General features: G+C 53.4%; 2 protein-coding genes across 2 annotated transcripts; one reads left to right on the top strand and one right to left on the bottom strand.

Annotated features, from left to right (window-relative positions):
- Positions 1 to 2331: 2331 nt before the first annotated feature.
- RCC1L (RCC1 like) lies at positions 2332 to 27360 on the top strand. Its single transcript, XM_069486213.1, has 11 exons — positions 2332 to 2693; positions 8374 to 8503; positions 10410 to 10538; positions 11343 to 11409; positions 12009 to 12060; positions 14131 to 14215; positions 14639 to 14820; positions 18596 to 18683; positions 19517 to 19690; positions 22150 to 22235; positions 26402 to 27360. Exons 1-11 carry the CDS (start codon positions 2370 to 2372, stop codon positions 26477 to 26479), a joined length of 1395 nt encoding a protein of 464 aa, XP_069342314.1. The 5' UTR covers positions 2332 to 2369; the 3' UTR covers positions 26480 to 27360.
- A 10135-nt stretch (positions 27361 to 37495) lies between these two features.
- On the bottom strand, positions 37496 to 80467 carry CASTOR2 (cytosolic arginine sensor for mTORC1 subunit 2). The gene is made up of 9 exons (XM_069485816.1): positions 80312 to 80467; positions 52352 to 52422; positions 42979 to 43172; positions 42647 to 42779; positions 41813 to 41936; positions 41144 to 41254; positions 40634 to 40716; positions 38674 to 38768; positions 37496 to 38572 (listed from the first exon to the last, which is right to left on the bottom strand). Exons 1-9 carry the CDS (start codon positions 80422 to 80424, stop codon positions 38507 to 38509), a joined length of 990 nt encoding a protein of 329 aa, XP_069341917.1. The 5' UTR covers positions 80425 to 80467; the 3' UTR covers positions 37496 to 38506.
- Positions 80468 to 121896: the final 41429 nt, after the last annotated feature.

Raw genomic sequence — 121896 nt, 5'->3', positions numbered from 1 at the left:
CACCTGGAACCAGGGAGAAAGCGCTTCCTCCTGCTACTCTCTCCAGGAAAAGTAGTTAAAGGGCCGATCTTTTCGCAGAGCAGGCATTGAAGAGTGAGTCTGGAGCTGGCAATGAACTGATACTTGACACACTTGGCATTGGAGGATTTGAGAAACGGGCTTTCATCTGTGTAATTACTGGTAGTTGTTTGGAAGGCAGATTTTTGAGCTATTCCCTCTCTTGCATGAGCAGGGTGTGAGGATCCAGTGAAGCCTTTACTTTAGCCATGGCACTTGAGGTTTGACCCCCAACACTTCTGTCAAGCCAAATGCCAACTGCTGTTAAAAGGGAAACAAAAATCCTGCTTCTGCAACGCTCTGTTTGCCTTGAGAAACAATTTTGTGGTAGTCAGTGTGTCTAAAAGGACAGGGAGCTGGGACTTTACTGAGTTTACAGAATAGGTTTTATGAATTGTTTTATCCCTGCTTCCTAATGATTACCAAAGCAACGTTTTTTTTTTTTTTTTTTTTTTTATCATCTTGCACCAAAAGCAACCAAAGAGTTATGCAGGACTATTTTGGATAGCTTATGTTGCTTGGGTCAGTTTGTAGCACACATGCTCAAGCAGTCTCTCATCTCTGGGCCTTTGTACTTGTGGTACCCATTTGTCTAGGACACTCCCTGGCAAGTCTAAATGGCTCTGTTAGAGTAGGAGGCAGGGCTGAGACTGGATGCCAGGGCTTGCAGATTGGGTGCAGGTGTTAAGGTAAACAACCTTCAAGCAGGAGCTAACTAGGGGGGCTGATAACTGCAGGCAAGAACCACTTCAACCTGTTTGTCAGCTCTCTCTGTTACCTTACATGAACTGTGGCTAATTACAATATTATTTACATTTCAGTTTTAAAATTTCTCTGCCCTTGAAATCACCATGACAGTTCTGAGACAACCACAGAAATTATGAAAATGGGAGGGAACACAATTCTAGGAATTATTACCTAAATTCTTAGTAAAAGCCAATCCCTTGGTCTTGAATGTTCCTCCCCACAATTAGTAAAACTACAAAAGATCTAAAATCACTTCTTCCCAGTGTAGCTCCTCTTTTACAATCCCGCTTGTTCTCTCTCTTGAGAGTGTACATTTGCTTTCAATAAAAAGCTGTTGCTCGCTTGGCTTACGTGGTGCATGCTGAAATTCTCTTCCCAACAATCACCAGGAATGTGGGGAAAAAAAACTCCACTCAGAGGCCAGTAACAGCTCCCTCTCTCATTTCTTCACATCTCTGCTCAGATGTTACCTTATATGTTAGTTTGTGTCCTCTGAGAGGAGACACCAAGACAGAATTAAATAGGCAAGGATTTTATTAGGGGAAATGCCTCTGTAAGAGAAAATGAGAAGGAAGCCTGGAAAAGCTGGGAGAGCCATTGGGCCACGATGCAAGTCTGATCCTAAGTGGGGGAGAAAAGGTTGGGTGAAAGTGTCCTAGACTAATGTCCTGGGAGCCGCCCAGGGGAAGCATAACCTCAGTGCAAACAGCATAGATGTCGCGGTGGTTTCAGAGCCTTGATGAATTGCACCCGATAGGTGGCGGCCTCCAGGAGCAGTCTCATGGCCACATCTTATCAAGGGGTTTCCCCCAACCACCCGCTATAAAACAGCCCCACAGGATGGTAAAACATCAACCACACTTCACCTGAGGGCAGTAAAAACATGTTTCACAGACTGGATACATTCCAGGAAGACAAAATAATTTGCACCGGTATTGGGAGCAGATTAAAACAGGGTTAGTTTCCCCCCAGGTGTTAAGCAATATAAAGAGAGCAAGAAAAAGGAAGCAGGGGAGGAAGGAGTTTGCCCTCAGCGCTGGGGACAGTATTGGGGAACCTTGTCACGGATCCTAACCGGCTGCCGCAAGAGGTCTTGTAGGCCACAAGGTCCAAACTCCTCCTTTTATTAAAACAATTCATTTCATGCATTGATTTTTTTTAACCCCCTTTTTTTAGAGGTGAGATCCAGAGAAGGGAGACGACTTCCCAACGCGCAGGCCAGTCAATCGTAGAGCCGGGCCTAGGGCCCGGGTCCCCAGACTCCCGGGTCACTTGTTCCTGAAGGCCTCCTGTTCTCGGCTGCCCGCTACCTTCACTACAAAACCGGTGAGGCAAGCGACCGAAACAGGATAGCGGAGAGAACCGCACCCGAGTTTCGCACATGGACAAGGACCCCGGCTGCCCGGCTCCGCCTCCCTCAGCCTTGGGCTGCCCTCAGCGCCTTTGCCTTCAGCCAGTAGTAAGCGTGGCCGCCGGCGCTTCCGCCGGAGCGTGGGGGGGGGGGAGTGGGTCAAGGGTCACACAAGATGGCGGCGCCCAGGAGCTGCTGAGGCGTGAAGCGGAGGATGGCGCTGGCTGCGCTGGCGGCTGGGGCTCGGCTGGGGCAGCGGCTGGGCTGGCCGGGGCTGGTGCGAGGGCACTGGACGCCGGCCGGGCGCTCGCGGAGCCGGCGCGAGGCGGCGGAGGCCGAGGCGGACGCCCCCGTGTTCCAGTACGTGGGCGAGCGTGCCGCCCGTGTCGACCGCGTCTTCGTGTGGGGCTTCAGCTTCTCGGGGGCGCTGGGCGTGCCCACCTTCGTGTTGCCCAGCTCCGGGCCCAAGACTCGCGCCGGCCGGCGGTCGTACCGCAGGATCCAGATTGTGCCCTACCGCCTGGAGCTGGACCAAAAGGTGCGGGCCGCGGCTTCCTCCCTCCCTCCCTCGCTCTCCTCCGCCTTCCTGGCCTCCGCCACCATCCCTCCCACCCCCGAAGTATTCGGCTCTCTTTGAGAAGTTGGCTACTGTGGGTGGCCAGAGTTTGGCGAGGATGACCCTCTAGCTAACTGTGAGCCCGGGAGGGGAAGGCGTTAGAGCCGACCGTCAACATTTATTGGGTGACTGAAACGTGCCAGCTGTTGTGCCCGGCTCGTGTCATTCGCTCAGCACCCTGTAAGTGGGGGTTGGCATCCCCTGTTATAGGGGAGGAAAGGGAGGCCCAGAGAGGTTAAGACCCAAGGCCCCACAGCTGATAGGTGTATATACAGTGGGATTCGTACTCGGGCCGGTCTGTCTCCAAAAGTTCTTACGTCCAGAAAGCAGAATTCGGAAGTTCAGAGAAAACGTGGGCTGGCTTTGGTGGATGAACAACTTGGAAAGGAAATGTTAACACTCAGCAGTGACAGAAACGAGAGAGCAAGGCTGAGATGTCTGAACACCCCAAATGGTTGCACGGGATGCTTCTAAATGAGCTCAGATTTGAAAAGGTTATAGCAAAAGGCAGCTGCCCAAGGACGCTTTTCCTTGGAAGCCAACACTCAGAAGAGCTTAGGATTGGGTCTTGTTTGGGGACGGTTGTGGAAGTCTTCATGAGTGATGAAAAGGAAGGAAGCATTTCCAACTTGGCTTTTGATTTTTCTGCCAAGGACAGTGAATGATCTTTTAACTAAAAGAGATAAGGAGAAACAAGGAATTTAAGCTCCAGATGAATGAAGGGTTGGGTTGTTTGACTTCTTAATATTGAGTTGTAAAAATTCTTTTTTTTTTTTTTTTTTGAGACAGAGTCTCACTTTGTTGCCCAGGCTAGAGTGAGTGCCGTGGCATCAGCCTAGCTCACAGCAACCTCAAACTCCTGAGCTCAAGGGATCCTGCTGTCTCAGCCTCCCGAGTAGTTGGGACTACAGGCATGCACCACCATGCCCGGCTAATTTTTTTTTTTTTTCTATATATATATTTAGCTGTCCATATAATTTCTTTCTATTTTTAGTAGAGATGGGGTCTCGCTCTTGCTCAGGCTGGTCTCGAACTCCTGAGCTCAAACGATCCGCCCACCTCGGCCTCCCAGAGTGCTAGGATTACAGGCGTGAGCCACCGCGCCCGGCCTAAAAATTCTTTATGTGTTCTGGATATAGGCCCTTTATCACATGTTATGTACAAATACTGTCTCGTACTCTGTGGCTTTTCCTTTTGTTTTCTTCGTTTCCTTTTTCCTTCCCTTTCTCTTTTCCTTTCTTCCTCCTTCCTTCTTTCGAGGTGGGGTCTTGCTGTGTTGCCCATGCTGATCTGTAATCCTGGGCTCAAGCAATCCTCCATCCTCAGCCTCCAGAGTAGCTGGGATTATAGGTGCACAGCCACAACCAACTTTTTTTTTTTTTTTTTTTTTTTTGAGACTGTTGCCGGGGCTAGAGTGCAGCAGCTCACTGCAAACTCAAATTCTTGGGCTCAAGTGGTCTTCCTGCCTTAGCCTCCTCAGTAGCTGGGACTACAGGCATGTTCCCCACTATGCCTGGCTAATTAAATAATTTTTTTGTAGAGATGGGATCCCACTCTCACTTTTGCCTAGGCTGGTCTTGAACTCCCAGCATAAAGTGATCCTCCTGCCTTGGCCTCCCAAAGTGCTATAGGCATGAGCCACTGTATCCAGCCTTTTTTAATTTTTTGATAGTGTCTTTTATTTGTTTTTTTTGAGACAGAGTCTCACTCTGTTGCCCAGGCTAGAGTGAGTGCCATGGCATCATCATAGCTCGCTGCAACGTCAAACTCCTGGGCTTAAGAGATCCACCTGCCTCGGCCTCCCAAGTAGCTGGGTACAGGTGTGTGCCACCACACCTGGCTAATTGTTCTACTTTTTGTAGAGACCAAAGTCTCATCATGTTGCTCAGGCTGGTCTCAAACTCCTGGCCTTAAGTGATTCCTCTGCCTTGGCTTCCCAAGTGCTAGGATTACAGGTGTGAGCCACTGTACCCAGCAGAAAGATTATATTTATGTAGTTATTTATATTTACCTATATAATTTCTTTTCCTAGTGCTCTTCATTTCTTTTTATTGATTTTTCTTGTGAGCGGTTACCATCTGCTGTCATTTCCTTTCAGCCTGAAGACTTCTTTAGTACTTGCTAAGGCAGATCTGCTAGCAGTGAATTCTCAGTGCTTCTCTGGGAGTGTCTCTATTTTAGCTTAATTTTTTAGGGATAGTTTTGCTGGATATAGAATTCTTGGTTGACAGTTTTGTCTTTCTTTGCTTTGATATGTCATTCCACTGGTTTCTGGTCTCTTGTTTCTGATGAGAAAATAGCTGTTAATCTTATCGTCATTCTCTTGTGCTTGATGGGTCTATTTTCTTTTGCTACTTTTAAGCTTTTCTCTTTGTCTTTCAACAGTTTAACTGTAACTTGTTGAGTAGCTTTTATGTGTAGATTTGTGTTTCTCATAAAATTTGGGAAATTTTTGACCATTATTTCTTTAAATATTTTTTACTGCTTTTTACTGCCTCTTTCTTTTTCTCTTCCCTTTCTGTGACTCCCATTACATAAATATTGATATTGATTATTGTGTGACAGGTCTGTGAGGCATTGTTCATTTTTTTTCAGTCTTTTTTTCTTGTCCTTTAGGATGGACAATTTTTCCTGATTTTTCCTCATGTTAACTGATTCTTCTGCTATCTCAAATATGCTGTTGAGTCTAGTAAATTTTTTATTTTGGTTATTGTATTTTTAAACTCTATTCCATTTCCATTTAGTGGTTTGTTTGTGTGTGTGTGTGTGTGTGTGTGTGTGTATGTGTGTGTTTGTGTGTTTAAAGAGACAGGGTCTCACTCTTTTGGCCCGGGTTGGAGTACAGTGGTGTGATCATAGCTCACTGTCACTCTTAGGCTGAATCAATCCTCCTACCTCTGTTTAGGTTATTAATGTAGTTTTTATTTCTCTATTCAGATTCCCTATTTGTTGAGTCATTATCATCATATTTTCCTTGAATGCCTTTAGAAAACTTTATTTAGGTTTAATTGCTACATAAAAATTGTACCTATTTAATGTATACATTTTGATGAGTTTGGACTTTAATTCTTTAAACATGATTTTAAAAAGTTCTTTGAACAGTAGTTCATTGAAATCATTGATAAATCTAACAGGGGGTCTACTCAGTGTCAGTTTCTGCTGGCTGCTCTGTCCCCTCCGTATATATAGGTCATGATTTCTTGTTTCTTTGCATGTCTTGTCCTTTCTTGTTGAAAACTAGATTTTTGGATGATGTATTGTAATAACTTTGAATTCTGTTGGTAACTTTTAAGGACTTAATTTATAGAGTCAGTCTCCCCTGCTGTGTGTGGCCACTGATGTATTTGCTCAGGGGTTTTTTTGTGTTTTTTTTTCTCCTTATTAATTTACTTTTTTTTTTTTTAACCTGACTCCTTGGGATTGCCCTCTACCTGTAGTCCCATTGTGGTTGTGGTCAGACAATGATTTGGGCAGAGGCTGTGCTCAAACACCTCCAGCTCACAGGGTTTCTGTCTACTGTGGATTCTGTGTATAGGTTGGGGATCCGATTCAGAGTTCTCACGCCTGCCCTAGCTCTACTCTCCACAGGGCTCCCGTCTGCCCTGTTCATCTGGGCAGTTTCCCAGTAAGCCGTGGCTGTGTGGGAGCCTTTCATGGTTCTGTCATTTCTAGGATCGTCCAGTGACATTTCAGGCTGGCCTGCCTCCTCTTGCCTAATCAGGATGGCAACCTCGGGCTCGCCAAGTTGTAGGTTTTTCTTGTTTGTTGCATATTGAATTTGCTGCCGGGCATGGGTTTTACCCTCCACCAAAGCAGTAGGTGGAACGGTCCTAGACAGGAAGTCTGCGGACTCCTGCTACTCATACTTGAAGTTCCAGCAGGGCAGCAGTTTTTCATGAGTAAACATTTCTTCTCGGTTGATTTGCCTTTGATTGATTTTCAGAGCCCTGAAATGGTTGTGGGTTCTTGTTTTTGTTTTTTTTTTTTTCAATTTTGTCCAGTTTTATTCTTATCTTGTTTGGGGGGGTGGGGTGGGGAGAGGTTTGCTAACCTCTTCATACCGCCACAGTTGGAAGTGCCCTCCTGGCACGTTGTCATCACAAGCACCGGATGCTAAGCCTGTGTCAGGAATTGTGCCAGGCCTTCTCACATGCTAACAGATTTCATGATACAGGAGGGGCTCACCAAGTGTTTGCTGAATGTTAAACGGGCATCGCCGAGCAACGAGAATAATCATCCTTGCTGGGCATCACTTCTAGACTTACCTCTTTTCTGTGTTTCCTGCTGCCTGGGCAGGGCTGTCTCCTGTCTCCCACGTAGGTCATTTCTGTGGAGTTGCAGCCATTCCAGAAAGGGGGCAGGGGGCCCAGGAGGCCAGAGAACTGAGGTGTTTTGACAAGCACAAAGGTGCAGGCATGTAAGTTCCGTATGAATGTTACAAGGGAAAATATCACAAGGCAAAAGGAGGGAAATATCACTCTTGCATGACTCAAACAAGGTGTCAATAAATCAAAATTTAAAGAAATATTTAGCTAGTTTTCTTCAGGAAATGCTGGAAGGTGAAAAAAAGTTCCTCATGTTTGTTCATGATCAGTGGTAAGCCAGCATTTTCTTCAGGATTAGGTTAGATTTGCATATGGTCCCTGAGAGAGACTGCAGAGGCCTCTGATAGACCATACACAGCTGAGAGGTCGTTAGGGCGACCGTATAATGTGTTGTCCAACTTAAGAGTGAACATTGGGACATCAGGGGTAAACCAGGGCTGTCCCATGCCAACTGGGAATGTGATCACTCTGGGTAGTATGGAAAGAGGGGTGATTTTAAAATCAAACCACCTTTGGTTTGTGTCCCGGCCCCCTGGAAGCACCATTTTTCTCACCTGGTCAGTGAAGGTGAAGATTGATGAGAGTGTGGTTAAAACACCCAGCAAAGACCTTGACATTGGCAATGTGTTAAATTCACAGTAGCTGTAACACTGATTCTTCCTCTTCCTGGTAATGGCTTGAGAATGTAGCAGTGTAGCGTAAGAGTGAAAGGCAAGTTATTTAACCTCTAGGAGCCTCGCTTTTCTCATCCACCTAATGTTGCTGCTACTAACGACAATAATAAATACATTGTATAGCTCTTACATGAAGTCAGGTACTATTGACTGTAAGGGCTTTAGCTATATTAATTTAGTCGTCACAACAATCCAATGAGATGCTGTTACCATCTCTGCTTTATAGAGAGGGAAACATACAGAGAGGGAAAGTGATCCATCTGAGGTCATACAGCTGGTAAGGGCTGGAGCCAGGATTCAAACTAAGGCAGTCTGTCAACTGCTATGCTAGACCGTATCTTGGTGAATGGGGACGATGATACCTAGTGGTAAGCTGGCATTTACCATTAGATATAGATTATGACCTGCACGTAAATAACACTTTGTAAGAGTGATCATAAAGATTAAATGAAATAGTCCATCTCAAACACATAGTAAATGTTTAGTAAATATTAGTTGCTATATTAATAGTATGTGTTCTTGGACTTGGTAAATAACCTGTCATTTATAGATGAAAAAACCTGACATAACAAGTCAGTTAATGGTTTGTGGGAACTCTTTCAGATTTCATCTGCTGCCTGTGGCTACGGATTCACATTGCTGTCCTCTAAAACCAAGGATGTTACAAAAGTCTGGGGTATGGGACTCAACAAAGATTCTCAGCTTGGATTTCACAGGAGCCGGAAAGATACAAGTGAGTACCTCATCCGCCTTCTCTGTTGTGATCAGTCTGAGAGAGCTCTCTTTGGTTTTCAAGGATGTGATTACATAAGCCAACCATAATAACAAAATACATGGAGTCTTAGAGAGATGTCGTTTGAAACAATCTGGACTAGATTATTTTTTGGCCTCTTTGGTAACAACATTGAACCATCAGACAAAAGAGCAAGCACCTGGCTGATGAGTAAAGATGTTCCTTTTTGGCCCAAAAGAGATAACCCTTTTTTTTTCTACCATGGTGACAGCCTGAAATACTCTACAGTGCCTAGAGTATGTTTTCGGAGAAAAATTCAGTGAAATCCTTAAGATGGAAGCTTTATTCTAAATGTTTGAAACTTGGATTATAAAAATGTTACAAATAACTTATAATGGCATTTAAATAAGTAGACGTTTGCCAAACAATACCATAAGAACAGTGTGAAATATTTCCTAAAATAAGGGGGAAATAACTCAGAAATACTGGACAAACCTTTCTTTTATTTTTTTTCTATTTCCAGTTCATATGCAAGTATATTTATCCATAGTTTTGATCATAGCATATATTTTGTTTTCTGCCTTTTTTCACTTATTTTATATGTATATCAGAAATGTCTTTTATAAGTCAGTTTTTTTTTTTTTTGAGACAAGAGTCTCCCTCTGTTGCCCAGGCTAGAGTGCCGTGGTGTCAGCCTAGCTCACAGCAACCTCAAACTCCTGGGCTCAAGCAATCCTCCTGCCTCAGCCTCCCGAGTAGCTGGGACTACAGGCATGTGCCACCATGCCTAGCTAATTTTTTGTATATATATTTTTAGTTGTCCAGCTAATTTCTTTCTATTTTTAGTGAAGACGGGGTCTCACTCTTGCTCAGGCTGGTCTCGAACTCCTGAGCTCAAACGATACGCCCACCTCGGCCTCCCAGAGTGCTAGGATTACAGGCGTGAGCTACTATAAGTCAGTATTGAAGTCTTTATTGGCTGGAAGAATCCACATTACCTTTTTCGTACATTTCTTTTTTTGAGACAGAGTCTTGCTCTGTCGCCCCAGGTAGAGTGCAGTGACATCATTGTAGCTCACAGCAACCTCAAACTCCTGGGCTCAAGTGATCCTCCTGTCTCAGCCTCCTGAGTATCTGGGACTACAAGCAGGTGCCACCATGCCTGGAGAATTTTTCTGTTTTTTTGTAGAGATGGAGGTCTCACTATATTGCCCAGGCTGATCTTGAACTCTGGCCTCACGGGATCCTCCCAAAGTGCTGGGATTACAGGTGTGAGCCACCATGCCTGGCCCTAAAATTCTTCTTTAGAGTGAGTTCGAAAAAGCTCTTCCCTTTACTTGCCTATTTAATATTTAAAATTTAATTTCTTTTTTGAATAGAGAATATATTTACATAGTTCAGAATCCTAAAGGCGAGGTAGAGTATATGGTGAAAAGTCTGCTTTCCATCTCTGTCCTCCTAGTCGTACTGTTTCTCTCCCTGGAGACAGCCTGTGTTAATGGCTTCCAGTTGATCCTTCCAGAGAGATTTAGCGCATATGCAAGCATATTAATTTATGTGTAATAATGCATATTTTTTGCTTTTTTATATAAGTGGTATTATACAGTATTGCTGTTCTTCACCTTACTGAGGAATTTTAGTGGGTATTGAAGAAGGGAAATGCTTTTACCTTTCTTAAAAATTCAAGTAGTAAATGGCACATAAAGAGATTTCTCTTAGAAAGACTAAGCCTGCTTATCGATAGCCCACTTTGTGCCATCGAGGCCCTGGCTCTGCCTCTAACTACATGCCTTGAGTAAGTCTTTCCTACCCCTGACTCTCTTTCTTCCTGTGTGACAGTGTGGGGTGACACGAGGATTTCTAATGTTGGAAATGCTCTGACTGTCTGTGCGTGTGCTCTGTTCAGCTAGGGGCTACGAGTATGTTTTGGAGCCCTCGCCCGTCCCGCTGCCTCTGGACAGACCTCAGGAGACTCGGGTGCTGCAGGTGTCCTGCGGCAGAGCACACTCTCTCGTCCTGACAGACAGCGAAGGAGGTGAGCTGGCCTGTTGAAGGTCTGTGGAGGAGCCGGGGGACCATTTTATTGCGAAACGGGGCCTTGCGATCGGGCCTGAGTGGCTCGTTAACTGAGCCACGTCTAATTAGTGAAGCTTGGCATTTCCTGAGCAGACCTGTAGGATTGCTCAAGAGAGCCGTATCGGACAGACCTTGCTAACTCTCATGAGCTCCGTTCTCTGCAGTTCGTGGAAAATCACAGGTATTTACACGTGTGACAGTGCACGCGAGGCAGCCTTATCAGGGCCAGCTCCTTTGCTGTGAAGTCACTGAGCTGGGCTGTGTGGATAGATGTCTTTTTTTCTTGGTACCGAAAGAAGCCTGTCTGCTCCCACTTTGCCCAAGTGGTGGGGGGCTTTCAGAGTGCAGGCCCCTGGGTAACAGCCTCTCCAGAAGAGGAGTTGTTTCCAGGGCAAGGCCAATGTGACCACATTTTTCAGATTTTGTTTTCTGGCTAAGTGTGCGCTGTAGGAAAAGGTGAAGGTGGTGTTCAGGAGCTCTTTCGAGAGGGAGTTTGGCATCGAGGGTAACCTAGTGACAGGTGCAGAGAATGGGGTGCTAGTCTCATAATGTGCAGCTCCCAAGAGGCAGAACCAGGGGGAGGTGGGGCTGGGTCCCCACATGCCTGTGGGTGTGCCCGCAGAGGCTGGGCATGTTGGAAAAGGAAACCGAGGGGCACTTAGGGTGAGCTGACTAGGACCACTGTGGAGACCCCCTTCCAGTCCTGACATTCTAGGATCCCACGAACCTGCAGAACTTATTTAATTGGTGGTGTTCTTTTTAGTCTTCAGCATGGGAAACAATTCTTACGGGCAATGTGGAAGAAAGGTGGTTGAAAATGAAATTTACAGGTGAGTTCCTGAAAGGACGACCCGTTCCCCATATCATGTTAACCACTGAGCATCTCTCGGGTGATTGTGGCGTGGCAAACCCACGGAGCAGCGGGCAGGCTGGCGACGGAGCTGGGAGGACCGGGCGGAGGCGTGGAGGGCGCGGTTCCTTTCCAGGCTGAGCTCTGTGCGTTAGCTTGGCGGGAGGGGGGTGGATGAGACTGGTAGTTATGTGTAGAATTTCTTTGAACTAATTTTTGTAAATTAATTTTTTATTTTACCAAATATTTAAAAATCCCCTTTCACTTCAGTTCTTTCCATTTTAGTGTTTAAAAAAATTTCCCTCTAGTTCCCTCTAGTTCCTTTTTTTGTTGGTGGGTCTGAGCATCAGTCTCAACTCTGGCTGCATGTTAAAACCACCTAGGGTTTGATTTTCTTTTGTTTTACTTTCATGCCCAGGCCTAGCTCTGCCTTGTGTTTGACCCTGAGAGTTTCCGACAGTTACTGTGTGCGTGTGGGGATGGGGACTGCCAGTCAGGGTGGCACGGGAGGGCCCGGGATCACACAGTGCTTGTCACGACCGTATCTCTTGCTTCTCTCCAATCTGCTCCTGGCTGTAGTGAAAGTCACAAAGTCCACAGAATGCAGGACTTCGATGGACAGGTGGTGCAGGTAAGAGACACGGGCTGAGAGCTGCCCTTCCTGTCCCCAGGGGTGCTTCGAAAGGTTGAAAGTTGGGTAGGGTGATGGCAAATTTGTTAGGGGGATTTTTTGAATGAATATATCAGTAAAAATTATAGCCTGCCTACTATAAGCCAGGATTTATGCCCGATCCTAGGGATACAAAGTTTCTTAAGATCTGGGGAGATAACACTGCAGTGTTAAACAGGAGAACAGGTTCAGAGCTAGCTGTATCACAGTGTGGTTAGCGCCGCGGTGCTCCAGGCTGGCTGGGTCTTGCTCATTGTTTTATTCTTATCCTCACAGCAGTGCCTGGCACATGGTAGGTACTTATGATAAATATTTACATGCACATGTGAATGTACACAGAGAGTGCTGTGAGAGCACCAAAAGGGGACCTGTCAGGTCTGCCAGGGGAGGGATGGAAGGGAGAGAGGGCGTCACGGAGGCAGGGGATTTTTACTGGACAGGCCAGCAATGGCGGTGGGAAAGGTTTTATGGCAGAGGGGAGGGAGCAGCCTGTGGCTTCGATGTCCTGAGCGTGTGCAGTGTGGCTGGAGTTTGGTATACTTTTTTTTTTTTTTTTGAGACAGAGTCTCACTCTGTTGCCCTGAGTAGAGTGCTGTGGCTGTGGCATCAGCCTAGCTCACAGCAACCTCAAACTCCTAGGCTCAAGTGATCCTCCTGCCTCAGTCTCCTGAGTAGCCAGGACTACAGGTGGGCATGACCACACCTGGCTAATTTTTCTATTTTTAGTAGAGATGGGGTCTTGCTTTTGCTCAGGCTGGTCTCAAACTCCTGAGCTCAAGCAATCCTCCTGCCTCGGCCTCCCAGAGTGCTAGGATTACAGGCGTGAGCCACTGCACCCGGCGTGGAGTTTGGTATGCTTTTGGGGAATGGCATGAAATAGTCTGGGAGAGAGGCTGAGGGTGAACTCGGCAAGGTCTTAAGGAGTTCAGACTTCATCTTTCGATGGTTGGACGCTGTCAAAGGTTCTAAGCAGAGTGACTGACAGCCGAATCGTGATCCATTTAGAAAGATAATTTGGCCACAGTGTGGAGTGGAGCTGGGGGAGGAGGTGATGAGGGCCAGTTGAGAAGGGGCACGTGGGAGAGACATATAAGGAGGGGAACTGATGGGCTGTGGGCTGGACCAGGTGGGCAGGGAGTGAGCGGGAAGGAGTTGAGGAGGACTCAGTAGGCATGTGAGTGGGTGCTCATGTTCTTAACCCGGGTGGAGAGTTCCAGAGGAGCAGGCTTGGGTAGAAGGGGAAAGTGAGGGGGAGGTAGAGTGAGTTTGGCTCCAAGGCTGCAGTAGAGTGCGGTGTCCCTTGCACAGGCTTCAAAGGAATGTAAATGTGAGTTCCAGTCCCTGCTCCTCCACTTATGACCAAGTGACTTTGGGCAAGTTACCAAACTTCTCGGAAATGTAGTTTCTTACTGGGTGGTTTTGGTTATTGACTTGGCACAGTGCCCTGCATAATAAGTCTTCAGTAAATGGTGCTTTTCATTGTACAGGTAGAAAAACAAGTCTGAAACTCAGTACAGTTGTGGAGACTGGAGATCGCAGTGTAGAGGTGAAAGTTAAGCCTTGGGAGTGGGTGCAGTCTCTTAGGGTAGTGTGAGCAGTGAGGACAGAAGAGTGCATGAGACAGACCTTGGGAAAGATCCCAGCACTGAAGGGTCCGAAGTGGAGGCTGAGCTCAGAACCAAGGCCGGGAGCTACCAGAGAGCAGAAGAGAGGGCGGCTGGGAGGAGGAGGATTATGGAGGGATGGTTCCTCAGAGGTGGAGGAGGATGGATGGAAGAGCTCTTGGGGTTGCCCCCTGGGAGATTGGCACTTTACTTTAGCAAGAGCAGTCTCAGGGGAGGGGGAGGCAGAGCTAGGCTGTGGTGGACCTAGAAGCAACGTGATGTGGAGGCAACGTGGGCAGCCGGCCTGGGCCATCTCCCCAGGCGCCTGGGAGTGGTGGGGACGGTGCTCGTCCTCTGGCTCCGTGAACTGGGACACTGGGGTTCTAAGTATTTCTTCTCATCACACTTACCTCTGTGTGTCTGCCAGGTCGCCTGTGGTCAGGATCACAGTCTGTTCCTGACGGATAGAGGAGAAGTCTATTCTTGTGGATGGGGCGCCGACGGGCAGACAGGTAGTGTACCTCTCACCCATGTGGGGCAGCACACTGTCACTTAGGCACGGTGTTGGGGGTCGGATGGGCCCTTAGAGATTTCCTTTATTTTCTAGAAAGCCCAGCAGTGCATTAGAAATTGCCTGTTGTAGTTTATGTGAAGTCTAATACGTTCATTGTGTAGTGGTATTTCATCCTGCGAAGTTGTCTTGAATCAGACCTAGAAAATTCCAAGGGTTTTAAAAATATACCAAATAAGATGATATCCTTTTTCCTCCTCTGAGAGAACGTGGAGAAAAAAGTTGCATGAGCAGGCAGAGGAACAGATTAGGATTTCTGAGTTATTTGTTCAGTGCTTAAAACTGTGGTTGGCATATGGGAAGTCTATGTAAGTGTTTGCTAAAAGAATGAATAATTGAAGGTAAGCGTTCTCCACCATGTCAGGTCTGGGTCACTACAATGTCACCAGCGTGCCCACCAAGCTGGGTGGAGACCTTGCCGGAGTGAACATCGTCCAGGTGGCCACCTATGGCGATTGCTGCCTGGCCGTGTCTGCTGACGGAGGCCTCTTTGGTTGGGGGAACTCGGAGTACCTGCAGCTGGCTTCTGTCACTGACTCCACACAGGTACGAGGTCACCTACGGCATGGAAACACAAAGTGTTAAGGACGCATGTGAGGTTCTCCAAGCTATAACATAGAAAGTGCTGTTTAGGCCTAACCTGTTGTAAAACGGCTTCTTCAGGGTTCTGAGTTTTTGGCAATCTCGGTGGAGCCTGAAAAGCAGCTTCGGTTCAAAAGCCATGGTTGTCAATACTCAGATGAGAGAGCCCTGGTTCAGATCAGTATTTTAGGCACCTGTGTACCCTATCTCGTTCTAAAAGGGATATGAGGCTGTTTCCCTAAGTCCCTATGATGTCACCACATGCTTTTGGTTGCAACATACGATAACGTATGTTTGGAAAAGCCCACAGATGGTGAGTGTGCAGCTTGATGGAGACACCTGTGTGCCCCCAGCTCACGTGGTGGGACACTAGCGGCACTGCTTTGTGGCCTCTCCCCATCACTGTCCCCTCCTTCTCACCAAAGGGAGCCACTATCAATACAGTGTGGTAGGCCTTTAGTATTTTATTAAGGAAAATTTCAAATATAAACAAAAAATAGAAATCGTTGTATAACTCTTCTCTATCCATCACCTATGTTCAACAGTTTCCAACTAATGACCAGTTTTTTTTAACGGAGATGCAATTCACTATTTTAAAGTGTACAATTTAGTTGGTTTAGTATAGTCACAAAGTTGTGCAGCTGTCCCCACGATCTAATTCCAGACTGTTCATGTCACTCCTTCAAAAGACCCCATACCACTGATGGCCAGTTTTTTGCATCTATAATTCATCTACTTCTCTGTCCTGCATTATTTTGAAGCAAATCCTAGACATCATATTTCATTCATAAAAGTTTCAGTATGTTTCTCTAAAAGACAAGGACTGTTTAAGAAACATACTACATTCGTTAATGTGATCAAATATAAATATATATTAACAAATAATCTGCACAAAGGGAAATTAAAGGTCAGCTAATAAGATAAAAAATGCCTCCTCTATGGTCTGGCACAGTGGCTAGAAGTGGTTGCAGATTTGGCTCTGAGTTCTCTTACAAAGAAGAAAACATGGTCATTTACGACTTATTGTTTCTGTAAGATAAACAGCAAATAAGGTGTTCAGAAGTACTGCTCTTCCTGACACCAAGGCCTGAGAAAAATGTCTCCCCTGGCCTTCCTGTGGGGGACAGATCGAATGTCATGTCGTTGTTGTCTATTGCTGCATAACACATGACCCTAAAACTGAGCGGATTAAAAGAGCACACAGCTATCACGTCACAGTTTCTCTGGGTCAGGAGTGTAGGGGTGGCTTAGCTGGGTCTTTTGACTCTGAGTCTCTTAAAGGCTGCAGTCATCTTAGGGTTCAGCCAGGGGAGGATCTGTGCCGAGCTCACTCTGGTGCTGTTGGCAGGGTGCAGGCCCTCGTGGACTGTTGGACCGAGGCCCCCTTTCCTCGCTGGCGGCTGGCCAGCCAATAGCTGTCTGCCAGGCCTTTCTCGGTTCCTTGTCACACAGCTTCTCCACGGGGCAGCACACAACATGGCAGCTGGTGTCACCAGAGCGAGCAAATGAGAGGGCAGGAGGGTGCCAGCAAGGCAGAAGCCAGGGCTTCACAATTTAATCTCAGAAATGACATCCCCTGTTGTCACTGCTGCTGAATTCTGTTCCTTAGAAGTCACTAGATCTAGCCCACTCACAGGGGTTGGGATTACACCTGGGTGTCGATAGCAGGAGATGGGGTCACTGGAGCCATTTTGCCACAATCTGGGTTTTTAAAAATTACACTTCTTTATTTATTTAAAAAAAGTGATTCCCTCTTGATTTTTTGTCACGGCCTGAGCCTCGTCCCGTCAGTGACTCCAGTGGCGAGTTTCCAATGGCTGTTTGCTAGAGCGTGTCTCAGCCCGTGCGAGGGCACCGTGCCAGAGCTCAGCTAAGCAGAGACTCGCAGCGGAGTCCGGGGCGCAGCCCTGCCAGCCCTGCTCCGTCCAGGCGTCTTCTGGGCCAGTGAGCCCCGTCGTTCCTTTCCGGTCAACTTGGGGTGTTATCCTCCAGCTGTCTCCATTGGAAAGTGAATCTGTAGGGATTCATGGCTGTCACCGAAGCACTTAAAATCTATCTTTCTAAGTTATTTCTCAGTGGAAGTGCCAAGACCAAGTCCTGCTGGAAAGCTAAGTTGGCCACACTCCCCTGTCCAAGCCTCTGACCCTCCCATCGCCCTCAGCAGATCTTCCCTCCAGCGCAATAAGCAGACGCCGTCAGGTGGGAATGGCTCCCTCGCGCACTGCACGTCCTGCACACCCTGTGTCCGCGCCCCTTGGGCGAGCCCCCTTTGTAACCGTGGAGCGGGGAGCTCCGTTGGAAGCCAAGTGTTTTCTCTCTGCCGTGGACCCATCTCCTCCCACTTTCTCAGAAACCGTACTCCATCGTCGGGCTTTCTCTCATCATTTCAACCTCTTCCCCTCTGCTGGAGCCTCGCAGTCTGCCTGTGCACCTGACTTGTGTCTCCCCCTGAGCAAGCCTGACCTGCACTCCTTCCTCTCCCCCGGCCCTGCCTTACCTCTTGCCTCCCTCTGAGCCCAACGTCTTAGAGCTGTGTTCATTGACCATGTACGTTTCCTCGTCCCCTGTTTACTCAGTCCAGCCCGGTTAGCTTCTGCCGTTATCAGTTTGCTGGATGGCTTTTGCTAGAGTTGCTGAAAATGAGAAAGCATCTGGAGAACATTTTCCAGTATTTGTCTTTCTTGACCTCTCTGCACACTTGACATTGACTGACATGTTGATCACCTTTGTGAATAACATTCTTCCACAGAACTACCCTCTTCTCATTCTCTCCTGCCTTTCTCATCGTTCCTTTTGGTCTCATTCGGTTTTCCTCTCCTGCCAGGCAGGCCTCTGAGTGGTGAAGATCCTCGGGGTGTGGGCTGTGCTCCCTTTTCTCTGTCTTCCCCCTTTGGAAGACCGTTTTCCCATGGCTTGCTTCAGCGACCATCTGTCTCCTGATGACTGTCCAATTTACAGCTTAATCCCCGCCTTCTCTTCCGAGTTCCAGACATCTCCAAGTGCCCCTGACACTTCCCCTTGGCCGGCTCTAGGCGCTGCATGCTCAGTACGTACAAAGAGAACTCGCGCTCATCCCCCTGGCCCGCTCAAGTTCTACTCCAGAGAGCCTGTCTCTGCCCTGCTGGGGACTCACTGGCTTCCCTCTGTGCTTGAGATACTGTGGCCTGCATTATCCTGTGTGGTCTGGCCTCCCTTATCCCCCCTGGCGTCTGCACCTTTTTCCTCCCTGTTCCCCTGCTTCAGCCACCCTGATCTCCTTTCAACTCCCGGAATGGGCCATGCTCACCCCATTCCCTCTGCGCGTGCCTCTCCTCCACGTGGGTCGTCCCCTCCTCTCCCCTTGCCTGGTAACTCCTACTTACCCTTCAGATCTCAGGACACATCGAGGCCTCCGCTGACTGCTCCTCCCTTCAGACCTGGTCAGGTTCTCTCTCACACACTCTCAGAGGCCCTTGAACTTTCCTTTGTGGCGTTTAGCGCAAACATAATTTTGTGTTAATTTTGGTTGATGTCTGCCTCTTCTGCTAGGCTAGAACTCTCTGAGGGTGGAAACCAGGTCTGCGCCGCTCCTTCTGCGTCCCCAGCGCCTAGCATGATGCTCAGCATATGCTGGGTGTCCAGGAAATACTTGGGGAGTAGAGGAACGGACTGGACTTACTGCTCCGTGCGTGAGACCGGATGCTGCCCCGGTTCTCACTGCTTTGCTTTCCTCACAGTGTGGACCCTTCCTTTGATTCAGGTGAACGTGCCCCGGTGCTTGCCCTTCTCAGGAGTCGGGAAGGTGCAGCAGGCTGCGTGTGGCGGGACAGGCTGCGCTGTGCTCAATGGTGAGACCCTCTTCTGGCAGCTCACTGGAAACCGTGGGTGGATCGGGTGGGGGAGTGGTCAGCGTCCACTGGATTCGCAGGCCGTAGACCTCAGCCTCGAGGAGGGAACGGGAAGATGTAGTTGGATTGAGTTCAGCTATCACGGGGTGTGGGTGAAATTCTTGACAGAAAGATAACAGCCCGTGATTTGTATATAGACAGCAACAGAGCTTAGTCACACTACAGCAAACTTCTGGAGCGGAGAAGGAACTGCTTTATTCCCCCTCAAACCCCAGCCTGGGCCAGAGACTCCAGCTCTGCCTTCTGCAGCCAAGAAATAAAAGGCAGATGGGAGAGGAGCCTTAGAGTTTGGAAACTGAGATCCATGCCCCTGGGATTAAATGTCTGGCACCGCTGATGAATATTAAACTTTCGTAACTGAAAAAATGTTGCTAAGGGTTTTAAGAATCTCTCCAGAAATCGTTTATCTGTTTGGCTCACTCTTCTGATCAGTGTGCAACCGAAAGCTGTCAGGAGGGGAGAAAACTGTCCTCGAGTTCTGTGTTCACGTGGGTTTTCTGGCTGGTTTAGGGACTGGTCTTTTCCAGGTTACACTCAAGATGTGGGAAGTTTGCGTTCTGAGATTGGTTAGCTGGCTAGACAGACTCCACAAGCAAGAATTTAAGCAGGGGAGAAAGAATTATTTTAAATCTCTGTCAGCATGTTCTTGCCAAGCAAGGAGAAAAAAAAAATCTGTGTGGATCTAATGAATCTTGGTGGTGCAGTTTGAATTTCTGGTGAGGGAGGGCTCTCCTTGGGTTGACTTACTGACCGTTGTTTTTCCTGCAATGTAGGGGAAGGCCATGTTTTTGTCTGGGGATATGGAATTCTTGGGAAAGGACCAAACCTCCTGGAAACTGCTCTTCCAGAAATGATTCCACCTACCCTCTTTGGCTTGACGGAGTTCAACCCAGGAATCCAGGTTTCCCGCATTCGATGTGGACTCAGCCACTTTGCAGCACTTACCAGTAAGTGAAGCCCCCGACAGCCCCGGAGAGGCCTGACCGGAGCACCCTCTGTCAGCTGCAGCCCCAAACTCTGGGCGGCTCTCAGTTTCCGTCCGTCCAGCGGAGCGGCGCCTTTGTATGGTTAATTAAAGAGGGTGGCTGATCTAGGAGTTGTTTGGCTTGAGGTTGTATAATGTGTGTCCTTTTTTCATCCTGGAGCTTTGCTTTTGGTTTATTTGGTCTGTGGTCAGGCTCATGTGAACGTGAAGATTCTCCAGAGGGCACCCGGTGGTGGCAGGAGGAGGGGACCTCAGTATGTGAGGGCGCTAGAGGAGACCAGCAGAGGTCTCACAAAACCACGGGGGGCAGTTAGGAAATGAATGTGTGGGGCCTAATCCCATCCCCTGGCCACGCCAGAAACCCCGATCCGACCCAGGGCCGTGTGATGGCAAGAGGCAGATTTGTAAGACTACCCTGTGGTTGTGTGGAGATAAATCTACCAGTTTCTCCGAAGTGCTGGGGGAGAGACTGATGAAAGGGAAGGCTGAAATGGAGGTTTTCTTAAAGACTTGCCAAATGACAAAGCCAGAGTATCCAGTTACCCCGCAGGCCCCTAGAATGCGTGCCTTCTCTTGATTACATCTCCTCTTCCACCAGTTACTGTGGGTTCAGTTTGCCTTTTAGTTTGCTTTTAGTTGCCTTGAGTAGTAAAACTGTACTAAGTTAATTTCATCTTGTGAGTCTCAAGCAAATTAGTTATTTCCTTGCAATTAAGAAATCTTTTCATCTCATGGCAAGTGATTGTTTTCTTTGTAAACATCTGGGCCAGGACAGTCAGTTTGGGTCGTCCTTGTTTGTGTTCTCTGGCCTCATGCTTGTGTGAGGACAGTTCCAGATGTCCGCCCTCCATACGGGGTCCTCCCTGCTATTCACCCATTGTCTGAATTCCAGATTTCCGGGGCCTTAAAACCGGCCGCTGTAGCCTGGGTTGTTGAGGGTTGGAGTCGGATCCGACTCTGAGCGTGTGAAAGCGTGAAGGAAGCAGCTCCAGGGAAGCTGGAGAATTCCCTGCCACGGCCCAAGCAGAGCAGCCACTTCCCTTTGCAGATGAGTCGAGGTCTCGTAAATGTTTTGAAGCCATTTCAATTTAGCAAATAAGAGTCATATGGACCGATTCTGGGGGCAACAAATAACCTATTTTCCAGAATGTTTGAAGGCTTAACCTATGTGCCAAGTCAACTGTTTGGAAATTTGTGTGAAGCATTTGACTAGAGTTGACTCTTCCCTGTTTGCTATTGTGGCACGCAGCCATTTCAGGTCACACTGCAAGGAAATCCCTCTCTAGATTTCCCCCGGGACCCAGCAGCCGCCCTCCAGGTATAAGTTACTGTCCCTCGGTAAGAGCATCAGAGCTTGGGTTTCGCCCCTGCCTGCGTGCCCAGCATTTGCCGTCGGCCATCTGGGAACTGGACTGGCTTTGTGTATCCTGTCTGTGGTCTGCTAACATTTTGGGGAGCCACACGGAATTGCTCTGTTAAACATGTAAGACTCGAATGTGGAGGGCAAAGGGGATGGCCAGACTTTCGGGGCTGTGACAGCGTGAAACAGAAGATTCCCTATTTCATCAGCTCAGGTGGTTGTAGTCCTGGCTTCTCCGCGTCGCCTCCTCTGCCTCCCGCGACCCAGGCCTTTTGCCCGACAGCAGGTAGTGAAATGAGGCTCGGTGCTGAGCAGGGCCCGAGCTGTGCAGGTGGGGTCTGGCTAGGGGGCTGCCCAGGGCCGGGGCCCTCCCCGAGGCAGCGCCCCCAGGGCCCTGATCTAGATTCCACCTCTTGGGCTGTCCTCTTACAGGAGCACCCTGTCCTTTTCCGTCTTGACACTTACAGTTTGTAAACATGTATTTGTTAGTTAATCATTTTTCTATTTCTAGCTCTTTGCCTAGATCGAATCCCATGAGGACAGGACCCGTGTCTGTTCAGTCATTGTCCGGTCCTTGCTCCCAGAACACAGACATAGACCCGGCACAGACAGGCTCCCAGGAGCTAGATGTCACTTGACTGAATGCTCCCGAGATGTGGACACCCAAAGAAGGAATGACAAATCGTCCCACTTCTCACTGTCAACTTAGGAAGTGCAGGGCGTAGCCAGGATTTGTGGAGGACAGTCTAGTCAGACCGTGGGTGGGGGCAGATTGCAGCAGCCACCTCTGCCTGCAGCCCCACGCAGGAGTTCATCTCCCGTGTGGGTGGACACAGGGCGAGTCCTGGGCTCCGACATGTTTTTGGACATGTTTTAGACAGCATCTAAAACACTTACTTTTTCCTTCGAAAGAAAACATTAATACCTGGTAAAAATTGTAGTTTGACAGTGGGCCTTGTTTGCATCTGGTTCTAGAAAGCCTGTTCTCATGACCCATCCTCTTCTTGGAGACTTGTTCTTTGCATAGCCCCAACCAAGCCACTGTTTTCCTCTCTTTGCAGACAAAGGAGAGCTGTTTGTGTGGGGCAAGAACATCCGAGGGTGCCTGGGAATCGGTCGCCTGGAAGACCAGTATTTCCCATGGAGGGTAAGGCTGGCCTGGGCAGGCTTAAGGATGTGGCCAGAGAGTAGAGTCACCTGATGTCACAGTAGGTACCCAGTGTGCAGCTGGGCCAGGAAGGGGGTCATGCGACATGCTTCCCCTTCTGGGCCATGGCTGTCCCCCTCCTGCCACGGCACGTTCTGCCGTCGCACACTGCCGTGGCGTCTGAGACTCCTGAATGGTGCGTGGGCGGAGCAAGGCCCGTGCCAGGCCCTCGGCTGCCTTAACTCCTGCGGTGGGACAGCTTGTCCCGGGGCCTGTGGGTGGGGGGTGGGAGGGCGTGGCGTTCCCAAGTGTCGCGTTCCTGTAAGAAGCCCTGTGAGAGGCTGTCCTCGGGAACACAGAGCGGGGACACAAAGGCACACAGGTGGTTCAGCAAGCTCCAGGCTCCAAGAGGCTCCGGAGAGGGGGCTACTTGAAGAAGTCAGCAAGCTGGGAGCTGTTCACGGAGGCCCATGTCAGGGAATGCTTTACAATGAATTTAAAAGAGTGCAGGATGTTTAATATTTAGATTGCCCAGCCATAGCCACCAAGTGAAAAAATAAAGGCTTTTCCTAGGGGGGCAGTATGCAGTTAGGCCATCTCAGAATTAAAGGGGAAAAAGATTCTTTCTTAAATTATAGTTTATCTTAGTGTTGTTTACTAAGTCAGTTCTTTAAGTTATTCTAAAAAAATTGTTTTTTTTTTTTTTTTTTTTTCTTTTTAATACAGAGCATTGTTCATGGTACAAAAAAATGTATTTTGAAAAATGTCTCCTATCATTGTTCTAGAGGCAGCCATGGGTACTGGTTTCTTATGCTCTTGTCTGGAGATAGTCTGGGCATAGAGATGTGTGTGTGTACATGCGTGTGTGTGTGTGTGTGTATGTGTGTGTGTGCAAGTATTAGAAGGTAGGATTTTAATTGTTTTAAAATTATGAAAAGCATTTTTAAAAAAGCACTTGTAAAAATGCAAAAGAAATGTATAATTTGAAAAAAAAACATAAGGACTGATCTGTCAAAACCCATTGCGGCGTGTTCTGAAGCACTCTAGCGTTTCAGGGACTGTTTCTGTTGGCCCTGCCCCCGCTGCTCTCCTCCTGGTCCTCTGTGAGCTCAACAGCCCTCCCCTCCTTTATTAAAAACTGTCAGTGAAGGCTCTAAGAGAACAAGTTGAGATGGAGACTCTAAACTTACTGGGAAAAAATGCTCATACACTAGAGTTGTTCCAAGGTGGCTTGTTCCTGAGCCTGGAAATGTCACTATGTGTGAGGAGTGGAGAGCCGGGCTTTGGGCAGTTGACAGCAGCTCAGATAGAGTGAGCATCAGTAAGTTCCATCTCCCACCTGTTTTCTTTTTTTCTTTTTCTTTTTCTTTTTTTGAGACAGTCTCACTTTGTTGCCCGGGCTAGAGTGCTGTGGCGTCAGCCTAACTCACAGCAACCTCAAACTCCTGGGCTCAAGCAATCCTCCTGCCTCAGCCTCCCGAGTAGCTGGGACTACAGGCATGCGCCACCATGCCTGGCTAATTTTTTTCTATATATATATTTTTAGCTGGCCAGATCATTTCTTTCTATTTTTAGTAGAGACAGAGTCTCGCACGTGCTCAGGCTGGTCTCGAACTCCTGACCTTGATCGATCCTCCCGCCTCGGCCTCCCAGAGTGCTAGGATTATAGGTGTGAGCCACCTCGCCTGGCCTCCCACCTGTTTTCTCAGTGATTCCTCACTGCTCTCTTTTCACCTTTCCTTTTAAAAAGGAAGACTTTCTGCAGGGAAGCTCAGGAAACAGTTAAGCCACTGGGTTTTGGATGAATGAACACTGAGGAGGACCTACCCACCTGCCTTCATCTCCACAGGCACATGTAGATTAGCTGCAGATCTGACTCGGGTCACGTTTTGCCGCTGCGGTGGCCTGTGCAGAGCACCGGCCCCTGCGTGTGCTGGGAGCAGAGTGCTGACCCCGCCACGTGATGCTCCTGTCCAGCTCGCTTGCTCCGACCCCTCGTGAACATGTGTCCTGTGGTCACGCTGCCCCACACTCGTGCCATCAGGGGAGGAGCACTCGAGCCTGTCCCTGCGACGGCTGCATTTGGTGCCAAACTATTGTCCTCCCTCTCGCACAGTCGGTGAGCACTAAGTAGTTGTGTAAGGGAGCGGCTTTGTCCCCTCGTCCCTTTTTCCCAAGCCGGGCCCAGAGCCATGTCCCTTTGTCAGGTTCACCTCTTGTTGCCATGAGGGACTTGCAGCTCTGTGCCCCTTCTCACCCCTCCTCTGTCTCTCACCCGGTGGGCATTTGTTTTAGGAAGCAACTGTGGAGAGAGATGTGGCTAAACCGACTCTGCTCACACTTCTGAGGGTCACTCAGGCCGAATGTGGCTCTGGTTTGGAACTACTTTCCTTTGCAGTAGAGTTGTGAGCGTGAATTGGTTTAGAATAGAAACTCCTTTTAACCTTGACTAGGACAAAAATAAAACATCGCTAAGGGCGGTGTTTTCTTGGACTCGGCTCCAAGACTGTGCGAGAGCGCTCGCCAGGGGGAGCCGGAACCTCGGGGAGTTGCTGCTGCTCCCCTCTCGGGGGCCCCATGCAAGTGGTTTGTGCCGCTCTAATGGCCAGAGCACAGGGGGACAGGGACAGAGGTGCGAAGTGCAGCAGGTTGGCCGCAGAGTGAGGAGAGCAGCACTTTCCCGGGAAAGGTAAACAGAGCGCTCTCGAATGGCCGGGGAGGTTGCTAAGAGCTCACCTGGGCCCCGTCACCAGAGGCAGCGTGTTGTCTTCTGCTCCAGGGCCAGCCTGGAACGCTTTCCCCTCTACGTGCCTTTGCGATGAACAGGGACACTGCTGCTTGTTTGTTTAGTGACTTCTGTAATAGGTTCTGCGAAAGACGTTTGTTTAGGGACGGGGGGATGGCATGCCTTGGTTTCTAGCATCCATTTGCCTGTGGCCAGGCGTCCCTAATGGTCTCGTGTCCCCAGCGTGGGCACAAAGCTCCGGGGTCAGCGCCTGCTGCCTGTGTGCTTTCTGGCCAGGCCATCTGGACAAGGCATTTCCCCTCGTAAGCCCAGTAAACTCCACAGGCTGTGACAGATCCCCTTTCCAGCTGTCACACTGCCGGCTGAGTGAGGCCACCAGGGAAGGGTGGCCGCGTTCGGGTCTGGTCCGCAGAAGAGGCGTCGGTGTCCTGGCCAGGGGCGGTGGGTGGGCCGGGCGGGGCATCAGCCACAGGAAAGCACAAGCCTCGTGCCGCTCCTCTTGCGTGAAGAGCCGCTGGAAGGACAGCCAGAAGCTAGTTGACAGTGTTAATGGTTTCCAGTGCGGAGGCAGGCGGGGACTCGGGCAGATGATGGTGGGGGTGGTAGTGAAAGGTATTTAATAGCTTTTTATTCTTTTTCACTGAATGTCCTTTTGCATAACCTAGTCATAATAATAATAAACTGCCCCTTTCCTAGACAGCTGGCTTGGCCGTGTGGCTCTGGGCACCCCTGGGACTGTTTGGGTGTCCATTTCCAAGGCGAGGCTGTAAAACGGTGGGCGCCCTTTTTAAGGCGAACAGGCTTGCGCTGCCATGTCTGCACGAGGCTGTCTTCTTGCTCCCTCGAGGGTCGGGCCTTCCCGTGACGTCGCCTTGTCAGCCCAGACAGGTTCCCAGCGAGGTCTCTCTGAGTGAGACGCAGCCTGTGCTGCTCCCCGAGGGTGGCTGCGCAGCCTGCCTGTGTCCGACGCTGGCCTTGGCAGGTACGGGGACGGAAGACAGTGGCCAGCGGGGCCTGGTTCCCCAGCTGGACCCACAAAGCAAGAGAAAGGTCTCTGGAGCTGCCCGGTGAGCATGGCGGTGACCCCAGTGAAGGTCACTGAGCCCCCAGCTTGCAGGCGGGGAGCCTGGCGGGGCTGTGCCTAGGGGAGCAGCCTCTGGGACGTGCGTGTCCCGGGACGGTGCACAGGTCTGTCCTTGCCCAGAGCAGCCTCTCTGAGGGGAGGACGTGACCGGCGGTGGCTGCTGTCCTAGTGGACCTGCAGGGCAGGGGGACACATCCCCATTTCCAGGGAGGGAGCCAAGGCCCAGAGAAGGTAAGTGACCACTAAGACGCAGGGCCGGGTTGGGCCGACCCCGAGGCCAGGCTGCCACCCTGTGCGCCATCTCCCCCTCAGGGTGCGCTGGGCCTTGTTTTTCAGGTGACGATGCCCGGGGAGCCTGTGGATGTGGCATGTGGTGTGGATCACATGGTGACTCTGGCCAAGTCATTCATCTGAATCTCCCGCCTGACCTGCTGAGTCTGGCCCGGGCCTCGGCTACTCAGCAGAGACGGCACCTGGCCGGCCAGCCAGGGTTCTTGGACGGTGGCAGAAGAGGATCGGGGCCTTCTGTGGAGTGTGGCACCCTCTCCGAAATCCCGTGGTGGGCACATACTGAGAGCATCTGGGACGAGGTCCCTTCTCCAGCCGAGGACGAGACCTGCAGAGCTCAGCACAGGACGCTGCCTTTAGTGGGCCGAGCTCCTGGGCCGCTGCGGTGGCCCAGGGCGGGGAGGGCGGTTTCCATGGCTCAGCTCTCCCCGGGTAACTGGGACACCCTCTGGGGTCATGCTTGGCCCAAGACACTGGTTTTAGGAAAGCTTAGCCCTCACCGAGTGACATTTTGCGTGATCTTACAAGGTGGCCTGACAGAACGTGGCGCACGGGCGGGCTTCTGTCTCCCCTCTGTCACGGCGGCCCCTTGGTTTGTGTCTGGCAGGCATGCGTGTGCCTCAGGCCCAGTCCACGGAGCTGAGGGAGCCCGGCTGGCTTCGGCCAAGTCAGTGGCTCACGGCCCTCCCGGGTCGCTGTCCCGCCGCAGGCTCACTGGCGGGACTGGGATGCTCCGTGGAGCTGCTGGTGTGCCGGGCCCCGGCCCCGAGGGGCCCGTGGCTGTCTGCAGCCTTGTGACTGCTCTCCCTGCCTGGCTGGGACACGCTGAGAAGCCCCTCGGGAGGAAGATCGAGGCCGAATTCCTGTGGGCTGAGGGCCGCGAACACGTCCACAAAAGCCTGGCTGGAGAGGGAGCATTCAGATTGTGAGGAACATTTGATTTAGTGGCGTGACTTGTCTGTTCCTTTAAAAACGTCTTTTAAAAATCTTTTTTGGAATAAAGTCTATTCTCTGCCTTTTGATTTTTAAGAACTGAAGAAGTTTTTTTTTTACAGTTTGACTCGATCATTTAGAGATTAGCTTTGAAAAACAAGGCTTTTGATAAAGAGGCCAGTGAAAAGTACTTTGGAAGACAGTCCCGCTTAGAAGCTGTTTTCTGGACAGGTCGTACTCCCGTAGTTCAATGGGGGGACGTATCTGGCGCTGGCGTCACAGACGGGGATGTCGTGTGCTGCCCACCTGCGCCCCATTCCTCTTACGCCTTCACTCAGCACTCGTGCCCCTGAGGTGCCAGGTACTGTCATCACGCCGGGCACGTGGTGACAAACCCCTCCCTGTGAAGCCTGCGTTCTAGGGAGGGAAACGAAAACCAGCCAGACTCCCGGTGTGGGGGGTGGTTCTGTGGGCCGTGGAGAGGAAGGAGCGAGAGGGGGCGGATGCTGGGAGGGCTGCGCTTTACACTGGGTGGTCCCCGAGCGGGAGGCGTCCTCGCTGCAGCTTGAAGCCTGGAGGACCAGCCGGCTGGGTGTCTAGGGGAGCAGCCCTGTCTCGGCAGCTGCAGGGACCCCTCACCCGGGCTGCGACCACAACCCTTCGGTTTATTCCTAGGCTTATCACAGCAAAGTTTTTCCATGAACTTGAAATAGAAATTGAGAACTGTGTGTCATTTTCCTTCCTGAAACCCCCGGTGGGGCCGGGTCTACAGTTGCCCCGCAGTGAGAAGGGTAATCTGACCTCGGTGAAATGCAAGCCGTGAAGCACATATTGATTTACGGAGGGTTAGTGTTGCAGGTCAGGCCTGGGTCGCACCGGCTGGGGCTCAGGTAGGCGACAATGGGTGATGGAGGGTCTCTGGAGAAGGTGGGTTTTTAAACCACCCACCAAATGGCAACCAAGGTGCAGACCCAGTAATGATCTTGACCTTGAAATAGCACCAGAGACGGCCTTGGGTTTGTCTTGAAACCCAGTTTCTTCCAGCTGGGCTTGGTCTGCCCGGCCAGGCTGCTCAGTGCCCTCTGTGGGTCACTAGGGCTCCTGGGGAGCTCCCCTGCCACGGGCCAGGCCCTCTCCCCAGGTGTCATCTGTGCTGGTCTCAGCTCGTGTCCTTGTTCCCCAGCCCCTCCCAGCACATGCTGTGCCGTTAGCTTGGTTGCTGGCTTTATCACTGTGCTCCCGGGCAGTGTTTGTCCACGCCGGTCTGCTCTCGCTTTAGTGGGCCCGTGAATGGCACCCTGGATGCAGTGAGCCTCGTGCCAACTCCGATGTGTCCCCTGGACACTCACTGTCCCTACACTCAGGCTCTATTCCTTCATCTGTGTCAGTAGCCGAGGCAGGCGCCGGGTGGAAGGCGTGGAGTGCCCAGTTACCAGCCCCTCGGCCACCACCGTCTCCCTGCCGGGGTGGTTTGCAAGGCGCGTGGGCCGCTGTCCCCGTCCTCTTTGGCCCTGCCAGATGTGCAGGCCACCGTGCCACCGTGATTTCTCGGGGCCCGGGAGGGCTCTCACTGGCATGAAAAACCTAAATCAGCTAATAAAAGTGTGTGATTCCTGGAAGGTTGTCAACCTCAACAGAATCCTGTCATGACTGTTCTTGTTTCGTGACTATATGGTTGGCCCATAGTTTTCATTAATTCAGGAAACACTTAGGTACTTTGTTTCGTGTGACAAAGCCAAATCCTGAGAAATATGCAATAAAGAGCACACTCTGGCTTGGCACCGCAGCAGGTCACAGCCTGGCCAAGTGCCCGGCACCGCACTGGCCCAGGGTCAAAACTCAGGATGCATTTATGAAGATTCCGGGCTTCTCTAGCCGTCCGTCCCGTGCCAGCATCTGACGGGGCCCGGCCCCCCTGAACAGCAGCGGGAGCTGCTCACACTGTTCTGAGCCCATTCTGTCTGCAGTCCGGGGCCCCAGTGCCGATCTGTCGCCCCAGCTTATTCACGAGGCCTCACGGGACAGACCCTTTGAGATGGCCTTGGGGACAGCACCCAGCACTGGCACGGCCTGAGGCAGCCATCTGCACCAGGCCCTGCCCCGCCTGTGACGGTGGACTCGTCCTGCCCCCAGGACCCCACGCTTGCCTTTCTCCCAGGGGGCATTACCCAGCTGCCCTGAGAGATGCTGCAAGTCACGGATTCCACGTCACACACCAGCCTCGGCAGCCCCAGTTAGGCTGAACTGGAGTCCGTGTTGGGGGACCCTCTAGCTGGGCTTTTCTCAGATCTGGGGCCACACTGAGGTGCATCCTCCACAGTCAAGTTTAAAAGGATAAACCCAGACACTGTTGTCCCTTCAAACCAGGACTCACTGTCTTGCGAGGGAGGTGATGTGAGGTGTAGCTGGGGTAGGGGGTGCTCATGGCGAAAACCAGAGACACGTCATCGCTCTGGGAGCAGGTGGCAGCCGAATGCCCAGAGACCAGAGTGGAGCACACGAAGCCAGGCGCATCAGAAAGGTGCCCTGTTTGAGTCCCTGCCTTGGGGACTAAAACTGAGCAGGCTTAGGCCATTGGCGGTGAGCTGGCCCCTCAGAGCCGACCCTCATTCCCGTGGGGGATGTTGAAGGTGAGGAAGAGGACCGACGGGCTGCATGCTCCGAGCACCTGCCAGGGCCTGTGCTGGGCGCGGTGGGGACGCCTGTGTTCACTCAGGCTTCCGCCCCTGACTGGAGTGGCCTCGAGATGGAGAAGTCGAGATGCGGCCTCTGCCCTGCAGGCAGCCCAGGGACACAGTGTTCATGACAGGGACTTTGGGATGCCTTTGGGCAGAGTCTACCCTTCAGCCCTGGGCTTCTCAACCAGTAGAATCATCCAGCAATAGACTCATCTGGGGGCTTTAAGAAGAATATACCACACTTTGTCCATTCATCAGGTGATGGACATTTGGGTTGGTTCCGCTTTATAACTATTAATGAAAGGCCAAAACATTCATGTATTGTATTATATAAATGTTACGTTGGTCTGGTGTTTTATTTTTGGAATATTCTGTACAAGTTTTTGTGTGAACATAAGTTTTTGGTTGTCAAAAACTTGGCGTGGTATATACCTCGGCGTGGAATTGCTGGATCATTGAGTTTTTTAAGTTTTGACTTGTATCGTTTAATCCTCCACACACTCTGTATGTCCCAAGATACTGAATGTTTATTTCCCTGACTACAACTCGGGCTGTTCCCCACAGGCCCCTTGGGGGCTGGCTGGCTGCGTCTCCGCATTTCTGCCTCTGCTGTAGGGACCCCCAGGTGCCTGGCTCTCACCAGAGCTTAGTGACCGTGTGTTCAGAGATGGGCCACGGGCTTGCTGGGCTCAGGTGGACATCTCTTGGAAGAACATCCCAAATGTGACGTTCCACCCCCAACTTTTGCAAGGTAAAGACCGCCACACTGTCTCCATCTTACCGTTCCTTTCCTGTGTCGCCCTCGCTGTGTTTATGGGAACGTCGCCTGTCAGGGACGGTCAGAGCAGGCACCTTTCCTTTCTGGGTGTCCCTCACACTGTGCCTCAGACCCGTTGCTTTTTCTGCCACATCCCCCGCCCCCCAAACTGAGGTGTAAGTCACGTAACATAAAACCATTTTATAGCACACAATTCCGTTTTTGTTTTCCGTAGCAAACAGTTGTGCAACAGTCACCATGATTTCATGTCACACGTTCACTTTGGGTGCTTTTTCTAGCTTTCTTTACCATCGGGAACTTGCCCCCCCTTGGCTGAATTTCACAGGCTAAAACTGTATTGAAATTAAGACCAGCTGAGACGGACTCTGTGGGGTGGAGTCTGGTGTGGGTAGAAAGCTCCCCGGGGGTTTCTAATGTGCAGTTAGGTTTGTGAGCCCCGCCAAGTAGAAGCCAAAGCTGCACCCCGGGAGGAGTTATGCCCTGTCAGGGAGGGAGGCTCGTGGGTGGTTCTGAGGGGCTGGCCGCCATTGGCCTGGCCCTGCCACCCCGGACTCTGCACTGTGAAGGCTCAGGGGACGGCCCTCAAGGGGGCTGGCTCAAGGCTGGCTCAAGCCAGCCCGGGTCATCTCTCCTGAGATCCCAGGCTGGACACTGGCCCTGGACATGCCATTGTCCTCCCCTTGGCCATAGTCAGGAACCCAGAAGCCCCTATCCAGATGCCGGGCTGCTCTCTCCTGCTGCACAGAAGTCTGAGGCCCTGAGCTTCACCCTCACCCTCTCCCAGCCCCGTCTAGCTCCTCCCTCCCCCACGCGCCCCCTGTGCCTTCTGAGCCAGTGCTGTTCCGTCTGCTCGGTCCCTCTCTCACCAAGCTCAACCCTCATGGCCCTGCTTCTTGGCTCTTCCCCCTCCCTCTGGGCGAGCACAGCGCCCCGCGCGGTCTGTCCTGGCACTGCGTGCCCTGCGCTGGCTCTGGGAGCAGCCCTGGTGCAGCGGCTGTGGCAGGTCCCGCCGGCCCCAGCCCACGTGGATGTGAGTGCGCAGTGGAAGGGAAGGCCGGGCTCGGGAGGCCCTTGCCACAGTTCTGAGTTTGTCCCCATGGCTCCAGTGGCCCGTGTGCAGATCCCCGACAGAAAGCCTTCTCAGCAGCCAGAACTTGGGCTCCGGGTGGTGGGAGAATATTCAGCCCCATTTTCATTCCTTCCATCTCTGGGGCTGCCAGGGGTGAGGCCGGTGGGGCTGGGGGCTGGGGGGCGAGTGCAGAAACAGGTCTTCAGCCTTCTCTGCTCTCACCTGGCCCCCCACCCCTCCGTGGACAAGAGAGGAGCAGGGAACGGGTGTCTGAGGCCCAGGACCTGCTGGTCTCAAGCCCATCTTTTCCTCACCTGGGCAGCCCCAGCGCCCCACCTGCCAAGAAGGCAGGAGCCAAAAGCCAGAGTGGAGGGACAAGCACCCAGTGCCCCCTCCTGACCCCAGGATATCTTGTCTAGAGGAATCATCTCTGGGGCTTCTGGCACCTTCCTGGGGCTGTGGTGGCCACAGCAGGGCTCCAGGCTTGGGGCAGAGGGCTCCTGGCTGGGCATCCAGCCCCACCCCCCCTGCCATAGGCAAGGCCTGTCCAGCTCCGTGGGCCCCGACCCCAGGCCTGCCTCTGCCCGAGGCCCGAGCAGGATGCGGGCGGAACAGCCAGCCTCCCAGACTCAGCGATCCTCACCTCCCGGTCTTCACTCCTTTGCCAAGTCTCCCCACACGTCAGATCAGAGCTGCAGACCCCGGAGTACGGTGGGGGGCACGGCCTGGGAATTCTGAGGCCAGGGAGAAAGAGCAGTTTGGCTTCTACCTCAGGCCCTTGAATCCCCTGCTCTGGGGGAAGCCAGGCGCCATCCTGTGAGGATGCTCGAGCCAGCCTGTGGGGAGACCCACGTGGGGGAGGACTGCGGCCTCCAGCCCAAGCCGAGGCTTCAGACCACGGTGACCTCGTGTGTGACCCTGAGCCAGAACTGCTCAGCCAAACTGTGTCCTGAATTCCTGACCCACAGGAACTGTGGTACTTAAAAAGCTATTTTATGCTACTAAGTTTTGGGGGAACTTGTTACGCAGCATGAGGTAACCAGTGCAGCCCCTCTTGCTCTGGGGGCTGCTCCTCAGATTCCGGGCGTTGTTCTAGAACAGCTGCTCTGCCCCCTCCACCCGGCCTGTGTTCCCCCGACCACAATGTCCAAGAGAAAGACGAGATGCAGCCCCGGACGGATCAGCACAGAATCAGCCGTCAGCCAGCATCGTTTTTTTCTTCATTTTAATTAACACTTTACAAAGTACAAAATATACTGTCTTTTTTGGGGGGGAACATTAGGTACTTTTTTCTTGCCATCATACAGTACATGAATCTCGAAGGTTTTGTGTTTCTTCAACAAGAAAATAAGCGTGAGGGCCCAGGGGGTGGGGGCAGGACAGCCAGCTCTCCCCTTTGCCCAGACCCTGGGACCAATGAGGCGCCACTGCGACTGCTGGTGACCGGGCCAGAGGGGGCCGTGGGCAGGAGCCCCCTGCCCCTCCTAAGGTGCGCTCCGGGCAGGGCAGAGGCCCTCACAGCCCCACTGCGTGTCCACCATCCGCTTGCCCCGTCTCAGGATAACGGAAATGATTTTGGCATAGAGCAGGGGGAGGCCTGGAGCTGTCTTGTTGGGAGCCCCCTCCCGTGTCGGAGCCAGTCTGCTCACCTCTTCCCAGACCGTTTTCTGAATATAGGGAAACTGAGGCAGTGGAAAGGAAAACGCACTGAGTTTGGCCTGCTTTTCGCCCCTGCAAATGAAAGGGGGGGTCTCCAGCTTTGCTGGATGCTCTTCCAGGGTGAGCCCCGCTGGGTGTGGGGGCCCGGCCGCACGGCCCCTCCCCGCGAACGCTGTCTGCAGGACTGGCCGCCCTGCAGCATCTGCACGGCAGGCCCTGTCCCTTCGGACCAACTCAGGGACTGCCAGGCCTCTGGGGACACCTCTGCCCTGCACACTCAGCCCCACTCTGCCCTGGAGCCAGGGCCTGCCCCCCTCACCTAACCACCTCTGTCCTGTGGCAAGACTGTGGCTGAGGACTCGAATACTGAGAGAGCCAGTCCCACAGCTCAGATCTGGGCTCTGCACACGTGTGTGACACGGCCACGCTCACACGGAAACATGCACAGACCGGCGTCCCCACTCCCAGGGCAGGGCTGCCCTGCACTTCCGACTCCCTCCGCTCCCTCCCCTCGTACCAAAACCACTTGCCACCAGGCTGCCCATGGACGCCACAGCCTGGGCCTTGGGCTTCTGCCATCAGCCCCCAGGACCACCTGCTGCCTCGGCCAAGCGCTCCCTCCCTCACTGTCCAGGACGGCCTTCGCAGGAGGCCCGGAGAGCACAGCCGGCCACAGCCCCCCCGCGGCTTCCTCCCAGTCTGTGGAAAGGGGCACAAGGGACAATCAAGTTTGTCCTTTTGGTGCCCTAATTTGAAGACGCAAGCAGGCAAGCTGGGATGAGCTTCGAGATGCAGGAAAAGCTACCTAGCTATGCCAGGGTTCAACGTCCCTGGCGACAAGCCCTGCCACTGTTCCCAAGCCTGCCCGTGTGCCCGAGCGGCTCTGCGGGGCGGAAGGCGACTCCCCTCCAGGCCCAACCCCACCCCTGGCACAGCACCCAGAGCTAAGGTCTTGTCGCTGCTCATCGCCCTCACCCCGGCTCCGCCAAGGCCGAGTCCTCTGCTCCCGGCCCTGCCATCCCTCCCGGAGGTCCGGGGGTGTCTTCTGCCCCCCTCCCCACAACCAAGTGCTTCGCTCAGGACGTGGCATCAAAGATCCCTCAGTCCCAGGGCTGGAGTGCTCTGTGGTCACGTCGGGGTCCCCAAAGCCCCCCCTCTCTTATCTGGGGCTGGGAAGAGCCCTCATTGTCCCCACATCCGGATCTAAAGGTGCAGAGAGGTGGCCCAGGGTGGCCTCCGGACGCCTAAGGGTCTGCCTGGGAAAGGCGCTGGGGCAGCTGGTGGTAGGCGGCCAGGTTCACCTTTGAAGGTCACCAGGCAAATGGTGCCCTGGGCTTGGACGGGGGCCTGGCCCTTCCCACCCGCCCGAGTCTTCTCTCCTGACTGCCCCGGCACCCTCTGTCACCTCAGCGGGGATCAAGCCCACCAGACCAAGCATCCTCCTGCTGGACACCAAATAGGTCGCCTCGTCCGTGCTGCCTGCTGGGGCGGCCACAGTGGGCAGCTCTGGGCCACCCAGCTCCTTCCCTCCCTGCTGCGGGCGGCCTGGTGCCTGGCGGTGGGGGGAGGGGAGGCTGCTGGTGGTGTGGGCGGCTCTGGGCCCCCTGGGTCTTAGGGGCAGGGGCCAGTGGGATCAGGGCTGCCTCTCCAGCTCGGGACGCACACCTGGGTGGGGGCAGTGCCGGGCGGCGCCTCTCAGGGGGCTTCAAGACCCTGTGGAGGAAGGAGGGGCAGAGCTGGCCATGCCCAGGTCTTGGCAGGGACAGGACTGGTGCTGAGGGAGAAAGGGGTTCTTGGGGACCAGGGGAGCCCCACGCCCAGGCAGGGCTTCATCAGTGGGGAGGGTCACTGCTCCCCCACCCCGTCTGTGGCGTACAGGGATGAGGGGTGAGGGGGGCTTTAGACTGAGCTTTTCCTACTAGGAAGGCGCACGGAGGCAGAGACATACTCTCAGAGCCCAGGTGGCAGCCCTGCCCAGGCAGCCCGGCTGTGTTCCCGGCTGTGTTCCCGGAGACCCCACGGTGTGAAGACCCCCGTTTCCCTCCCCCCGATACCCATCCTCCTCAGGCTCCCTCTGAGGCCGGGGCTGGGGGGACGATGGCGCAGCCAAGCAGGGAGCCCCACGCGCCTGCCCGTGATGCGGCCCCAAGGCCCCTCTGAGAAACACGAGCCTCCACACGGGGGCCTGCAGAGACCCTTGCAGCCAGCAGCCCGGGACACGGCTGGGGGCGTGGGCAAGGGACAGGGCGGGCGGCCCTGGGAAACCACTCACGTCCCCCCCACAAAGAGCTTGAGACCAAACCAAGACTACGCTACGCACAGAACACCAAGAGAAGATAAACCACGCTTCTTCACACAAGCAGGGGGACGGGAATGGGAACATTAGAGAGCCCACGGTGGCCGAGGTGCGGGGTCCCCTGGGGGCAGCTCCCGAGACGGGGGCTGGGGCAGGGACCACCCCTGTGGAGCAGGCCAGGGCGGGAGAGCCACGCCCTCGCCACGACCCTCCCGGCACGCGACCTTTCCTCGGTTAGGCGCCCCGTCCCCCGGGAGACCTGGGAAAAGAACCTGAGATTTCTAAGCTTGCAGGTAAAAAAAAAAAAAAAATCAGGTAAGCCGCTCGCAGAAAAACCACCATCCAAGGAGAGGGGACCGTGGGTGGGACACAGGGAGTCCGGCCCATCCGGCGGGCCCAGGTCTGCAGGGTGAGGACGCTGCGGGGGGGTGAGGGGGCGCGTTCCGTTAAAAAGCAAGAAATTCCAACTACTCTTCCCTCTGAACCAACATCCCCCAAAATAAAACGAGGGTGTCCAGGAGCCCTGGCTGGGGAAACGGGGACGCAGAAAGCGCGCCCCACACCACGCGGCCCCCAGCACTCGCCCTGGGCCGCAGGCTCCCCGGCTGCTGGTTTCGCTTTCTCTCCGGTCAGGTCTGAGGGATTCAATCGGCTTCTCTAATAATCGTATTGCCTATATACTTGAATTAAAAATATATGGTGGCTCAAAACGTGCCCGTGTGCCTGGCGGACAGCGTGGGGCGGGGGCCCTCGCGCCCACACGCGTGCACACAGTGGGTCTGTGTCCACGTACTGCGCACACAGTATATATTAACATATATATTGCTCAAGTATATATGCTATTTACAGTATATATCTCTATCAACATAAAACACAGGTATTTATAGGTGTGTACAATAGATACGTCCTAGGAGGTCCAGGGAACACAAGACGCGGGGCGCACGGGGCCGACACACGTGCACGGCAGGAGGGCGAGGCAGAGAAGTGACACGGTCGGGGCAGCAACAGAAAGGAAAATCAAGGCCTTCCAAGGACAGAAAGGGGACTTAGGGCTTTAACCACTGCCCTTCCCACTCGGCCACCTCCCTCTTGGGACTAGCAAACGATTTATAAGTTTTGGAGTTTTGTGCAAAATGAATTAACTTAAAAAAGAAAAAACAAGTGGATTTCTAATTAGTGTGGTGGGCCCTTCAGAATCCCGAAGGATCTCGAAGAAAGCTCCTTCCTCTGGTGAGCCCTGGGGCTCAGAGGGTCCTGCCAGCTCAGAGAAGCGGGGAGCCCTTCACCAGGGCAGGAAAATATCCCTTCTCCTCTGACCTTCTTGGGGACAGCACAACTCAGCTGCTGCCTGGGAAGGGGCAGGGGTCCTGCTCACCCGGACAGCAGAGCACTGAACCTGCTTCCCCTGGACACCACCTCCCGCTGGCCTGCCACCCCCCGTCCCCCTCACCCGTCTGACGCCCAGACAGAACCTCGCTGGCTGGGAGGCCCCAGGCGGGGCGGCAAATGGTCCCAGCATCTCGTGACAGGCCTCCGCTCCCAGCTCCCCACTCGGGTCGTGGTCAAGGCCCCGCGGCGGCCCGCACTCTCACGCCCGTCCCTAGACCACAGGGCACCAGCCAAGCGACGCGGAGCCCTGGGCCCCCCGACAGAACTCATATAGGCCCCATCCCCCCCAAAACAGAAACCACTGCCAACAGCAGCCTGGGCGCAAAAACATTAAATAAAAAACTAAAACAAGGTACGATATTCTCTATTAAGGCTCAGTTAAGCTGCCTCCTAGGTCAAGTACTCATGAACGCCACGGCCCCGGCCCAGGGCGGGCGGGCAGGCAGGTGAGTGGGGAGCGGGGGAGGGGAGGACGGCGGGGAGGCCTGTGCTGGTCTAGTCAACTGCTGGGGAGGTGGGGAGTCCCCTAAGAACCCCCATGGGGATGCCCCCGCTGGGGGAAACTGAGGCTCCGCCTGCCCAAGTAGGGTCCAGGGAAAGAAGGGACAGGAGTCGGCGCTCCAGGCTGGTGGGTCTCCTGGGGCCCCTCCTCCCCAAGGAGCGAGTGCTCATGGTGGGGAGGACTGGACAGGGCCCCGCTTGGCAGTCGTGCTGGGAGTCGGGCGCAGGCCCTGTGGTTGGCAGGCAAGGTGCAGGGCGGCTCGGGTCCCTCCCAGCGCGGGCCCCCCGCCGTGCTCCTGTCTGAGCCTCTCCAGCCACTCTGACCCGCTGGCCTCCACTCTGAGGGAACCAGCCCTGAGCCGATGGGACCAGAGACCAGCGACCACAGTACTCGGCCTCCACCCTCACGGGGGCCTTCCGGGGCTCCACAAGCTCAGCCCCACTCCGCCAGCCCCCAGGGGTGACATGAGCAACAGCACACCAGTGTCTCGTGGGAGGGACCAGCTTCCTTTGGCATCTGCCCTGGCTGCGGGCGAGGACGGATGAGAACGTGGATCGGCTCACGTGCTCCCTGGACCTCAGAAATCACTTTTTGGGGGTGGGGTTAGGGGGGAGGAGGTGGGTCGTTCTCCGGGGGTGGGATCTGGGGGCTCTGGGAAGGCAAGAGGGCACGGGGAGGCCTTGGCTTGGGCCCCAGGCCTGGAGGGGTTGGCAATTGGGGGTCTCCCAGAGGCCCCTTCCTCGGGGGTCCTCGGGCCGATTTTCCAGTCTGTGGAGAAATACTGCAAGAACAAGCTTCGGGGCGGGGGCCGGCCGGGCCGGGCGGCGGCGGGGGCGGCAGAAGAGGCCTCTAGTGTTCCTCTGCCTGACTGACCTTCAGGGCACTGATGACGCCGCTGATGTTCTCTTCTGGCACCTGCAGGGGCAGCGAGCACAAGAGCACACACCTGCCCGTGAGCCCTGCCGCCCGGCAGGCCCCGCCCCGCCCTGCCCCGCCCTGGGGTGGGAGACACTCACCAGCGCGTGGTCAAACTTGAAAGTACTGATGTAGTAGGCGGGGATGTCTGCAGCAGCCAAGGGCTCGGAGATCTGGGCCACGATGCCACACTCGTCTAGGAAAAGGGGGACCACGCTCAGCGCCATGTGGCCGGAGCGCCCTGGCCCGCACTGCTGCTCGGGGGTGCTGCCCGCCCACTCCACCGTCTTCCCCGAGAACTTCGCCCTCCTCGACCCCAAAGGCTCAGCCCAAAGGCCCCTCCACCCAGGAGCCTTCTCTGGTGACTGGCCATCGACGGGCGCGCCCTCCTCCGGGCGGCAGAGACCCGGCTCTGCCCAACCCCCGTCACCCTCTGCCTATCTCTGTGCCTCCATCCGTCTTGCGAGTTCTCTGAAGTCAGAGCTGGAGGTGGCGTGGGCGACAGGGAGGACGTGGGTTCGGGCCCCTCTCAGTCTCGCTCTGACTTCTTTTCTAGCCCGATGACCGTGGGCAGATCTCCTCCTCTCTGAGCCTCGGTTTGCTCCCTGGAGTCCCTGCCAGGTAACAGCCCCTGCCTGTTCTAAAGGCATTTGGTTGGGGCTGGAATGTGATGTCCTTCTCCCTCCAGACCCCCACAGTAGGGGTCGGTAAGGCCCTCCCACCCCTTCGTAACCTCAGCTGGGGTTGCCTGGGGCTGGTCCCTCCCTCACTCCCAGGCTCCCTTCCCTGATTGGAAGGTGCACACAGGGCTTCCTCCTACAAGAAGACCTCCAGGATTTGAAAACCCCTCTCTTCCACCTATACAATTCCCTAGGTTGTTTCTCTAAAAGCTTGTGCTCTGATTTCAGCAACGACGCACTTCCCTGACACCTTCCTTAACTGGGTGGGTGGGTGCAGATCCGGTCACCAGCTCCCATAGGATTTGGAAGCCCAAGCCTGGACTCACCCTGGGCTGCAGCCTTCTGTGGGTCACCCCCATTGTCACCAAGCTCAGCATCCCCTCGGCCCCTGGCCCTGGTCCTGTGCTCTCAGCCCCTGGACCTGTGCGGGAGTGGCCTGGCCCGTCGCCCAAGTTCCCGATTTCTGCCCGAATCCACAGGCCTCTGTGGTGGCCGTGTGGGCCTCACGCTTGCACTTCCGACCACCCACTCTGCTACGCGGTGGAGACACGTTGTGTCCTAAGATCCCTCTAGCCGTAGACACAACTATTGCTACAAACACGGGGGCAGGCGTAGGAGGTGAGGGTCTAGCCTGGTACCTTTTCAACTCCGAGTTGTGACGTCAATTTAGAGGGCTGGTGACCAGCGCTTTATAAAATGACACAGAGCGTGAGGCCAGAGCAAGCGTGGTCTTGGGAAGCTTCCCTCTGAGTTGTCTGTGGGTGGGTGTGTGCCGGGTCACCACGTAAAATCTATCGACTCCAGACCACGGGCAGAAACATATGGGGTCCGCCAGTCTAGATCTTTCAGGTTCTCCGTGAGTTATCTTTCTTGCGGGCATATTTATAGCTAAGCGTGTAGCTCCACAACCTCAACATCTGGGACGGAGCCTCCAGCTGCTGCCTGCAAGCCCAACACGCGTGTTTCTTACACACGCATTTCCTCCATCGTCTGACTCAGGGGGGGAATGTCTGGCGTTACGTGGACTCACGTGAAGGAGAACCACAAATAGTCGTCACCTCTGAGCAGCGGGACTAAGGAGTGTTTATTTTTCGCCTCGATTCTTATCACAGCCCAATTTTCTAACCATAAGCGATGTACTAGTTTTGAGTGGGGAAAATAGAGCCTTCTGATTGAAGCCCACGCCTCCCGTCCCCCGGAGGCCTGCGTACACCTGTCGCACGCTGGTCGAGGGACGGCACATCGGGGGGCCTCAGGCCCCTAAGCCTCAGTGTCCCCTCCTATACCCCTGAGCAGGGGCAGAGTCACCAGGCCGATGCGTGGGAGTGAGCCCGGTGATGCCGGCTCCCTCCCAGCCCCAGTGTGGAAGCCCTCGGCTCACCAAATCCCAGAGGCTGTCCTCCAATCCGCACCATCTTCCAGAGCTCTCCAGATGCGCTCGTGAACAGCAAGTTACTAGGAAACCTTCAAAGGGGCGAGAGAAAAACCCCACGGGCTGGTGTTAATTTTGTTCCCTCCGGCAGCCCTCCGTGGAACCTTCCCTGCCTGCCCGTGCAGTGGGTGGGGAAGAGCTCAGCACCCCCAGCATCCCCTTCTGGCACCCCGGACCTGCTCGCTCTGCGGCCTCCTCGTCTTGGGGGCAGGGGGACATAGAGAACAGTGCTGGGCTGGGCTGTTCGGGACGTCCCTCCCCAGCTCCAGAGTGGGGGCTGACGCCAGGGCTCAAAACCCCGCTTTGCCACCTCCCGCTGGGGACCCCAGACAACCCCTGCACACCTCTCGGAGCTGGGGGGCCCCGCTCACCTACGGCAAAGGGCTGCGGTGAGGGCTGATCAGGGACGAAGTGGGTGACGTGCCCCACACAGTCCCCCCGCCCCAGGGCCTGGCTCACCTCTGCTGGGTCTGCACGTCCATCACCAGGGAGATGTAGCCCTCGATGAGGGAGAAGGAGAAGAAGCGGATGTGGCCGCAGTCGTCGCCGGCAGCCATGGGGTCCTTCACTCTGGGGGCCGGGGGCAGCTGGTGAGGGCGGGGTCCCCACCGTACCCGCCCGCCCGTCCTTCCAAGCTGGCCCGGGGGAGCTGGGCCAGATCCAGGCCCGAGCCTGCTTTGCTGGGGGCCCCTGCGCTGGCGTCCCTCCCTCTGTGTGCTCACCGATGCGATGGGGACGGCCACATTCACGGGGGTGGGTGCCGACCTTCACAGCGCAGGAGCCCAGTCGGCCCGACGCCGGCCCCTTCCCTGTCTGCTCACGTCTCGGGACACAGGCTGTGGTCGCCGCCAGCTTGCTGGACCCTCCCCCACCCCGCCTGGTGTTGGCCTAGACATTACAAAATCTGCCGAGGAACGACGCAAACTGTCCTCCTGAGTTCTTGGTGCCTTCAGGGACTGGGCAGCCCTTACAGCTCGGGGACGGTGGGGTGTTCATTACATGTACATGTGCCCCTGGGCCTTCACCAACTTTTGGGGTTCCCAGGGTAGACTGTCTCCCTCCTCAGACTGGGGCTCCCAGGCAGAGCCGTGTCGCCCGCCCTGCAGCCGACACCAGAGGGGGTCCTACCCGTTGGAGTAGAACATGACGTCCATGAGGAGCGTGGCAACAGCAGGCAGCGTGTCAGGGTCCAGGCTGGTGACACAGAACCTGTTGCTCGGGCTGGACAGTGGGTGGATGACGGGCCTCTGGACTGGGAGAGCACAAAGACACGGGGCGCTGAGGTGGGGACCTGGAGTGGCAGCGTGGGTGGGTGCGGGGCCCAGGAGGAGGGCGGGGTGGCCGGCAGCTGCCAGAGCAGGACCCAGCACAGGCCCCTTGAGACTCGGTCCCTGTCGCTTCTCCAGCTTCCACCAGCACCTCCAGTTCTCCCGAGTCTCTGGCTCGCCTTCAGGCCCCCGGGCCTTTGCACGTGCTGTGCGGGCTGCCTGGAATGCCCTTCCCAGCTCCCTGCCAGGCTCAGCTGCTACTTGTGCCCCAAGCCTCAGCTGGACAGCCCCTGCCCCTGGGAGGCCTGCCCACAGCAAGGGTGCTGGCTGCATGCACGGCCACCCTTGCTGTCCCATGGCAGCACAGTCTGCCTGGGACTGCTGCACCATGTCATGTCTGGCACTCTATTATCATCATTATTAGGGACAGGGTCTCACTCTGTTGCCCAGGCTGGAGGGTACAGTGGCATGGTCAGAGCTCACTGGAGCCTCGAACTCCTGGGCTCAAGGAACCCTCCTGCTCAGCCTCCCAAAGTGCTGGGATACAGGCGTGAGCCACCGCGCCTGGCCCTGGCATTCCAGGCGTGCTCCGTGGACAGAAGCCACACTCTCTGAATGCGGCTGGTCCAGGACAGGACCCGGTAAGCTCTTGAGGGTCCCCCCCACCCCCCCACACACCCGCAGCCCGGCTCACCCATCTTGGGCTTCACGAAGCCGTTGGTGATGCCGAGGTTCTCGGCTGCCACAGTCTCGCCATTGACAACCCGCAGGATGGTGAACTCTGACGACAAGGTGTGGGTGACGAAAGGCAGGTCCCGCTCACGCACCTGGGGATGGGAAGGGGAGGCGTGAGTGCCAGTGGGCCCCACCAGCACCAGCCTGTCTGCCCCCAGGTCTAGCTCCCCCCCCCCCCGGGTAGCACAGGAGGGCCAGGCTGTGGGGTGCGTGGGGACGTGGGGGTGTAACGGGAACAGGCGGGCACTCGGGTGGCGTGCTGGGACCGCGGGGTGTGGGGCCGCGGCTCACCAGGATGAAGTCCGTCTGGTACGTGGACAGCATGAACACCGAGATGTTCTGGTCGGCCAGCGGGGCGATGACCGACTTGGCGATCTTGGTCACGCCAATGGGCTGGGAGCTGGAGAAGCTGCCACCACCGGACACCACGTTCAGGGCCAGCCAGGTGGCATCTGCCACGCTCAGGTGCTCTGAGGAGGGCAGCTCTGGAGGGGAACACAGAAGGCAGCCTCGTGACTGCTGAGTTCCCAGAGGCCCCCAGGGAGGGCGGGCCAGAGAGGTGGGGACTGGGGCTCTGGGGCCGGCTCTGCCACCCTGGACGTGCTGGGTGACCTCGGCCCCCCCTGCCCTGTCCCCAGCCTCAGTTCCCTCCTTTGTCAACTGGATGGGATTTGTCTCCAAGGTCCCTTCCTTGGAGGACTGAGCAGGGAAGCCCTCAGGTGACTCACGACGTGCCAGGAAGCTCCACAGGGCACGAGCCACGTGGGCAAGTGGTTTATCTGTGCTGAGCCTCAGTTTCCCCAGTGGTAAACCGACGCATCAGTCGTCAGAGATGGTCTTGTTAATTTTAGTTCTCGCAGCCCTTCTGTGTGCCAAGGCGCTGCCATCACCCCCACTGTTCCACATGCAACTGGCCCTGTGGTTCTCAGACTGGGCTCCCTAGGGACCTGGGGAGGGCTCTGGGCAGAGGGGAGGCCAGGAGAAGTCAGGGTGGGGCCCCGGGGTCTCTCTCCTGCTTCGGCCACGACTGCACGCTGGGCTTCTCTGGAAGAACATGCAGCTCCAGAGGATGCTGCATTATGAGGGGCAGTGACTGTCACCCCCCAAAAAGCCTGGGGGCTGGTCCCCCGGCCTGGGTAGGCTGGGAGACTAGAGCAGCAGCAATCGCCGAGTCTCTTTGCTCATAAAGACCCAGAACCCAAGTGTCTGAGCCGTCCTTTCGTGCCATCCTGCAGAGAGTCCCCAAGGAGCCCTGCACATGAGACACAGGTACACACATGCACACGTGTGTCCTTGGACACTCAGACATCAGCTGCACACAGGACACTCCTTGCACCACTGGGCACCTGCTCAAACCCAGCCCGCAGCAGGCCTGGAGCGGGGAAGGGAGCAAGGCATGGGGAGGGGACCCGACCCCGCGTCCCACAAGGAGCCCGCAGAGGAAGCAGGATCATCACATTCCCACCATACACTCCGCAGCCCAGAAGCCCCGAAAGGGTCAGTGAGACAGGGACGGACAGAGCCAGGACTCAAAACCCAGGCTCCATCTTGGGTGCCAAATGGGAAGCAGCACCAAGTCCCCAAGGAAACCAGGGCCAAGAAGGGAGGGGCTCAGACACTGGCGAGCTAGGGGGCCAATAACGATGATGACGATGCTGCTGCCACGTGGGGAGACCAGCTGGGCCGCGCTGGCCTCAGCCAAGACGGCTTCCAAGGAGGGGAACTGAGTGAGGCCCCTCCAGGCTCTGCTTGCCTGGCTCTGGTTGCCATGGCGACCACTGTCCAGCGCGCCACCGGTCAGCCAGCGGTGGCTGGGGAGGCAGGCGGCTGCGCAGGAGAGGGGACAGGCTCGTGAGGGAGGGCAGAGGCCCCGCTTCCAGGTATCGGAAAGGAGGTTTCTCGACCCCGGGACCAGCCGAGGAAACACGCTCCCCAGAGCCCGGGTCTCATCTCGATCCTGAAATCCCACGGAGCCGTCCCTGGCAAAGGGGGTATGTCATGGGGGCCGTGTGGTGAGCCCCTCACCCTGCTCACCACCTCAGGGTGTGCACGCAGAGGCAGACCCAGGGGCCAGCCGTGTCGGGTGGCTGCCCTCTGCCCGGGTGCCACCTCCAACCTTCGCGCCACCCCATTTGCTGGGCAGGAAATCGTGTAGCCCAGACGACAGCGAGTCGCTCTGATGCAGCCATTTACATATACTTAACGAGAAGGTGAAATAAAAAATGCCCCTTTCATGAGAGCAGGACCCCTAAAGCGTTCTTGGGAGAGTTCCGGCAGCATGTTAGCACAGCAGGACCACGCCAGCTGTTGTGAATTCATCCCCTATTTGCCCGGCCTATTCCAAACTCCATGTGACCCCAAACCGCCCAGTGGCTCCCGTCTTCTTCTGAGTAAAAGCCAAAGTCCTTGCGATATTCTAACCCAGCGCTGCCCAAGAGGACCGTCTGCGATGGCAGGGACAGTCGACACCCGCACCGCCCAACATGGCAGCCACTCGCCACCAGCGGCCACGGCGCACTTGCAATGTGGCTGTGCCACAGAAGTGAAAGTTTAAATTTTATTTTAATTCACTGAAATTGTAATAGCCCCACGTGGGGGGTGGCTGCCACACCGGCCAGTGCAGCTCTACAGTCAGCCCCAGGAGGCGTCCGCTAGGCCAGGGCGGTGGCCTCTGCCTGCTTTGCTCCCTGCCAATCCCGTCCCAGCACCTGCCGGACGGATGGCGAGGACTGTGGGGGCTCTGCCAGGCTCCCCACGCTGCCCGGGCCCCACCGTTCCCACCCTCGCCAGCTCCCCCCGCCGCCAGGCAGGGTGCGCTCGCACTGCCAGACCTGGGGTGGGCAGGTGGCCTTCGACATCGTCCCACGCTTCCAAACCCAAATCGCCAGGATCGGGCAAGGGGCCGGGGAGCCAATGCCATTGCCACAGTCCGCCCCAGACCCAGCCAGTGTCTGAACTCTCCACTCACCAGCGAGGACACAGCTGTCCATCTGCTTACGGATGTACAACTGCCCTGCAGGAACCTGAGGCCCAGGGAGGGCAGCGACTGGCCCAAGGTCACGGGGCAGCAGGGGAAGGTGGGTGTCCTCCGAGGTGGTGGCATGCTGGGGTGTGTGCACCTCCTCAGGGGGTACCCTGTAACTAAGACCCTGCCACTAGGAGTGTCGCGGCAGCTTTGGACGATTCCTGGAGTGGTCTCACGGAGAAGCCCAGGCTTGAGGCCAGCCGGAAATGGGGGCATGGGGGAGGGGAACGGTGAGCAGCCCCCCTGGTCGCCGCTGCCTGGAGGATTTCGGGTGGATCCAACAGCTGGCCCGAGTCGGGCGGCCTGTCTGGCGGGATCGGTCTGCCTGCCCTGCTTGAGGCCTCAGCCCTGGGCAGAACCCGCTGCGGTTCTTCAAGCGGCAGGCCTGGGCCTCGAGGGCAGTCGGCGCATGGGCACACAGGACCCCGCCGAGGCTTCTAGAAGGGCGAGCTTTGTCAGAGCAGCGAAGCTGGAGGCCACAGCGTCAGCTGCCTCTTGCTCCAGACCCCAAATGCGGCCTGACACCCTGGCGGGGAGAAAGGTCTGTCTGGGCCGTGTCCCCACCCCAGGCCAAGTCTCAGGGGGCCCAGGGGCTGCTCTGGGGCTGTGGGGACAAGCCACCGGGAGGCTGGCAGGAGGCAGCAAGCCTGCCTGTTCCCTGAGGAAGCATGGACCACCCCAAGGCTGAAGTGGGTTATCCCTGTCACTGCCTATATGGCCCAGGACCCTAAAAATAACCTCTTGGAGCCGAAGACCCCTCCTGGTGGAGGAGGCGGCAGTGTCTGGCCACCTGGCCGTGAGCCCCGAGGCTCCCTGTGCGTGGTGGCTGCTCCTTCCCTGGGGCCAGGCAGGTGGGCGGAATCCCAGCCACGTGACCTGGGCAAAGTCGCTGCCCCTCGGTTTCTTAGCTTTCAAATGTGGGGGGACAAAATCGGGACTGACTCCGGGAGCCACTTTGAGGATGCGACTAGACAGTCCCCATCTGACGCCTTGCTAAGTGCCCGGCATCCGGCGATTTCCACGATGCCGTGCCCGGGGCTCATTTTGATGGTTCACCTTCGTGGATGGCCGCTGGGTAAAATGTATCGGGGGTTTTAAAACCGTGCAACTTCACTGTAAAGAAGTAATTACCCGTGGGGCAAAGATTCATGGGTGAGAGCCTCCAACCCCAGGGATGCAGAATGAAGACCCAGGAGCTACCTAAAAGTCCAATGACAGGATCGGGTAGGCGAACCACACTCCATCTATGACAAAATATTATGCGTTTGTTTAGAACACATGTTTTTGGCTATAAAATATGTTTTGGGATAGTAAAGTGTGAATATATTAATAAAATTTCTGTTGGAGATGATGGGGTTAATGCCTCCCTGCGTAGGGACAATCATAGAGAAGGCTCTTATTCCCAGCAGACACATGCTCAAGTATCTAGTTCTTGGTGTCTTAGTTTCAAACGGTTTGGTAAACAATAAATGCACGCACGCGTGCACCTGCGTGTTTACAGAGGAGAGAGGAAACAGTTGTCCCACAGGGTAACAACCAGTGAGCCTAGTTCCCGGGGAAGGGCCTATGGGTGTTACTGCAGGAGGCTTAACTGTCCTGCAAGTTTGAAAACTGTCAAAATCGAGTATTGGGGAGCAGCATGCTTTTGAAGGCTCCTAGGAATGGGGAAATGAGCGTGAAATTACACTGAGTGGAATAAGAACATAACAAGCACATACACTATGGGCCAACACTGCACAGCATCACACACGAGGGGAGATCGCTTAGGAAGGACTCTGCCGTGAGGTGGGCAGGCAGGAGCTGGGCGTCAGGCATGAGGGTCCTCAAAGCCCAGCCCTCCCTCTTGCTCCCTGCCCTCCTGCCTCTCCCCAGCGGGGGAAATGCAACCGCAGCTCCGGGCTGGGCAGTCGGCTGCTACTGTAAACAACCCGGCTGACCCTCCAGACGCAGGTGCGCAGGGGCCCCGGTCGTGCTCATGGGCAGGGCTGGCTTTAGGGGACAGCAAGACCCAGCCCCAAGGTCAGGCCTTCAGTTCCAATGAGGACACGAGCTTCAGCCTGGACCTCACGGAGAGGGGACCCTGGCCGGGGGGCACTGCTTTGCCCCCTGGCTTACCGACACGTCAAGTGAGGAACTCGGAGCTGGGAAGGAGATGTGGCGTTCTGATGTGCACCCTGGTGGACGCACAGAACGGACCGACAACTTCCTGGGGCTCGCAGAGCGCATGCGCCTTGCGGAACTGAGAGGGAGGCACAGTGACCCTGGCTGAGGGATGAGGCCGTGGAGGCTGCAGGTTGCTGAGCAGTTGGCCAGAGTCGCGAGCAGTGCAGGGAGCAGAGTTGGGCTTTGAACCTGGGCCTTCCCATCTTAGCCCTGGGCGAGGCCAAGAGTTACTTCTCCACGGTACCTTCTGAGGGGTCCTGGCCTCTGACCAGGGCCTGCCCCACGTGTGGCTCGGATCACGCTGACACACCACTGTCCCTGGTCTACAGACAAGGGCCCACAGGCTTATCACGTCATTCTGGGTCCCTAAGAACCCCTGGCATTGCACGCGTGCTCACTAACTATGTAAAAGATCAAATACACACGCGCACGCCCGCTTGCCACACGGACACGCTGCTTCCACTGGAGCCGGGAACCTCTTAGCCACCTCCGCGCTAGACAAGGAACTCTGCTGGCTCACGGCATTTACCGCCCGCCCCCTGCCCTCCCAGGAAAGGCTCGGCGTCCCCTGTACCACTGAACCGTGGCAGCTGCCGGCTTCTCGCCGTGAAAGCTGCCAGCAGACAAGCACCCCGGCTAATGTTGAGGGTGGCCGGGGAGGCCCTTTGGTGGGAGGCGACGTCTGCGGAGCTGGGAGAAGGGGTGCCGGCCTCCACTCTGCACGGCGCGGCCAGCACCCTTCTCCCGGGGCCGGCCGAGGTGAGAGGTGGCCCCCGTGTCCACCCCACACCTGCGCCCCGGCCTTCCCAGAGCCTGCCTGGGCCACACACCCCACAGCCCTCGTCCCAGGCACTCGCACTCCGCAGCAGCAATTTGGGCTGCAAGCAAGTTGACGTCAGCTTTCTCGCCCAAGGTCCCGTAGCAGCGGGGTGAGCAGAGGGAGACGCCTTTGTACGCCTTTCCCACCTGCAGCCGAGGTGGGAGTGCAGGAGATGCTCGCTGCTTAGACAGACATACGCAGTCCTTTCTGGGTGACAGTGGATATCTGAGAAGCCCCGTTTGCTGCCCAGGAAACGTGCTCTGTCTGGAGGGGAGGCCCTTACCCAGGAGTCAGAGTTACGGACAGCCACCACCGGGACCCTGTCCTCTCGGGCCCGCGGCACTGACTGAAACCTGCTTTCCCAGCCCTCCTGCCTTCTCTGGACTGGAGCCTGCGCCCTCTGTTCCCCGCTCTGCTCCTGCCACCGGGAAAGGCTCGGGGAGTGGCAGGGGTGAGGGACTCTGGGCACTTCCCTCCCTCGGCCAGCTGGGGGTCTCAGCCTGTGCCTAAAGACCTCGATTTGAACAGAGCCTGCTTACTCAACCCAGGGTGCCCTGCCTTGCTCTCTCCTCCCTCTCCTGCACATGCACCCAGGGACTCAACCCAAGTCCTGCCCCACGGATGACGAGCCCAGCTCAACAACCTTCAATGGCTCCCACTGCCGACAGAATAAGCCTCAACCATGCTCTGCCTGCCTGCTTTGTGTGAACCTCTGTCTTCTAATTTTTTGAGGCTGGACCTGGTCCCTGCTTCTGCTCCTGCGCTTACTCACACAACTCTCACCTGACCTGTTTGCTTTCTTCCCCAGCCTTCTCAGCCACAGTGACACAAAAATGTCACTTCCTCCAGGAAGCCTTCCGTGACCAGATGAGTTCACCAGATGCCTCCTCTTTGGAGCCCCTCAAGAGGGGCATGCTGTGGAAGGCTCCTCATGCTCCTTTGGACCCAAATAAAATATGGGCGGTGGGGGCGGGGGGCTCCTTATTGTTCAGAGGGGAACTCAGGAAAAAGTCCCAGGTGAATTCAGATCTGGAATCTTTCTGGATCCCTCCTCCTCCAGGCTAGGCCTCCAAGTCAGCCAAGACCTTTCAATGGCTCCCTCTTGTCCCCAGGATGAAGCCCCAGCTTCCATGCCAGCCCCTCCCAGCCCCGCCTGTTCCATCTCCTCCTCCTGCCCATCTTCTCGCATGCTAGTTCCCCGGGAATGCAGAGCCAGCCTCCCCACCCGCACCCTGTCCTGGAAGTCCTGGCTGTACACACATGCAGGGCCTCGTTACTACTCTTTTAGCTGGGTCCGCCTCAAACATCACCTCCTCCAAGAAGTCCTCTTAGACTGCTCCTGCTCAGCCAGGCACTGCTCTCCTTTGATACTGTCATTCTGGGTCCTATGTCTCTGTCCCCAGGAACTGTAGGTCCTTTAGGGCAGAGGCTGGATCCCTACATCTCCCTGCCCAGGGCCTGGCCCACGGGAACATCCACAAATGACACCAGCCGTGAGGCCTTGGGCAGGTTATGCCATTATTTCTGTGCCTCAGGGGCCTCGTCTATAACATGAGGACAGTAAGAGTCATTTCCAGGGCTTAGTACAGCGCGTGCAGATAGACGTGCTGGCAGGTTGGTGAAAAGTCAATATACGTTGGCCCAGTGAGTTCAGTTCTCTACTTTCTGGTGTCTTGCTCTTTGTTCCAAGGGCCCCTGCTGCCCCATCCCCTGCATGCAGGGGACCCTCTGTGACACGTTCTCACAGAACCCCATAGCCCCGAGCGCAGCACCTGCCACCAAGGCAATCCCATGACCGACGGTGTGATTAGCTGGCAGGCCCGGGACCCGCGGGGTCTGAGGTGGTCTCTCATTCCTCGATACATTTCCAGGGGCTCAGTAAACGCTGCCTCTTGCAATGCTCAGGGGCTCAGAGGAACCAGCCCCTCAGCGGCAGGACACATCCCAGGGTACTGACAGTTCCTGCACACACAGCTGTGTGGGGCCTGCCAAACCAGCCCGCCAGCTCCCCTCACCACGCGCGGCGTCCTCGCACCTGCTGCCCAGACAGGCAGCGAGTTAGTCTCACCTGGGGAGGCTGATTCAACAGAATATCTATTCCCAGGGAACATCACCTATTCCCAGAGGTAAGACACACGAGGAGGTTCCTTCTACCTTTGAGCTGCCACAAGTCTTGGCAGTTCTGGGTAACGGTATACGAGTGCCCACAAGAAAATAAAAATGTTTGGGTTGCCTGAGCATCCAATCTGCACGTGGCTTGTCCTTTGTGGTTAAGGCGAAAGTTCCTGTCTGTGGCACTTAGCTCTGAAAAAGCCTGCTGAATGAGTGAGTGCGTGAGTGACCAGGTGGGTGTCCTTGGTGGCGGGGCAAGGGCCCCCTGCGGAGAACCTGCACACGCCCTTCGCTGTGACGCAGGAAGCCGGTCCCTGCTCTGGGGGCACAGCCTCCCCCTCTGAGTAAGCCAGTAAAGAGGTCACCCCACCAACACCGATCAAGAACCATAAAACGGTCAATTTCCGACCCCAAAATTCTATTTCTGTTCAGACGCCATTTTAAGAATCAATCTAAATAAGAATAAATTTGACATTTAAGGAGTTTGTAAGCTTATCAATGGAGAATAATTAAAACAACCTCGATTGTAACCATAGGGAACTGGGTGAAGTCTACCACTAGGTCTGCCGTCACAGTCAGTAACAGCACACGACGTTTTAAGCTGAAATGTTAAGTGAAAACATTTCTGTACATAATAGGGTCATAAGTACATGAAAATGCAGCAAACCGTGCACAGAAAATAGTTGGACGGAAAAACACTAAAAAGTTACTAGTACTTGACTCCGGGTGGAACGGTGGTTTTTAAGAATGTCTAACTGGTTGCATCCTCTGTAAGTTTTGAAGAAAGTAACTTAGTGGTTCAGAGACAGCAGCGGCCTTAGGGGGAGTCTGGCCCCATTGCTCGTGGGCCTGGGCGAGTGCCTGCCCCGTCCATCCCATGACACAGGGAAGGTGACACCTCCTAGTAAATTAATGTGTCGGCCAGCACGGTGCTGGCAGCCTAGAAAGCCCTCCGCACACGTCAGCCGTCCCTTCAGAACAGAACAAACAAAATCATCTCTAATAATAAAACTCAAGGGATCTGGGGTGGGTGTGGGGGAAATGGGGAGTGACTGCTAACGGGTACAGTGTTTCTTCTTGGGGGCGATGAGAATGTTCTGGAATCAGATAGTTGGTGATGGCTGTACAACCTTGTGGATATCAAAAAACTGCCAAACTGTGCCCTTTAAAATGGTGAATTTTATAACATGTGAATATTTCAATTTAAAAAATGGAAAAAAGTAAATAAGAAAAGGATCGTGATTAAGGCTGCCCCAAACGGGAATGAGGGCGGAGAACGTTTAAAGCACGTTGCTCACAGGACATGCCCAACCACACGTGCTCCTTTTCCTTCTCAGCCGGGGCATGCAGGGCCCAATTCCCTCACTCCCGCCCCTGCAGCCCGGGAGTCTTCCCTAGGGCCGCCCGAACACAGGGAGAGAAGGAAACAGACTCTTTGCTGACTTTCTAGCTGACAAGCCGGCGGGGGCAGAAATAAGGAGGCGGGGCCAGGCCAGCCCTGACTTGCGGGGTCCCGCTGAGCCCCCAGGGGGAGAGGCACTTACCTAGGAATCCCTCCTCATCCACGATGATGGTGTAATCCTCCGGCGTCTCAGTCAGACTGAAGAACTTGCACCTGGGTGGACAGACAGACAAGGGTATCTCGTTAGTCCTGGCAGGCCCCTGGGGCAGCTGCCCACTGTGACCCAGTGGGAGATGGACTCAGTTTACCCAGAGCTCTGACCCCAGGCTGCTGGGTGACCGCAGCCAGGCTGCTTGTCTCTCCCGATGTGTCCCCCCAGTTCTGACTCAGGAGGTCGCAGAGAGGCACAGAGATGCTGATTGAACCCTTTGTACCTCCCAATCTTTGGGGACCTCTGAGCCACCTAAGATCCTGCCAGGCCCAAGAATCTTAGGTTGCACTTTTCTTAGAGGGAGGATCACAGCTCACTGCAACCTTGAACACCTGGACTCAAGTGATCCTCCCACCTCAGCCTCCATGGTAGCTACCATTACAGGCACACACCACCACACTGGCTAATTTTTCTTATTTTTTTGTAGAGACGGGGTTTTGCTCTCTTGCCTGGGCTAGTCTTCAACTCCTGGCCCCAAGCAATGCTCTTGCTTTGGCCTCCCAAAGTGCTGGGATTACAGGCGTGAGCCACTGCGCCCAGCCAAGGCAGCCTTAAAGGAAATGCCCGTGGAGAGTCGGCAGTGAGGGGTAATCTCCACCGGCCCCCCGGGAAGAAGGCACATCCTGCCCCACCAACAGCACACACTCCTCAATTTCCCTCCGGCTCTTTGGTTTTCACATTACATCTCTGTCCCTGCCTGTCCCATATCCAATCTGCATCTACTGCCTGGACAGATGAAATCTATAACTGCTTTGTGGACAACAGCAAGCACCAGTCAGGCCCAGCCCCTTCCTAGGGACTCCCACGTGCTCAGAAAGAGCCTCAGAAGCCCCCTCGTCGCCAGATGGCCGTGCACAGGTACTCCCTGGGCAGGTTGGGCCCGCCCACCTGTCCTAGAGAGCCCTTTGAAAGCCAACAGTCATGGCATTTGCTTCTTGTGCCTTCGGCCATGAGGAACGCTCCCAAAATAGACCACGCAAGTTATGCCAGGGGGTATAAACACCAGCAGAGGCAACAGCGGCCTGTGTGTAAATGGAGTATAAACATGTTGTTGAAGTGACCCGTCTCCTGGGGTTGAGCCACTGTGGCCCTGCCGGCTGCTGGACACCCCCCTCGGAATGTGCACCTTGGCACGGGCAGGCCTCAGGGAGGGCACAGCAGCCGACCTGCCACTGTGGCTCTCGGGAGTCAGCCCCAGACTCTTGTCCCACGCCCCCCGTGTCTGTAAGTCCCACCCTCTCTCACCTCCCAGTCACCCTGAGATCTATTTTCTCCTCTCTCTACCACTTCCCCGACAGTGAACTCCTGCCTTGCTCCCTCTTCCCCTCCTGCCCTGCCCCCCATGCCTGCAAAGGTTGACAAATGTTCTTCCCACCACCCAGCATATCTTTCTCTCTTCGTCTCTCTTCATTGGAGACTTCCTGCTCATCCTTCAAGACCCAGTTCCAACATCTCCTCTCGGGTAAAACCTTTCCCGATCGGAACCAGCCGGCCTCTCCCTCATCTCCCACCATGGGTGGTCCTTCCTTGATGCCTAACGCCATGTCTATGAGAGGACTTTCAGGCCATTGTGGACAGCTGGGAGGGTGGTACATCACAACTCTGGGGGGAGTTCATTCATCTCACAGTCTATGTGAAGTACACCCTTAGACTTGGGCAGTGTACAACTTGTGCAACTGTGCGTGATGGTCCTGAGTTTGTCCTGTGATCTATTACAAACAATACTTAAAGGTCTGCTTCCCTCAGTAGACCACAGCTCTTAGAGGCAAGGATAGTGGATTCTCTGTATACACATCCAGTACTTGACACTAGCCGGGCACAGAATCAACACTCAGTGACAGCTGAGCAAAGGGGTGGACTGTGTCCATACACCCAGCTTCCAAGCCACAGAGGCTCCCATCAGAACAAACCCTGCTGCTCTCATGTTCTGTCGCCTTGACTCACCCCTCCTTCGCGAGAGGCTACTGTCTCCGGTCCCAGCTCTGCCCTCTCTAACTAGTCATGGCTGGGTCCACACCCCAGACGCTGGGCCCTGGGTGTTTGTGGCCTCTCTGTACTCCATCTACAAAGAGCTGGAGGAGAGGATCAAAACCCAGAAGTTACCTGGTCTGGGGCTAAGTGCTGGTAGGAAACCCAAAGCAGGGGACGGGCGGGGGACTATTTGCCTTCTAGCTGCCCTCACAGTACTTAGGAACATGGTGACACAAGGATCCCTGCAGAGCCAGGGCTCAGCAAAGTTTGCCTGCACGTGAAATCCCACGTAGGACCAAGGCAGAGGGAGGCGGGAGCTGACTCTGTGGGCCAGACCCACAAAATGTCCTGATTCCTGCAGGGTCACAATGCCCTGTGTCGGCCAGACCCTGCCAAGGTCACCTGCCGGCTCACCGCGGAACAAGCCCAGACCTTTGCAATGAGAGCCTGGCTCTGCAACGAGCCCAGAGCCTTTGCTTGACCCGCAGGACCGGCCCACCCGAACCAGAGAGGCTCTGCGAACAGGCTTCCTGGACCCTCCAGGCACCTGCTTACAAACCAGTCTCCTGCCTCCGTTAAAGCAGGTCCTCTACCCGCCCGCTCGGAATCAGGCACCAGCCCAGCGAGCCAGGGGTGTTTCTGGCAAAGCGTGGCCCATTCGGTCTGGAATGAGGGAGGCTTGGCCACATCTGCAGCCTGTCCCAGGGGGGAGGCGGAAGGGCCGGGGGTGTCTAACCTGCTTCTACTGGCCAACCTCGGGCTGCCGCCCAGCCGAGGTTTCTCTGCGGTGGCTCACGGGAGCCCTTTCAAATATACAGCCGGCGACAGGAGTGCTTCGGGGCCACCATTCACGGGGCTTTTCTTCCCAAAGGAAAAACTGGGCGGATGGTGTGTGTCAGGCTTTGTTCTCTTAACCAGCAGCGGTTTTTCACGTTTCTCCTGGGTCTTCAATAGGTCTCTTGTATTATTTGCATTTCATTTCTGCTGTCTTTAACAACTAGAAGCTGCCCTTTCAAGTTTTAGTTAGAAAAAAACCCCTTAATTGGTTGTGCAATTTGAAGGGCGATCCTGAACAGGGGTCTCTTTTCCTGTAAGACGGAAAATAAAATCTGCTTGTGCCACGAGTGACCGGGAGAATCACATCAGACAGTGTGGGGTCATGGCATCTGGCCAGTTCTAGGGGGATGTGCAGAGGCAGGACTGAGAAAGGGGGCCGGCAGGGCAGAAGAAGAAACCAGAAAGGTCTGGAGAAAGCCCCCGGCACCCGGGCTCCCTCCAGGGGGGCTTAGGCCTTGCAGACAGGAGCACACCTTCTGCGTGTTTGCTCTTAGCGCAAAAGGATCCCCGATTCCGGGGCTCCCCATTCCTTGTGGCCCCCAGCCCAACTTCAGCAGGCAGGCCAAAGTCTCCCGTCCCACTGAGCCTGCACACCCACCGGCCCATCAGTCCCCAGCAACGATAATATCCGTCACAGCCCTGAGATTATGCACTTCCAGGTGTGTCTTTGCACACGAGCCACCTGCTCCCGGGAGACGGGGCTGCCTCTCTGTCCTCTGCCTAGCACGGAGCTTGGTACAGGGTCTGAAACCCGTGCGAACTGAATCCGTGTGCAGTATAATCATTCCCATTTGACAGACAGGAAAACTGAAGCCCAGATAGGTTACAGCAGTTACTGCCTGGGGTCCACCGGGCCAAGCTCAGCTGCCTCTACGTGGGGCTGGTGGCAGAAGCCCTGTGACTCAGCTGTTCCACTCGGCGGCATCCACCCTTTACAGATGTGTAACGGGAGACAAGGATAAGGGGATACATAACAGCCTGTTCTCAGTAACAAAAACCTGGCCACGGCCCAGACGCCCATCAGCAGGCGAGGACGTGAGTAATGGCAGAATATTACCCGGCAGGCAACGTGAGCGGTCCACGGTGACACGCAGGGAAACGAAGCGTCTCTGTGATATAACAGTCCCATGGATGGAAAAACAGGTTCCCACATACTGTGTACGGCATGGTAATCTTTTCACAGAGTGAAAAGCAGCTACAATTTAAAAAAAAATATACCTCTAAGGACTCCATAGAGTTGCAATCCGACTGCACACAGAGGCGGCAAGTCCCCTTGGGTGGGGAGGGGAGACAGTGGCCGAAGGGCTTTCTGGTTACACGTGGGCTACGGTCCAGATCCGACCTTGGGTCTGGCCCGCACGTGCCGACTGTACTACTAATGTGAATTAGTTGGATAAATGAATAAAAGCAGGCCGTGCAAGCGCCAATGATGCGTGAGGGTCGGGAACCCGAGCTGGGGTCCTCGGGGCCCAGAGCGAGGGCAGCTGCAGGCAGAGGCCGACCTCTGGGGAGCCGGGGCTGAGAGGAAGCTGGGGGAGCAGGAGGGTAGGCCTGGGGTCTGCCTGACGGGCGTGGTGGACCCAGCCACAGAGCCGGCGCCAGGGCAGATCTCTAGGCCTCAGAGATGTGCTGGAAACCAAGTTGAAGGGCTGCCCACAGGAAGTGGCCGGAGAATGGTCCAGGCACCCGGACCAGGCAAGAATCTGGGTGTGAACAGGCAGGACTGGACCTGGGGCTACGACCCCTCTCGCCGTCTGGGTCATCCAATTTGGGGTTCGCTGTGGCTCTACCCATGGCTTTTCACTCCCCGACTTGGTCCCCAGACCATAGTGCAGCCTTCCTCTGTCCCTCTGATGGTGCTGGGGGTGGGGTGGGGGGAATGCTCTGGAAAGAGCGATGTTTTGGAGCTGGGGGCCTGGGCTGGAGCCCCGTTTGTGGCACAGCCCCTGAGCCTGGACCCCCACTCCTGAGAGGGGCACACCCGCTGGCCTCGGGAACAGGGCAGGAAGTTGATGTCCCTCCGTAGACAAAAAGTCCCAGGCCCTCTGTGGCTGCTTTATAAACAGCACCTGCTTCTTTCAGTCCATCCAACCTGGAGTCCGATGACGGCAGGACGTTCCCAGGTTTTCTCCTGACGTAAGTGGAAGCTCATTCGACCTTCCAGGCTCCTCAGACTGCAGCTGAGAACACACGACGCACAACCTGCAGCCTCCCTAAGGACGCAGACGGCTTTCTGTCAACACACCGAACACGACAGTGGACACACTTGACCCTAAAGCAACGAGCCGTCCTGCTCCACTGCCCCCAAGGCCCCAAGTCCCCAGCAGTATTAAAGGGGAAGAATACTGCCCAGGGGACATGCTATCACAGGACTCTGGGGCCACCTCGGGCACTGCCTGGGGCTGCGGTCCCATTGCTTGGCAACTCTGAGTGGCCCTGGCTCCTGGGACCCCCTCACTTCCTGTGGCCGCCACCTATCCAACTCTATCGTGTGCTGCTGGCCTGTGAGGCAGGGTGTCCTTGGTGGCCCCTGGCTGACCCCAGCTCAACATCGTCCTCAGCAACAACCTCCAGCTTGAAATCCCCCCAGGACCCAACCCTGCCCACCCTCGCCCATCTCTCACCCTCTGGCACGGTCAGCACCCCAACTGCACCCCAGATTTCCTAAGCACAGGCCAACTGGTGAGGGCCCCTCTCACGAGCCCATCCTTCCGTCTGGGCTCAGGAAAACAAACTTCCCCATTGCCGACTCTCCCAAGCGCCTCTCTGAGCAATCTGTCTTGTATTTGGCTTCTGGTCGTAGCAGCAAACAGGCTCAAGTTTCCTCCGTCCTAAAAAAAGTCTTCCCTGGTCCCCATGTCCTCCTCAGGCCACCGCCCTCCCTCGACCCACTGTCATCGGGCCGGCCCTCAGCTCCCCAGTGGGTCCGGCGCTGCTGGCCGGGGACCTCCACTGCCAACCCGATGATCTTTCCCCTCGGGCCTGCCTGCCCTTGACCTCGGGCTGCACCCAGCGAGGCTGGCCACGGCCTCCCTGGAAACCGGACTCTCCACACGGTCCTCCCTGGAAACCGGACTCTCCACACGGTCCTCCCTGGAAACCGGACTCTCCACACGGTCCTCTGCAACGTCGCGACACCAATGCCCCTCTGTGCTTCCTTCCGGCAGCCGCTGCCCCCGTCCCCTACCCGCCCCCCAAGTAGGCAGCACTCGGGGGCGGCCCCAGGCCCTCTCTAGCTTGTGTCACACAACTCCTCCCCGGGTCCCTCTCCCGGGGGCCACCCACCCTTCGGACTTGGCCTTCGCTGCCCGTGCGCTGGCCTCGCTTCTCACATCAACTCGGACACGGACATGGACACAGCTGCTCCCATTTGACAGATGAGGAGGCTGAGGCCTGGGGAGGCTGAGCGACCTGACCGGGCCGGCCCTGAGAGCTGTTGGCAGGTGCCCTCACCCTAATGGGACACCATGGACTGCGCACCAGCTGTGGGCTCTGCAAACCCACTGTCGTGCCCCCTTGGGCTTGGCCTAGAGCCAACCACCAGGGCAGGGCCAAGGCCCGGGGCTGCCCCTGCCAGGGGCCGAGAAGCTGAGTCATCTCCGAGAAGAACACCCCCATCTTCAATCACTGTGGCTGCCCGCGGTGGACGCCCGGCTGACACTGGTAACTCGATCTGTTTACTCGCGGATTCCTAACCCAGCGGAGCGAGGCCCTCGCACGGCCTCTCCCTGGGCATCCTGGTGACGAGTCCTGGCCCGTCCCAGCCCTGTCTCCGCAATGCAACAGACCTCAAACCAGAGGGCAGGGGGAGGGGAAGTGGGGCAAGGAGTGTCATTTACAGGTAAACTTGCCCAGCAAAGCCCACTCTGAGACATCAGACTCATGAACCAGAGAAATGAGCAGAGGGAGGAGAACTGCACGTGTTTTTTGTTTAATTTGTGGCAGTGTACCACAGGGCCCCCCCAAAACCACAAAAGAGGGACCTGCATGGAAGCAGCCAGGCAGGGAGGCAGGGCACAGGGAAGCCCAGAATCAGGACTAGAAGGCCGTTCTCTGCTGCCTCCTCTGGTAATGGAATCCTGAACAGATGCTGATCCAGTCTCCATCTGCATACCCCTAGGGATGGGGAGCTCATTCCTTTTTGAGGCAATTCATTCCATCCTGGGGTAGCCGATTTCGAGAAGCTCTATCAATGTGGCCTCCTTTTAACCCACACTTGGCTAGTCTCCTTCCTTCCTTCCTTTCTTCCCTCCTCGCTCCCTCCCTCCCTCCTTCCTTCCTTCCCCTTTCTTCCTTCCTTCCCTTCTTCCTCTCTCTCTCTCTCTTTCTTTCTTTCTTTTTTTTTTAGAGACTGGGTCTCACTCTGTCACCCATGCTGGAGTGCAGTGGTACAATCATAGCTCACTGCAGGCTCAAACTCCTGGGCTCAAGTGATCCTCCCACCCCAGGCTCCTGAGTAGCTGGGACTACAGGCACGTGCCCAGCCAATTTTTTTTTTTTAGAGATGCGGTCTTGCTCTGTCACCCAGGCTCACTTGGCCAGTCTTAATTCTGCCCTTCAGGGACCCGCAGACAGTCACCTAAATAACATGGACACTCCACCTGGGGAAATGACCAAGAAGGAGGCCAGTAAGACTGTCACCTCTTCACAGCCACAGAAGGAACAGGGCTTAGGGGCAAAAACGCTGCATAAACCCCTAGCTCTGTATTGCTTAAAGCACCGTTCTCAACCCCTGCTAGAAGCTGAACTCACCCAGTGAGCTCTAAACCATACCCAGTGGGTCAGGGAGCCCAGAGATTGGGAGGCAGCCTCCCTGCTGGATGCCTGGGCCTCCCTAGCCCACTGTCATGCTCTGGTGGCCCACCCTGGGTGGCTGAGTGCCTACCTGCAGGGCAGGGTTACCATAAGGAGTCTCTCTGGACCCCTCCCTGGGCTGCGTCGAGGTGACACGCCCACTAGCTGTGGAAAGAGGGTGACACAGCCGAGAATGCCCATCGGGCTTCTTGGAGCCAGCGCTGCCTGAGTCTGAGGCCCCACCGTCCCCAGGGCCGTGTGCTTAAGCTGGGCACAAGCAGTGCCTGTTCCCCACGGTGCCAGCAGCAGATGACGAGGGACACCAACCATCCTGGCTTGCCTGGGGCTGTCACTTGGGCACTGGAAATCCTGCATCCCAGGAAACCCCTCAGTCCCAGGCAAACCAAGAGGGTTGGTCACTCTAGAAGAGACAGTCCCTAAAGACCCTCAGTCCACACTGAAGGGACCATCTTTATGTCAAAACGAAGGCTCAGACAAGGCACGGAATCTGCCCGAGGTCACAGTGATCTTGCACCAGCCAGGACCCTGCCCCTGCAGCACGGTGACCCCGAGATGTCCACCCAGCCAGGCCATCTCTCTTCCTGGTGGCAATCGCTGTGTGTCACTCGGTTCACCACTCCCCCCGCCTGCCCTTGACCACTCCCTTCGACCTGGGGACCTCAGATCCGGCCCTTGAGATGTCTGCTGTCACCTCCCAGGCATCCTCCTGAGTGTTCTGAGACCCTGTCCGTATACTCTCTACCATGCAGACAACGGCGCTTCTCAAGGCACAAATCTGATGATCTCATTCCTCAGGTCAAACACCTTCCGTGGCTCCCTACTACCTCCAGGATAAAGTCAAAGGCTTCAGCATGGCTTATAGTGCCCTGTGATTTGCGCTGTTTCTCTTCAGTCCCCACTTGGTCACTGCTGGGTCCCTCCTTGGGACCTTAGTGTGCTGCACACTCCACCTGGGACCCTCCCCCCATCCACTCCCAACCTTTGGGCCTCAGTGTGGACACGTTCATGGACACCCTCCACTGCGTACCCTCCTCTGTGCCGCCCACACCCCCCTCTGACAGTGGGTGCCTGCCTAGCGAGGTGGCGCGTGCAGAGAAAGAGCCTGGATGTTGAGTCACTGCTGAGTTCGCCGCCCCCTGCCTCGGTGCTGGCTGCTGAGTGGGCAGGGACCAAGGCTGCCTCGCACCGTGACCCCGGCTCCTGGCGTTGGGCGAGCCTTACGATATTTGCTATTGACGCTGCACCTGCCTTGGGCGGCAGGGAGCGCCTGGGGGCTGCTGGAGGCTGAGCAGGAGGGTGGTGTGGGAGGCAGAGGGGTGCATCCCTGGCTCACTGTGGGACCTTGGCCCTCCCCCTATCTTAGCCTCAGTTTCCCTAGCTGCACAGCAAGATGACTGGCATGGGCAATCCCTCCAGGTCACTGTCCCATGTCCCTCTCACGTCTAATGAGAATTTGACAAAGGCAGCATCTCCCTCCAAGATAGGCAGGGCACCTTATAGGCCGAGGGGCCCATGGTCCTCACACTTTCCTGCTCACTCACCCTTAGGAAGGTGCCACTGGTGGCCACGTGCATTGTTTACATGCTATGAAGGCAAACCCATGAAAGCTGAAGCGACAGACCAACGTGTGGCTGGTGAGCCACGTTAAAGATGACTGAGAAAAAAAGTCAATGATGCTTCCAAAACAGGCAGAATCACGTACAGGCAACAGGCGTCGGGGGAGGAAGGAGAGGAGAGGAGGCACTGGGAGAGGGAGGCTTCTGGAATTCCAGCCATGGCCTCTTCCCGGTCTTGCCGGGTGCTGGTTCCCTGGTGTGTTCAGCTTGTGACAAGGCACTGAGCCACACAGGTATGATCTGTGCGTGCCGTGTGACCGCGGCACTTACCACCGGGCAGGAGAGGCTCCCCCAACTCAAGGAAGAGAAACACCCTCTGGCGGTGTGGCTGGCTATTCTACAGCAGTGGAAATAGTGTACCTCCTGCACTTTGCAACGCTGAGTGACAAAGGCAAGCCGCAGAAGATCACACACAGCCAGGTATCCTTTTCATACGTATAAATGGGACAAAACTGTTTGCAAAAATCAAGGGGAAGATACACGTGGGTAGATGGCAGTTACCGTCGATGTCATGGTCTCTGCTGGAGGCACAGTGAGTTATTCCAACAAACATAAAAGCAGGATCAATAAGTATGTCATGAACCAAGGGTGCACCTGGGGTCCATTTACAAGAAGGGTCTGAAATGTTTGAGAGTGGGTGACAGCAGGTCTGATCCATGCTTTACGCAGCTCACCTTGGCCGCACGGAGGATGGTCGTTCTTGCGGCTCGTGGAGGAGCGAGCTGTTCAATCTCTAATCACCCCTCCCTGCTCCTGCCTGGGCCCTGCATTCTCTCGGTGGGGGAGCAGGCCCCATAGCACACAGATATGGATATGCGAGCGGGGATTTATTAGGGGAATCGCTCATGCAATTATGAGGCTGAGAAGTCCCACGGCAGACCACCTGCAAGCCGGGATAGCAGGGAAGCGGGTGTAGCAGCTCAGTCCGGGGCCTCGGAACCCCAGGGGCTGCCGGAGCAAGTCCCAGAGCCCAAAAGCTGGAGAACCTCTGAGTTCTGACGTTCAAGGGCAGGAGAAGGGTGTCTCGGCTGCAGACGGGAGCAAGCGATTCCCCTTTCCTCTGCCTTTTTGTTCCCCACAGGCCCTCGGCCGGCTGGACGGTGCCTGTCCCTGTTGAGGGTGGACCTTCCTTAGTCCGCTGATTCAATGCCAATCTCTTCTGGAAACACCCTCACAGATATACCCAGGAATAATGTTTTACCACATCTGCATGTCCCTTAATCCAGTGCCGTTGACACCTAAAATTAACCATCACAGGCTCTATCCATTGTGGCCCACAGAGGGGACGCCGGGATGCAGGACTCAGAAACCTGAGCCCGGGAGTCTGGCAGCGTCAGAGCTGGCACCGGAGCAGACCCTGTGCCCTCCAGCTGGGAGCCTGGAAGGACAGTCAGGGGAGCAAGAGGAGGTGACCCAGCCGTCACTGTCACTTCCGAAGTCAGCAGTGCCTGTCAGAGCTCTCCCAGGAATGGGGGATCAGGACACAGATGTGTTTGTGTTTTTGCAGGGGGTTGGGGGAAGGACCTCCTCAAGGAAGAGCCTGGAAACGTCTAGAGCAGGGGTTATAGCGCACAGGCCTGCAAGGGCCAGGCAGCTGAGCTACTCGGATGAAGAGAACCAGGACTGAGACACGTTTCACATATTAAACACCTGGGAACCTTGTTTGTTTTCACAAAGAAACATGGGGACCCATCAGTCTATTTTTCTTCCTTGCACTTTTGGGAAAGAACAGTAGAGATATACTTTTCTGTACCCAGAAAACAGGCCAGTACCAGCACGATGACAAGTGGCCCAGTACCCGGTCTCAGTGTGGGGGGCACCTGGGAGTGGAAGGGACTGGGCCGCCTGGGAACCCCCAGCTGAAAGGGGGGGCAGCTGCCAGTTGGCTCTGACAAACTGTCACCATATGGGCCCTGGGTTGCAGGATCTCCCAATATTTCAAGAAAAGATGGGAAGGCAGATTTTTGTGATCTTTCTCAATGTTTAAACGCTGGTATAAGTTTTAAAAAACACACCAGGTGGGGCAAAGAAAACATGTCTGGCCCTCAGACACCCCATTTTCCCCTCCCGGACCCCCAAAAGCTCAGTGTCTTGGGTTTTTGGGGTGGCTGATTTCCTAGATGGCGAAGGGTGGCGTGTGTGACCGCTCATGGGGTCAGTGCCCAGAGTAGCCGGGGGCCTGGGCTCAGGGCCTGCAGGACTCAGAGCTCCTGGGCTGCCGCTGAGGTGGCGTCAGGAGCAGGTTAAGCAACATGCAAACCAGACGCAACAGAGGTGGCTGTGACCATCTGCCAGCTTTGGACGGCAGACGAATGATGCTGGCTGCTAAACTGGGGGCCATCGAGTGGCCTTATATGCTGATGTGGCCGCAGCCTGACTCCTTCCAGAATTCTCCAGCACTCAAGCCCATAGCCTGGGTAGCAGCACTGCAGGGCCTGTCCTGGCCAGCCCTGCCTCATGCCTGGGCATGTCTGGCCTCCCTGTCACCCCTCCTGGAAACAGCCAGGAAGGAGTGTGAGCCTCTGCTCCCTGCCCCTCCCCCAGCAAGCTGGGTGACGCTGGGCCTGCACCTTGTCACCCCCCCCCCCGCCCCCCCCGTCCCCCCCCCCATGCTCACATTACCACTACTTTTCTCCAGGAGAAGTCCCCTAGTTGTTCTCTTAGTTCATAGGAGAAAACTTTTCAGCATTTACACCAAATGCTTTCAATGAGCTCCACCCTGGCCAGGGGGACAGGGCAGGACAAGTGCTATGGCACCTGCAGTCACCTGGCTCACTTGCCTCTCTCTTCGCTTCCGATGAGCAAGATGGGCACACGGAGAGTCAGGACATGAGCTCGTCAGTGGGGTGAAGGGGACTGATACACCCGAAGCCTGTGCCCTTTCCACCGTCCTCACGGCCAGGGGCCCAGGTGGTGTGGGCAGCACAGAGGGCGCGACAGTGCCCCCGCCTGGCAGCCCGGGCTGCTGGAACAAAGCGCCAGAGACGGGGCTTGAACACCAGACGCTGGTTTCCTCAAGCGCCGACGGCGGGGAGTGCGGCGTCAGGGCGCGGCGGGCGCTGTTTCTGGGCGCTGTTTCTGGCGGGGGCTCTCTCCCTGGCTTGCTGGCGGCCGCCTTCTTGCTGTGTCTTCACGTGGCCCCTTCACGGCACACACACCGAGAGCGCGTGAGCGAACTCTCCGGCTTCTCTTCTAATAGGACGCTGGTCCTAGCAGATCAGGGCCTGCCCTTATGTCCTCTCACCTTGACTGCCCCCTCAGGGCCCTGTTTCCAAATACAGCCACCCCGGAGGCTCAGGCTCCGACGTGTGAGCTTTGGGGGGACACAGACATTTAGTCCGTAACACCCTGAAGATGACGTATGCTACTGACGGGAAGACACGCTCAGGAAGCAACTGGACAAGACCGAAGGTGACGGATAAAGGGCTGGAATGAACACGAGCCCGTGACAAAACGCACCGAGCAGTTCCCAAGCGAAACGGAAGGGGAGGCAGCATCGGCAGCCGTGTCAAAGGTTACACAAGGGAGAGGTGGAGGCTCAGGAGGGCTCCCGGGACAGGGCCCTGCAGCCAGGCCCCGCAGTCACAGGTGTGGAGCTGGGAGGACACACGGGGGGCAAGAGGACAAGGAAGTGAGTCCCTTCCCCATGCCACCCCCGCCAACAGGTATGTTTTCACAGACGCAGGCCCCGCCGTCCAGACACAGCCACTAGTGAGCACCACCGAAGGGGCCCTGGAGTTGGGGCCTGGGCGCAGCACGCGCTGACCCGCAGCCTGACCCACAGGGGATGCTGTGTGCCTGAACGAGTCCCTTCGTTTGGGACTCAGTTCCAAATCCATGAAATAAGAAAGGTGAACTAAAGAAGAAATCAGGCTCGGAACAGCCCAGAGGAGCCAAGTACCAGGTATTTAACGTGCTGGGCAATGCCCACCCCAAACGGTGCCACCCTGGACCTCAGGGCTGGGCTGGCAGAGGAGGAAGTGGCCCTTCCCAGGCCCCCAGCCCTGCACCTCCTCGCCCCACCGCAGGGTGCTGCGTTTGCTCTTTCTCTTCAAGCGTGTTGGAGACGGGGCCTCGCTGCCCACGGGCTCCCCAAGCCAGCGCAGGCTCGTTCCTGGGGCTTCATCGCCAGCTCTTGCTCCTTCCGAAGTGCTTGGACCACGGGCCTGGGGTCAAGCTATGGCTGAAACCCTCCTGCAGACTCCCAGGCCAGCTGTCGAGTCACCCTGCACTACCCGGATAACGGTGGCACCGACCCTCTGGAGTCAGGACTTGGGCCTAAAATCAACACAGACGCGTCCAGCGTTGCCAAAGCTACCAAGGCAGAGGGAACAAGCGAGAGCTGGGCTTTGGAGAAAAAGAGATAAAATAATCAGAGCATAAAAACGTACAAATACAATTCCTACAAGTCATTGCTCTACCCGATTTTGGCTGTGAGCTGGTACCTCGTGTGACTAGTTGGGCTCTGCAGACCCCCTGGGTCCCAGAGGCCTGGCCCGTGTGGCACCAACATCCTCCCTCTCTGCCCAATCAGGAGGCAGGTGACCTCAGGGGTGGACGTTGGCAGCAATGAGCAGCCTCTTCCAGAGCCCTTGGAGGGCCCCTGGGGCGGGAGGTGTTGGCATCTGGCACATTTCACCTCTGGGTCAGCTGCAAACGCCACACTCCCGGTGGCCTGGGGGCCCTGGGTGGGGGGGGTGCTGCTCAGGCCCAGCCCACCCTGCTGCAGACACCCCATGGCCCAGGGGGTCTCAGGGCCTGGAGCCTCCGGATCAGCTAAGCCTGGCAGGAGGGCGGAAGGCGCAGGGTGCTGGGATGGGGACAGGCTTCCCAACAGTCTTGCAGGAGAGACGGCCCTGGACCCCGAAAGGGACAGCGTGAGGAGTGTGGCAGTCAGGAGTGGCTCTTCGATTGGATTGCTGAGGCCAGACCTAGCTTCTTCTCTCACTAAGTGATACGGCCTTGGCGTCCTCATCTGTAAATCGGGGCAGGTATTAATAATACACCCGCCTCAGCTGCTAACACATCCAAGCACCTGGCACCGGGCCTGGCACAGGGAACCGGAGTGAAGGGGAGATGGCAGCAGCCTGCTGTTCTGGACCCGCCAGCGCTTCAGCTCTCCCCGGTCCAGTGGCTGGAGGCCCAGTACCTGCCAAGGATCACCCCTGGGGGGGCGTGGCCCAGGGGCCCACCCCCAGCCTCAGCACGCCAGTGAGGCAACCACGTCCCATTTCTGGCCTGATAATCAAACACGCTTCACTCCACCTCCCGGGAGAGCTGGGCTAACCTCCCCGTCTGCGGGGTCTCTGGGGGAGGCTTTCTGCCTGCCTCGGGGTGTCAGGTGCTTCAGTCTCCACACCCCAGAAATGGAGCAAGAACCCCATTAAATGGGGCCTACTTCAGGGGGGCGGGGGCTGAGTTCGACCTTATATTATCTTCCATAATCCGTACGGCCCCTGTCACAGGTGAGGGCTGGAGGCTCAGAAAGCCCGGTGGCCTGTCCAGGGACACACAGTAGGAAGGAGTAAGGGACACGGGCCTGCCCTTGCCCCTAGGCAGGCAGCGGGCACTCCCCACCCCACAGTGGGCGCCTCCATGGGGGCTCCCGGTAAGGGGTCAGGTGCGCCTCTGGGGAGGGTCAGGGCGGGAGTGCACACAACCTCCAGCCAGCCCGGGTCACCTGCAGCATCTCACTTAGCCCTCGGTGGCCCTACACACCGGGTGCTGGCGCCCCCTCTGGTCTTGGTGGAAACTGACAAAGGGCGGGAACCAGGCGGATCTGGGGGGGGGGGGGGGGGGGACTCCGGGCTCCGGAGGGAAGCGCTGGAGGGAAGCGCGGAGGGGCCGGTGGAGTAGAAGGAAGTCTGAGGGGCAGTGAGAAAAGGGCAGGTAAGAGAGGAACTGCGGTTTCACTGCCATCAAACTCGGGTCCTCCCTCCACACTGGCTGCCCACCAGGGCCCCGCACAGGCCTGGCTCCAGGAACCCATACGGCCGCCTGGTCATTTCCAGGTGACCCTGAGCCTGTGGCCCTCACCTGGTGGAAGACCCAGCCCAGGAGGGAAGCTCAGCTGGGGGGCAGCGTCCAGCCCAGTGGGTACATATGAGTTATCCAGGTGGTTCCCCGGGGTTCTACCCTGAGAGCTAAGCCTCCCTGAAGACAAGGAGGTGGCTGGGACGGTTCACCTGGGGGCCCAGGGGCCAAAGTTGGGGAGGGGAAGCAGGAGGGGACGAGTGGAATAGTCAGAGACCCAGGTCCTGGGTGGTGGGGGTGGGGAGAGGGGGCGATCTCCTTTCCCAAGAGTCCACCCCAGCCCCCCTCTAAGGCACCTAAGGCAGGTAGAGTCCAAGGACCCCTCTGACACCTCCCCTCCACCGCCCCCACATCAGTGTTCCGGATTCCAGAGCAGGCTCTAAACTCTAACCCCCGAGAAGAAGGTGTGGGCTTTCTTCCCACCTAGTCGGCTCATTCTGCATCGTGCCACAAGCCAGAGAGACATGGCCTTGGGCAAGGGGCAGGGGCTTCTCTGGGCATCTGTCTGGAGGCCTACGATTCCACGTTTAAACTATCCCCCGGAAGCACACTATGGACACCTCTCAGTGCCTGGAAGGCCCTGCGGGGGTCCTTGGGACCCCCAGGGAGTGACCATGCACTTAGAAAGAGCCCCCCATGCTCAACCCCACCGGAGACTGCAAACAGAAACCCCCTCTTGCCCGGCTGGGCCTGCAGCCGTGCCCGCCCTCACCCAGGCCGAACCGTCCAGGTCACACGAAACAACTACACCAGCACTGCCCCCGCCTTATAGAGGAGGACCGCAGGGCTCAGGGACAGGAAGTGACCTGGCCGGGACTGCACGGCTTGCACGTGGCAGCGACACCTGGGGCAGGGGTAGAGGGGTTGTCCTGGTCAGAGAAGAGGGCCAGGGCACCAAGTAGGAAATGAGAGAAGGGGGCAGGGGGAGGCTGAGTGGGGTGGGAGGGCAGAGGCGGCCACACTCAGGGCCTGGACTTCATCCTCGAGCAGCTAACACACGTGTAGGACGAGATTTGATTTCTATGCAAACTGAAGCTGCCCTGCCAAGGAGGGCTCAGAAGGGTTGGTGGCCTCAGGGTAGGGGGACAAGGGGTGGCAGTGTGGGTGGCGAGGAAGGGGAGATCACAGAAAGGCTGGGGGTCAAGCAAGTAGGACTTGGACGCAGGGGGAGGCGGCCGGGGTGCTGCCTACTGGGTAGGGGACACGGAGGTGGGGGAGAGCGTCTGGAAGGAAGACAGCAAGCACCACAGGGAGACATGGGACATCCAGGATGTCCAAGCAACAGTCAGGCAGAGCTGCCTTGTGATGCAGAGAAGGCCCCCAAGACTTTGCTCGGAGCAGAGAGATCACACCTTCGTAAAGGCCGTTTGTTCTAAGGAGCTGCTCTTACTGCCTGCCTAGCCCCAAAAGTTCTCCAGGCTGTGTGCTGCAGAGCCCTCCCCACAGCCAGCCTCCGGTCAGCCCACGACCAAACCAGCAGCCTCCCCTCCTCAAATACAGATCAGAAATTGGACTCCACCCTGCAGCCATCAGCCGTTCCGGTGGGTCCAAAGCAGACTTCGGCGCCGCGGAGACAGAACCTACCACTGCCACCTCGCCGCCCGCATCCAGGGCACTTCGGTCCTCAAGAAATACCTGCTGAATTATATGAATAACCATTCACTATGTGTCAGACGCCTAGGTAAGTCCTTGACATAAAATTCCCCACTTAATTCTCACTACCCAAGGGGTGACATTATTATCCCCACTTTAAAGATGAGGACACTGACCCTCCTTGCAAAGTTGCCCAAGGTCATGTAGCTGGTAAGTGGTTGGAATTCAGATTAAAAACACATTTTCCTGACAGTGAAGTGCACAGCCCCTGAGAAATGGCCCTTAGCACAAGCTCCTCCACTTCGAGTTACAGCAGAGAGTGGAGTGGGGCACAGGGCGCAGGGGCTGGGAGTGGGGGAGCCAGGCTGAACCCCAAGCTGCCCTCGTCCATCGTGCGACTTGGGGCAAGTTACCAGGCAACCGCTGGCTCTGTGGCCTGGGGCGGACACCACGTCCCTCCTACAGAGCTGTCCTGATGTGTAGTGGGCTCTCAAGAAAGATGTGCTGAGGTTAAACTTTGTTCTAAATCCATCCTATCAGTCACTGCACCTGTGACTTTTGAGCTCGGAAGGAAAAAGACTGAACTTTGGGAACACGTTTCCACCCTCCGGTCTTCCTGCTCAAGAAGGGAGTAAATCCTGGGGGCTGGGGTGGCAGGGCTGGCGCAGAGGCCATTCGAGTGTCCAGGGAGCCCAGCCTGGTTTCGGTGGGGAGCCAGCCACTGGGGGAAAATCAACCCCACCTTGAAAATACGCACCTGGATGCAGGCCTGGGGTGCGGGCCCGTGCAGGGAGAGGAGGGCTCCCCACCTCGTCCCTCCCCAGCAGGGCTGTTCACCCCCTGGCAGCCTCACCTCACTCAGATCAAGTGGCCGCAGCCCAGGCGGGGTGGAAAGTGGGAGGAGTGGAAAGTGGGAATGCCTGCTGGCTCAGTGGCTCTTTTTCTTTTTGAGTGTGAAGATGTTCTGGAATTAGGTAGTGGCAATGGTTGTACAATTCTGTGACGACGCTAGAAGTCACTGAATTGTAAACTTTAAAAGGGTGAATTGTATGGGAGGTGAATTATATCTCGATAAAGCTGCTAGGAAAAAATCCTTACTCTTTACTTACTGGTTTTTGTGATCTTGGGCAAGTGCCTGGAATGTTTAGTGCCTCAGTTTCCTCATCTATAAAATGGGACCAGTAATGGCCCCTACTGATAAAGGTTGTGTGAGGATTAGATGAGTTAACACGCAACATGCTTCGAGCAGTTGCCGCACTAGAGGTCAACGCTCTCCTGGCTCCCTGCCCCCACTTGCCAGGCTCCGACCTTTGTGTTTTTACATTGTAGTAAAATATGCATAACATACAATTTGCCATCTTGACCATTTTCAAGTGTACAGTTAGTTCGGTGGCACTAAGTACATTCACACTACTGTGCAACCGTCGCCACCACCCATCCCCAGGACTCTTTGTCTTGCAAAACAGAAGCTCTGTTGCCAGTAAGCAAAAACTCCCCACCCTCCCTCCCCTCGACCCCTGCAACAACTACCATTCTACTTTCTGTCTCTATGAATTTGCCTACTCTGGGGACCTCGTATGGGTGGGACCATACAGTATTTAGCCTTTTGTGACTGCTTTATTTCTCTTAGCATCATGTCCTCAAGGCTCATCCATGTTGAAGTCAGAATCTCCTTTCAAGGCTGAATAATATTCCATCGTGACGTACATACCACATTTTGTTTATCCACGCAGTCACTGATGGACACTTGAGTTGCTTCCACCTTTTGGCTCTTGTGAATAACACTATGAACCCGGGTGTGCCAATATCCCTTTGAGTCCTTGCTCGCAATTGTTTTGGGTACATACCCAGAAGCAGAAGGCCTTGCTGTGTCACATGGTAATTCTACTGTTAATTTTTTTGAGGACCCACCGTACTGTTTCTGTAGCAGTTGCGCCATTTTGCACTCCCATCAACAGTGCCCAAGGGTTCCGATTTCTCCACGTCCTCGCCAACACTTGTTGTTTTCTGTTAGTTTTTTTTTTTTTTTACAACAGCCATCCTCATGGATGTAAGGAGGCCCCCCTCTACACTGGCAATCTTCCCCTTTGGCCCCGGTCTTTGTGTGGCTGGCTCCTGCTTGTCATCTGGCCTCAGCTCAGATGTCACCTCCTCAAGGACCTGACTGTCAGACACAAACCATTATTCTCCCCCACCCCCCACATCTCCTGTCCTGTGTCTGTGACTTCACAGCACTTAACTGCCCTCTGAACATCTTGTCATTTGTTTGTTATCCGTCTTCACCAACAAGAACCACGAACTTGGGAGCTCTGACTTGGTCCCTCCCAGGAACCCCCAGGTAGACGACAGCGTCTGGCACATGACGGGGTCTCAGGAAACATCAGATAAACGAATAAAATGTCAGGGCCAGGATTTACACCTCCATCTGCCTAGACCCAAAGCTTATGTTGGTCTTGAAGCTGTGGACCACAGCCAGTGGCAGGACGACCAGAGCAGCAGCAAGCCAAGAGAGCCAGTACTTGACAATGAGAAAAAGAAAAACTACACAAACCACTGTCGCCTGGGGCCATAGAGCGCAGAGCAAGCGGCCCTCACACCTCCAAAACCCTGAGAGGCATTGCTGTCTTAGACAATGACTGGAGTACAACGAGGACCCCAAGTTTGAAAAATTTACTTATTTTTATCTTTTTTTTTTTGAGAAGTGAGTTCCCTCTTAGAAGTTTTAATTTAGCATACTCACAACAAACCGAGGGGCTAAGGGTTTAGGTAAACTGCCAGCTGTAGATCTTGGTGGGTCTACCTGCTCATGCCAAGGTGCAGTATTGGGCCACCAAGGACGGCCACCATGGAGGGCCCGTGGGCCTTGGACAACCAGAATCCAACTGCTCCAGCACTGATGGGACAACGGTGTCCTAGTCAGGGCTGGTTCCTCATACTAGGGGTCTGTTATAAGAAAAAAACCTGCCAGCCATATGCAGGCTCAGAAGAGACCAATTAAACCTTTTACAACGGACTTTCTTGATCTCTGGGAGGTAAGTCAGGGAGGAGGAACACTGGTCCTAAGGCATGGACGTGCACCTGAGGGTGAGGACAGAAGGGGACCAGCCCTCCCAGCCTGCACCCTGAGGTACGTGCAATTCCAGGGGGCCACTCATTCTGTGCTAGGGTGGCTTCCTGGAGGAGGTGACACAGGAGCTGATCCCAGGGAGAGTCTGCGTTAGGTTTACGAACCGTGAGAGCTCCCTGGCTGGACTCAAGGTAGGGCAATCACAGTCTCCGCTTGCCCTGTTGTCTGGGGTAATTATTTTTAGTATTCCCTGCTATTCTCAAAAACGTCCCCATTTGGGTGATGAATGACACTTCATTAGTTATCTATTGCTGGATAACAAATTATTCCAAATCTTAGTGGACTGAAACAACAATGAACTTTTATTCTCTCTCTCTCAGTTCCTGTGGTTAGGAATGTGGGCGTGGCTCACAGGGCAGTTCTGGTTTAGGATCTCTCACGGGGCTGCAGGTAGGTGGCGGCTGGGGCTGCAGGTAGGTGGCGGCTGGGGCTGCAGTCCATTGGAAGGCTCGCGTGGGGCGGGAGGTCCTGTTTCTAAGGTGGTGCCTACGGCTGGTGCGAGGCCTCAGCTCCTCGCCGCGTGGGTCTCTCCACAGGGCTGCTTGGGTGTCCTCGCGCCTTGGCGGCCGGCTGCCCACAGAGCAAGGGATTCGAAGGGCTCCAAGAGAGTGTACTGGGCAGACGCCATCCTTTTATGACCCAGCCACAGAAGTCTTGCAGTATTGCTTCTGCCACCTTCTAGTGACTTAGAAGAAAGTCACTAAGCCAGACATTTAAAGGTCAAGGGGATGGGTGGGTCTAGCTGATGAAGGGAAGAGTGTCAGAATTCGGGATATTTTACAACTACCATGGTTCTCCTAAAATAGGGCATATGTGGCGGAGGGAGGGGACAAAGCCAGAGAGGACAGAAGACGTCAGATCAAGGAACAGTCACGATGCCAGGCGAGGGGTGTGAACAGGGGCCGGGAACAGTCTGAGAAGGGTTCTGAGCAAGGCAGAGATGTGGCTGGGGATGCAGAAGGAACGCACAAGCACCCACCTCCAGTTGGTGACACCCTCGGCTCTCCCACCCACGCCCCAGGGCTTTAAGACCTCTCACCCCCTACTTTTGGTGGAGAACACACAGAACACACATCTTTTCTTCCCACTGGACAGAAGCTCCTTTTGTGTTTCCCACTGGGCCCTGCACATAGCAGGTACAGGCGGCACGGCTTCTGCATGGACAGGACGTGCCAGTTTGCACCAGCCTCGGGCTGTGGCCACACCAGCCGCAGGAGAGCAGCTTGCCACCTGCCCTGCAGACATCTTTCTCTTTCCAGCCTCCAGGCCTTTGCTCAGGCTGTTCCTCCTGCCCAGAGGGACCTGGCTGCACCAACCCTTTGGGTTGCCCTGGAGGCAGGAGGCTGTCTGGATAGTTCCAGGGAGAGCTGAGGAGGACAGGCATAGGGCAAAGCAAAGGGCATGGTGAGGGGGCGTGGACCACGCTGAGCAGCTGGACGTGGGACAGGCCAAGGACAACCCTGCGCCTTCCACGCGGATGCTTGGGAGCTGGGGCTGAGCCAGCCCCTCCCTCTGGGGCAGCAGCAGGCCATGGCTGCTCCGAGTGGGTGTGGGAAACAGCTCTGGGCTCACCCTGTGCCCTCCCCACATCCATCTGCGCCCACCCACTCCTGCTCCCTGCTCGCCTGTCTTCTTTTGTCCTCAGCACCTCCTGACATCTTCTCATTCCACCCATCTTGGTACCACCTCCTCTAGGAAGCCTTACTTGCTCGCAGCTCTGTGGTCCCAGGGCATTTTGGCTGCCCCTTCCAGAGGCCCTGCACCTAAATGACAGGTGTCCTCGGCTAAGTTCTCTGAGGGCAGTGACAGAATCTCCGCTTTCTAGAACCAGAATGTGATTGTGTGTGTGAAGTCTCCTAACCCTGGGCTTTTCAGGCTCTGCCCTCACGGACTGGCGCTGGCCAGCTAACCCAGGGCCTTCTTGGTTGACACTTGTTGGAGCTTTTGGTGGACCAAGCACCCTTGGCAGTGCTTGACGTGGTTTACCTTATCAAGTCCTCACAACGAACTAGGCTGTAGGCGGGATCAGCATCCCTATCTTACAGGTAAGAAACTGACAGCACAGAGAGGTCAAGCAACTTGCCCAAGGTCACACTGCCAGGATGCAGCAGTGCTGGGGTCCCACCTGAGGTGTGCCAGGGCTCTAACTCCCCTGCTAGCCTAAACTGCAATCAGACGGTGGCCTTGGCCCAGTGCACTCATGGCAGTGATGAGGACTACATGGGCTTTTTGTAATTTTAAGCTTTTCTCCCACAAATGCCTCTTAAGTCTTCCGCGCTCACTGTGGCTGCTGGCAGACCGAAACCAACCGGGGACCTGCGCACGGCAGATCTGGCCCGGGCAGGCGGCAGGGGGTGTGTGTGGGCACATGCTTACTGCACAGTCACCTGCGTGCTTTTTTTGCCAATCAAATGAGATGGGCTTTCTAGGATGGAATTTAAAGATAACAGCATTTCACAGGCAAAAAAAGAGGGTGCTGCAGCCTCCTGCCACCTCCAAACATTTCGGGATCAAGACCTTGCCCAACCTCTTCCCCATCCCCCATTGCTATGGCCTCCCAGCAACACCCCGGCCAAGTGGCTCCTGGCGACAGGGAGTCCAAACCAGTCTGCTTGGATGTCTGGCTGAGTGGTTATCGTCTACAGCCAGATTTCCTGGGTTCAAATCCCAGCTCTGCCACTTCTGTGTGTCCTTGCCTACTCTAGTTTCTCAGTTTCCTTATCTGTCAAATGGGGACAATACTGCTCCTACTTTATAGAATTGTTATAAGGATTAAATGAGCTACTAGTTGGTGGTGTTTGGAATTGTGCCTGGAATGTACTAAATGCTTTGTAAGTGTGAGCTATTACTACTTTTGCCACTGCTGTTATTACTGTACATTTCTTAATTTTCTCAGTTTTGCCTTATAGGGTTACAGAGAACAAATCCCAAAAGAGCCTCCTTACACCTGGGGAGGAGAGCAGGTCCCCTGTCGAACACCTTCGGCCCCTCCAGCTAGTTCCCGGGTTCCAAAGGCCTCCCGGCTTTGGCTAGACTCCCAGGCTTGGGCCAGGCCAGCCATGGCCCACTGTTGAGGGGGCTCCACAAGCAGTCCAGGTTCCAGTGGGGTCGGGGTAAGCTAGGCAGAGGGGGAGCACCATGAGCCCACCTAGATTTGGGGTCACGAAGCTGTCTGTGCACAGAAACCTCCTCACACCTGAGTCAGCCTTCAGGCCCGCCCCGGGCAGGTCAGCCATGGGACCAGAAGCCTCTGTCACACCATGCACACACGGCCAGCCACCACCCACAGCCCCTGGGTTCTCCACCTCCCTATGGCTAGAAGCCTCCAGGTGGCAGGCCCCACCTTCAGTGGTGAACCCTGATTGGACCACGATGGTCTCATTCCCTGTGCCAGTGATAGGCTGAGGCATGTACATGTGACCCAGTTCCGGCCAATGAGATGAGGATGTCTGTGCAGGGGTCTGGGGTGCCCCTGGAAAGGTTTTCTCATGGATACCCTGGAGGCAACAGCCCTTTCCCTCACTGGGTTTCCTTCTGAGATGCCCGGGGCTCCCCCATTATACCGGAAGCTTCGCTGCCATGCCACGGCAGGGGGGCAGGGCGGCAAATACCCCAGTCCCTGATGACCTCATCAAGCCTTTAAGTCACCCAGCACTGTAGCAGCCCAGCGAAGTTCAAACTTACTGTTTCAGCCATGGCTTTTTGCTATCTGCAGCCCAAAGCATCCTTGCTGATAACTCGTGGTTATGTTTCATCTTCTTGAGATTATGCCCATCACACCGGAGGAAGGGTCTGAGCCCAGCCGTGCACTCCGGGGCTCGAAAATGGAATCTAAAAGGATGCGCACAGGCAGAGAAAGTAGGTAGGGCAAGGGGCGTCCCTCCAGGCAGAGGGAACAAAGGCCTGAAGGCTGGAGACATCCTAGGGTGTGGCCGGGATAGACAGGCAGGTGGGCCACAGGGGGCCCTCAGCCAGGCTACAAAGTGCCACGGTTACCTTAGGCACAGGACCACAGGGCAGAGGGGATGCTCTGTGGACGGCTTTGACTTTGCCCACTAGCTCTGTGCTAGCAAGTACACTCAGCTGGCCTTCTGACCCCCTACTCCAGCTACACCCAGACACTACTCCCTATGTCCAGAGGCCTGCCTGGTGGAGTGGGGGCAGGGTCACCAGGCTGTTCTGCCAGGTGTGATTCTGCCTGCCATGTCCCTTCCAGCCCCCAGGGTACGCACGAGAGACTCTGGCAAATACTTGGCTGAAATCTGGGTCACTCCGTGCATGGGTCGGAAATCCATCAAACAGACAGTTACTAAGTGCCTACAAAGCAGGGTGCTAAGCGCAGCGGAGACAGGGCCTGGTTCAAATCCCAATTCTGTTTCTTCCCAGAGGTGTGACCTTGAGTGAGCCATTTTACTCCTCCAAACCTAGTGTCTGCACCTCTTTGTAAAACATGGCAGAATCGATGGCCACCCTTATCCTCACTGGTGCCGTGGTGACGGTGGTGGTGGGAGGGGTGGATAAAATGACACACAAAAAACTTCTGAGATGAAGGTTTATAATCTGTGTGAAAGAAAAAGACAAGCAAACAACATGTCACAGGCCAAACTTGAGAACTGATGGGGAAGGGGAGGGAGCATCTGAGATAGGCCCCAAGGGCTCAGAGGAAGAAGTCTCCATGGGGGTGACCAGGGCCACTGATTCCTAGAAGAGGAAAGGGCCCACCAAGGCTGGGGGGAGGGAATGCAGAAAGGCCGGCGGTTCCATTCTTTGCTCCCAAACCTCTCAGAACAGTGTGCTGCAAACAGAAGGGCTGGGAATAACTGTTCAATGTGGGCATCATTTGCAAACTGCAATAGCAAAATCTCTGAGCTTGAGTAAGAAAGATGCAGATTCAAATCCCAGCTCTTATTGCATGACCTTGAGCAAGTCATTTAGCCTTTGAGCTCCAGGTTCCTTATTTGCAAAGCAGGTATAATACCTAATTCACAGAACATCCCTAGAGGGCGGGACCCCTTTTCCACCCAGCTAATTCCTACTTCAAAGAGCTAATAAGATCCAGTGCCACCTCCTGCAGGGAGCCTTCCAGCCTCCTCCCTACCCTGCTAGACCACCACCCCTTCCCTGAGTCCACCCTGCAGCACTGTCATCCCTGGGGCAGGGTATCTCAGCATCCCTTGGACCCAGCTGTATCCCCACACAGAGTGGGTGTCTCCTGATGCCGTTCCCTCCCCGCACCTCCACTGCAGGTAGACACGAGAGTGAGGAAGTGACTAAGTCTGCTGGGGGGTTTGGGAAGGTTTTGGGGGGTTGACTAGGAATGTACTGGGGGGAGGACAGAGAGTATGCCAGGCAGAGCTAGAAAAGGTGCAGGTACAAAAGCAGAGGTGTGAAGGGAACAATAAGGAAACCTGTGGGTCATTAGACTATTTGTCAGAGAAGTGGCTAAACATGAGGATTTAGGATCCAGCTCCTACAGGGCCTTGAAGGCCATGCCAACGGTTTGACTCTATAGAGAGTGATTGAAAACATTTTTAACAGGTGGCACAGAGACCCTTGGGGAATGCTGCGATAGTTTGGGCTAAACTTAGGTCTGGGGGAGGGGTGACAGGGCTACGGGTCATTACTTGGGGGCAGGTATTACAGGAAGCGTCAAGGAAGACCACAACTTCCACCTGGATGGCTTACTGAAAATCTCTTAGATAATATATCTGCACCCCACTGCCCCTTACAATTGCTAAAAACCATTTCCCGCAGTCATCCCCTGCCATACACACAGCAGACCTGTGTAAACCAGTGGGCAAGCGGTGCTATTTCCATTTTACAGGCAGACAAAGTGAGAGCCAGAGGGACCTTGCCTCAGCCACTCGGGCAGAGGGGGCTAGTTAGTCATAAACGAAGCCACTGTTTGGGCTCAGGGTGTGCTTAGAGCAGCCAGTCCTCAGCCATTTGCCATTTGACAAATGCACTCAGCACCTTCTGGAGCCAGACCCTGGAGACATGGAGATGACCTTTGACCTCTGAGTCATCTTGAGACTGTACTGGTCACCTGGGCCTCGGACAGGCTGTGGCTCCCCAGGGAGAGGGAGACAGACCCAAGGAGGAGCAGGTTTTCCAGTGTTCAGACACAGCAGGGGCTTACCCCCGAGGCCATGGCTATCTATGAGTCTTCCAAACCGGACCCAGGGGTGGGGGCTGGAAGGCCAGTCCCTCTACAAAGGGAAAGGGCAGAAGGAACCTGCCCTTTGCTGCTTCTCTACGAAGCCCCCAAATGCCCCCTCCTTCCAGCACCTAGGCCCCGTGCACAGCCGCAGCCTGAGTCATCATCCTCATTTGTATGGTGGCCGAGAAATCAGCCAGGGGGCTGCCTAGGGCCGAGGGCCAGGGGTTGGAAAAACAAGGCTGTTCTGTTACCTCCAACCTTGGAACCTCAAGACTGGCCAGGGAGTGGGGGGCAGAGGGCAGGTAGATACAGGATCAGAAGGTGTCAACAGCCAGAGGGGGCTTTGTGTGTATTTGGGGGGGGGGGGGTTTCAGAATCTGAGCTGTTGGCTTTTGTTTTCAAATGACCTGTTTAATAATTACCTTTTGCAATCAAAGGTGCAACGGGCTCTGCAAAGGCAAGGATTTCAAATCTCCAAACCCTACCAAGCAGCCCCGAGAAGAAAGTAAACAAGATGCCACTGGCAGATCGGGCTCCATCTCGCAAACAATAGCCAGACCGAGCTCCGGCTCAGACACACACATCAAAGTGAGCTTTCCAAGCAAGAACTTTAACAGGCAGATAACAGGCTCGGATTGAATTATTTCCCTGTGTCCCCTGAGCTCCTGTGAGCTCAGCGCCAAAGGGGGCATCCTGGGGGGGGGGGCTGTCATTTTAACGTTAACCTTGACCTGTAATGTATTCATTCATTTTGCAGTGAGGGAGAACCATCACTGCCCCGAACCCTGAAAAACCAACCGGCAGCAACTTCATCATCCCTTTTAGCAGTCACAATGGTGGGCGAGCAGAGGACTTAAGTTACAGCAGCTAGCTGGCACTCACACTCCACCGGGCTCCCGGCTCCCTGAACAACAACAACAAAAACCCTACTCCAAGCACCTACTGGGGCTCACAAAGTCAAACCCTTACCGGGCATTGCGAAAATCCAAGTTTTTTTCCCCCCTTTTACCTTCCAGGGCCTTCAACTATTTTTCCCCCTGCAGCATCCAAGCCCAGCCTCAAGGCAGATCCATAAACACGCCTGCTCCTCCCCTTCCACGGTTCGGCAAAACACCCCCAATCCCCCTTTCCAGGACCCCAAGGAGAAAGGATCACCGCGACCCTCGCCCGCAGCCTCTCCCCGGCCCTTGCCCACCCCTCCCCCCGCGCCGTCCGCAACCCTCGCAGGCACCTTGAGATAAACACCCACTAATGATTTTACGATTTTCTGCTCAGGGTAGCAGCGCTCAGCACAATCCCTCCCCCCGCCGTGGCGACGGGGGCCGGCCCAACCGAGGGATTGGGGGATGGGGGCGTTAGTTTGTTTTTTCCACGGCCGCGTCCCCACACCTGTTTTTCATTCATTCATTCGTTCGTTCGTTCGTTCGTTCATTCATTCACGGATTCGTCACTGCAGCCGCCCCGGCCCTCCGGATCTCGGGGAGGGGGCTGAGACGGGGGACGGCAGGGCGGGAGAGCGCCGGGGCGGGGGAGCCGGGTGGAGGGACCCCGCCGGCGGGGGGCAGGGCAGGCGGGGGGGCTCTGTCAGGAGCCGGCGAGCAGCGGCGGCCGGAGCCGGGGGCGGGGCGGGGGCGCTCCGGGGGCCCGAAGTTGTTTTCCGAGGCGCGGCGGCGAGGACAGCCGCCCGGGGTGCGCCTCTTTGTCTCTCCCCGGCCGGCGCCGCGTCCCCGCGCGCTCACCTGGTCTTGGAGGACAGGAAGGCAAGTTTGATCAGGCCGTAGGTGAAGAGCGGGATACTCTCCTTGGCGACGCTGGCAACTTGCAGCCGGTGCTCCAGGATGTGGAGTTCCATCGTCCGCCCGCGCTCCGCGGCGGCTCATCGGCGGGGGGCGAGCCGCGGCCCCCGCCCCCTCCGCGCCCAGCCGGCTCCGAGCCGCCGCGGGCAGCCGGCCCGGGGACCGGGAGCTCGGCGCCGGGCGGGAGGCGGCGGCCGGGCCGGGCCGGACAAAGGCGAGGCCAGCCAAGTTGCGAGGGGCCGCGGCGGGCGAGGCGGCGGCGCCGGCGGAGCAGCCGAGCGGCCGGGCAGCGGAGCGGCGGCGCGCGGCGCCGGGCGCGGGGAGCAGCTGGTGCTCGCTGAAACAAACAACTTGCCACTCAAGCGCTGGCTCGCTGCGCGTGCGCGGCGCGCGGCCTGCCGGGACTTGTAGTCCGCGCCGCCTGCGCGGTCGGGGGCTGGGCGGGCAGCCGGGGCGCCGACCTGCGGGAGCCGTGGCCTCCGCGCCGCTGGGGGGCCGAGGGCGGGCGGGGCGCTGGGAGCCGGCGCGAGCCCCCCGGGCGCGCCCGGTCGCCCGAGCTCGGGGCTAGGCGCCTGGGGTGCCTCGAGTGTACCCGACAGCTCCAGTGCCCGAGGAGGCCCGAGCGGGGAGGGGAGCGAGGTAGAGAAATCGGTAATTACGGAGCAGACGAGCAAACCGAAAGGGGTGCTGGGGACGGGGGCGGGGGCGCGGGCCCGGGGCTCGGGAGCGTCGCAGCCCCGCGCGGCGCTGTTTGGCTTTGTGGCCGCGGAAAACGTGAGGGGGGAGAGCGAGCGACCAGGCCGGCGCAGGAGCCGGGTCGGAGGGTCGTGCGTGCGGGGCCCGTGAGGCGGCCGTGGGTCCCGCAGGAGGGCGGCGGGGACCGCGAAGGCCGGACGGGGGACGAATGCGACGCGCTGCCAGCCAAGCCCGGTGCCAGCGTGCCGCCCGCCGCGAAGTTTCCCCCTTCATGGCTGGGTGCTTTTGCAATTTTCTAGGTTAAAGTTAACGGTGCTTTGCTCTTCGGCAGAGTAATCTGGGGACGTGATGGGTCAGGTCTACCTGCCGGGGCAGGCCGGGAACTCTTTGGGAGGAGAACGTCGGCTGTGCTCGCTCGAGTTCTCAGCCCTGTCTGGCCGGTCGGAACGCGCTAGGCTCCCTCGTTTCCGCAAAGGAGAGCCCGGGATCTGCGGTCGACCTTAGAGCCATGCCTGTCCCCTCCGGCCTTATTTTCTCTAAAGAATTTAATTCCCCTCTAGTAAAGAATAGATTTCTTCTCCTCCTCCTCCTCCTCCTCCTTCTTCTTCTTCTTTTTTTTTTTTGCTTATCTGTCTCCCGCCTCTAGGATCTCAGCTCCACGAAGGCAGCGTTTTTTGTCTGCCGCTGCTATAATCCCAGCGTCAGCAATACCCACTGGCAAGTGAGGGCCGATCATTCAATATTTGTGGAATGCATTAATGCATCCGTCTATGCCGTTAGGATCCAGAGATCTAGAAAGCCCAATCAGAAACGGATCCAGGGGCCCGGCTGGTAACACAGATGTGTGAAGCCGTTGGGTGTCAGACAGTCGGAAATAGGACAGGAGAAGGGAGGCCTGCCTGAAGGCATAAAATTCAATTTCTGAAAACAACAACAACAAAAAACCAACAGGTGAAACAAAACAAGGCAGGATTTGGCCAGTTTTCTGACTTCTTCTTGGGATGTTCTAAGTATTTTTTGATCTGCTGGCCAAGTATGGCCCTGTAGTGGATGGGAAACTCAGTTTAGCAGGAAATGCCAAGCCTTATAAAAATTTTAAACAGTGACATAGTGTTGCACAAAGTACAGGTAGGATACTATTATCTTTTCTATGACTCAGGAAACGTTTTCGCCATGTGTGTACATGTGGGTGTGCATGCATATATGTGTGTGTGTGCATGCATGTACTAGATCTTGATAAAAAAGTATTTTTTACTGTGAGTTTTGGTCAAAAATATTTAAAAATACTGTGAGCTTTCTATTTAATCAAACCAGACCATCATACGGTTTGCAGATATAGACTGTGTTGGTTCGACTTCCAGAATTGCTTTCACTGAGTTGTGTTTGGTGCTTAAGATTTCTGTGACACCAACTACTGAAATTAATGTTGGAGTGTTAAGGAAATTGACTTCCAGGTTGCCAAAACCTGAGGATGGTTTCATGCTGGGATTAGAGTGAGGCAAGTGAGGCACCTTGGGCCTCGAATTTAAGGAAACATTGACGCTCAAGATCACGCTGGTGCTGGGTGGGCACTGTCCCTGTAGCATTCCCTCCTCCCTGGGTTCCTTAGCTCTGCACTCCTCTGGTCCTTCTCTGGTTCCTCTGGTTTCCAACTTTGGTTTCTTCTCTGCCCAACCCTAAGCTGAGTGGAGGCCCATCTGGTATTTCCTCCTGTAGTATATTGTTACTCTGATGACTGCCAATGAATCATGTCTCCTGGTAAGTCCTCCCACGTGGACTCTAGGTTTGGCCGGTAGGGTATTAGCAAACGTGCTTGCTAAGTCCCGTGCATTGGGACTTGCCCTGTTGGGATGCTGCCCTGAGACCATGATGCCATACAGAAAGGAGGCATGGAGGAAAGACCACATGAGAGGGCCAGCTGTTCCAGCTGAGCCCAGCCCCTGCCACGGCTCGTACCAACTACCAGACACATCAGTGAGACCATCAGGGACTTCCTGGCTGACCATTCAGCTGGACGCAACCGTATGAATGAGCCCAGGTGAAACAAGAGGAGGAACTACCTAACTGACTTACAGAAACATGACAAATAATAAATTGTTGTTTTTAGCCTTTAAGATCTGGAGTGGATTATTATGCAGCAGCAGATACTGATATATCCCCTCAGCCCTCATCTTCTCTCACTCTGTGAGAAACCAGTCTCTGGCTTCTAATGTGTTGCTGGTCCCCAAATTGACATTCCCAGCTCAGAAATTGTTCCCGAGGCTCCCGCGCACATATCTAGCTTTCTCGTGGTTGGCTATGTCCATTCAAAGGTTCAGGCTAACCCAGTCTGTTCAAATCTTACATCATCACATCTAACCCACCTCAGAACTTCTATACTTTCTTCCTATAATCCCTGTCTTGGTTAACGGCACCATCCCCAATCCCTCAAGTTGCAACCTTGTATGGCACATTGTATTTCCCAAGACCACCATCACAAGATTTTCCATTCTATATGCTCTTCTTACAACATGTCCTTGACGATCATCCCATTAAGAGGTGGGTCTGTGCTCCCTTCCCTTGAATCAGGGTGGGCCTATGACTGCGACTGCAGAGGAAATGACACCCTGTGACTTCTGAAACCAGGTCCTAAAGGGCAATGCTCTTTCCACCTGGTCCTCTTGGGCTGCTCACCCTTGGAGCTCACCTGCTGTGCTGTGGGGAAGCCGGGCCCACGGGGAAAGGCCACCTGGTGGCATTTGTGTCAGTTTCCTAGGGCTGCCATGACAAAGCACCACAGACTGGGTGACTTAATAAAAATTTATTGTCTCACAATGCTGGGGGCTAGAAACCCGAGATTAAGGTGTTGGCAGGGCTGGTTTCTCCTGAAGCCTCCTTCCTTGGCTTGTAGATGACGGTCCTCTCTCTTTGTCTTCACATGATCATCCTGAATGTGTCTGTGTCCTCATCTCCACTTCTTATAAATACCCTTGCCATGTTGGATTAGGGTTCACTTAATCCTCATTTTAACTTGGTCACCTCTTTGAAGAGCCCATCCCCAAATACAGTCACATTCTGAAGTACTGGGGGTTGGAGTTGTAAAACATAAATATGAGAGAGCAGCCAGAACTTGGCCCATAACAACAGCCCCAGCTGAGGTTACAGTGGACAGCCAGCGTCAACTGCCAGACACACAGTGAGGACGCCTTCATCTGACTTCAAATGCATGAGAGACCCTGAGAAAGGACCACCTAGCCAAGCCGAATCAACCTCAGAACTGGGAGAGATAATAAAACTGTTGTTTTAAGCCATTCCATCTGGGGTGGTTTGTTCAGCAGCAGTAGATAATCCGAACACTCTGCTGGTGGGTTTGGGGGGGGAAGGGCATGGGTGGAAGGGGAAGTGGACCAGGGACTCATCCTAGATTGCTGCCTTTGCCTTCCTGTGCCCTCTCCCCGTGTCTAATCACCACCACGTGCCAATGACTTTGTGGCTTGCACGCCTCTGTATGCCAGCCTCTCTCTCCATCAGGTTCCACGTCAGGGCTTAATTATCCTGTCCTAGCTGGGCATAGTGGCCTCCTAAGTCCTGCTCCACCCTGCTCTTGTTGCCAAGGTGGCTGTTCTACCCCGTGGCCCTACCCCACAGCTTCTCTGCTTTAACAGCCTTCCGGGCCGGGAGAGGAAACCTCAGCTCTCGCAGGTGAACCAAGCCCAGGTCCTCCAAGGTTGGTTGTGTGAAAAGAGGGGACTTCCTCACTCCCTGACCCACACTCTCCAATATGGTAGCCATTAACTGACCAAACGTGGCTACTGAGCACTAAGTTTTAACTTTACTTCATTTAAATTTAAATTGTAAAACTGATAGGCCATATAGTTATTGGAAAACATCCAAGGATGTTTGGAAGAGGAAGACCAACTGTCCTCGTTTTTCTGGGACCAAGGAGGTTGTCAGTATGTGGGACTTTCCATTTTATTTATTTATTTGAGAGATGGGGTCTTGCTCTGTCGCCCAGGTTATAGTAGCGTAATGAAAGCTCACTGCAGCCTCGCACTCCTGCGGTCTGTCCTCCTGCTTCAGCCTCCTCAGTAGCTAGGACTACAGGCACACACCACCGTGCTTGGCTAATTTTTAAATTTTTTTGTAGAGATGAGGTCTTGCTATGTTGCCCAGGCTGGTCTTGAACTCCTGGGCTTAAGCGATCCTCCTGTCTCGGCCTCCCAAAGTGCTGGGATTATAAGAGTGAGCCACCGTGCCCAGGAAGACTTTCAGTTTTAAAACCAGAATAGTCTTCAGTAAACCAAGACGACTTGGTCACACTACTTTGAAACAACTTAGTTATGCAAATCTATGAAATCTAAATACAGATCAAGTCTTGTGAATGAAAATTAAGCATCTGAATCGAGATATGCTGTAAGTGTAAAATGCACCCTGGATTTCAAAGGCTTAGTATGGAAAAAAGAATGTAAAATAGTTCATTAATAATTTTAATATATTGAAATGATAGTTTGGATATGGGTTAAATAAATTTTTATTAAAATTAATTTTACATGTTTCTTTTTATGTTTTTGGTTTTTATTTGTCTGTTTGAGCTGGGGGGGTCTCCCTGTGTTACCCAGGCTGGTCTCAAACTCCTGGGCTCCAGCAATCCTCCCAGTGCAACCTCCCAAGTAGCTGGGCCTGCTGGCTCGTACCACTGTGCCTGGCTTCTTTTACACTTTCAAAGTCAAAATTCCATATGGCTGGCTTATATTGCTGTTGAACAGCACTTCCCTAGAGCAGTGGTTTTCAAACTGTGGTCCATGTCAGAACCACATAGGGCACTTGGTGAAAAGCCTGAGCCCCAGGCCTGGGCCCTATCCAGCCTCCCTGAGCCTGGGCCTCTCTGTTTTGTGTCAGCTGTTCAGGCTTTGTCACCCCCTGTGGCAGGGTGGCATGGGAAAGTGTGATCTACAGCAAGCCCCTTTCCTCTTAAGTCTGGAGTCTCTGCACTCACAAAAGCCACTTGCAAAGACAGGGAGTTCTCACTCTGCCTGGCTAAAGTCCCGTGTGCGATTTACTTCTGAGATCCTAACTTAAGAACCTGCCACCTCCCTGGAAGATTAAACCCCCGTGATGTCCACCTCGTTCAGAGATGGCCCTGTCCACTCTACATGGGGTGCAGCTTTCCACCAAGACTGAAGTGCTCCGTTTGGCTGATTTTGATTTAGTTGGTCTGGGGGAGGGGTCAGGTATTTCCCCGGCCCCCCCACCCAGGTGAATGCTACAGAGCAGCAGGGTTGAAAACTCTCCACACCCCCAGGCCTTAATACCAAGGTTCTCAAATTGGGTCCCCATCATCGGCATTACCTGGGGGCTTGTGAAATGCAAATTCTCAGGCCCCATCCTAGACCTGCTGAGTCAGAAACCCCCAGGTGTGTGTTTAACAAGCCCTCCAAGTGACACTGAAGCACATCGGAGAACCATGGCCGTAAGAGCAGAGTGAAGTCAGTGCATGATTCAACACAGCAGCGTCTAGAGACAGGCACGAGGAACGTGGGCAGGTCATTTCTTTTACAGGCTATTCTCTGTCCACACTCGATTTGCCCTGGTGGCCATCTGTCCATGGTGGCCACCAAACATTCCACAGCCTCCCTGCGGCTAAGGTGCAGGCATACCAGACCTGTGCAAGACTCAGGTTGAGAAGGGAGCAACGAGCGAGCCGGTGGACTTTCAGGGAAGGCAGCAGGGATGTGTTCTGGTGACGATCTATTATTGTGTGACACACAGCTCACACTTAAAACCACCACCATTGTATTAGCTCATGCATTCTGTAGAGTGTGAATTCAGACAGGGCACGTGGGGATGGTTTGTCTTCGCTCATGATATCTGGACTTCACCTGGGAAGACTTGCATCCTGGGGCTTTCTCGGATGCCCCGGGGGCTGGAATCCTCTGGAGGCTTCCTTGCTCTGTGTCTGGAGCCTGGCTGGGCTGAGCTGGGACTGTGCATCAGACCCCCTCTCCCAGGGGCCTGGGATTTTCACAGCAAGGCGGCTGGCTGGATTCCCAGAGAGGGCATCGCAGGGAGAGTCCAGAGAGCCGAGCTTCCAAGAGGGTCACCTGCACACAGCACGGTCTTTGGTCACCTAGTCTCAGAAACCACAGGGGTGCCACTTTCGGGGTATTCTCTGGGTCGAAACAGAGTGAAGGAGGGACAAAGTGACCTTGTAGGAGAGCATGTCAGATGGGGTTGTTACTGTACTCATTTTGGGAAAATACAGCCTGCCACTTAGCAGCATGAGGTCCTGGAGAGGGCGTGGTTGGTGCAAGCAGGGGCAGCACCGTTTTCTCATCGTTTTCTCATCGGGCCGGTTCTGCTCACTGTGCAGGGCAAGGGGCCTTGACCCTGTCCTTCCAGCCTCCCCAGAGATCCTGTTCTCTGCTTAATCTTTTAAAATTAAGCTTTTTATCTTGAAATAATTGTAGATTCACATGCGGTTGTATAAACTGATATGGAGAGAGACCCTCTCCACCCGGTTTCCTGCAATGGTAACAGCTTGTAAAACTAGAGCACGATCTTAGAACCAGGAAACTGACTTTCTACAACCCACTGGGCTTGTTCAGATTCCATCAGTTTTACACGTAGTCTTGCGTGTGTGTTTTGTTCTATGCAATTTACTCAATATTTTAAAAACATACTCTTCATTTTAGCACAGTTTTAGATTTACAGAAAAATTGTGACGATAGTACAGAGATTCCCATGTACCCTGCACCTGGCTTCCCCTGTTATTAACATCTTACATTAGTATAGGAACTTTGTTACCATCAATGAACTGAAATTAATGCATTACTATTAACTGAAGTCTATATTTTATTGAGATTTCTTTAGTTTTTTACCTAATGTCCTTTTTATGTCCCAAGATCCCATCCAGGATATACCACATTACATTTAGTTGTCATTGTCTCCTTAGGTTTCTCTTGGCTGTGACAGTTTACTCAATTTTTCTTTTCTTTTCCTTTTCTTCCTTTTTTTTTTTTTTTCTGAGACAGGGTCTTGCTCTGTCGCCCTGGCATGATCACCACTCACTGCAGCCTTGAACTCCTGGGCTCAAGCAATGCTATCACCTCAGCCTCCTGAGTAGCTGGGACTATAGGCATGTGCCACCATGCCCAGCTAATTAAAAAAAACAAAACTTTTTTTTAGACATGGGGTCTCACTATGTTGTCCAGGCTGGTCTCAAATTCCTGGCCTCAAGTGATCCTCCCTCCTTGGCCTCCCAAAGTGCTGAGATTATAGGCATGCACCACCATGCCCAGCCCATATTTTATATTTTTAAATTTTTTTGTTGAGACAGAGTCTCACTTTGTTGCTCAGGCTAGAGTGAGTGCCGTGGCGTCAGCTTAGCTCACAGCAACCTCAAACTCCTGGGCTCAAGCGATCCTACTGCCTCAGCCTCCCGAGTAGCTGGGACTACAGGCATGCGCCACTATGCCCGGCTAATTTTTTCTATATAGATTTTTTTAGGTGTCCATATAATGTCTTTCTATTTTTTTTTTTTTTAGTAGAGACGGGGTCTCGCTCAGGCTGGTCTCGAACTCCTGACCTTGAGCAATCCACCCGCCTCGGCCTCCCAGAGTGCTAGGATTACAGGCGTGAGCCACCGCGCCCGGCCTCAGCCCATATTTTAAAAATAAATTCCTTTTGTATGTAAACTGACCAAAACAGATTCTGTTCCTTGCAACTAAGACCCATAACTGCTGTACTTGGCATTCAAGGCTTACTATGGTCTGATCTCAGTTCACACCCCTGCCCCCATCTGCAACTATTCCCTGCCTCATACCCTCCAGTGAGAAGACCTCTGTCCCTCCTCCACGTCCTCTCATGGCGTCTGGCCCCCTTGCACAGGCCGACAGACTCATTTTCCTTTTACCCCTGGCATCACTTCCTTTGGGAATCTTCCATGATCTTTCTGGCAGTCTGGATTGCATGCCCCTCCACGGCTCTGTGAGGCAGGGTTGTGTGCTTGTTAAGAACGTGGTTTCTGATGTCAGACACATCTGCGTTCTGGCCCTGCCTCCTTCCTTCCAGCTGTGTGGTTTTGGACCAGTCGTTTCATCTCTGTGGATGTTCTTTTCTTCCTACATAAAATAGGATCATAGAGCTCCTGGCTCATGGCTGCAGCGAGGATGGAAGGTGGTGCTGGGAAGCACACAGGACACACAGTAGGCCTGCAGGGTATGTTAGCCACCTCCGCAAGCCCTTTCCTGGGCATTCATTGCGTTCAGGTTAGAGTTGTCTGGTTGCATGGGGGCCCATGTCACCTCTGCTTAGTTCCAGAGGGCAGAGGCCATTTCTTTTTCATCTTTCTATTCTCAGAGTTGACCTAAAAATAGGAGTTTGCTCAGTGGCCTAAATGGATGGCTCACTCTGCCTCTTGCAGTTCCCACCACATGGATCCAGGTGGGAATCTCCTCCCAGAGCCGGGAAAGCTTCGCTGCCTCTGCAGATCTGGGAAGTTTTCTCCTTGCGGACAATTAGGATGACATTTCTACAGGAGTGTGTTTGCCGAGGCAGGAAGGTGGCGCCGTGTTTGAGGTGAGGCGCCGGCATCCGGAGCCCCTGCCTGGGCTTCAGCCCCAGCTCTGCTGCTTGCAAGCTGTGTGATCCTGGGTCAAGTTGTTCCCTCTCTGTGCCTCGTTTCCAGTTTGGCCTGACACACAGGACTGACTACATCATTTGCAGAGCCCGATGCAGAGTGAAACTTGAGGGTTCTTGTTTAAAAAGTATTAAGGGTTTAAAAATAGCTGCAATAGAACATTAAACCGAGTATGTGATTGTGCAGGTCACATGCCCCTGAGGCCGGCTCTGGGGGCACAGGACACTCCTGGTGGGTGATGGTTTGTACCTGTCTTGCTCAGTGCTGTGTCCCCAGGGCCTAGCGCAGTAGGTTATTGAACAGTATTCACTAAAGTTTATTGAATGAATGGATGAGTGAGTGGAGGCCGGGAGAAGTAGCAGCCGGTGGGGTTGAGGGTGGGGCAGGCCTCTCACCTCCGTCACTCTCCTCTGCAGGACTCAGTTTCTCCATCTGTAAAGCGGAAGAGGTGGCCTGAGCGATCTTGAACCCTCCTTCCAGGTCTGTAGTTCCATGCCACCATCACTCAGAACAGATTGGAGCTCCCCTTTTGGGATTTGTCATGGGATTCATGGACGAGGCACTGGCAGGTGGCCTTGCTAATCATGTGGCACCAGGTAAGTGCAAAGGTGTGTGGCCACCTGGTTACGCACACGCGGTATGACCGTGGGCCGTGAGACCCTTTTCATGTGTGTCTGTTGTGGGTGGCTCCAAAGGCTGCTCTCAGAGGCAGATTCTGCCAGGAAAGGGGCCCCATTGGGGACGCAGAGGTGAGCAAGAGTGACATTCCGGTTGTGGTCCAGAAACAAGTAAAGACAGACACATGCTCTGAACACCATACATCGGGGTGACAGGCTAGAGATGAGATGGCCTGAGCTGGGGGCATTTGAGCTGAGACCTTTGCCAGGAGCCTTCCCTGCTGAGGTCTGGAAGAAGAGTCTGAAGGTGGAGGGATGGTGAACACGGGGGCCTAGGGGTGGGCACTGGGCTGCCTTCTGAGGTAGTGAGTTCCCCGTGTGTGGGAGGATGTCACAGAAGCTGAATGGTGGGCAGGGACTGGAGAGGGGTCTGCGGTGGGCGGTTAGATCGGAGAAGGTGGGGATTGGAGCCACATCGTGGGAAATCTGTGAGCCTGGGGATTGGACTTTGGCTGGACCCCAAAGATCCCCAACCTGCCCAGGGACCCGGGGAGGGATGTGCTGGGCGTGGAGGCTGTGGCTGCTCAGGTGTGGATGGAAAAAAAGAGAGGGAGAGGAGGGTTTGGAGAACTCTATTTGGCTAAGGGGTGTCTTTTTCTGGGGCTCAGATTCTTTCTGGATCATTCTCTAGTCTCTAGGTGAGCTTTGGATCTCCTCCCTTGAGTTTGACAAATAACACTGAGGACCATGGGGAGCCACTGAGGGTTCTTGAGCAGCAGAGGAGCCAGATCGAATGGGTGCCCCAGTGGCCCATTCTGAGAAGCCCAGGCCACAGTCACCTCCCTTTCCCACACTTTCCCACAGGGCTGCAGGAAGAACAGATTTCTCTGATTCTTTGCTACAGATGCCACCCCGCTCCCTGCACCCCCACAGGAAAGGATTACTGGTTCCCAAAGTGCAGGGGACTGGATTAGTGTAAACAGGCATGGCTTAACCCACACTGGCCATTATCCTGATCTCGGAGACAAGGCCTTCCTTTCTCGGTGCTCCCAGGCCTGCCCAGCCTTGCCAGGAGCCTCCGATGACCGGCTGCCAGCCTCCGTGTGCAAATCCACACACGTAGACACAGGCACCAGGCGTCACCTGGTCCCGCCGCAGTGGAGAGTGTGGGGTATGGAAAGCAAGCTGACATTTGCGTCCTGGAGAGCCGGCCTGGTCTGACTCTGGCCTGCGTCCCTTTCTGTGCTGTGCGATTCGTCTGCTTTCTCTGCTTCGGTTTGCTGATCTGGGAAATGGGCATCACGGTGCCTCTTGCTCGGTGTGTGCACACGTGTGTGTGTGCATGGGGAGTAAATGAAAGTGTGCCTTTAGGAAAGCCCCTAGAGCTCTACCTGGCACACAGTAGGTGCTCAGTAAATATCTGCTGAATGAATGAATGCGTGGACAAAGCAGTGCTTTGGCAGTCTGGCCTTCAGGGCAAGTCCCGGAAGGAAATGGGTGTGTCCAGAACAAGCTTCTCCTTGGTGCCCATGGGTGCACTGTCACCTCTGATCCTCTGGAGAGGTGGGGATTCATGTGCCCTTTCTACAGATGGGGAGACTGAGGCTAGGGGAAGTTAGAAGGAAAAGAACATGTGGGCGATACAGAGCTTTTCTTGGGTCTTTTTGGCCCCCCCAAGGCCTTAGCCCAGGGCTGAGCAGGCAGAAGTACTCAAGGAGCAACCATGGGTTGGATCAGAGAGGGAACACTGGGCACCGTGGTGACATTGGGAGCCCCAGGCCCTTTCTTGTGCCATCCCTAGGCAAGGCTAGGGCAGGGCAAGAGGCCACCAGGTCTTTCCCTCTGTCCTCTCTCTCCACCTTGCCTCCTCTTCTTCTGCCTCCTCCCCCTCCCTCCCTGCTTCTCAGCCTGTGCCCTTTCAGTGTTTTTTGTTTCATTTTGGTCTTAATCTGTGGCTGAGGACCAGCCTGCACAGCTTCTGAGAACCAAAGCTTGACCTGGTAGAAGATAGAGGCTGTGGGCCCCCCACATGCCTGATCCTCACACCCATGCCTTGGTTTCCCCATCTGTAAACTGGGGTTGTTATAAGGATTTGGGGTGCTGTGCGTAGGTGCTGAGTACAGGCATGGCCAATGGGAAGTGCCCAGCAGAGGTGAACTGTTGCTGTTGTTGTTTTGCCTTGTTTCTAAGGCTACTGGAGCTCTTCAATATTCTGGGAACCCATTTTGGAGAGGGCCAGAGCCTGAGATTCTGAAGGTGGGATTTTGGATAAATGGTACCTTGATTTCATGATCATTAAAATGCAAGTCTCTGGATGGGTCTCCCCTGATGAGATGTTGGTCATTTAAATCACCAAGACAGGAAAACCAGAAGTGAGTCCCGTGGAATTTACACGCAGTCACGTTTGGATGGTAAACCCAGGAAGCGCAGGGCTGGGACGACCTGTGGCCTTCCCCAAAGAGTGTTCATTTAAGGCTTGTGGAGTGACTCATCATGCCTGTGTGGGGACTGACAACTGGGGGTGTTCTGGGACTTGAGAACGACCTCAGATCCCACGCAGCCCCAGGTTTCATACGTGACGTGTCATGGCAGAGGGGGCTGTACCCAGGGCATTTTTCTGGACATAGCAAAGATGATTTTTTTTCTCTTGGGAAGGAATCTGGTCTCTTGCAATCCTTTGTGCAGATGCCGAAAACATCTGCAGCAGACGCTGCTGGGATGGCTCGTGAGACGGAAGCCACGTCTGTGTGCAAAGTGCAATTTATCAGAGGACGTTCCTCCCAGCGACCGAGAGCCTTTCCGAACATGACTGCAGTTAATGCGCTGGCCTCACTAAAGTGTTTTATTCCACTCTCAAATGAGATAATGAAGCCCTTTAATTTACTGTTCAACTCCCAAACAGAGTGAATGGGTCAAGCGTCAGCCAGGCCCCAGGCCCCATGAGATAGAAGGCTGGAACCAGGCTCCGGAGGCCACACTGCACCTGGCATGTTGTCAATGACCTTCTCAGCTCTTGGGTCCCCCTAGCAAACTGACCCATGGGGGCCACTCCTCTGGTCTTCTGGATTTGACTGGACATCCTTAAATCCTCTGGACAGGACCAGAGTCTAGATTAAAGCCAGGACATCTCCTTCCCGTCCTTTTTATCCCCTACCCCTAGTCACAATCTCAGTAATTTTGTGAGAGGGAAACTGAGGCTCAGGGGAGTTGAGTCCCTCTCCTCGGAGCACACAGCTAGGAAATGAAAGGCTGAAATTGGACCCAGGTCTACCCGGACTGCCTCCATCCTGCTTCCCAGCACTGTGTGCAGAGGCTGATGCTCCAGAGGGGTCCCCTTCTAGCTCAGCAGGGCCTGAAGCCACTTTGTTACCCTCTCACAAAGTCCCTCAAAGAACTATGCCTCTTGGCAAAGAGGATACACATGCCAGTGGCCAAAGGCGCTCCACCTCACTGGTGGCAGGGAGATGCAAATGAAAGCCCACAGCGTGCCCTGCTGTCGGGGACTGCAGAGGCACGTCACTCAGGCCACCTCCCATAAAGGATTTGTGGCCCCTCTTTTAGGAGTGTGGGTGCCGTCCACAGGAACTGTCCCAGCTGCAGACCGCCCCTTCTCCTAAGCTCACGCCCCTTCCTGGGGCAGCCCACGTCCAATGACTGTGGAAGGGGCATAAGGGTCCAAGCGTCTTGGCCAACTTGAGACCACTGTGAAAGGCTGTTCTGGCTCTAGTTCTGCTTCTGAGGTCAGTCAAGTCTCACCTTCTCCCCTGCCTGTTCCTGCTTCCTTCTGGCCCGTCACTCTCATGGGCACTTCTTAGTACAAATCCTTCATGCTCAATCCATCTCAGAGTCTGTTTCTTGGGGAATCTCACCTGTGACAACTACGTGTGCACGAGAATGGTTAAAGTATCTTGCAAAAATTAACTAATTTTATCTATCTAAATTATCCTTCTTTTCTCCGTAACAGGAAAACCTCTACCTTGTTCTTTATGTTTTGAAACTTTATAAACCACAAATAAATCCATACATATATGTTGGATTTTTACAAAGATCTTGGATCTTTCCATATATGTTGATTTTTACAAAGGTGCAAAGGCAACTCAGAAGACAACGTGTAGTCTTTGCAACAAATGGTATAGGAACAACTGGACATCCAAATATATATATATATATATGAAAAAAAGAACCATGACCAGCTATACCTCACAACTTATACAAAAATGATCTCAAAATGTATCACAGACCTAAATGCAAACCCTAAAAATAAATTACTTACAGAAGTAAGCATAGGAGAAAAATCTTTGCATACAGTGACTTTTACTGTATGCAAATTAGTTTAGGCAAAAGTTTCTTAGATATAGCTTCTATAGCCATGAGCTATAAACAAAAAAAGTACACTAAATTAGATTTCATCAACATTAAAAACATCCAATTTTCAAAAGACACTCTTACAAAAATGGAAGGACAAGAGAAAATATTTGTGATAAAGGACTTGTATTCAGAATATGAAGTATCCTAAAAACTCAATAGTAAGAAAACAACTCAATTGAGAATGGCCAAAAGATTTGAACACAACTTGCAACCAAGAAGATATGTGGGTGGCAAATAAACACACGAAAGGATGCTGAGTATCATTAGCTGTTAGAGAAATGCAAATTAAAACCATGGTGAGATACCACTAGACTCCCATTACAATGACTTAGCAAACAAATGAATAAACAAACTTGGCGATACCAAGTGCTGCCGAAAATGTAGAGTGGCTAGAGCTCTCACACAATTGTACAGACAATTTAGAAAACACTTGGCAATTTCTTATACGAGTAAACATACGCTTATCACGACCCAGGAGTCCCACTTCTAGGTGTTTACCAAGGAGAAATGAAACTCTGTATTCACACAAAAACCAGTTCACAAATATTTATAACAGGTTTATTCATAATTGCCCCAAACTAGAAACAACTCAAATGGCCTTCAACTAGTGAAGGGATAAATAAATTGGTACATCCACACAATGGACTAATATTCCATGATTAAAAAAACCTGTTGCACTCGATAACATGAATGAATTTCAAACACATTATGTTAAGTGGGAGAAGACAGACTCAAAAGGCTACACATTGTATGATTATAGGAGTTGTGGGGGAGGGAAAAAATTGATTACAAAGGGGCACTGGGAAATTTTGGGGGGGATGATGAAACTGTTCTACATCTCAACTGTGATGATGGCTACACAACTATGAGCATCTGCCAAAAATCACAGAACTGTACATGAAGACAAGTAACTGTTACAGTATGCAAATTATAACTCAATAAACCAGATGAAAAAAATTGAACCAAAAACATTTTATCTAACTGGTATCACCATGTATCCTTCTGTGACCTGCTTTTTTTGCTCACCATTAATGATTTTTGAGATTTATCCAAGTTGACACTGTGTAGACTAAAATGATACGTGTAGCTCTTGTTCATTTATTCTAACTGCTAGAACATATTCTATTATACATTATACCTAAATTTGTTTATCTATTCTCCTGTGGGTGAACATTTACTTTGTATCTGTTTTTTCCCTCCTGTTTTAAACATTGCTGCAATAAACATTCTTGTAAATGTATTCTGCATCATGTGTGCTGGGATTTCTCTGTAGGATATTTACCTAGAATAGAAATGACATAGTTGGGGCAAAGGGTGTGAGCATTATTGCTTTGCTGTCCAAGGGTTTATACCAACTGACACTTTACCAGATTATGTGAAAATTTCCTTTCTACATTCCCATCAATAATTGCAGTTATTAGGTTTTAACTTTTGCTTAGCTGATGAGTGTAAAATGGTATCTTGTTGCTGTTTTATTTTGCAATTTTCCTGATTACCAGTGTGGTTGTGCATGTATCTATATGTTTTTTGGCCATTTGGGTTTTTTTCCCTGTGAATTGCCTGTTCATATTCCTTGCTTTTTTTTTTTTATTGTGTTATATTTTTTTTCTTTTTGATTTGTATGAGTTTTTTTTTTAACTGCATCTGGATTATAATTCCTTTTATGGGTAGCAAGTATCTTCTCTCAGTCTGTGGATTGTCTTTTAGCTATTTTTATGCTATCTCATGGATAGAAATTTGTACTTTTTTTTTTTTTGGTTTTGTTTTTTTTGAGATGGGGGTCTTGTTATGTTGTCCAGGCTAGTCTCCAATTCCTGAGCTCAAATGATCCTCCTGCATCAGCCTCCCAAGTAGCTGGGGTGATAGATATATACACCATCATGCTTGGCCTAAAATTTGTAGTTTTAATGTGATTGAATTTATTGGTCTTTGTTTTCTTTATGGTGTGTGATTTTTTTGTCCTTTCTAAGAAATCCCTCTCTACATCAAAGTCATAAAAGACAGTTTCCTGTAAACTTTTAAAAATTGCTTTTCATATTTAAGTCTTTAGTTCACTTGGAATTGATCTTTTTATGTGATGCAGAGATCTGATTTTATTTTTTTCACATGCATAACCCTACGTCATTTATTAAAGAGTCCACTCTTTCCCCACTGATTTAGATATACTTGGACCTGTTTGGACCCGTTTGTGTATTTTATCCCTTTGGCTCTTGGTGCTCTTGGTGCTCTTTTGGTTGAGACACCTCTGATAACAGAACGGCCATCAGAATGGGGGTCCATGCAAGGTTCCTTTCAAAAGTGATGTTGAGATCTGCCACGACAATGGCAGGATGTCACTTAGAAACAGGTGACGGTGGGGTTGGGAGAGTCCTCCAGGCAGAGGGAACAGGGTTTATAAAGGCACCAAATGGGAAGGTTCATGACACAAAGCGCATGGGAGGGTTGCAACTTGGAAGCCACCGAAGGGCTTTTGGCTGAGGAAAGACTTGATCCGTTGGCAGACCCCTCTGGCTGCCTTGTGGAGCAGGGGACAGGAGAAGGGCAAGGATGGGAGTGGGGAGTCCATCGTGGGAGCTATTGCAGCCTGGGTAAGAGCGGTGGTGGCCGGGACCAGTGAGGCGCCGGCGGGGATGGAGAGAGGGTGGACGCAGAGATGTGCAGGACACGAGCTGGCTGGTGATGGGTGGCAGGGTTCAGGCTGTGGTGCAGGAGTCCAGGGCTCGGCTGCCGCTAGGAGGGCAGGGAGGTTTGGGTGCAAGCCCTTGTCGTACTTATCCCTGTGCCGGTGAGAGCCTCCCGCACCGAATTCACCTGCTCCCTGCCTGAGCCATTTCAGACGGGCTCCTGGGGATGAGGTCTGGAGAATGTTGCTCCACCCCGTGCTAGCCTCTCTTCTGACCCACCGGGTGTGCTGAGTCAATTCTGGGCTTCTGCTCCAGCTGTGGTGAACACCGGGCCTAGACCTCAGTCCCGAGCCCTGGCCCAGCTGCACAGGCCCGGCCAGGCCCCTCTCCCAGGGCTGGCCCCCGACTCCATGTCTCCAGGTCCTACTCTAATCTGGACACGATGCCCAGGACAGAATCCTGCACCAGGCTGACTTGGAGCAGCTTCGCTCCCGGAGACTCTGCTGCCGAGCTGCAGCCCTGATGGCCAGCCTGGGTCGCCTCCAGCCTGCTCTACCTGGGCTCCCCTGACTTCTGGACCACTGGTGGCCCTGCCAATTCTGAGTTTTCTCCTCTTTCCTTCTGCTTCATTTGGGTTCCCTTCAAGGGTACAAGGGCGAGTCATCCCAGGAACCCAGCAGGAGAGTGGAGAAGCCAGACGGGGATGGGAAGGCTGCCGGTAAAGCGATGTTATCCGACAAGTTACCAGTGTGGGCAATTGAGCTTAAACCTGGTGAGGACCTCTCAGAGTGCAGAATGCAGGGACCCACCGTTGTCCCACTTGTGAGCTGAGATTGCTTACCAGGCACTGGCTAACGGCAGCCCCTGGGGTCGGGGGAGCGTGGTGCCCCAGCACTCGCTCCTGCCCTGCTTGGCTTTGGAATGGCAGAGTGTGAGGCACCCTCTCAGCCTCACCCAGAAGTCGGAGTCCCTGTTTCACCATTTGCAATGCAGGGACAATGCCACGTGCCTGATAGCACAGCAAAGGGCCCCAACAGAGCTGGGCAGGCAGGGAACAGGGGCCTCGGGAAGCTGAGGAGGGGCCAGGGAGCCCTCGGGGCTGTGCACGTGTGCCCTAGCTACACGGGGAGCAGAGCCGGAGCTCCAGGACAGAGGGTGGCCTGTCTTTGCTTTGCACACACCCTCCTTCCCCACAGCTTTGGTCACTGGTTCCTGCCAACGTGACGTTCTTGTTCTAAAAACAGACGTGTCACACCTCAAGCAGATTTGCAGTCCCTTGTCAGTGGCCTCATCTGGCACATAAAGGGACAGAGCCTCTGCCTCTCTGCGTGGCTTCCCTGGGCCCCACGGAGAGCAGCGAGGGCCAGTCCGAGTGGCCTGCTCCAGAGGCAGAATGGCCAGCGACCCCACCCCCCCACCCCCACTGGGAGGAGGGGGCTCCTAGAGTGAGCGCTCTGTCTGCCCTGGGGCCTCTGCTGATGGGGCTTCCCTCCACCGTCACAGGGAAGCCTCTACTTCGGGGATACTGAGTCACATGGAACCCAGGTACCCTCCCTGCTCTTCTCCAGGCGGCTGCTGGCCCCAGACACTTCACAAACCCACCGTGGAGCATGGAGCATGGCAGCAGGCTGGGGATGGCCGGGTGGCTGGATGGGGACTCAGGCCTGGCTCAGGCATCGCTGCCCTGGGGTCTCACGGGTGCCCTGTCACACTGGCCATTCTATTATTGCTAGTGTTCCTGGGCCTCTGGCAGCCAGGGTCACTGAGACCTCCCCTCTGAGGGTGCTGGGGCCAGTCCTGGCCAGGGCAGAGAGTGGGTCCTCTGTCCCAGCTCCCTGAGTGGCTGGGGCTGGCACTGGTCCCAGGGTCTTAGGCCTGGTACCTAGTGGGGATCCCTGGGCATCTGTGGGCTCACTTATATGCCCTCTCCTTGTCAAGTAGTCCAATCCTGCAGTACAGCCTCTGCCTCAGTTTCTCATTTCGTACCATAGATGCCACTTGGGGCTGTTGTTCCTCCCTGATACCCAGCCACTTTGGCTGGGCCCCTGTGCTCTTGACAACTCGTGGCAGCCTCTGAAGCCAGAACTCTTTCTCTTGCCCACTTGCTAGAACCCTCCGCCCATGAAAACCCAACCTCTGCGTCTGTCAATAGGGGTGATGATGCCCACCCTGCAGAGCTGTGGGAAGGGTAGTCACCGAATAGGACAACATAGCCTGAGAGTCGAGACTGTTTGCAACGGGCAGAAACCAGTCAAAACACACTGAAGCTGGACTCTACCAGACAAAACAAGTCTAAACCCATCAAACCTGGATGGAACCGATCAAAACTGGCCTAAACCAGCCAAAACCAATCCAAGCTGGTTCAAATTGATCCAAACTGGTCAAAGCTGGCTGAAACCAGTCCCAATGGACTGAAACCATTGGAAATCTATCCTAGCTGACTGATACCATTTGTAACAGGCCCAGACTGGCCAACACCGGTTGAACCTGTTGGAAGCCAGTTGCAGCTGGCTAAAACTGGTCAAAGGCAGTTTAAACCTGTCACAGCCAGCCCAATCTGGGAGACTCCATGGTGCAAGCCAGTTGCAGCTGGTCTAAATGGTCACAGCTGGCCAATACTGGTCTAAACCAGCTATGGCCATTGGAACCTGTTGTAGCTGGTACAAATATTAATATTTATTGGGGCTACTACTGCCTGTTTAGGGGTGCACTAATGACAATGGGCAAGATTGGCAAGATCCTTGCTCTCATGGAGACAGAAAAAGTAAAATCCATAAATAAAGTGATTTCAGACAGTGATGAGGGAGGGATGTGGGGACCCGCCCACCCCTGCACCGCCGAGCTGTCTGCAGTAGTGGGGATTAACTGGGTGGTCAGGGGAGGCTTCCATGAGAGGTGACCTTGGTGCTTGGAGCTGAGTGGCAAGGAGAGCCAGCCTGGTGTGTGGGCAGAGCATCTCAAGAACAGGGAACAGCTACTGCAAAGGCTATGTCAAGAGTGAATTTATAGGACTTAAAAAAAAAAATCCATCTGGGTGCGGTGGCTCACACCTGTAATCTGAGCACTCTGGGAGGCTGAGGTGGGAGGATTGCTTGAGCTCAGGAGCCTGAGCAAGAGTGAGACCCCATCTCTATTAAAATTGAAAAAGTTAGCTAGGCGTGGTGGTGCACACCTGTAGTCGCAGCTACTCGGGAGGCTGAGGCAGGAGGATCAGTATTGGCCAGCTGTGACCATTTAGACTTTAAAGCAAATCATAGACATGTCATAAAAAGAAAAGTTAAAAATGAAACAGAACACAAATTACAATACAGAATATTGTTTCCAACTAAGGTCCTTCACATTCTGCTGGTTTTCCACCCAGCGGCGGGGCTCCAGTTCAAGTTAGGAGAGGACATTATTTCTAAGGCTACAGTGTCAATAGCAAGGGCACTGGTTAAACACCACCCAAGGAGAAGCTTTGTTGTCAAAATGCCCACTGAACCCTCCCAAACATCCCAAACCCACCCTTTCCTGATCTTCTCTGGTCTCACTTCTTTTGTTTCATTTTTTTGTTTGTTTCACAGGGATGTGCAGTGGCAAATGCTTGTTGTCCGTGTTCGCAGGGACACAGATGTGGGGAAAGAAGGGAAGCTGGAGTCCCTCGGCTTCCACGTGGGTGCCGGGCAGCCTCCAGGTGCCGGCAGGGCCAGGGCAGTGGAAAAGTGTCCTTTTCTCCTCCACGGAACACAGTGGTGTGTGGATTCTGTAACGTTTTTGTTGAGAAAGACAGGAATACAAAGGGACTTGGGACAGAAAATGTTCCCCCCCTTCCAAATAAATTGTGCATCAGGATAGAGAGGATGGAAAGGGGAGCTTAGGAGGACTAGATGAGTGAATATATGAGAAAAGAGCAGACCACCCCTGGCTGGCAGGGCTCAGACAAAATCATCAAGGACACTTGGAAAAGGAAGTCTGACCTCCATCAATGTTTCATTCATCTTCCTCTCTCTCTTTCCCCTCCTTGTCGTCGTCTTCTTTTATTAAAAATTATTTTTAATCATTATGGGTACATAATAGTTGGGGGTACATCACATATATTTATGGGGTCCATGTGATGTTTTGCTACGGGCATACGATGTGTAATGATCCAATCAGGGTAATTGGGGTATCCGTCACCTCAAGCATTGATCATTTCTTTGTGTTAGCAACATTCCAATTCCATTCTTTTAGTTATTTTAAAATATACAATCAATTATTGTTAGCTCTAGTTGCCCTATTGTGCTACTGAATATGACATCTTATTTCTTCTGTCCAACTGTATTTTTGCACCCATTAACCATCCTCACTGCCTCTCCCTCCCTGCTACCCTCCCCAGCCTCTGCTAACCATCATTCTACTCTCTATTTCCATGACTTTAATTTTTAAATTTATTTATTTATTTATTTTATTTTATTTTTTTTTGAGACAGACTCTCAGTCTGTTGCCCGGGCTAGAGTGCCGTGGCGTCAGCCTAGCTCACAGCAACCTCAAACTCCTGGGCTCAAGCGATCGTCCTGCTTCAGTCTCCTGAATAGCTGGGACTACAGACATGCACCACCATGCCCGGCTAATTTTTTCTACATACTTTTAGTTGTCCAGATAATTTCTTTCTATTTTTTGTAGTAGAGACGGGGTCTTGCTCTTGCTCAGACTGGTCTTGAACTCCTGAGCTCAAATGATCCTCCCGCCTCGGCCTCCCAGAGTGCTAGGATTACAGGCATGAGCCACCGCGCCCGGGCTAATTTTTAAATTTTTTAGCTCCCACATATGAGTGAGCACATGTGAAATTTGACTTATTTCACTTAACGAAATGTCCTCCAGTTCCATCTATGTTGTTGCAAATGACAAGATTTTATTCTTCTTTATGGCAGAATAATATTCTATTGGGTATATACACCACATTTTCTTTATCCATTTGTCTGTTGGTGGACACTTAGGTTGATTTCATATTGTGGCCATTGTGAATAGTGCTCCAATAACCATGGGAGTGCAGATATCTCTTTGATACACCAATTTCCTTTCTTCTGGACACACACCCAGCAGTGGGATTGCTGGATCATATGGCAGCTCCACTTTTAGTTTTTGGGGGAACCTCCATAGTGGCTGCACTGATTTACATTCCCACTAACAATGTGTGAGGGTCCCCCTTTCTCCACATCCTTGCCTGAATTCATTATTGCCTGTCTTTTGGGTAAAGGCCATTTTAACTAGGGTGAAGTTTTGATTTGCATTTCTTGGATAATGAGTGATGTTGAGCATTTTGTTCATATACCTGTTGGCTGCTGGTGTTTCTTCTTTTGGGAAGTGTCTGTTCAGATCTTTTGCCCATTTTAAATTGGATTATTTGATTTTTTTCCTATTCAGTTGCTTGAGCTCTTTATATATTCTGGTTATTAATCCCTTGTCAGATGGGCAGTTTGCAAATATTTTCTCACATTCTGGGGGTTTTCATTTCACTTTGCTGATTGTTTCCTTTGCTGTGCAGAAGCTTTTTAGCCTGATGTGGTCCCCTTTGTCCATTTTTGCTTTGGCTGCCTGTGCTTTTGAGGTGGAACTCAAGAAATCTTTGCCCAGGCCACTCCCCTGGAGAGCTTCCCCAATGTTTTCTTCTAGTAATTTCATAGTTTGGGGTCTTATATTGAAGTCTTTAATCCATTTTGATTTGATTTTTGTGCATGGTGAGAGATACGGGTCTAGTTTCATTCGTCCGCGTGCGGATATCCTGTCTCCCCAGCACCATTTGTTGTCATTTTTATCTTCATCTTCATCTTCTCCTTCACTGTCTCATGGCCACTTTTGGAAAATATAATCTGTCACAAAGCCACCGTGGCCCACGCTACCTCCGCCATGGCCACCTTTCTCCCCATCCCACCACTCAAATCTCCCCACCTCTCTTTCTGGTCCTGGTTATTACTGCTGCATAACAAACCACCCCCAAACTTTGCAGCTTAAAATAACTATTTAATTTTGTGCACCATTTTGTAGGTCAGGAATTGGGAAAGGGCTCAGTTGGGAGGCTCTCGCATGGGGTCTCCCATGTTCCCATGTGGTTGAGGTTGATGCTGGCTGGGAATGCAGTCGTCTGCAGGCACAAATGCACCAGCTGCCCAAGGCGGCACACTCACATGACTGGCCATCGATGTTGACTGGCTGTCAGCTGCTACACGTGGCCTCTGCAGCCGGGTAGTCTCTGGGTGGTTGATTTCTTCCATCATAGCTAGTTTCCCAGAGGGTGAGCATCCCAAGAAAGTCAGGTAAAATCTGCATGGAAAGTGGCAATCTATTCTGCTCTACCCTATTGGCCAAAGCAGTCACAAACCTGCCAACTTTAAGGGGAGGGGCATAGACTGCCACCTCTTGATAGGGGAGTGGCAAAGTCACATGGAGGAAGAGCATGTGGGATGGGAGAGATGCTTGTGGCCATCTTTGGAAGACACAACCTGTCACACCTTCCATATTGGTTCTGCAGAGAGTGTGGCCAGACGCTATCTTTGGCGGCCTGTTCTGACTTGTCTGTTCCTGCCTTAGCAGGTCAGGGCACTGGGAGAAGCTTTCTGCCTCGTCCTGCTGTCTCGTCCCCCTGGCTTTGTTCAGCCCCCAGCTGGCTGCCTGGCCCAGTTCTCCCCAGACTTCAGTGGCTTCAGTTGACTCTCTCCATTCTTAGATGAAACCCTGCAGAGATGACGCTATTCCCAAGTCAGGATTTTCATCAACATAAAAATCTATGTAGTGACCCAGTTTACTATTTGTCACTTCAATCCTAAAAATCACCGAGCTTCTTGGTCCTCCTCCCTGGGAAACTCAGACCTCGCTGAGGGTTGACAAATGTTGTTTCCCGGAAATCTGGGATTTTGGCAATGAATTTTGACATGTTCCGAAAGCATGGCTGGTGGAGCTTGCTCTATTTTGGTCCTACTTTCAAAGTTTCCTCCCTGGCGTGTATGTTCACTCTCTCCTTTTTACTTTGGTTTCATCAATATGTTCAATTTTTTCCCTGTTGCTCTTTTCTTCTCCTTAGTGCAGCAGATTTTCCTTCAGCTTCCTTTAGAGTTGGAACCGGGCTTTGTCACTGGCCATGTGGTTTACTTAGGTTTAGGGGCCCTGCTGTAAGGGAAGTTCTCGGAACCCCCGCCAGGGAGACACCCACTTCAAGGGGCCCAGGCGCCTGTGATTCCGGAGGGGCAGTGTGGGGTGTGTGTGTATTGTCTCGGGCAGTAGACATTCCCACGAGTCCATGGTACAACCCCTGAGCCCTGCCCAGCCCCCTGCTCCAGACTCACCTCTCCCCATTCCCACCCAGACACTGACTGGAGCTTAGTATTGATGAATTTGGGAATAGAAACAAGGCTGATGGGCCTGGAGCAAAGCAGGTGGTCAGCCCTGTCCAGCGGCAGCACAGGGAAGCAGAGAGGGAGCTGGGGGCCCGGGGGCCCAGGGTAAAATGTGTAGGTTTTATTCCAAGTAAAATGGGCTTGAAGCAGGAGAGCACCATGGTCATATTTTCAAAAAGATCAACTTTGTAAATACGCAGTGCTGGCCAAGATGTTGAGCAAAGGACTCTCTCACGAGGCTGGTGGGAATGTAAGTTGTACAAATGCTAAGGAAACCAGCACTAATGACCCAGCAGCTCCACTCCTGGCTGAATGTTCCAGAGAAATACGTGTGTGCAGCAATGTTCATGATAACACTGTTCACATTGGTCCCAGAAGGACCTGAGAGTCCCTCAGCAGGAGAATGGACAGATGCATTGTGGTTGATCTTTACGATGGAATGAAGAAAGAACCAACCCCTGCTAGAACAACAACACATGTGAATCTCACAATACAATGATGAGACAAAGAAATAACACGTGAGAGTAGACACAATATGCTTCCATGCATACAAAGGTTAAATCACTAATTTTTACTTAGTTAACCTGGCTCAAAGTTTATTAGCCTTCGAGGTTGGATCATTTCAAAGAATTAACTTTTGGTTTTATTGATTTTCTCTATTGATTTACCATTTTCAATTTATTGATTTCTGCTATGATTGTTATTTCTTTTCTTTTGCTTACTTTGGATTTAATTTGTTCTTCTTTTTCTAGTTTTCTAAGTGTAAGCTTATTCATTTTGGATCTTTCTCCTTTTTTAATACACACATTCAATGCTATAAATTTCCCTCTGAGTACTACTTTCGCTGCATCCCACAGATTTATGTAGTTGTATTTTCATTTTTGTTTAGTTAAAAATATTTTAAAATTCCTTTTGAGACTTCTTATTTGACCCTCTGTTATTTAGAAGGGTGATGTTTGTGTTATTTTAGGGGTGTCCAGCTATCTTTCTGCTATCACTTTCTAGTTTAAATTTATTGTGATCTGAGAGCATACTTTGTATGGTTTCTATTTAAAAAATTTGTTAAGGTGTGTTTTCTTGCTTAGAATATGTTCTATCTTGGTGAATGCATCAAGTGAGCTTGAGAAAAATGTGTATTCACCTTTTGTTGGATGGAGTATTCTATAGATGTCAATCAGATCCAGTTGGTTGATGGTGTTGGTTAGTTAAACTGATTTTCTGATTTTCTGCTTGCTGGATCTGTCAATAACTGGCAGAGGGATATTGAGATCTCCAACTATAACAGTGGATTCTCCTTGAAGTTCTGTCTATTTTTGCCTCATTTATTTCAATGTCCTATTAGGTGTATGCACACTCAGAATTGTTATGTTTTCTTGGAGAACTGATCTCTTTAACATTATGCAATGCTCCTCTTTATCCTTGATAATTTTTCTTGTTATAATGTATACTATTTCCGAAATTAATATCATTGTGTCCTTTGGTTGTGTCCCCCACTCTGAATCCTGGCTGCCCTGTGTAACCAGTAGAGCTCTGTTAAAGGGAAGGTGTGTGATTTCTGACAGTAAGTCACAAAAAACATTGATATTTTCACGTTTGCCTCTCTTGAATTGTTTGCTTTGGCTGAAGCCAGATGCTATGTCATAAAAACCTTGAAACGGTCCTATGGACAGTCCCATGTGGGGAGTAATCAAAGCCTTTCCCCAAAAGCCAGCACCAGCTGGCCAGCCACCTTTCTGGTGGGGTGAGGGTCCTCTGGCCCCAGTCAAGCCTTCACATGACAGCAGACCCAGCTGACATCTTGCCTGCAACCTCATGCCAGAAACTCCTATGCAAGCCACTCTCAAATTCCTGTCTTACACAAACTACGAGAACTAATCTGTGTTAATTGTTGGTTAAGCCACTGAATTTGGGGGTATTTTTTAATGCAGTAGTAGGTAACTTATACAGACTAATACAAACTTCTTACGCACGATAGGATTACCCTCCACATTACTCCCTGACAGATTCTTCTCTTGCCTTGCAAAAGTGCCTCCAGAAACATTAAGCTTGCTGCTTCACTGGGAAGCTCATATAATTGCTGGACAGGGATTTGGAAATATTCATCACTAAATATTTATGTAAAGACTAGAGACTTCTTAGCATTTGCTTTTGTCATCCGTGTGAGTTTCACTGATGTTGGTGGAGCCCCCCAACAAGGGATGTGAAATAGTTAATCAAGCAACTAGCCACCCAAGGCCAGTTCAAGCTGGGCAGCTCAGGCTTGCTTGATGCTGTTGAGATGTCCGTAACAGAGAGAGAAATAACACTTTGGGTAATGGCTTGTAGGCCTTGAAGATACTCTTTTATCATGCTTAGAAACACAGGAATCTGAGCATCAAACTCAGTTATCAATCTGTAAGAGCAAAGCGCCAGTGAGACAGTTTGGTGGAAGAGAGGGAGAAATTTGCTGCTGCGGAATCCCCCAACTGCATGACAGATGGCTTCATGAGGACGCAAGTTCTCTCTTGCTAAATGTCCAAGCACAAGGGGACCAATCACTTAGTAGTCATGACAAGGAGGAATTCTGATTGATTTTGAACATGCTTGGAAATCTGATTCTGTGATGGCTTTCAACACAGTTGGCTGTAGAAGGAGTTTCTATAAATTGAATCACATCTTCCTATTAACTTCTAAAATAAGATGTAGGTTCCCAGGAAAGAAATTGTCTAGTAGACCAAGCGGAAATGACTGTGAGCAGGCCCATGGCAGATTCATATTTACACAGATGAATGTGTATCTAAAGCTCGTTTAGATCTTTGCAGCAGTTTTCTGACTCCAGATGTCGCTTCTCCCGTTCTCGCCCTCTTTTTCCACTTTTTCTCCACACTCTTGGATCTTGAGGATCTTGTACTCAGGGATGACCTCACTGATTGATTAAATATCCATGTCGGGGTGGTCAAACTGTGGCCTGTGGGCCAAGCCCAGTCTGCTGGCAATTTTCCTAGATAAAGTGTTGGAACATGGCCATGCTCATTGGTTTACATATTGTCTGTGGCTGCTTTAAGCTTCAACCACAAAGTCGAATAGACATGGCAGAGACCATGAGGCCTGCTGTCTTAGTCCCTTCGGGCTGCTATGACAAAGTACCGCAGACTGCTCGGCTTAGAAACAACAGAAGTTTGTTTCTCACAGTTCCGGAGGCTGGAAGTTCAGGATAAGGATGCTAGTGTGGTCGGGTTCCGGTGAGGGCCCTCTTCTGGGTTGCAGACTGTTGATTTCATGTTTGTATCCCCACATGGCAGAAAAGAGCTCACTTGCTCTCTGGCCTCTTCTTGTAAGGGCACTAATCCCATTCCTGAGGGCTCCACCCTCATGACTTAATTACCTCCCCAAAGCTTCACCTGCAAATACCATTGTGTTGGGAATTAGATTTCAAGATATGAATTGGGAGTGTGTGCTGGGGGGTAGGGAACACACATGTGGAGTCCGTAACACTTGCAAAGCCTAAAACATTTACTATTCTACCCTTAACCACAACAGTTTGCCGACCTCTCATGTATCTTTCCAAACTTTCACCTCCACCCTTTGGTCTTGGTCTGATGATGTCTGCCCAAAGCTGTGCACATACATCCTACCTGATTCGTTACATGATGAGTAAACCCTAGGCTAGATCAGACTCATGAATCACAGCCAGGGGGTCACCATGGGGTGGGGGCTAATTGGGATGTGGTCAGAGAAGACCTCACTGATGGGGGAACGTTTACGCAGAGACCTGAACAACACGTAGAAGCCAGGGAGAGGCTGCATCAGGCTTTGAGGTAGGAAAGAGCCTGGCAATTTCTGAGCCCCCAACATGGGCTGGTGAGGCTGGAGCAGACAGGATGGAGGGGGCTGGTGGGGGTGGTAGGAAGGTGGGCGCACAGGGCCTCTGCTTGGGGTTTCACGTCTGCAAGCATGGTGGGTGCTAAGTGTGTCCATCACATTCAATATTTTATTTAATCCTCCCGTATCTCGGGGGGAGGGAGCATTACTGTTGCCCTTTTAGAGGTGAGCAGAGGTGGAGGAGTTAAAGGACTTGCCCAAGACCGTACAGCTTTTTGAGAGTCTAAAGCAGATTCTAAAGAGAAACCCCCAAATTCCCAATCTCTCTAATTTTCATGAAAGCCCAATTAATTATTGATTGTTGATATTTTTATTTTTAGAGGCAAAATACCACACAGCCTAGGTAAAATGGTGCTTGCTGATTATTCCTAATGTCCTTGTGCTTGAATCCAATCAGCCGTCACCCCCAATCTGTTCCCAGGTTGGGGACTGGAGATTCCGCTTAGGTCGGCTTGTGCCTCGATGTCTGGTCCCCAGGGCTCGGGCAGTTCCTCAGGGGCCAGGCCTGTGCCCAGACGCTGACCAGCTTGCTGAGAGGGGGCAGGAGCGGGGCTCAGCCACCCACACGGGAAAGGGAAGGGCTTTTGGGAGATGGAGGCAGGGAGTCATCTTTCTGGCTGGCTGTGGCCAGGTGTCAGCAGACAGGAGAGCAATGGCCTTGGTGGGCGGGTGCTGTGACCCAGAGGAGATTGGAGGACGGATCACTGCTGGCCATGCCGCCTGGGTCTGCAGCCTCTGTGGCAGCTGGTGGCCATAGGGAGGTGATGCCCCCAGAACCGCCTGCTAAGGGGGAGGAGTTTGGAAGCAGCAGAGAGGATGTCCTTGTCTTCTCCCAGCACGTGTTCATTCAAACTCCCTGTCCCCACTGTCATTTCTTATTGAGTGCCTCAGCGGCCCTCCAAAATACACATCATAGGTGCAACATCGCATTTCAATCCTGGAATCCAGAACAGCTCTAAACATAATGCCTTTTTTTTTTCCTTACTCATTTGGCTGTAAAACCTGCCCAGAGCTGATGAAAGGCTATTTACAGTCCTTGTTTATCTGACATAATGTGGATGTTCTGCTTTTCGCTGCAGAAATATCAATGCGTTAGATTATGGGGTGCAACCCCAGACCCTGCTGGGAGTACCGTGCAACACACCAAATGTGCATTGTACCGTCTTCCTAAAATCAGAAACGTTTTGACACATTTGGCCCTGAGGGTTGGGAAAAGGGACTGTGTGGGGCTGCACTGGTCTTAGTTTTCATGTTGGGAAACTGAGGCTCAGAGCTGGCCCCAAGGCTCATCCTGCTCATCCTGCTCTAAGAGTCCTCTTAGCTCCCTCCATCAGTGTCGTGGACGAGAGGGCAAAACCAAAGGCAATGGCCTTGCCGGCCACCTGACTGCATTCCAGCCCCCTGATCACACCTCTGCAGATCCTCACTGTGGCTCCTCCACTCTGGCCTCACCCACGGGTGGACCTCCTTGAACCTCTGGGGCCCCTGGGAACCCAGACCACACCCCAAACCTGAACAAGTCTCTTGACCCTAATCTACCTCTGGGGACACTCATCAGATTCAGTGACACCACATGTCGGCCTCTCCCAGGGCCACCTTGGCTTTGATTCTCAGGAGGAAGAGGAGGGACTGGGTGGGGAAGAGGGGAACTGGACACAGGCATGAGAGAGAACCAGGATGTGTACAGTCACAGCGTCCAGCCCAACGTAAGCATCTGTTAGGATCTGAGTTTTTCCCCCTCCAGCTGTTGACGCCCTAATCTCTGTATCTAAGACTGTTTAGACTGTGTTTGGAGATAGAGCCTCTGCAGAGGTGGTTGATGAGGCCATTAGAGGGGCCCCAATCCAATCCGGCCGACTAGGGAGGGACACAGGGAGCGGCAGCAGGGGTGTGTGTGCACAGAGGAAAGACCACGTGAGGACACGGCAAGAAGGCGGCCGTCTGCAGGCCAAGGGGAGAGGCCTCAGGAGAAGCCACATCTGCTGACATCTTGACCTCGGGCTTCCAGCCTCCAGACTGAGAAAACAAAGTTCTGCTGTTTCAGCTGCCCCGCCCCGTCTGTGGGATTCGTTACAGCAGCCTGAGCGAACGAACGCAGCATCTCAAAGATGCCGCTGATTCGGCTCTGCTCTCACCTTGGGGAAGGCACTATGGAGAACCCCCAAGGTCAAGGGTATAGCTTTGGAGTCTGAAGGAGGGTCAGCACAGTGCGTCTGTCCTCTGAAAGAGGCCAGCCCCGTGGGTGTAAATGTCATTGGCCCGTGACGAGATGCTCTTTGTGCACGGCTTGCCCTGTTCTCTGAGGCTGCTCTGGGGCTGTGTCCACACTGCACCGCCGGCCTCGGGCGCCCTGGGCTTTGCCCACACATTTCAGTGGTGTCTCTCCAGCTGGGCCTCGGCTGACTTTGGTGTTCCTCTGGGCAGAGGTGTGTGGCGTGCTCTTAGGGGCCATGGCGGTACACTTCTCTTCCCAACTCCGCGTGCCGTGACGCTCCCACAGGATAGACCCGGCAGTTCCCACTTTGGTGCCTCGGAAGGAGGGTCTGGGCTCTTGGCTGGGACGAGGCTGGCACAGGCTGATTCCCAAAGACAGAGAGGGCCCTGCTCTCGGGGACTTTGTAAGCAGCAAGGAAACGAGACTCTGATGCTACGGGAGGCAGAATAATCCCCGTGCCCCCAGGTGCCTGTTTCCTAACACATCCCTGGGATTCGTGACTGTCACTTTACCTGGCAAAAGGGACTCTGCAGATGTGATCAGGTTAAGGATCTTGAGATGGGGAGATTATTTGGATTATCTGAGTGGGTCCAACATAAACACAAAGGTCCTTCTAAGAGGGAGGCGAGAGGGCTGAAGTCAGGAGACAGCAACATGAGGGTGGAAGCACAGAGAGAGAGAGATGGGAAAGGGGTGGATGTGAAGACAGAGGGCAAGGCCACCAGCAGAGGGGCGCGGGTGGCTTGTGGAGACCGACAAGGGCAAGGATGCGGGTTCTCCCCTAGAGCCTCCGGGAGGAGCCAGCCACGCCGATACCTTGACTTCAGCCCGGTGAGACTGTGGAGCTCCGACCTCCAGAATCATGAGAAAATAAATGTGTGTGTGTGTGTGTGTGTGTGTGTATTTAGTCATTTTGTTGATGTACATTTTACACAACATAAAATTGACCATTTTAAAGTGTCTGATTCAGCGGCCTTGAGTACATTTGCAATGTCTGTTTCCAAAACATTTTCCCCTCCCCCAAAGGAGATCCCAGTGCCCCTGTCTCCCAACCCTGGCAACCACTAATCTGCTCTCTGTCTCTATGGCTCTACCTGTTTTGGATATTCCGTATAATCGGAATCATACAACATGTGACCTTTTGTGTCGGACTTCTTTCACTTACCATGTTTTTGAGGTTCATCCACTTTTTATCATATATCAGTTCTTCATTTCTTTCTTTTTTTCTTCGTTGCTTTCCTTCCCTTCCTCCCTCTCTCCCACCTCCCTTCCTCTCTTTCTCTCTTTCTTTTGAGACAGGGACTCACTCTGTCATCCAGGCTGCAGTGCAGTGGCATCATCATAGCTCACAGCAACCTCAAACTCCTGGGCTCAAGCAATCCTCCTGCCTCAGCCTCCCGAGTAGCTGGGACTACAGGCATGCAACACTGTGTCCAGCCTTTTCATGGCTTTTTACGGCCCAGTAATATCCCACGGCATGGATACACCGCTTCTTACTCATCCATTCATCAGCTGACGCACATCTGGGCTGTTTCCACTTTTCGGCTACTGTGAGCAGTGCTGCCATGAACATTCGGGTACAAGCATTTGTTGGAAGACCTGTTTTCAATTCAGATTTGTGTGGTTATAAGCCACTATGTTTGTGGCAATTTGTCACGGCAGCCATAGGAAGCTAGTGCAGATACTAAACCAGTCCGAGAGCCCCCCCGGGCCAGTACTGAGTCAGAGATTTGGATGCGGGGCTGGACTCCAAACACAGCTCAGAGTGTGGAGTTGACGGAGCTCACTCAGCTTGGAGAGAACATTATTCCAGCTGGCCAGCTCCCAGCCCCCACCAGGAAGGCTGAGTCTGAGCTCCAAAGAAAAGGAGAGAAATAGCTGGGGGCCCTCCCTGCCAGCTGCACCCTTCCCTGCCCTCCTGGGGCAGGATCAATGGGGATCTCATGAACCTCACCACCCACCCCACCCCCCAGCAGGCTTCAATCTCTCAGGACCGTCCTTCGTGCTCAGAGAGTGAAAAATTTGCCTTCTGTCGGGCTGGAGCCAGCAGGCCTGCCCTGTCCTCCTTAATTAGGCCCCCCACCACCCGCCACTGACCCGGCAGCATGCGCCCCTTCCCAGTGAGGCATGGATCATTAACACACGGTCAAGACCCCGAACCCGCCGTGGCTGTTTCGAGACGAGGGAAGCATGGATGCCAACCAGTGCCCGGGCCCGACATCAGGGTTTCTCTGCCCAGCTCTCCCCCCTCACTAAAGCAGCCGTCCTTCACGGAGTCGTGCATTTAACGGCTTTACTAACCCACTTTTTGCTCCAAAGCCACACAGCCATTCCCTGTGTTCTGTCCCGTGTTAACCCACCACCCAGAGACACTGCACATCCTTTGTCTTCCTGCTGGGGTTTTATTTTATTTATTTATTTATTTTTTTTTGAGACAGAGTCTCACTCTGTTGCCCAGGCTAGAGTGAGTGCCGTGGCGTCAGCCTAGCTCACAGCAACCTCAAACTCCTGAGCTCAAGCTATCCTCCTGTCTCAGCCTCCCAAGTAGCTGGGACTACAGGCATGCGCCACCATGCCCGGCTAATTTTTTCTATATATATTTTTAGCTGTCCATATAATTTCTCTCTATTTTTAGTAGAGATGGGGTCTCGCTCTTGCTCAGGCTGGTCTCGAACTCCTGAGCTCAAACGATCCGCCCACCTCGGCCTCCCAGAGTGCTAGGATTACAGGCGTGAGCCACCGCGCCCGGCCCTGCTGGGGTTTTATTTATGTTTTTTCTTTCTTTCCTCCTCTCCTTTCCCAACAGGGTTTTTCTCTCTCTGAGACACATGATCCCGTGATCCATCACGATTTAAGAATTCTTTCTGGAAGAATGAAGTTCTGTTATTTGCGGCAATGTGGATGAGCTTGGGGAACATTATGTTGACTGAAATAAGCCAGGCACGGAGACAGATCCCGCATGATCTCACTCGTGTGTGAGGGCCGAGGAAGTTGAGCTCAGAGAAGTAATGAGTGGACTCGAGGTTATTAGAGGCGGGGAAGGAAGGGGAAGGGGAGCACAGACAGAGGTTGGTTAACAGATAAGAAAGTATGGCGAGGTAGGAGGAGTGAGCCCTAGCGTTCTGTGGCACTCTAGGGTGGCTATACGTGGCGGCAGTTTGCTGTCCATTTTCAAATAGCTGGAAGAGTGGATTGTGAATATTCCCAACACAAAGAAATGATCAACATTTGAGGTGACGGATCTGCTAATTACCCTGATTTGATCATTACGCATTATATACATGTATCCAAATAGCACAATGTACTCCATAAATATGTCCAATTATTATGTGTCAATTAAATATAATAATAAAAAGCAAAAAAAAATCTTTTTAGCATTTTATTTATATATTTATTTTATTTTAGCTTTGAGACATGGTCTGGCTCTGTTTCCCAGACTAGAGGGCAGTGGCGTCATCATAGCTCACTGCAACCTTGAACTCCTGAGCTCAAGTGATCCTCCTGCCTCAGCCTCCTGAGTAGTTGGGACTACAGGCACGCACCACCACACCTGGCTAATTTTTAAATTTTTCTTTCTTTCTTTTTTTTTTTTTTTTTCTGTAGAGATGGGTTTTGGCCATGTTGCCCAGGCTGGTCTCAAACTCCTGGCCTCTATCGATCCTCCTGCCTCAGCCTCCCAAAGTGCTACTTTTTGGCATTTTTAAAGAGGGATTTTTCCTCTCTTCCTTGTGAATCTGAGAGTCAATGTTCAAAAAAAAAAAAGAGTCAGTTTCAAACCACAGCTTGGCTATGGTGCAACCTTGAGGCATGTTCTGTTATCTCTGGCTGCTTACACAAACCACCCTAAAACTTAGTGACATTGAATGGATCACCCCAAACGTAGTGTCTGTTGTGATTTCTATGGGTCAGGAATTCTGGAAGTGCTGGGTTGTGCGGTTCTGGCTCGAGGCAGGTGGAGGGGTGGAGGGAGAAGGGGGTAGGAAGGGCCAGAATGGGGGGGGAAGGGGAGGATGGAAGGGGCAGGGGATGGCAGGGCACATCGCAGAGTGAGTTTGGGCTTCCCTGCTGCATGGTGGGACCCAGGGCAGTGAGACTGTTTACACAGCGGCTCAGGGCTGCAGCGTGAATGTTCTAGAGTGTTCATTGGAAGATGCAAAGCATCATGGCATCACTTCCGCCCTACCCAACTGACTGTCCCATTACTAAAGTCAGCCCAGATTCAAGGGGAGGGTACACAGACCCTCCCCCCCCCTTGGTGAAAGGAGCTTCCAAGAATTTGTAGCTTCCACAAGGAGATAATTTCCTGTCTGGGTCTCAGTTTGCACAGCTGTGAAATGGGGCTGATAATTCTTCACTCAAGGATTGTGGTGAAGGTCCAATTAAGTAATAATTAAGTAGACCAACTTCTCCTCTTCCTCCTCCTCCTCGGCCTACTCAATGTGAAGATGATGAGGATAAAGACCCTTATGATGATCCACTTCCACTTAATGAAAAGTAAATCTGTTTTCCTTATGGTTTTCTTAGTAACATTTTCTTTCCTCTAGCTTACTTTATTGTAAGAATACAGTATATAATACATATAACATACAAAATATGTGTCAATCCACTATGTTGTTGGTAAGGCTTTGGTCAAAAGTAGGCTGTTAGTAGTTAAGTTTTGGGGGAGTCAAAAGTCACACGTGGATTTTCGATTGCATGGGGGGGGGTCGGTGTCCTTAACCTTGGTTTTGTTCAAGGGTCAACTATATAACTAAAGGCTCGTGGTCAAAAGGCTCTGACCATCTTGCCCCTGAGACCGGAGCTTAGGCTTGTTCTTGCGAGGCCAGCTTCAGCTGGTGACTTTTGTCACCCTTAGGGGGCAGAGCTCCTTCTGGACCTTTCAGGGACAGCTGGGTGGACCTTCTTGACAGCCTCGAGCTCCGTAGAAGGCTCCCAACTTCTTTCCCACGAAGTCCTCCAAAACTGTACAGGGACGTTTCTCTGAGAAGGAGCAGTTTGCCTCCTGGTACAGCCCATGTGTTGATGAGTGCTTTTAATTTATTTTTTAACTTAAAAGAACTTTTTATTTTTCAATAATTTTCAACATACGGAAACATTGCAAAAACAGCACAGCACAGTAAAACCTTCACCCAGCTTCTCACTGATGTTAACATTTTATATAACCTAAGTACAATGACCCAAACCAGAAAACTAACAGTGGTCCAACATGATGAATTAATCTACAGATCTTACTCGAATTGCTCCAGTGATCCCACTTGTGTGTTTTCTCTGGCCCAGGACTGAATCCCAGATCCGACAGTTAGTTGCATTTAGTTGTCGTGTCGTGATGAAGGGTTTGGCACAGCCATTGTGATGTGGCTGTTGCAAAATGGACGAATAGCAATGTCAAATCAAATGTTCTTGATGGCTGTGTGGCAGGGACAACAGACACTACTTCCTCTGTTCCATCTGTGATTCTCCCCTGTCACTCTCCAATCACTCCCAAATCCCACTGCGTTCCCCACCTGATCCCCGAGTTTCATCCCGTTCCTGACCCCTCTCCCTCCCGAGCCCGGAGATCGCAGCTGGCTATAGAGTAAGACTCGGAGATGGGCGGGTTGAGTGATGGGGAAATAGCTCTATTTGCAAACTTTCAAGTCATGAACTTCCACAGGTACAAACAAAACTCCCATCAGCGCAAAGTGCACTAACCCTTCCCACCACCAGGTGAGGGCACCTGTGGCCATTTTCACACTTTCACTTTGGGCTCGTGCCCAGACAGAGTTACAGACAGCCTTTGAGGGTTCACCTACAAGGAAGTGCTTCCTCACTCAGAAATTCAAAGAGCTAAATGTTTAAATTCCTTTTTTTCAGAGACAAGGTCTCACTCGGTGGCCCAGGCTGGAGTGCAGTGGCGCAATCACAGCTCACCGCAGCCTCGAACTCCTGGCCTCAAGTGATCCTCCCGCCTTTGCCTCCCTGTGCTGGGATTACAGGTTCTAGCCACTGCGCCCAGCCTTAAATTCTTAAAATTAAAATAATACACACAGAAGAATATCTTTAGGTATAATTTATAAAGCATAAAACAAACATCCACAAACCCATGGCTCGATAGAAGAAACAGAATGTTGCCAAATCTTCGCAATGGTTTGCATTTTCGTTCTCAAAAAGACAACCTGGGGTTCATCATTCCATTCCTCATTCTGATGAGCTCTGGGCAAATTTCCTCTGCTCTCCAGACGTCAGCTTTTTTCATCTGCTCTAGGAAGGACTAGGATGCAAAGATCTCTGAGGGCCTTTCCTGTTTTGGAGTTCTTATTCCAGGCACAGTTTAAAATAAACTTGGTCAAAGACTCTTAGAAAAAATGCCAGGGGAGGTGTCTGATTTCCACTCGTGTGCTTGCAGCCAGAGTTGCTGTCAAGGGCAGACATGAGTATGATGTAAGTGTCTTGGTGTTGTGAAATTTGGAGACATCTTTTCTGAGACTCCTGAGCCTGTGTCTTTTGTTGATCGTTGAACGGTCAAGCTCACCTGTGCAGGGGAGGCAAGCTGCTGTGATGGCTCCCAGACTTCACCCGTTTGGATTTTTAGGCAGCCGGCTCTCCCAGGGTCACCCTGGTTGCGTTTTCGGGACCCATGCAATTGGAATGTGTAAGTGGAACATCGAGGTCACCAGCCTCCTGCAACCCGAGTAGGGTCCCGGCCAGGCCGACAGCTGCAGGGTTCCTCGGAGGGCATCATTTTCTGCCGACTGTTGGCTATCACAATCTGCCCACGTGTTGGGGAAGCTGCTCCTTTGATGTGTACAATGTCTACAAACGTGGTCCCACTGCGCAGAGACTCTTCCCGGCTCTTAAGGAGGTCACCTAGGTGATATTTATAGACTTCCGTGAGCAGGAAGGGTCATTCCATAGCACAGCAACCAAGAAATCCCTGAGACTAAGTGTGGAGACTGCTGGGCTGGGGAGGAACTTTTCCTTCTGGCCTGAAAAGGACTTGGCTCTTCCTGGACACCCTGTTTGCCATGTGGTTCCATCCTCCAGATTTGCCATGCACTCAGGATTTGAACCACAGTGGCTGTCCGGTTTCGTCTTCCAGACAGGGTCCATGTCTACCGCACAGGTAGCTGTCTGTCCTTTTTCTCTTCCCACCCTCTCCCCACAACCAGTCGTGAACTCAGGTTGTGGTGGGTTTTGTTCTCACGGAGGGGTCCTAGTCATGGGCAGAGGTGGTCAGTTCCGGCACATTCTCTGCAGTGGCAAGGGCTGTGTCCACTCTGTCCTCAAGGGGTGGGCACGTGCAGGCGTCTCACACCTGCTGCCTTGTCCTCAGCATGTGCGCCTACAGGTGCATAGAAAGCACAGCTCACTCAGAAAGCAGAAGGAAGCGTCCGCACAGCTAGTAGGTATCTGCCTCCCAGAGCAGAGGTGGGAAATGCTAGGGAGGCCCCTTGGCCCCTGGCAGCCCTGAGCTTGCTTTGCCGCCATGTTTGGAAGCTGTGATGGTTAATTCCATGTGTCAACTTGACTGGGCCACGTGATGCCCAGATATCTGATTGCACATTTTTTCTGGGCGTGTCTGTGAGGGTGTTTCTGGAAGAGATTAGCATTCGAATTGGTGGCCTCAGGCAACCCATGGAGGGCAAAAGGCGGAGGAAGGTTGAATCCTCTCTCTGCCTGACTACTTGAGCTCAGACATCGGTCTTCTCCTGCTCTCGGACTGGGACTTAGGCCAGCACTCCTGGTTCTCAGGCCTTCGAACTTGGAACAGAAGTTCCACCACTGGCTTTTCTTGGTCTCCAGCTTGCTGGCTGCAGATTGTGGGACAGCCCAGCCTCCAGAGCCGTGTGCGCCAATTCCTTATGGTTAATCTCATTATATATCAAGGTACAGTTGTCCCCCTTATCTGAGGGGGATGTGATCCAAGACCCCCAATGGATGCCTGAAACCTCCATTGGGACCCTACGTATACATTTTTTTCCTATAGGTACCTCCCTATGGTAAAGTTTATAAATGAGGCACATTAAGAGATGAACAACAGTACTGGTAATAAAACAGAGCAATTACAACAATTTACCGTAATAAGAGTTATGTGCATGTGGTCTCTCTCCCTCTCTCTCTCTTAAATTACCTCACTGCACTGTAGTCACCTTTCGTGGGGTCTGTCGCCCTGGTACCTGAGACGGCTACTAGGTGACTGACAGGTGGGGAGCGTCCCCAGCAACTGATACGCTGGACAAAGGGATGATTCACGTCCCAGGCGGGACAGAGCGGGACAGTGTGAGATTTCATCGTGCTACTCAGAAAGGCTTGCAGTTGAGCACTTATAAGTTGTTTATTTCTTGAATTTTCCATTGAAGATTTTGCGACTGCAGTTGATTGTGGGAAACTGAAAGTGCAGCAAGTGGAACTGTGACTCAGGGCGCCGCGGCATGTACCCTCTCTCTGTCTATGTTCCGTTGGTTCTGTGCCTCCGGGGAACCCTGACCAGTGCTCAGGTGCTTCCTTAAAAGGGAAGGGCCCCTTTTTGGCAGGAGAGACTGGGAAGCGTGGAGAATCTGCAGGGAAGGCCACCTGGCAAGGACCTGAGAAGCACATCTAGGAGCTGAGAGCCGTCCCTGGCCAGCAGCCGGCGAGACAGCTGGGACCTCAGCTCTATATCCACGAGGAAATGTAATCTACCGTGAAACCCCGAGCAGAGAAGCCAGCTAAGCCCTGCTTGGGCTTCTAACCCACAGAACTGGGAGACAGTAAACAGGCGTCTGGAAAGCTACGTTTGTGCTGATTCGTTACGCGGTGGCAGAAAATGAATGTACCCTCCGCTGTCTGGGTGGGACAACCAAATGCTGGCCCCTTTCTCTTTCCACCCAGCCTCTGACGAGCCTGCTCCAACTCTCTGTCTGACCGTTGGCAAGGCCTCTCCTCCTGCCCAAGGCAGCATAGCCCTAAGGGGAAGAACCGGGATCTGTATCTAAGCAGTCTGCAGTCCGAGCCCACTTGTCAGACAGCTCTGCTTTGTGCGGCCCTCCTGAGCCACTGGGGGAGAAGACACTGCCTCTGGGTCACAAAGGTCGCTGCTCTGGCCCTTCTGGGGCCCCTTCACTTACTCCTGAAGATAGTCCCGGGCCAGGATTTAGGCTCGGATCAGGCCATTCCCGTCAGTCAAACTGGAAGTGAGACACTGTCATTGGAGATCAAAGATACACAGAACTTGCTCTGGGACCTTGTCACTACTAGAAAGAGGATCATAGCTTCAGGGCATATCAGCACGTTGATTCTTTTTTTTTTCTTCCCAGCTCTTCCATGGAAAGCATGTTGATTCTTTATTCATTCGCAGATGGAGCAAATATCATGAACTCTGGTGCATTTCCACCCCCTTTCATGGCAGCTGCTGGGCTCCAGTCACCGGACCTGGGGTCTCTCCCAGCGCAGGACCTAGAGGCAGCGGGACTGAGGAGAAGCCTCCAGGAGAGAAGAAGGAAGCCCATGCTGCTCTCCTTTGGAGGTTCCAACCTGTGACCCACACACGGTTCTGCAGTGGCTGCATTTGGGCATCAGAGGCAGAAATGGCACCAGCAGGATTCCAAGGTGACAGGAAGGTGCGAGGAGCAGCTTCTGCAAACCCCAGCCAGACTCCTGCAAGGAGGGAGAGTGAGGTGACCTTGGCGTCGTGCATCAGGCAGGGTTGAGGTCTTACCTTTAGAGTGAAAAAAATTCATGTCAGATGCAAAGAGAACCTTCTTAATAAAACCCAAGGATGCTCTTCTGTAAGCCATCCCAAATGTACAAGCAACCGTGAACCTCAGAGCACTTAGAGCTGGTGCTAACTGCCTGCTTTCTTCAGATTCCCATCACAATTTCTGTATTAGCCTTGGTTCTCCAGAGAAACAGAACCAACGGGATAGATGTAGGTGTGGGTGCTATGATCCAAATATTTGTGCCTCCTCCCATATTCATATGCTGAGCCCTAACCCCCATGCAATAATATTAAGAGGTGAAGTCTTTAAGAGGTGATGAGGTCATGAAGGCAGAGTCATCATGAATGGAATGGGTGGCCTTACAAAAGAGGCCTCAGGCAGCTCATTTGCCCCTTGCACCACGTGAGGACGCAGTGAGAAGGTGCCATCTATGAAGCAGAGAGCAGGCCCTCGCCAGACACCAAATGTGCCATTATCTTGATCTTGGACTTCCCAGCCTCCAGAACTGTGAGTGATAAATTTCTGTTGTTTATAAGTTACCCACAGACTATGATATTTTTCTTATACAGTGTGAATGGGTAAGACAATAGATATATACAAAGAGATTTATTATAAGGAATTGGCTGACATGATTATGGAGGCTGAGAAGTCCCACCGTCTGCCATCTGCAAGCCAGAGACCCAGGAAAGCCAGTGATGTCAGTCCCAGTCTGAATTCAAAGGTCCAAGAACTAGCAGCACCAATGGTGTGACTCCCAGTCCAAAGGCTCAAGCAGGCTGGTGTAGAGAAAGAATTCAACTTTCCTCTTCCCTTCTGTTCTATTTGGTCCCTCCATGGGTTGGAAGAGGAGTTACTCACACTGGGGAGGGCCATCTGCTTTTCTCAGCCCACCAATCCAGTTGCTAATCTCTTCTAGAAACACCTGCACTGACACACCCAGAAATAATGTATAATCAGATGTCTGTGGCTCAGTCAAGTTGGCACATAGAATTAACCATCACACCAGATTAAGTCAGGCCCACCAAGGATAATCAATCTCTCTCTCTCTCTCTCCAAGTCAACTCTGCAATATACAGGGCTCGTACACCAGGGGGTGAGTGTATCTTGGGGGCTATATTGGTTTCCTGGGGCTGCCATAACAAATTACACAGACTTAGTGACTTTAAACCAAAATTTATTCCTTCACAGTTCTGACACTAGAAGTCCAAATCCAGGTGTCAGCAGGGCCATGTTCTCTCTGGGGAAGAACCCTCTGCCTCCTAGGGTCTGGTGGCTGCTGCACTCCCTGATGTTCCTTGGCTTGAGGATGTGTCACTCCCATCTCTGTCTCCCTTGTCACATGGCCTTCTCCCTGGTCGTATCTGTGTTTCTTCTTCTCTTCCTATAAGGACACTGATTGCATTTAGGACCCACCCTAGTCCAGTGTGACCTCATCTTAACTTGATTCCCTCTACAGAGACCCTATTTCCAAATAAGGTCACATTCAGAGGTGCTAGGGGTTAGG

Source organism: Eulemur rufifrons, chromosome 14, assembly GCF_041146395.1.
Source record: "Eulemur rufifrons isolate Redbay chromosome 14, OSU_ERuf_1, whole genome shotgun sequence".
In the NCBI taxonomy this organism is placed as follows: domain Eukaryota; kingdom Metazoa; phylum Chordata; class Mammalia; order Primates; family Lemuridae; genus Eulemur; species Eulemur rufifrons.
Note: the sequence above shows the minus strand (reverse complement) of the source record. Positions and strands in the feature narration are given on the sequence as shown.

Bases quoted from the DNA above. Each gene is read 5' to 3' on its own strand.
- RCC1L (XM_069486213.1), top strand. From the start codon at position 2,370: ATGGCGCTGGCTGCGCTGGCGGCTGGGGCTCGGCTGGGGCAGCGGCTG. The intron at 2,694-8,373 runs GTGCGGGCCGCG...GAACTCTTTCAG, and splicing joins GCCTGGAGCTGGACCAAAAG to ATTTCATCTGCTGCCTGTGG. The intron at 11,410-12,008 runs GTGAGTTCCTGA...TCCTGGCTGTAG, and splicing joins GTTGAAAATGAAATTTACAG to TGAAAGTCACAAAGTCCACA.
- CASTOR2 (XM_069485816.1), bottom strand. From the start codon at position 80,424: ATGGAACTCCACATCCTGGAGCACCGGCTGCAAGTTGCCAGCGTCGCC. The intron at 42,780-42,978 runs GTGAGCCGCGGC...TCCCATCCCCAG, and splicing joins ACCAGACGGACTTCATCCTG to GTGCGTGAGCGGGACCTGCC. The intron at 38,769-40,633 runs GTGAGCCGAGGG...CCCTTTTCCTAG, and splicing joins AGGACAGCCTCTGGGATTTG to ACGAGTGTGGCATCGTGGCC.